The 144,179-nt window shown below is 43.2% G+C and overlaps 1 protein-coding gene across 3 annotated transcripts; it reads right to left on the bottom strand.

Moving 5' to 3' along the window:
* Positions 1–40,580: 40,580 nt before the first annotated feature.
* Positions 40,581–139,412, bottom strand: LOC148027580 (kinesin-like protein KIN-7K, chloroplastic). 3 transcript variants are annotated; one of them, XR_015692609.1, is made up of 28 exons: positions 139,289–139,412; positions 138,590–139,017; positions 137,760–137,857; positions 137,547–137,636; positions 137,281–137,333; positions 91,769–91,834; positions 91,569–91,622; positions 91,415–91,474; positions 90,336–90,414; positions 89,821–89,888; positions 89,652–89,714; positions 89,438–89,542; positions 89,196–89,300; positions 89,002–89,109; positions 68,854–68,994; positions 68,536–68,721; positions 58,263–58,505; positions 58,012–58,152; positions 57,720–57,845; positions 57,557–57,607; positions 57,425–57,472; positions 57,046–57,342; positions 56,709–56,964; positions 56,194–56,603; positions 47,899–47,988; positions 41,541–41,691; positions 41,312–41,448; positions 40,581–41,223 (listed from the first exon to the last, which is right to left on the bottom strand). XR_015692609.1 is itself a non-coding variant. In XM_087689298.1 (27 exons), the coding sequence occupies exons 1-27, from the start codon at positions 139,304–139,306 to the stop codon at positions 41,363–41,365; spliced, it is 3,621 nt and encodes a 1,206-aa protein (XP_087545424.1). In that variant the 5' UTR covers positions 139,307–139,412; the 3' UTR covers positions 40,581–41,362. The 3 variants fall into 3 exon arrangements, 2 of the variants coding, with proteins under 2 accessions (XP_087545424.1, XP_087545425.1); XM_087689298.1 differs by having other exon boundaries at positions 40,581–41,448; XM_087689299.1 differs by lacking the exon at positions 91,769–91,834 and having other exon boundaries at positions 40,581–41,448.
* Between the last annotated feature and the right edge of the window lie 4,767 nt (positions 139,413–144,179).

The raw sequence follows: 144,179 nt of genomic DNA, 5'->3' as shown, positions 1-144,179 counted from the left end.
CCTAGTTAACTAAGTGGCTCTTCCCAAACTTAGAATAAGGACCATTAAATTGAGACTTTCCTATGAGTCACTGGTAAGCACTGTTTTAAGGGGCCAGTGCGAGACTTTGCCTTATGGGTAGAGGCATGGTCACTCAACTTTTCCTCATTTCTCACTCTCATTGAATCAAGTGCAGTGCCTACCGACCTCAAACTTGGGTGATTCATGAGGTACGTTCATTGTGAGTTAGATGTTAAGATTGTTGTTAGAGATTGTAGTTGTGTATTAGAATTTTGTAGGTCAATCCTCTTGGGATGACGTGAGAGACTTTGTATACAAGGTAGAACTAGGGATTGCGTAGATATCTAAGTGAAAATGCTCTAGGTTAGCATCTTGGGTGGTTGTGAGTAGGATTGATTCCTAGACAAGTACTAGAAACTACACGTCCTAATAGAAGCCAAGTTTGGTATGTTTCACTCTTAGTCTTTTGTAGGTTTAGAGCCCTCATCATCCATCCACCTTCATTCCATCCTCATCCTCTTCTTCATCACTGGCATGGATAGTACTTTTGTGCCTCATATTTATCACCTTCACATTCTTTTGAAGATCTTGATTTGCTTTCTTGTGGTAGGGGTCCTCAACTTTGTATGATCTTGCTTGTAGGTGGCATCATCATCCAAATGTTGATGATAGTACTTTGTAGCCATCAAGGTTAATCACTCCCTAATTTGAAACTTGTCAATCAAGACCACATTGCAAAAATATATTCATAACTTTTGATCCTTAACTCCAATTGCCAAGCTTTCTTCTACAAAACTATAGTCCCACTTTTGATCTACAATTTTATGAAGGTATTAGGGCTAGATTCTAAAATATTTTTCCCCTAAAAGGTTTTGTATAACTTAAAACTCTATTTTCTTATGCACAATCTCAATAAAACATCAACGTTCCAAAAACTAAACTCTCATATACCGACTCAAATGACAACCAAACTTAGTATGCTTAGTTTGGATACATCATTCATCATTAGAATTTCTTCAATTAACACGAAAATTTAAAATACTAAATCTACCCTAAACAATCATGATGCCAGGAGGCATATTCCACGGTGGATTTCGTGCCACGGTGGATTCCGTGAGGTTTTACGGTGGATTCCGTAAACTTAGATGACCGGGGCTCATACACAAAGTGGATTCTTTGTGAGAGAAGTTGATGGGGACGCCTGTCCTTTTCGGGCGTTTCATTAATTTAGTGTGTACATGGGTGATTCCATAGCGGGTGATTCCGCAAAATACATATTAAATTAATAAACGTTCATGAGTTTAGAGTGCGCACTCGTAATAAATTAAGGTTAGGATTTATTTCTAACTAGTTGATTTATTTATGTAGCTGAAGACTGCTAGGTATTCACTTTTGTCGGTTTAATTGTATTATTTTACTAACGATTGTGAATGCTTCAGTTGATGTGTAGAGATAGCAGCAGTGGCGGAGGAAAGCATTGGAGTCTAGCGAGTATTCGACCTATGGATTATATTTTGATAGGCGCCACGCCTATATTTTGTTATGTCTATTGAGGCATCGATTATTGATTATTATTTTGTATGCGTCTATGCGCACAGATATGTTATTTCTATTTGGACATTGTGTTGGGCGTGCCAGACTCTATGGGCACCGTCCATTAGCTTTATTTCCTATTTTTGTAGAAAGCAAACTCAAAAGCTAAAAGCTTGCCATATTTTTGTAAATTGGGCTATTATTGAGCATGAAGATGGAAATATACATAAAATACATGCTTTGTGAAGCACTCACACAAGGCATGGGGGGAGATTGAACCCAATTGGTCTCTTGCTCTTGTCGTTCATGCTTTTTACATTGTTTTTTGTGCAAAAAGGTAGAGTTCATTGTTCTTGGGGACCTTCCGAGATTCACTACGTGAGCATACTGCGACCGATCTGCGCACCAGTGGTATCAGAGCGGAGCTGAGATCAAGAGCTTCCAATCGCTACCCATCTCGTGCGAAGGCGGAGCTCCTAGAACGATCGGGCTCTACAGTCAATCTCGTCGCGAACCGTCGATACAGGCAGACTTCTGGCGATCAAGAACCCCTGTTTCTACTCTCAGATCGCGAAGGACCAGGCTGTACAGGCAGAGGACCACGCATTCATCTCCTTCACCAAAGTCGTGGATAAACAGAGTAACTTCTTGTCAACAAGCTTCAAAGCTTAATAATGCTAATCAATAAGCTTAATAGAAGCTTAAGCAAGCTTCACAAATCTAATCGATTGATCACGGAGGAGGTCCGATTTTTCCGCGTGAAAAAAAAAAACGGCCCCCCCCTCACGTACTGCGCGGTTTTTCAAAGAATTACTCTCTTTCATAAGCTTAAGCTATTAAGCTTAAGACACTAAGCTTAATCAAGTTGGACAAGACAAGCAAGTCAACAAACTTTGGGTCCTGCACTTCCGAAGTCAAGTCCTGCAAGTCGACTGTAATCAAGTCCTGGAAGTTCACCAAGTCCGTTAAGTCTGCAACTCTGCAAGTCGGCTAAGTCTGCAACTCTGCAAGTCAGACTAGTCAACTGGAGTCAGAACTGACTAGTGCTCAAAACTCCTAGAAGGGTTGTTCCTGCGCAAAAACTCTGAACTGCAAAGTTGTTCGTGGCAAGGTATTCTACCCATACGCAGGTCCGCTGAAGTATTTTCAGCATACGAAGAAGGAAAAATTGCAGATTTTTTGAAAATTGAGAAAGAAATACCCAAAAATACATAGCCTTGTAACCCCGAATTTGAGCTACGCTCATCCCGCTAACCTGATTTTGAGTGAGAAAGGTCTTTTGAGTTTTACAGGAATGACGGAACTACATATGGATGATCCTATGGCTGAAGACGACCTACCTGAGCCTAACATGGAGCAAAAGCTAGACCTAATCATGATGCAATTGGAAGAAGAACGAAGGGCTAGGCAAGCATTGCAAGCGCAATTGACAAAATTACAAAGAGCGTCTACCGACAAAGAAGAACCTCAAGGTGAAGATTTGATTCGACGTACCATCGACGCCACTCTTGAAGCTCAAACCATTCGCAAGGAATCAAAGATAAGTAAACGAAGTTTCAAATTTCGCATTTTCAATGGCATACGAGAAGGAAAGACTGTTTTATCATTCATTAGCCAGTTTGATGACTATTTCCATGAGGAAACCTATCCAGAAAAAGATAAAATCAAGTGTGTTACTAATCATTTGGTAGACAGAGCATCACTTTGGTGGACTGTAGTACGCAAGAGCATAGAATGTCCTGCTACTTGGGAAGATTTCAAGAAGAAGTTCATGCAGAATTTCCTTCCACCGCAATTTCATGAGAAGGCTATCAAGCAATGGGATCTACTTCAACAACGGGATCGTGAGCCTATACCACAGTATACAGAGCATTTTTGGAATGCACTCCTACAGCTACGCATGCTTGAAGACGTACCAGAGACGACACATAAGCAGAAGTATATGTCTGGACTTCTTGGACATTACTACGCTGAAGTGAACATGTTCAAGCCTGCTACCCTTGAAGATGCCATCTCACTAGCTCACGACACTGAAGATAAGTTACGTGGTAGAGACAGACGACCACAGCAATTCCAAGCCAATGGTAATTATGGATCTAAACAATTCAATTCCAATTTTAGAAGGTTTAATCCAGGTCGTTTCTCTTCACCATCTTTCCGTAAGAATTGGGCTAAACCACCTGCATTACCATCCAATGTCAATCCAAATCCTAAGCCTATTCCACAAGCAAATCCAAATGTACCCAGACTTCCAGCCATTGCAAATAATGTAACCAAAGCCAAGCCAATAGTATGCTATAAATGTCACCAGCCTGGACATCTCGCAGCAAATTGCCATTCAAAGAAGCCACCAGCTCATATCAACTATCTTGGAGCCATGGACGAAGACGAACATGAGGATATGCCTGATTTCACTGAAGATGAGGACGACACTACTACTATTTCCGACACTTTACCAGGTATGCCTACTCCACATTCATTATTGACTATGAAATGTTTGGTGCATGGAAAGGAAAAGACTATTTTGCATGATGACGGTAGTACTCATGACTTTATTTCAATAAAATTGGTAAAGGAATTGAAATTATAGACTGTACCTATGCATTATCGTATAAAAGCTGCATTTTTAGGCACTAGATATAATGGTACACAAGAAGTACAAGATTTAGAGATTCAAATTGGTTCATACACTGAAAGAAGAAATTTCTTAGTTGTTCCATTACAGTCGAGTGACATTATTTTGGGAATGCCTTGGCGACACCAGCATAACCCAAATATAGATTATTCCACACACACAATGAATATTAATTTTCAAGGAAAATCTATTATATTATATGGTATGCATGCATCTAATGTTTTTCCACTGCTTTCGCATACTCAAGCAAAACGTGCATTACGCAAGAGTAGTAAATCATATCTTATTTGGGTGAATGAATTGCAAGAAAAGGAAAATCATATGCATCCTAGACATAAGGAATTTCTTGCATATTTTAAGGACTATTTTGCAGAAGACCTACCACCAGGTTTACCTCCTTCACGTCCAGAAGACCATAAGATTGATTTGATACCTGGCACACACCCACCTTGCAAAGCACCATATAGGCACAATCAGATAGAGCAAAAAGGTAGAGTTCATTGTTCTTGGGGACCTTCCGGGATTCACTACATGAGCATACTACGACCGATCTGCACACCAAATCAATTGCAATAACATGCTTTCATAACCTCCTCTTGGTTCAACTTTTTTTCATCTTTTTTGTTAGAGGTGTTGCAATAGTCATATAGTGCTTAATAAATCTTCAAGAGAAAGAAGATGAACAAAAAAAAACCATGAAGGGAAGTAGTATTGATAGATATTGGCTAATCTTTAATGCACTACACTTTCTTTATGTGTCAACCTTAATGCCTTCTTTAATAACAATGTGTCTCAAGTATTGGACCACTTCATTTTGGATAAATAAACATTTGGTTTTGTTGGAAGAGAGGGAGAGAGAAAGAGTGGAGCAAAAGATGAGCCTCAGCTCATTGTTCTTCTTCCATTATTCTTCCTTCATACTCATTGAAAGAGACTTACACACATAGGTATGACTAACCAAGACTAACTGTAGTTAAGTCACTGACTACATTGACTTATTGAATGTCACACACATGCGTAGCTGTATCCAGCTAATGTTGGTCACACACATAAAGACAGAGTGACTGAAGAGTAATGGGAGCTTGATATTCTAACACTTCCTCTCAAGCTCAAACCATTTGATAAACTCCAAGTAGTTATCTCAAGCATATGAAGTTTTCTTTACCAAGAGACTTGGTAAATATGTCTGCTACCTGGTCTTTAGTCTCCACATGAATCAAGTCAATTTGCCCTGTAAGAACCATTTCTTTGATGAAATGGTAGTGAACCTCAATATGTTTGGACCTAGCATGGTAGACAGGATTGCTAGCCAACATAACACTGTTGAGGTTATCACAATGCAACAGTAGTTTGTTTCTTACTCTGCCAACTAATCATACTATTGCCCAATCTAAATGCATAACCACTGGTTGACCTCTTGTCATAGGCACAACCAGCCCAATCAACACCTTGTCAAGTTAAGAGATTTTCCATATGCAAAAAACAACCCATAATCTGTAGTACCCTTTGCATATCTCATGATCCTCCTGACTGCATCTAAATGTGGTTTGTGAGGCTTTTGCATGAGCTGACTAATCAACCCCATTGCATAAAATAAGTTAGGATGGGTAATAGTCAAGTATATCAAGCTGCCCACCATCTATCAATACATGGTCACATTCTCTATATCATTCCCAACATCAATCTGCAGCTTGACATTCTGATCAAGAGGTATCTCCATAGGCTTGCATTCAACCATACCATACTTCTATAACATGTCATGAGCATACTGCTTCTGTAGGAGCCATATACCTTGAGGCGTAGAGACTACCTCAATCCCAAAAAAATACTTTAGCTCTCCAAGGTCTTTGACTCTAAATTCAGCCTTTAAACATGATTTAATTTCAAGAATGCCCTCTTCATCATCTCCAGTGATGATAAGATCATCTACGTAAACCATAGAAACACATATCTATGATCTGTCTTCTTTGTGAACAGACTGTGATCTGCATCACCCAATCTAAATCCATGTTGCTGTAAATAACTACTGATCCAAGTATTCCATGCTCTAGGTGCCTGTTTCAGTCCATATAAAACCTTTTTTTGCTTACATACATGTGTAGGAAAGTCCAAGTGAACATAGCCTTCAGGCTGCTCCATATATACTTCCTCAACCAAATTACCATTCAAGAAAGCATTCTTCTCATCCGTTTGCCATAATTTCCAAACTTTGCATGCTCCCAATGCAATGACAGTTCTGATTGTTGCCATTTTAGCCACCGGAGTGAAAGTCTCCTCATAGTTAAGGCCATACTGCTACGCATACCTTTTTGCAACTAGCCTAGCCTTATAGTGTTCTAATGAACCATCTGACTTGCACTTAACCTTATACACCCATTTGCAACCAATGGAGACTTTGCCTTCAGGAATCTCAACCAATTCCCATGTCTCATTTTCAACCAGGGCTGCATACTCCTCATCCATGGCAGCACACCAATTATCATCTATAACTACATCATCAAACTTTGTAGGTTTTTTGTAACGTATCACACTAGCCATATATGCATAATGGCGGGCTGAATAACTAGTGTATGCAAACTTGTCAATTGTTTTTCTGACTCTCTCAAATCTCTGTAACTGTGACTCACTCTGAGCTTGCCTCTCATGAGGCGGTATATAATCACTTTGCCTTGCTCCAGGCATCATAAGAGATGGAATGCCCAACTCACTATCCAAACTATCACTGCTGGATGACTCATAATGTGTTGTAAGTGGACCTGTCACATCCTCAAGCATCTTTTCTTTTCCCTTATCCAATCTCCCCCTCACTGACATATCCGTGTCAGTGGACGTAGGAGTGCGACTCTACAAGCATCCTTACCAAGGACTTACTGTAGGTGACCCATCACCTATAGGACCACTCATAGATGTACTCACTATAGGTGTATTTTCAGCATTACTAGTGCTGGCTAATCCATTAGTAGCCACTACAACCGGATTACCATACCACGATGCCAGCTCGTCAAAAATAACATCTCTGTTAATCAATGTCTCATGTGTAGATGGTACATAACACTTGTAAGCTTTCCGATCTTGTGCATAACCAAGGAACACACTCTTGACAGCTTTAGGATCCAATTTCTTCCTCTTTTCATTAAAAACATGCACATATGCAATGCTTCCAAATATCTTCAAGTGTGAAATGTCAGGCTTATGACCATACAACTTCTCATATGGAGTTACATCATAAATCCCTGCTGCAAGGGTTCTATTCAACACATAGATAGCAATCACTACTGCTTTAGCCCAATAACCATTTGGAAAACTCTTCTCATTCAACATAGCTCTTGCTGATTCCATCAGTACCCTATTTTTCCTTTCTGCTACACCATTTTGTTGCGGTGTATAGCTGTAAGAAGCTAAATGTCTTCTGATCCCATGTTTAGCAAGGTACCTGTCAAAGTAATTAGAGACATATTCTCCACTTCCATCTAATCTAAGACATGAAATTTTATAGCTTAACTCATTTTTAGCATGCTTCTTGAAGTCTTTGAATGCATCAAACACATCATCCTTATGTTTCCGTCTGTAAAGCCAAGTATACCTGCTGCTGAAATCATCAATGAAGAATACATGTAATGAGCACCACCAAACACAGCATTATGAGACAGACCCCCCCATACATCTGAATGTACCAATTGCAAGGGTTGTGAGCTATTCCGTACATGTCTCATAAATGAAAACCGTGCTTGCTTTCAAAACTGACATGCATCACATACATGTCCAAAGTCATGATACTTGAACTTAGGCAGTCCAAGCACAATCTCCTTCTAGTGCATAGATTTTAGCTTTTGTATATTCACATGGCCAATCAGCTTATGCTATATCTCAACATCCCATATAGCACCATCATCATGTGCAAACATGGTTGCTTTCAATTATGGAATTGATGCATCAAGAGTAAACATTCTGTCATCTCTTCGGCCTCTAGCAATCAATTTGTAGCCATTACTATATTCTTCAATAAAGCATCCATCTCTATTAAATCTCACTTGCAGATTCTATTCTGCCATTTGTCCAACCGACAAAAGATTCTTGGTTATTGTAGGTACATGTAGTACATCATGAAGGCTCTTTTTCTTGCCATCAGGCATCAACAAAGGTACAACTCCTTTATGCTGAATAGTATGCTGGGTGTCATCCCTAGTACAAACATGTCCATGCAAACCTGCAACCATCTCATCAAACCATTCTTCATGGGGTGTTATATGATTTGAAGCCCATGAAGCAATGTACCATCCCTCATCTCTATTCTGCTTAGATGAATTCTTAGACACATATTGTATGGCAAACAATCTTTCAACCTACTCATCATGAGCACTGCTAGAAGATGCATAGTGCCCATAATGTTTCCCATTTTCCTTCATATCTCCCTGCTTCTTGTAGCAATCCTTTGTAATGTGTCCATATCTACCGCACTAATGATAGTCCTTATCTCTGTTTGACTGGTCATTTACTACCATGAACTAGATCCACCACCTCTACCATGGGGTAATCTCCTCCTGTCTCTAAAGCTTCCAGATCTATGCTCGCCCTGTGTATTTATGCCATGCCAGGCATTCTACTGATGCTGTCCATAAGTGTTTTGAGTGTCTCCTCAACCTCAAAAAGAGCCACGGCCTCTGCCACCTCTGCCACCTCTGCCACGCTGGCTAGAGTAAAGAACAGTGTCTCTACTTTGAGACATATTGGAACATGTATTCAGCCCAAGCTTAACTTCCTCATGCAACAGCAAAGAAGTCAGCTCATCCCAATCAAGGGATTCAACTCTCACAGAAATAGACATATCAAATGCTTTATACTCTTTGCCAAGTCCATTCAATGTCACTGCAATCATATCATCCTCAGACACAAAAGATCCAATGGCGGTAAGTTAATCCGCTATGTTCTTGATCTCTGTAGTGTAGGCCTCAATGCTTCTGTCATTCCTAGACATGTTATTGAACTGTTGCTTTAGCTAAACCATTCTTGCATGTGTTACATTTCCATAATTCTTCATGAGTATGTCCCATGCATCCTTTGGGGAGCTACATCTAGTAATTCTGTATAACCGTAGTATCTGATATACATAAGGAAAACCAATGTAACACCTTGCATGCTCTCTCAGTCCATAACTTATGAGCACTTTTCTTATCATTTGTCGGATTCCTTTCATATATTACATGCTCAACCTCATCACTTGTACATAAGTCCCAATAACCTCTACCAACCAAAAAATTCTTCATATGGAACTTCCATAAAGAAAAAATTTTGTTGTCTAGCTTTTCTCCCACAATTTGAGTGATATTGTTAGTGTCTTGAGCATTTGCCATAGTTGCAGCTTAGGTATTCAGTGATGTATACAACCTGTAAGTATGTGACTCATTTTCCTACAGTTCAAGACCACTTTCCTACTATTTAGGACAATTTTCCGCAATTCAAGACAGTTTTCCTGACAACCTTCTTGCTATAAATTGTATTCCAACAAATAAAAAACACAATCAATTGAGCATAAACCAAGCTCAAAATCAATTCAAAAAAATCTATGGTAGTGGTAAAACATCCTAGCAACAAACTATCCATACAAGTATCAATGTTTGTATTGTATACAAATAGCAATACCAAATATAGCCAACCCACTGCTATAACCAGCAGTATTTTCTCTATTAAAACAAGAGTATTCAGACCTCAAAACGGCCCCAAAACATATCATTCAGTTTCCACTCTATGCCGAAGTTGATACATGTCCAACTGGTCAGAATATATTGCATGTATGTCAAGTGAAGATGATAGGTATCCTTGGTAGACAATAACCAGTCAATACCCTGGTATAACTAGCAACAAATCATTCCAAACTTTAGACTTTTAGCACTCACAATACTCCAAAAAGCATCTACCACTCAAGTGGTATGATCCATGCATTTGTCTCTAGCAAATAAGCATCACAGATACTTCAACCCTGTATGTATATTGTTTCCAAATTCAGTATAGCAACTAGTTCACTGTTTCCAACCTACAAATAAGCTCCAAAACTGAGCATTTAACACTCCAATATCATGCTCAAATGCATCAAACACCATATTAGAGAATTTGGAAAATTTTCAAGTTCCAATTTCAAATAAGTGATAAATATTTGACCACATGGCTAAATCTTGATCCATATTTGAAAGTGGGATTTGGGAAGGTAGCTTATATAGTATTTTAGCGTAGAATCCATCTTTAAGTAAGACAATAAAATTTGACCATGTGGTCAAATAATAATGGTATTGGGGGTTCCCAAAGTGCATGGAAATTCCCAAATTCCCTAATATAGTGTTATGATAATAAGGGCATATACATTGTTAGGATGAAAGCCACCAATGCCTTGGAATCACTTGCTATTTACTGCAGTAAACAACCAGTTTGCACAGGTTTGTGCTGAATATCTCAAAATCTGTAAGGAATTTGAAAAATTTTCTTCTGCAAAGTTGTAGACCACGTTGAAACGGTCAAGAATTGCGGTTCAGTTTCTCCAAACCCATTTCTGTAACAAGATATAGTTTTCTTCATATCTAATGTCTTGATGTCAAATGGCCACTGCCAAGCCTTCACGCTTCAGGCATTCAAGTTCTGATAGCATGTTGGAAGAGAGCGAGAGAGACAGAGTGGAGCGGAAGATGAGCCTCAGTTCGTTGTTCTTCTTCCATTATTCTTCCTTCATACTCACTGAAAGAAACTTACACACATAAGTATGACTAACCAATACTAACTGTAGTTAAGTCACTGACTACACCGACTTATTGAATGTCACAAACGTGTATAGCTATATCCAGCTAATGTCGGTCACACACATAAAGATAGACTGACTGAAGAGTAACGGGAGCTTGATATTCTAATAGGTCTCCTTACAAAAGAGCTTATATTCTCTCAAAACATCAAACACCTTCCTTATGTGAAATAGATGATTCTATGATGATTTGCTATAGATGAGGATATCATCAAAGAATACTACCATAAACTTGGAAAGTAAGGGATCCAATATCTTGTTTATAAGACTCTAAAAGGTGGTCAGAGCATTTGTCTACCCTAATGGCATAATAAGTGATAAAGTTCCTTATCAATCGTAAAAGCAGTCTTTATCTCAACACTCTCTCTCATCCTGATCTCAAGTCTATTTTGGTGAAGTATGTAGTCTCCTTAACCTCATCCAAAAGATCTTTGACTTATGGGAGAGAGTACCTATTCTTAATGGTAATCTTATTCAAATCCCTATAGTCTACACAACAAACATCCTTATTCTTAACTAATAACACCGAAGAGGCATATGGTGATGAACTAGGCTCACTAATTCCCATCTCCAACAAGTCCTTGATTTTTTTGGATACTTCTTCTCTTTCACACTTTGAAAGTCTATAAGGAGGTTTATTAACAACCTTTGAGTTGGGCTCTAGATCAATAGGATGATCCATTGCTCTTTTTGGAGGGAGAGTTGTGGATATTTGAGATAAGTCTTTCTATTTCTCCAATAGAGCTTTAAGGGATGCGTCCCTTGTTGAATTCTTTATCCTACACAATTTATATATTTAACTTCTTGCAAGAATTTTGACTCCTTCCCACCATTAGAAATCATTAAATCATCCATATCACTTACATCTTGAGTCATTGCATCCTCCACTTGTACTAGTAAAGAATTGGACAAGGCATGAGTATCCTATCTATCTTCTCTCAATACATTTTTTGCATATACTAGGATTGTATCATCAACATCCACAAGCTCTCTACTACATCAATATCTGTAATACCCTCTATCAATGCATCATGTTTTACTACCAAGTGTGTAGTGCTTTAAATAACTGAATTTTCAGCCAATATAATGACATTGCCACTCTCAAGAGTAACCCATTTCCAACTTCAACCTACTTTAAAATAGCACTAGATTCATTAGTAGACTCTAACTGAACTCCTTACAAATCCATATTCTTATCAACATGCATTACTACCTGAGTGGTCTCTCCCACAAACTGTCTTTTTCTCTTAATGATATCTATAATTTTCTCATGAAATTTATGCTTCATAATTTCAAGCATCTCACCAAGCATAAACTCATCCTTGCTATGACAGAATCACTCCTCAAGCACTTTCTTAATGTTAGTGAAAATCTCTATGTTAGTACATAAGCTATTTGCATTTCCTATTTTCTTCTTGCTTCTTTTCATATACTACATTCGGGTAAGTTACTCATGAATATATGTGTGCATCATGTGGGTTCAAAATAAGGTATTTTTAAAATACTATTTTTATACATTCTTTACATACAAAGGATATAATATAAAGGGATTATTTAGAGATTGAATAGAAAAGGGTTACACTTTATTCAAAAAATTTCACAGATAAGGATATTTATAAATAGGCCTTGAATGCACGTGATGTAGAGGATATATATATAGCAGCTTCTCGAGATACTACATAATACACTAGTAGTGAATTTGAGAAATTTCCACAAGTTTAGGACTCATAGTCAAAAATTTCTCTTTGCTATAGCTCTCACACCGTCGCTCCAAATATATTGTTTAATAGCTCAATAAATTTCATTTTTAATAAGTTTCCAATTATGTGTCACATGATAGCTTTGGGAAACTTAAATATGTCTTTTTGGAGTCCCAATATTCTAAATAAAGAAGAATGGGACTTGAAAGATTCCCAAATTCACAAAAATTGTGTTGCATCTTCCATTATGTATTTGATACTGGCATTTTCAGTAGCCTTCTACTACTCTACTTTTCATTGTGTCATCCTCTTTGAGTTACTTACAATATGATCAACTCTTCTCCTATTTTCCTCAACAACTACATCAATATTTTATACTTCTATCAAGTATACATAGACTTCAAAAGAGTCAACATAAGCATTCCAACCTATCATACTTTGTATATTCAAAGCAACACATGATAATTTACCCTTAGAAGTCTTTCTCCTTTTTTACATAATCTCAAGCACATGATCATACTTTAGACTTTATGTCATTCATGCATATACTAAGAGAATCAAGACATTTCTCAATTTGTAAACCACACATGATACCATCCATGGCTACAAATGCATTTCTTATTGCTAGTTCCTCAAGACACTTCTACATACTGCCTTTGCTAAAGTTTGGCTCTCGAGGTAAACTTATCCCTCTTGAATAGATATTAACACTCTTCAAAAAATAAAAATTTTAGCTTGTGCATCATGATAAGATGCATAGTCACACCTCTCATGTTGAGGGATGTCACACAATATATACCTGTATATAAACCCCTATTGGGTAGGTTTTGGAGATCTTATCCAGACCATTTCTTTCACCTTTTTATCCAATTTCATAAAATTTGATTGAAGATTGTGCATTCTCTTCACTATCTCATCGAAAACCTCCTCTTTTATAGTTTTACAAGTAGGCATAACTAGAGGAACAGCCATAGAAATAGATGGCTTAGTTGCAACTTTGTATGCTTTACTAGAGGCGGTATGCATAGCCCCATACCCAATCTCAATTTAATTCTTTCCATCTTAATAATCATATTCAAAGCTTCTATTATATGTAACCTCTTAGTTTTGAGCCGTATTTCTATTGTCTCATCTTTCAAATGGTCCCCTAATTTTTCTTGCAAGGCTAGATCTATAGCTTTTAAAATTTCTAACCCTTTAAATCTTTCTGCTCAACAGTATCCAATTGTGTGTACTAGTTCTCAAATTTTTATAGCAAAGTAGTAGTTGCAAGACCTTTGTTGAGTCTTTCAACCCAATCTATAAATTTCTCGCATTGAAGGGAGCTCTCTTGCTCAACCCTCGAGACCTACGGACCGCTTATTGGTCAAGTGTTTCAAGCCAAGAAGCCATGGCTACCTCTCACATAGTCGACATGCTCTCCCTACCTATGGGGTGTAGTGAGCTTAGATTGATGCCCCATCAAGTACCCTCCTCTCTCATTCATACCGGTAGCTCCACGATCCTCGATATCGAGAAACCTCAATCCCTCTCCATCAAGCTCCATCCTCCATAGCTGTGCGAGGCGAGAGAAGAGAAGAGAAGAGAAGAGAAGGGAAGGGAAGAAGAAGAAGAAGAAGAAGAAGAAGAAGAAGAAGAAGAAGAAGAAGAAGAAGAAGAAGAGAATAGAAGAGAAGAGAAGAGAGGAGATGGGGCGCTTCTTTCCCTCGATCCCTCACTCTCACACACTCACACACTCCCTCACTCCCTTCACCAAAAGCCTCCTAACACCTCACCTTCTAGATATGCCATCTAGTAAGACTCACTATGATCTCCCATACCTCAAAGCAGTCTATTGTGGGCTCTAGTACCTAGCGGATGGGTAGAACCTCCAAACCCACCACTACACACGACCCTGCCTCGATAATGAATATCATGTCCTACATCCGAGCCTCATACAAAAGGTGATAGCCATGGTTGACAGCCTGCCAGCAGAAAGCTCCCCATGAGATATATCCAAGGTTGGGTGTTTTATGGTGAAGGATGTGGCATGCTCCTCTCCACACGAGTTGCGCCTCCTCACATGACCAAAGGCAGTGCTTTGGGGTTTCCAAAGGCTACTACGTGTAGCACTTACAACCTCCCTCCTTTTGCATCTGGGCAAGCCAACTTCCCACTGTCAAGCCTCCATATGCCACTAGCCATAAAAAATACAATACCCTTCTCGGCCTCTAGCTATCCCATAGGTGGCACCAGAAAGTCCATCGGAAAGGCTCCATGATGATGTGCTCTGCCCAGTGCCTGCTATGTGACAATGCCCAATCCATATCCTTGTTGAGATATTGAGCTCCACTCGTGATATGCCAGGGTGATCGTTGTGCATTTATGTCACTGACTTGTTAGCTGCAGATGAGGTTGGTACACCGCCCATGAATAATAGCTAGATGACAGCTATCCTTATCTACTCTAGTTCGTGACTCAGTTAGTATGCCACCTTAGTTAGTTGAGTTTGGTTTGAGACCCATATATAGGGTTCTTCTATTTCTCTGTACTTGAGTTCTTTTTGCTTACACAACTAAGAAGAGGAAAACTGTTTTTAGCCTCCACCTTTGTGTGTATTCCCCCATTGTGTAAGTAAGAAAGCTACAAGTGAGACTCCTTCCTTCTCTCCCACAATCTTGACATGGTATCAGAGCCTGGTTCGTGGTAAGGAGCTCAAGAAAGCAAACCAAGTTTGTGGCGTTCTGGTAAGAGGACTAGTGTTGCTTTCCTTTTTCGAGTTTGGGAGCAAGTCTCTATAGGTAGCACAGCCGAAAAGTGCAAGAGTGCATTGCCTCAGATTGAGACGCCCTTCGCGGTGTAGCAAGAGGACAGTATATGCTGCGGGTAAGGACTTTAGCCCTTGGTTGCCCTGTTTTTTTTATTCGAAGCCATTTTGGGGCCTATTTTGGAGGCGGAAGTTTTCCGCATGCACTCAGGAAAAGGCCCTGTTTTTTGCTGTGCGACCACTATTCTACAGGTCGGTGAAAAGTTACCGTAGAAATTGCATCGTAAGCCTATGCGTAGAGACATTGGGAGTTACAGAATCATCCTCATTGCATGTTGATGCAAAATCGTCACTAGGAAGTGACTGTGTGGTCAAATACCACTTTTGTCAGTTTTGCAGATTTTCCCTTATGAGGCTGAAGCTGTGTTTTTTGCAGTGACTGAAATTTTTGCATTGTTCTGTAATGGTGTCTGATTCTCTTTCACAGATTGTCACTGAAAAGCTTGACAAGAATAACTTCCAAGCATGGAAGTTTAGAATGACGAATTTCCTTATGGGAAAAGGATATTGGGAATTCGTTGCAGGAAATGAAGAAGAACCAGTTCTTCCTGATGTTCCCAATCAACAGCAAATGCAGGCATTTAAAGGATGGCATGAGAGAGCTAGAAAAGTTATGTACTGGCTGTCTATCAGTATTTCAGACTCTATGATTGTGCATATTCAGGATGCATGTACGCCAAAGGAGGCATGGGATACTTTGTCAAAAATGTATAGCACAAATACGCAAGCCAGGAAAATGCAGCTCAAGCAAGAGTTGCACAATGTGCAAAGAGAAAGTATGAGCATCAATGACTACCACATGAAGGTGAAGAAGATTGCAGATGCACTTGCTTCCATTGGGTCGCCAACGGAAGATGATGATTTAGTTTCTGTGACCTTGAATGGTCTAGGAAAGGATTATGCATAGTTCCGAACATCCATTTCCGTTCGTCAAAGATTTCCTGATTTTGAGGAGTTGATTGCTCTTCTAATTTCTGAGGAGCAGAGAAATGGTGGTGCATCTTCTTCAGGAGGAACTTCAAAAGAAGCTGTCTTCTACTCAAATGCTGGAAGAGGTAGAGGCAGAGGTAGAGGAGGCCGATCTGGAGGCCATGATAGAAATCAGAATATGCAGCAAACTCAAGAAAACCAGTTCTATGAATGAGGACGTGGTAACTTTAGAGGCAGGGGGAGCCAAAGAGGTCGTGGTGGATGGCAAAGAGGCCAAATTGCAAACAGCAATATTGAATGCTACTAATGTGGTAAAATGGGTCATATGGCTAAAGACTGCTATAAAAAGTAGAATGACATCATGAATGGAAAATTGCAACAAGGGAATTATGCATCTTTTAGTAGACAGGGTGATGACAGAAATGAGCATTTGTTTATGGTGCAGCACATGACCAATTCTGTGACAAGTGCAGAAGAAAGCAACGATGTGTAGTATGTTGACTCAGGTGTATCAAACCACATGACAGGTCATGCAGAATGGATGCAGGATGCAAGGAAAATGGAAAAACCAGGATTTGTGGAGACTGGTGATGATACTGCACATCCTATTTTGCAGATTGGAAAAATTCCTTTGTTTATGTAGGATGGGAAAAAGAAATACCTATTGGATGTATTTCATGTCCCGAATATCACCAAGAACCTGGTTTCTATTGGTCCATTACCTTCTTATGTGAAGGTCTCACATGTCGATTTTACACAAACAGATGACAGAGGGCCAAGATGTCCAAGATCCCTTATGTATCAGCTGTGGGCAGTTTGATGTATGCCATGATAGCCACTCAACCAGATATTGCCTTTGCAGGTGGCGTTCTGGCCCACTATATGGCTACACTCAGCAAGAAACATTGGGATGCCATGAAGGATATCATGAGATACCTGAAAGGCACAGCAGATATGTGTATTTGCTATGGCAACCAGGATGCAGGAGTTGTGGGATATACAAACTCCGATTATGCAAGACATGTTGATAGTAGGAAGTCCACTTCTAGCTATGTATTCACCTATGATGGAGGTGCTATCTCTTGGATTTCCAGGGTTCAAAAAAGTATGGCTTTCTCTACCACTGAGACCAAGTATGTTGCAGCCTTGCTAAGGCTTACAAGGAGGCTATATGGTTGGGTCGTTTGATTCACAACCTTGGGATTGATTCTATACCTATGTTGCATTTGGATTCTATGAGTGCTATTCAGCTAACCAAGAATCCAGTCATCCATGTGAAGATGAAACACATTGAGATGAGGTATCACTTCATATGTGGGGTCATGGAGGACAAGTTTGTTGACCTAGTCAAGATCTCCACTAATGAAAATCTTGCCGATCTGCTCATGAAAAGCCTCACTACTAAGCACTTTGCCTTTCTCAGAAGATTGATGGGCATTGGATGAGATGATGATTTTCCTCATTCTATTGTACATGTGTACAATGTACTGTCTTTTATTTTTCTTTTCACTCCTCATTAGGGCAGATTCACCTTTAAGTGGGAGGTTGTTGGGGGTAAAGGTGCCTCTACCTAGCCGCCCATGTATTACTACACTGACAATACCCACCACTGCACACTGCAAGTGGCGGGCACCCGTCACCATCACTTTATTCTTTATTCTTTAAGTGATAGTTTGAATAAAGAAAGGCTCGGTCACACATTATGACTATTGGAGTTCCCATTTGGTCTCTCTCTCTTTCTTGCTCTTGCTCTCTCGCCATAGCTCTTCCAAGCAAGCTTTGATCCTTCTTACCTTTCACAAATCAAAGACAAATTTATTGCAATATTTTGTGGTACAATGGCTATTGCAAGTTAATATTTATTACAAGTATAAGATTTATTATATCTCATGAAGATCTTTCTAAGATTTCTAATGATTTTCATAGATTATAATGGAGTCTATACCTCCATTATAATCTAACTCTTGGAATGGAATATTGAACTTGTATGGCTTCTTCTCTCTGCTATGATGTGTGATATTTCACGGTCCACACTTATGGCATCTTTTTCCTTGGTTCTTTGAGTCATCATAGTCTTCTTCGATGTCCACTCAAAGATGATTATCTTCAAGAAGTGGGTCTCCATTTGATCTATTCAAGGATTTTCCTCACATGAGAGCATCTTGTAAGTTAATTAGCCTTAGGTACTCTAAAACAATAACTAAGGGTTTATTCAATCTATGGCCGAATTTTGCCACTTGTTGGGAAGTGTCTATCGATGGGACATATTTTTGAGGTGTTATGAAGTGAGAGTAATAGGCCTTTAGGCTTAAATAACTGGCATAAGGAAAAGAATTCATTTATTTTGATTAAAAAAAGGGAAGGAAATAAGTACCTTTGTCTTATAATCCTCTTGATTTTTTCCTAGATTATAAGTATTTTGGCGATAGTGTTATCTCGGCACTATACTACTTCTACCACAAGCATCCCTCACTTACCGGCTATAGCTTTGCAATCATGGTCTTGTTAGTTGCACTTTTCTCCATTGCATCAAAAATAATCTTCAATGGTCTTGATCGAGACTTCAACTTCAATCTCGACATGGGATGCTTTCCCCATAAATTTAGGCGGCTTGATCTACTTCAAGAGAATTTTCTTTTCTTAGAGCTTAGTCATGGTTGTAAAAGATCCTTGGCAATCCAAGATCATATCATTCACATTGTTTCTTTTAGAATATTTTAACTATTTTTCTTTACTATCACAAGGCTAAACTTGAGCTATTTTGTTGGCCTTATCAACCAGTTTTATGCAAATGCCTAGAAACCCTCATTTGGATGTAGTTAGATGCATATTGAGGTATCTAAAGTCCGCTTTGCATTATGGACTTTTTTATGAGGCAAGTAAGGATATACAAGTGTTTGGATACACATATGTAGATTGGGCTAGTAGCATGCCTAACAGAAGATCTACTAGAAAATTATTGTTTTCTCTTGGTAGTGTAGCAATTATGTAGAGTAGCAAAAAGCAATCTACAATCGAGTATAGAGGCTAAGTACAGAGGTGATGATCCTTTTTCCCTTAGAGGAATCGAGATGTCCTCGTCTCAAAATAAATTGGGGGATATTGTTTACATGCCGAGAGCTCCCACATAGCCAATTGGATAGCCTACAGCTGCAGCAGATGCTCATGGTTAGGGTGTTGGACAAGCAGCTAGGCACGCAGCAGAGCCCGCCGTCTACTAGAGACAGACGTCCACCTGATAGATTTCAGCCCTCGATGCATTACGCCTTGGTTACAGATGCAGGAGGGCCTTTCACTTATGATGAGGCTATGCACAGGGGTGACAGTTACTCCTGGGAAAGGGCTATACAGTCTGAGATAGACTCCTTGCATAAGAATGAGACTTGGGATTTGGTTTCCTTGCCTACGCGCAAGAAGGCTTTGCCATGCAAGTGGGTGTACAAGTTGAAAAGTACCCCTGGACACCCCAAGCCAGCATACAAGGCTAGATTGGTAGCAAAGGGTTTTAAGCAAGAGCATGGTGTGGATTTGATGAGGTCTTCTCTCTTGTGGTTAAGATGACCACCATGTGCTTAGTCTTGGCTTTGGTTGCTCAGCTTGACTTGGATTTATACCAGCTGGATATCAAGACGGTTTTCTTACATGGGGACTTGCATGATGAGATTTATATGGAGCAGCCTAAGGGCTTTGCAGAACCTAGCAAGGAGCACCTAGTGTGCAAATTGAAGAAAAGTTTTTATGGCTTGAAACATGCACCTAGGGAGTGGTATCATAAGTTTGATGCCTTTATGCAGTCACAGGGCTACAGCAGGAGTACTATGGATCTGTGTCTTTACATGAAGAAAGCCCGTGATGGTTCTTTATTGATTTTGACACTCTATGTGGATGATATGATGATAGCAGGGAAAGCTCATGATGAGCTAGATGCTCTTAAGGCTCAGCTCAAGAAGAGCTTTGAGATGAAAGATCTGGGACAGGCCTCTCACATACTTGGTATGCGCATTCAATGTGACAGGCATCAGGGACTCCTCTACTTGTCACAGAGGGAGTACATTCATAAAGTCCTTGAGAGCTTCCACATGCAAGACGTTAAGCCTATTGGCTGTCCATTGCCTTCTTATGTGAAGGTATCACAGGCTGATTGTCCGCAGATAGATGAGCAGAGGGCCGAGATGGCCAAGATTCCCTATACATCCGCAGTGGGCAGTCTTATGTATGCCATGATAGCCACTCATCCAAATATTGCCATTGCAATTGGTGTTGTGGCATACTATATGGCTACACCTGGCAAGAAGCATTGGGATGCTGTGAAGGGTATCATGAGGCACCTAAAGGGCACTGCAGATATGTGCATATGCTATGGCAGCCAGGATACAGGAGTCGTGGGGTACACTGACTTTGATTATGCAGGACATGCAAATAGTAGGAAGTCCAATTCCTGCTATGTATTCACCTATGCTGGAGGTGCTATTTCTTGGATGTCCAAGGTGCAAAAATGCACGGCCCTTTCTACTACAGAGACCAAGTATGTTGCAGCCACTGAGGCTTACAAGGAGGCCATTTGGTTGGGTCGTTTGGTTGCTTACCTTGGTATTGACGTTATCCCTACACTGCATTCAAATTCTATGAGTGCTATTCAATTAGCCAAGAATCTGGTTTTCCATGTGAAGACGAAATACATTGAGGTGAGGTATCACTTCATACGTGGGGTCATTGAGGACAAGTCTGTTGACCTTGTCAAGATCTCGACTGACCAGAATCCTGCAAATCTGCTCAGAAAAGTCTCTCTACAGAGCGCTTCGCCTTCCTCAGGAGGTTGATGGGCATGGGATGAGATGACGTCTTTCCTTATCCTATTGTACATGTGTACATGTTGTACTGTCTTTTTCTTTTTCTTTTTCTTTTCACTCCTCACTAGGGTAGATTCGCCTTTAAGTGGGAGGTTATTGGGGGGGTAGAGGCGCCTTCGCCTAGCCGCCGATGTATTACTACACTGACAGTCACTCACTGCCACTGCACACTGCAGGTGGCGGGTGCCTGTCACTGTCACTTTATTCTTTATTCTTTTAGTGACAGTTTGAATAAAGGAAGTCACGGTCACACATTGTGACTGTTGGAGTTCCCATTTCTTGTCTCTCTCTTCCTTGATCTTGCTCTCCCGCCATAGCTCTTGAGTGCAAGCTTCGATCCTTCTACCTTTCATAATCAAGGTTTAACTCCTATAATCCTAGTTTAGACTCCAGTTAGGGTCAAAACCTTCATAATGAGCCTTCATTTGACCATGACCTATTATTTCGGCCAAGAACCTCCATCTTCCTCAAGATCTTCTTCAAGAAACCTCCAAAATTAATCATGACTTGTTGAAAAGAACTCTGACTAGTCATAGTTTGAACTGTACCAAATCCTGTGACCAAATATCAGTACTCTAGTTACGTGCTACCTGTCCTTGTGACTAAATTCTCCATGAAAATGACTCTTCCCATGGATCAAAGTCCATGCTTTGATACCAATTGAAATGAAGGTTACCACTTCAATGGAAATTTACACAGGACTAGCGAGAAATGTTGAATCAACAAGAAATGTTGGAAACCATAGCTTGCCATTTCTTAATTCAAGATGTCTTACAACCAAGAATTACAAGAGATATTGAAGCCATGGAAGCTTGAGAATCAATTGATGATGGTTGCTGCAAGGAACTCACTCCTTACAATGGTGGGGAATAAAATACCTTCAAGCTCCAAGAAGTGGTGATGTGAAAAATGATTAAAAGATGATTTACATTGGCACCCTCTTGCCTTTTATACTCCTATCCAAACTCGGCTAATTTCCTAATTAAAGCAATATGAAAATTGCTTTATTACAACAAGCCTCTCTCTCTCTCTCTCTCTCTCTCTCTCTCTCTCTCTCTCTCTCTCTCTCTCTCTCTCTCTCTCTCTCTCTCAACTTTGCAATTCGTTTGATATAAAGGACTTGCAAATGATTGGGAAAAACAAAAGAGACCTTAGTAAAAAGGGTTATGCAATTATATAGCCTTAGCCTCGGCATGCCATCGATCACTATCACCCTCCCTTTGGGCTTATCGCCCTATTGAAGCAGGTGTTATTGAGAGCTCCTTATTCTGATCAACAAAATGTGGTGATGATTAGTTGTCTATCCCATTTTGTTCTTGACAATGCTACTTTAGTCATTGGCTAATGTAACCTAAAAAGACTAGGTTAATAATTAGAACTAGAAATACTAAGGTTTGTAACCTTTTCCTTGTGGGCTTGTTACCTGAGATTAATCATATTTACGTAAGGCATTACACTCCCAAGTATCATCCTTCATGATGCTATCGTATTCAACTTGCATACCTACTCTCCACGCTAGATCTACAAGTGTTTCTTCTAAGTCTACTACTAGATTGCATGTATATGGTCGTATTATTTTAAAATACATATTATACATTCAATACCCATGTATAATTTTTATACTATTCTAATTACCGTGTATAATCACTAATCCTTTGTATGAAAGATATTTTGTAGAAATCTCTTTTCTACAAAAGATTTTTCTCGAATGAAAAAACCTATTTATATGAAATCATATTACAAATGAAATTATATTACACGGACAAAAGATACACTTTTCTACATAAACTAAAAAGTTCGTGCAAAATAAAAAATTAATTTAATCATAATTTGAGCTCACTACACTATAACCTTCAATAGTATTAGTAAACTTATCTTTCTAAGGTTTTGAAAATACTTTATAAAAAATTTTAAGAAGTAATAAAAATTAAATATAATTTATCAACCAAGTAAAAATAAAAATAAATAATTAATCAATGAAAATAAAATGAATACATATTTAATTTGTTATTATTAAACTAATTTAAAAGACTATTAACTCAATCTCAACCAAGATACCCTTGACTTCAAATTATAATAGCTCTCCTTGTGCACTTTTCAATCCACTATGCATTTGTGTAATATGTAGTAGAAATTGATCATAAACATCCCAAGTACTACACTTGAGACCTTTAATAAATTGGTTTGCTACAACTGAGAAATACAGAGTGAAAAGCCCAGCACATAGTATAACAAGAGAAAAATAATATAGTCACACCTGAACCATTCAATCAAGGAGAAAGAGTATTATTTGAATCGATGGTATCTTGGTCAAGAAGAGATAGTATTGTTTAAGCCAACAATATATTGGTTAAAGGCAAAATAGTATTATTCGAAGTTGAGGGTACCTTGCTTGAGGGTGAGTTAATTATTCGCTACGTTAGTCACACTCACAAATCTCATTTACTTAAGATAAATTCCAAATATATTTAGCTCAAATGAAATATACACTAACTTAGAATTTAATTTATTTAGTTAAATATAATTTATATATTTTTATTTACTTTTAAAAATTATTTAATATTGAATATTCATTTAATTATTATCTTAAATTATTTATTACTATAAAATTTAAAATTTTCAATTAATTGATTTAATTTTTTGAATGTATTAACCTCATGAGATGCCTTTAAAGCTAAATTTCATACTAAAATAGTTCATTGCCATTTGTTTTTTAGATTCTTTGCGTTTGTCAACTACAATTTGTTAGTTACAGAGACTGGTTAAACATAATGGATATGCCGTATAAATCCCATTTTTATAGAGAAGTGCTCTTCAATACAAAAGAGTGCTCCATTTTACTTATGAAATTGTTAATCGTATAAAGCATTCTTTTGTACAACGGAATGTTTCATATGAAAGATGTTTTCACTAATCGTTTTCTTAATCCAATATGATAATCACCATATTTGTTGAATGTCCTCATACTATATCTTATATTTTGGGGAGTGATCATATAATAGTTCCATATTTCTCATATTATACAAATCTTGTATTTATATTAATGCAACGTAGGTGATCTATTGGCTCCTTCTCTCATAATCTCAACCATTGCTCCTCTGTTCTCTAACGCCTCCTTGGTCTATCTTCCTTTTCCCTATTAGATGTAAGCATAATATTATTTTGAGCATAGGCATGCTTTAGACATCCCAACAATGGGTTTTCTGGTGGCATGATGAACTTTCTCATTATCCAAAGACAATGCTTCTTCTCCTTAAGGATAGGGATAGCTCTTGGGGCATTCTCATAGTGGAATACTTCTTTGCTTGATGATAAAGTTGAAGAACTTGCAAATTCCTCTTCCACTATATGTGGCTACTCCTTGAATACCATGTCACTATGCTTGCCGTAATATTTTTTTGTCTCTTGATACAATTTGTAAGTCTTTTGCTCATCACTATAATCCAAGAAGATACACTTGGTGCTTTTTTTTAACTTTTTTCCTTATCCTTTGGTACGTGTTTATAATATTCATATCCAAAACTTTTGAAGTGTAAAATATATGGTTACAAGTGTAGGCCTCATGAGGAGTTTTTCACTTGAGAGACTTTATATAGCTCCAATTGAGAAAATAGACCATAGTATTAATACCTTCAGCCCAAAACTGGTTAGGTAACTCCTTGTTGCCCTTAAGAATGCACCTTGGTACTCCCACAATGGTGCAATTTCAATATTCAATAATCGAGGTTTATGATGCACCACCAATTGATGTTTAATCCATTGGCACTTACAACAGTCTATAAACTTCATTGAGTTTAACTCAATTTCTTTGCACTTTTCATTATTTCATTTTCTGTAAGTTTTAGCCATTATTTAAACTTACCAAAATCTTGAGCCTTATCACAAAGTAAGCACACCTATATCTTCTTGGAGTCATTGATTATCAACATAAAGTAAGAACATTATCCTAAGGCTTGTGTACTAGGAATCTTATCACACAATCCAACATGCACCAACTCTAGAGGAGCCTTTGCTTTATTTTTGCTTTTTTGTAAAAATACATTTCTCTATTGCTTTCCCATCATCATATAAGCTTTATATGATTCCATTTCAATCACGGAAACTAATTGAGCAACCATACCTTGCTTATGCATCTCCTTTAACACTACAATACCAATGTGACCAAATCTTTCATGCCAAATTTTATTGATGTCCACACCAATAGTGACTCGAAGAGCATTTAGATCATACAATTTTTTCCTTATCTCTTCTTTACCAACAACTTTGTCAACATTGTCAATCATTTTTGTACCTATCTTAGTGAATCTCATTTTATGCCCAAGATCAGTTATAGAAGCAATTAATAAACAAATTTCTCTTAATCTCTAGAACACAAAACACATTTAAAAGCTATTTTAATTCACCATTTGTAGAAACAAAGGAAATAGTACATGTACTCAGTATAGCATTTTGCAACGTTCCTAAGTCACAGTATGAATTCTTGTAGATGTTACACAAAACTGTATAGGCCTTTCTTATTTGTCATGTTACAAAAGAGGCATAAATATCCAATATCCATGAGTCAGTAGTAGATACATCTTATACCAAGGAGTGGATTTCCTCAATAGTCTCCATGAATAACTCTAGCTTTTCTTCTTCAATGGTATTGGTATCTCCTTCTGTTTACCTTTTACAGTACCATTTCATCAAGGTACCATTCTTTTCATTTGTCTTCTTGACATGACAATCTGAAATTTATTTGGTTGATAACAACATATGTAATGGTGTACATATTCTACGACATAAATTGTGATATTGTATGGTCACACACTTTCATTGTTCACCATACTACCATGTAATTACTCCACAACGCCTTAACAAGTTTGTACTATGGATACTCTAGAAGCGCATTTTTATTTTGCTAATGCATTGTAGAGTTTCTTCATGTTTACATTAATATCTTGAAATTACTCCAAAGTATCTTAAAAGTAGTCTTGCTACTCCAAAAGCACATATAGCCTTGGTTGAGATACCTTGTATTTTAATTTTGTATACTCGAGGAGGGTACCTACAATTTAATATATCATTCAAGGTACTTTCTACTAAACTAAGTATAAAAATGTTCCTTATAATGTAGATTTTGATACTTAGTCTACCACATAGTACCTTATATTCTAAAAGGGTGTGTACCCATGCATACTTGGATTAACAAAAAGTCTACCTATGAAGAACCTAGAATACATTAAAAGATAATTTGGCCTACAATATAGTAAAATTTCCTAGAGTAAATAAAAATGTACTTTATAAGTATATTTGTAATTAGCTAAAGCACCCTTGGCTATACTATTATTTAGCCTAAGGTGTGATGTTACTTAGGTATTCCATTTAAAAAAAAATTGGTTTAAGTATCCAAACGTACACCCTTCTAGAGTCGAAGATATTTTGTTGTAAAATAAGTACCAAAATTGTCCTTGTAAGATAGTTAAGGTATTGCATGCATATATTATTATTAGTTAAACTAACCCTAGGTAGCTTATTATTTGGTCAATGCTACTTTATAGTAAGGTTACTACCTAGAGCTTCCTTATAAGGGAGTTAAGTTGTTCCTTAGGAGGTTTTTTCTTTTTAGATCGAAGTACATTTGAGTCACTACACATCCCTCATGTGGGTACCATAAAAACAATCTCTTATTAGGATATACTAGTCACTTTTTATAGTGTGCTTTACCTTCATAGGCTCAAGTTATTTTGCACGACGGCCTTTCTAGGGAGATTTTAATTTCTTAGACACATTTCAATATATTTCCTACACATTATATTTATATGGAGATTTTTACACTCAACCACATGACATTTCTTGACACTTTTTAATGTCGAGTAAGTTCTCTAGAGATATTGTTATTCTTTGCAAATAAAATCTCCCACTGAGTTCCTAGGGTTATGAAAGTTCTTCATGGAGATTTTTACGCTAGTTCTCTACATGGATGTTGTTTTCTCTCAAGATTTATGGGATCTAATATTTCTTGGTAGACACTTCCACAAATAGCTTGTGAAGGTGGAGGGGGGGGGATGTGTAGAAGTTTTCTCTTGCCCTCATTTTTTAAAAAAATAGGGCAATACCTTCATAAATCATGAAGTTGAATTAAAATGTGAGCACCTTCTCCTCACTCTTTTCCTTTTGTGTGTGTGTGTGTGTGTGTGTGTGTGTGTGTGTGTGTGTGTGTGTGTGTGTGTGTGTGTGTGTGTGTGTGTGTGTGTGTGTGTGCGTGTGTGCGCACGTGTGCGTGTGCGTGCGCGTGTGCGTGTGCGCGTGCGCATGTGCGTGTGCGTGCGCGTGCGCGTGCGTGCACGTGTGCGTGTGCGTGTGTGTGTGTGTGTGTGTGTGTGTGTGTGCGCGCACATATATAATAAGTTTTTGGTGGGTACTAAGATTACTCTTATTCTTCATTATCTTCACTTATATATGATTGTACACTATATACTAGTATAAGGGGTGCTCTCCCAACCTTTGGCCCACTGGCCTTTGCCCCAACAATCTCCCACTTGAGGGCCAATGCAACTTTAAGGGACAATACAATAGTGAAGATCCTATCCAATATCCTTCAACACATTCTAATATGCAAAGTGCTCAATAGATAAACTTTTCACAATAAACTTTTTATGTGAAAAATTGTAGGGGCAATATAAACCTTGATAAGATCAATTTTCTTTCCCTGAAGTACCTCCCTAATGAAGTGATACTTCATTTTAATGTGCTTTATATTTTCATAAAGATAGGAATGGTACTCTAACTATCCCAATGCAAAATGGTTACCTCTCTTGTAATACCCAAATCTCTCACTAGACGAGTAATCCATATAGCTTCCTTGCATGCCTCAATGGTGCTGCAACTTTCTTGCATGCCTCAATGGTGGCTGCAACTTTCTTGGCCTCAATGGTAAATAAAGCTATACATGGCTACAATTAAGACATCTATGAGATTGCAACTCCTATGAATGTGAAGACAATATGTATTGTAGACTTCCTAGTGTCCACATTCCCTACAAAATTAGCATCTACATACCCAAGCATAGATGTACCCTTCCTTGCAAAGAATATGCATATAATCTAGCCCCATTAGTATCCCATGATACTCTTCATTGATTTCCAATGCTTCTTACTAGGTTTTTCCATAAACCTGCTATCCACTTTCATTGTATAAGTGAACATGTAGCAACCATAGCACACATCAAGCTACCAAAAACTCGATGCATACGATACATTGGCTATTTCAATCTTTTTCTCATTCAATTTTGGGTTGTTCTCTTTGCTAAGTTTCAGATATAGAAGCAATGGAACATTGTTGGCCTTCCCCTTCTCCATATTAAAATGTTAAATATCTTTCCAATGGACTCATTTTAAGATAGATAATCTTCTTTTTTCCACCTACATAATCCACATGCCAAGAATGTGACTATTATTTCTCGAGGCCTTTATATTAAAGGTTTCATGATGCAACCTTTTCTTCAGTGTATCCACATTCATGAGTGACTTCCAAGCAATGAGCATGACATCCATGTAAGGTACTAGATCATAAGCCTACCATCCATAGCCTTCCATTTGTAAACAATCATGAATCTCACTCCTTATGTATCCTTAAGACCTGAAAAAGGCATGAAACTTATTATACTACTCCTTGGGAGAGTGTTTGAATCCATATAAGATCTCGTACAGTTTGTATACCAATTGTACCTAGTCTATCATAACAAAGCCCTCTAATTGTTGAATATATATATCCACATCCAAATCCCATATAGAAAAGACCTTTTAATTTCCATTTGCACAAGGTCCATATTTTCCTTAGCAACTAATGCAAAGAACCTATGAAGGGTGGTCATCTTGACTATCAATGAGAAGATCTCATAAAATTCTATCCCCTTATCTTTCTTGAGTCCCTTGTCTATCAAATTTTCATTTTCTATACTAGGTAATGCACCAAATAGAGACACTTTTAGCTTGTAGACCCATTTGCATGGTATATACTTTCCCTCCGAAAAAGGAACCAATTTACAAGTAGCATTCTTGACCAAAGAGTCCATCTCTAAGACTAATAGCCTTTATCCACATATGACTATCATCCCTAGTCATAGCATCAACATATCATTAAGGATCACCACAATTTGAAACCATGATGATAGTCAAGAGATGGTGTGTCTCTCTCTATTGGGCTAGAGACTTTATAGAGTGTCTTAACATGGTCTATATTGGTTTATGTGAGACCATCCACCTACCTATGGCACTCCCACCTCAACATCTCCTAGCTATCCAAGTCCTACATCACATGGAACAAGTCATACATTTTTCTCATATGATGGCTCCCCATCCTCATAGAATACTACTCTACGTATATCAACTATCTTGATAGTCTGTTTGTCTCTTATCCTCATTAAGAATAACATTATGGCTATTCACTATTTCCAAAAGATGGTAAACCACCTCATGTGAATCTCTATGTGCAAGAGAAATGGACTTCTTGGATTTAGAATCAAGATTATTTCACTTTTCCTCAAATATATGTATGTAAATCTTATAGCCACAAGTGATTATAGGATTTGCCAAAACCGCATCCCTTCTAGAAAATTTCCAACCGATGGCTTGCTAGTAGAGGTGAGACCAATTAATCAAATGAACATATGTCTTTAACAAGTTTAGCCTAAAAATTTGGGACCCACATTAGATAGCATACTTTGAACCCTTTCTTGGATAGATCTATCTATCTTTTCTATCATGTCATCTTGAACTAGATTTTCTAGAACACAACTCTCTTTTGGTGCTACACATATCACAAATTTTTTGAAATGTATGAAAAGTATACTCTGCCATTATGAATCCTCAAGGGGATTGATTTTTTGCATAGCTGAGAACTTTTGGAATACATCAAGGACATCACTCTTCTTACAAATATGAAATACCCATACTTTCCATCATCAATGAAAGTAATAAAGTACCATACTCCACCCACAGAAATCCTAGTAGGCATGGGTTCACATATATTATTATGTATTGTATTGTAGCAAACCTTCCCCTCTTTTAAAGTAACTTCTCTGGTCCTCTCTTGCACATTCAAATCTATGTTTTTCTTTGCTTTGGCCCTTGTAATAGCCAATACTTCAATGTCCTGTAAACGATCTTCCACTATAATGCAATTCGAGAAATCCCATCTAGCATGAGATTCCAACACCTCTACTAATCTATAGACTTTTCCTCTTTACACAACACCTCTAATATTTCACCTTCCTTAGTTCTTTTCTTTAGCTCCTACTAATGTCAAGGTGCTCTTGCCAATCACATTTCTTGCTGATTTTCAATCTATATCCCTCATTCCGCCCTATGGCATATACCCATATTGTATAGTTTGATCTTGACATATATCCTTACTTTCCACAACAGTAGCAAGGTCCTCTTGGCCTTTTCTTTGCATTATTCCATGGTCGTGGGTAGTCATTGTTCCATTGTTTTTGTGACTGGCCCTTTTGTCAAACCTTTGAATCCTCTCTATGGTTCCATTTAAGATATAATTCGATTTATAAATACTACTTCCAATGTTGGCTACATCCTAGCATTTCTCAAATTTGGATAATGCTAATATTCTTTGGCTTCATGTCCAATCTTCTGACAAATATTATAGTACTTTACATTCCGCTAAGTATCCATTACTCCCATATCCATTTGTTGCTTTTTAATCTTTCTTTCCATCCTTTTTTCCAAGGTTGTCTTGCCATCTTTATCTTTACTTTTCCTTCGATCCCTACTATCAAGACTCTCTATCTCTCTTTAACTTCTTTTTATGCCTTCTTTGTTTTCCTTTGCATGTTTCATCATCTAAATCGCTTGATCACCATCAAAGTCTGTTTCTAAGGTAGAATCCTCGTCCTCGCTACTACTATCATTAGTATGAGAATCTTCTAATTTGGCATCAAAAGACTCCTAACTAGCTTTCTTTTTGGACTTGCTCTTTCCAAGTCTCTTTTCCACCCCCTAGGTTGTCCATCTCTCTACTCTTTATTATTATTTGGCTTCTCTCCCTCCATCTCCTCTATCATTTTTTTAAACGAAAGGGCTGGGGCATGTCAGCCTTTTGTAGTCCAAGGTCTTATGCATGAAACTAGATAATGTAAGTACCACATAAGGTAGTTTAGTAACTACATTGGTTGAAATACTACAAGCACAAAAGTATCCCAAGGTACTATACAAGAGAACAAGTACCAAAGGTACCCATGTTAAAGTAGTTTAAGCACCATGTTGGTGAAAGGACTCATTATTATGTTGTTATATGTTCATGAAATCACAAATAGAGTTGTATAGAAGATTCTAGGGGACCCAACCAATCGTTTGGATACCTCATAGATGCTCATACAACATAAAATCTTACTTTGTTGATATCTTTCAAATGCTTTCAAAGCATGAAACCTTACTGTATTCAGAAATTTGCACCGTATACATGTTGATGTGTATATTATGTTTGTATGATGTTTTTAAGGAGACAATATATGTGCCAAAAAACATTTGAGCATCATGGAACATCATGTACTTGAGAACATTTAAGTTGCTATAGAGGATAAAACACATGTTATACAAACCAACTATCATATCAAAGTAGCACCAATGTATGGGAATCTATTTTATGTGTTAAGAAGCCTTGTGATTCACAATTTCATATCAAAATATGGCTAGTGGAAATTTGTACCAAATGTGGTCTTAGCAAATTTTTTATGCGTTCAAGTAAGATCTCCTAGAGGATAGTAGGGAAGTAATTGTGTAAAGAGATTTTAGATGTTGTCCTATGAGGATAGTAGGAAACTAATTGTGAAGACATTTTAGATGTTGGCAAAGGCCATCTTGATGAAAGTGGCTCCAAGAGAAAAAAGGGGACTTGCTAGTGTAACAAATGAGAAGTAAGGACATTGTTAACCTATTGCCTTCTCCTCTCACAAGCTTCACAAAACAAAACTTTCTCTTCATGTGGCAACCAATGTTTTAAAAATGCTTGCTAACTTTCCATCAAATGTTGTGGTTTCAATTATTTATTTTTCTAAGAATTACTCATATCAAATTGAAAGTGATATACAATAAAAGCATTGGTAATTGATTGAATCACTATACTTGATGTGTAGAGATTCAACTTTTAAAAAATCCATTTTCATATGTTTGATAAAGAGGTGCATGAGATGTCTTTTGCCAGCATTGGTTTTTGCTTCATGACTTTCCAAAACAAAAAGATTTCTCATTCAATGTCATTGAGTGTGTACATTCATATGTATATACATCCCCACCACTCACATGTGCCCCCATAAGTGACATGGGGAAAATATTTGCTTGCTTGGCCAATTGCTAATAATAAACCCTCATATGGATCAAATTTGAAGAGCTTAAATACTTATTAAGAAACTTGCATTTATATGCCTTATTTTGAAACTCAGACTCGAAATTTGATAATATTCTAAATTGATTTAAATGCATGTTTTATTTCCTTCATCTTAGAAATTTGTGATTCATTCCTTGTTGGCCCTACTTAGCTATACACATTCACATAGACAAGCACTTGTGATTACATTGATTAGTTTATTTGCCCTTAGGATTACATCACCTTATTATTTGTAGTATGACAATTGCATTTGGCTCCAAAATAGATCTTTTTGGGCCTATGTCGCCTTCAACCTTGTCAAAATTGATGCAAGTTTCTCACTTGAACCTTGCTTCTATACTCGACCCTTGAAATGACCATTTCTTTGCAACTAAGAGTTGAGCCTTTGTGATCTTATAACTTATTTTCTCATTGAAAAGCTTCTATATTTGTTAATTAGACCCTTGAAATGTCCATTTCTTTGCACCTAAGAGTTGAGCCTTTGTGATGTTATCACTTCTTTTCTCATTGAAAAGGTTATATAATTGTTAGTTGACCCTTGAAATGTCCATTGCTTTGCGACTAAGAGTTGAGCCTTTGTGATCATATCACTTCTTTTCTCATTGAAAAGATTTTATAACACTCCCAAATTTCTTACTAGTTTCAACTTTGAGATAATCATAGTGGGAAACCTTGATGGGTGAGCACTCAATCAAGTAGCTAATTGGTGTTTAGTGGTCCGTCTCTCTTCTCCTCTCATAGCTCCCACACATGACCAACTGTGGTCATGTGGGGGTACACTGCAATGACTAATAAGCTAATGTGGCAATAGATATTCCACCACATCTTGATGAACTGGACTCTCCCCAGAGAGTCTTGTCGTGACAAACCACCCATGGGTCCATCTTGGGAAAGGGGTGGCATGCCCTGTGGAACATACCTCATGAGGTATCACCCAACACTCGGTGGTACCAATCGCATGGAGAAGCGTATCATGGCACGATACACAATACAAGTGAGCTCAAGTGAAAAAACAAGGGCCCATATTTTTATTGAAATCAAAGAGAGCGTACAAATATAGCTGGGGCATGAGAGGGACTTGGTTGCGAGTGAGGGAGGAGGTATCAACACCTTGTCATCACAACTCAATACTAAGGGTGAGAGACTGGCTCATAGAGAGGCTCATATCCCTCATATAACCATGGGTGGGGGACTGGCTCGTAGAGAGGCTCATATAGCTAGTCCCCCACCCGTGATTGTATGAGGGATATGAGCCGCTCTATGAGCCATTCCCTCACCCACAGTGTTGAATCATGATGGTAAGGTGTTGATACCTCCTCCCTCACCCACAAGAAAGTCCCTCTCATGCCCCTACTATGTATGAGGGATATGAGCCTCTCCATGAGCCAATGCCTCACATCCGCAATGTTGAGTTGTGATGGTAAGGTGTTGATACCTCCTCTCTCACCCACAACGAAGTCCCTCTCGTGCTCTAGTTATCTTTGTATGCTCTCTTTACTTTCAATATGAATCTTGGCCCTCATGTTGGGCCCTTGTTTTTTCACTTGAGCTCACTTGTTGTATTGTGTACCGTGCCATGATACATTTCCGCATGTTGTTGGGACCACCCAGTGTTGGGTGATACCTCATGAGGCATGTTCCACGAGGCTGATCACCCCTACTCGAAGACCAACCCATGGGTGGTTCATCACACTTGGTATCAGAGAAAACTGCTGCGCATGGGCCCTTGAAAGGGCGATCTTAGTCTAAGAAAAAAAACACTTGTGAGAAAGTCGCATGCTACAAAGTTGAAAGCTGAGATCGAGGGGATGTATGCCAAAAAAAGGCAACTCCTAGTAGATCATATGTACATGGAAATGAACCAAAGAGGACATTGGTAAAACAAGGTGCCATCTGCACAAAGATAGTGAAAAGCCCCTTGTCATGGTGTTGTCCGAGCCCGTGGACCAGCACATTGAATGAATCCAAAGGGACCTTGAAAGGATAAAGAATGATCTGAAAGCTATGAATGCGAAGATTGAGAAATGGTGTGATGAGCTTATTGAAGTGGGTGACCGGGATACCCTAGAATATAAAAGCACCCCCAAGTGAGGGCTTGCAATGGACTATGGTGCAAAGATTGTGGTTGGTGCCATGCCAGGCCCTATGACTTAGAAGACATATCAGCCCTGTTCAAGTGAATAGCCAGTGACCAAGTCGAACCCAACTTTCCCCCATGCTAGAATGAAGCCATGTGCTACCCCATATTGCATTGAGTTGCCACATTCATGCTCTTATGGAGGTGACCCCCCCCATGGCATGGTTCAAACTCGCGTGACCACTTCTTCAATGATATTGATGAAAGTAGAGGCAGCAGATGGTTATGAGGTCCACGATAAAATAACTCACTCTTGACATGGAGGGGGGACACGACTCCTAGAACCAAGAGGGTAAAGAAAGATCCTACCCCGACACACCTTGCAATGACATCGATACACCTGAAGAATCCTTGCCGCACTAGAAGGATAAAGAAATGAGTGCCCCCTATGCAAATGAAGAATACCTAGCAAAGTCTTTGAGCTAGGAGGATTAAAAAGCTACCATCTTTCATGAGATCACAATGCATATCACAAAGATGAAGAACTCCCTAAGCCAGGAGCGTAAAGAAATGGCCACGTGCCATGTTGAAATGAATAAGAGTTGCACAGCAAAAGACTCACAAAGCCACGAGTATAAAGAAACATACAACCTCTATGCAAAGGAAGGTCATCTAGCAAACTTCTTGTGCTTGCTTGTAGAATAAATGAACAAACAATGTAGGAGAGAAGAAGGAAGGAGCCAAAGTCAACTCCAAAAAGAGAAAGAAGATAAAGGCTCAAGGTGACATAATGGCAAAAACTAAGAATACAACACTCTATCCTAAGGCAAAGATTGAGACTTTCATGTCAACTCTCAAGCCTCATGAATGCAAGTCTGTGAATTAGAGAAAGCGGGTGACATTTTTTGAGCAAGTGACCATCCACTCTTATGAGCATAACGAGGAGTTAACTCTCTCTCTGCACTTGAATGGATGATACTACAAAGGGGTAAGAGCCCTCATACAACAAAGCTGAGGCATTGCAATGCCTCTTATGTGGACTAATCATGATGAATAGATCTTTGTGAATGGATCTTAGATGGCTAAGTTATGGAGCAACACCTAGTTCATACTCACCATGAAGGTGAACTTGAAAGAGGTTCCTTTACTTGAAAAGCCCACTTGTGAATTCAAGCCCATTCTAGTCTCGAGACTAAAAGGGTGTAATCTTCTTGGTGAGATCAAGGTAGTTAGTTGGCTACATGATCAAACCAAGTTGGTTCCAAGGAGACTTCACCCTCCAAGTTACTCACGCTCAATTCAGCTCAAGCAACGTTGGACCAAGCTAGGTGTGAAGACTAGCTCACACATGCGCCCCTATGACAAATCCAAATATGTCAAGGTCCCCAATGAAAGTGGGCCATATCGGGGCACAATGCCAACCCAAACCCAACCTTCTATACCTTCACGTATTATGTGGCCATTGGGAGCCAAGTCAAAGTAGTCACAACACAAGTAATGGCCTATGCCATGCAAGCTAGGCAATTCAATGCTATGCATTCGATCGGCCTAAATGCATTTAGTGCCTTAGTCTATTCAAAATTGACTCATTAGGTGGGCCTATCAAATGAGTTGTTCATGATTTGCTGGGCCTGTCAATGAGTTAGTCAGCATTGAAGAGCCCCACACACTTGAGCCATTCAATCTCAAAGCTCAAGAAGGCAACCTTCACCCATGTTATAGTTCAAAAGGTCTTGTCACCACATATTCAAGAATTTTAAAATTGTCATGAAGTTTGGGGATTCTTAATGTGATTAATATTTGGACACATGGTCAATTATTATCCCCTTACTTGAAGGTGAGATTTTTTGTAGATACTATATAAGCAATCCCCCCAAGTCCCACTCTCAAATATGGGGTTAAGATTTAGCCACTTGATCAAATCTTTACTCCTTATTTGAAAGTGGAAATTGGGATATTCCCAAATTCTCTAATATGGTATTTGTAACAATGAGCATAACTTAATAAATTATTCTCTCCATTTTATCTCATTGATCACTTAGCTTTAGTAAACTCATAGACATGCACATGCACTGGAGCGCACACACTCACTCTCATGTACATGCAAGACTTATAGAAACTCTGAATCTCATGTAAATCATGTTAGAATATTAATCACTCAACATGCTATCCTCATGTATATTAAAGCATGGGGGGGGGGGGGGGGGGGGGGGGGGGGGGCATAGCACACAAGTTCATTCGTTAATCGAGTTGGCATCCTATGAAAATTAAGGCTGGTTACACACCAACTTATGGATGGCCAACCCTCGCCCAAAGTATGGCCATGTACTTTATGAAACTCGACATAGACATGGGTGACGTAGATTTACACACCAAATGGACACAAATTGTAAAAAAAATAAAAAAATAAACTTATAAATTGTTTGATTGGTTGTAAGTGCCAAAAGTGCACCCTTGTCCGCCACTTTACAAAGTGAGTAGGGGAGACTCATCATGTCCTATGGTGTATAAAGGATTGTGAATGCCCAACCCTTAAATAAGTGTTTTGATTCCTTAAAGCTTATAAAATGGGTGTCCCTCATTTGGTGTGTAACTAGCCTAAAAGCCCTTCTAAAAGGAGCATCATCCCATCATGCAAATTATCGACAATTGGATTGGAATCTGTGATGCTAGCATAGCAAGTTGACGATTAGAAAACATGCATATGCATGTAGTTTTGAAAGAAATATGAAGTCCCATGAATTTTATTTAATAAATCTAAAATGTTTAGGCACGTGCACTCTAGGGTTGCGCCCCTAGGTTTAGGGTGAAAGGGGTTAACATAACCTCCAAATTTCCTTGCTAACATGCCCTGAAATGGGGTTGCTATCTCCACGCTTAGAGGGTTAAGCCGATTCTTGCTCTCTCATTGGTCAGACGCTATGGATGACGGTGCATTCTGATTCTAAATGATTCATCCCACTAAGTGGTGCTAGTGTGACCATGAAGGAAAAGGAGCAAATGGAATGACATTCACCTTACTCATCCTAGGGTGACATGGGCTCTGATGCTTCCAATTACATGAACCAAGAAGCATGGACCCATGGCTGGGTCCATGTTGATATCTATCCTCACCCCTCTTCTTCCAATATCTCTACATCAACTAATCCACCTCATATAATCCTTTTCATCATCCCATCACAAACACAATTATATTGACCACCATTGTTATTGTGTCAATCATGAGATAACCATTGTGCCATTTCTCTAGGCTCTCATGACTAGCCTCTATAACCACCTCCTTGACCACCTCTTGTACCTCTACCAATCGTAGCTTTAGCATCCCTTCAATCTTACTTAGCATTTCATGGAAAGTTACTTCAAGTTAACAATGTCTTATTCATGGAAAGCACTATGAGTAATTACCACAAAGCTCCTACATTAGGAGACCAATAGAGATGATGATTGGCAAACCCTTTGAAGGGCTTCTATTGAGGGTATTCATCATGCAGTGTGAGTACAATTATCTCAGTTATGTATACATATCTAGGTCCTCCCCCCTCTCTATCTCTGAGCCACACATGTTTGTTATCCATGCAAGCCATGGAGTGACAAACACCCTCCATGCACATCATCTATCAAATCTTGTTATTCCTAACCATTTGTAAAACAAAAAAGGATTTTCATCACAAATTTTTACTCATTTTAATCCAATAGATATAACCATCACTTATGTCATCTTATTTTGTAATCTAAAATACATATTCACACACACATATATATAATAACACTACTATGTATCCTTAAAATAACATAGGTTTTGTTACCCAAGCTCCCTTGAGTCCACTTCACAATGAAAGGTTTTAACCATTACCCACAAGGATTAACCTGAATTCTAGTTCTTGCACTAGATTAAAATGACCTTATTAGTTCGATCTTCAAATGTGTGTGTGTGTGTGTAAAAAAGAAATACCAAAATATCACAAATATGAACAAATCAAAATTACAATTTAAATTTCTAATTTGAATAGGAGAAAAAAACTATATGAATCAATAACTTATAAAAGAATGTGCTATTGTTGGAGAAATGTAAATAATACAAACATTGATCTATTTTTAATTATATCTGATGATTTAGAGAAAGCATATTTTAACTACAAATAATTTTTCATTATGATGTTAAAATTAGCATTCATTACGATGGGGTCATGAACTTTGAGAGATTAAATAAGAATAATTAAATTTCTTAGTATATTTTGGAGAGAGAGAGAGAGAGAGAGAGAGAGAGAGAGAGAGAGAGAGAATTAAATAAGAGTAATTGAACACACACACACACACACACACAAAATTTATGCACACAAAATTTATGCTTGGATTATGCTTGTGAGAGGTAACCACTTATTTTTTTATTGGACTATTTGTGATGACTAGGTGATCTAAGAGAAAATAGTAACACCAAAATGACATTTGCATCTATATGAAAGGCATGTCATTAATGCAATAATGAAAGGTAAGAATATGGTGTAAGACACAAACTTATTAAAGCTTGAGTGACTACAACCATAAGACACAAACATGAGTGCTTGATCATGTGTGCACATTCACATACTCCCAACAAATAAATAAACTTAGCCATCTCAATAACCCATGCTTGCATTCACAAATATCACAATCTTGCATGGACCATACATTCCAATCAAATAAAGATTGGTATGTTGCAATTGGTTTTATCATAATCTTGAAATTTTAATTTTATACGAGAAAAAAAAATCACTTAACCTTAGTTAATTTGAGAGCAAGGCTTTGTTATTTTGTAAGTTACTTGTTATTTCACAAATATAAATGACACTATTTGGAAAGTAATGGTAAATACATGTGTTTTTTTTTTACCATGTCACACACACACACACACAGAGGGTTATATATTTATGCTATAGAGGCACCTTAATACTAACATAGGTGTGTACCATTACTTACAAGACAAACTTGAGTACACAGTGAATTATTTGGATTATTGATTTTGGGATTACTACTTGCATAGTTGTATGTACAAATGTCATACATGATATAAGCATATCTCGTGGTGTAGCATGTAAAAGTTGAATAAGTGTATATCTTGTGTAGCATATAAAAGTCGAATAAATGTAATATTTTGTGCATTAAAAAGAATTTGTGACTAAACCACTTAGTTTTGGCATTAAAACACAATATGGGCTCACAAGTTAAAGGCAAAATATTTTCGTGCAAATCTTACATGGTAACCAAACTTAGAGTAGCAATCTAGCTGAAGTTTATTAATGCAATCTAGAGTAGCAATCTAGTTGAAGGAGTTTATTAATGCAAAAAAGAAAAAGTACTTTGATTGAGATACTCACATGCATGGGGTGAGAGAGTGGATCTAAGTATGTATGAGCTAGCATAATAGATCAAACTTCATGTCCGGCAACATCAAACAGAGAGATTGATTGCATCTCCATGCTAAATAAGACACCTAAACACGCACACCCTTGCAGAATTTAAGGTCTAGCACTATTGATAGCAATGCTCACAATAGAAAGATGTTTCAAGGGTAATTATAATAATTCTATATTTTCTTTATTGTTGAAATTATGTGACAATTTGGAATGAAATCTCAATGACCACGATGTTTTTTTTTTCCGAAGGTGGGGGCGGTAAACGCAATTGCTTTCTATAGGCCTCAAGGCGATGCGCATGATGAACCAACTATACGTTAATGCTTATGTTTTCTAGCCATGTACGAAGCAAACCCTTTCTTTCTTATATTTAATACAATTTTCGAGCTTCCACTCCGCAAAAAAAAACAAACAAACGATATCGTTGAACGCATTGTCACCAAGATTGGATCTTGAGAGTCTAATGAAAAATGGGGAATTGCGTTTTCAGGAAGTGAAGCCTCATAATCCTCGTGGCCCATCTTCTCGACATGTAATCCGTTGGTGGACGTTGCAGAGCATAAAAAAGAGACGGCGTGCATCATAGCCCACAGTGACCATGGCTCAGTCAAGCTGTGTTATGTGGATAGATATCGTCACTGCTATTCGTGAGGAGTTAGAGCCATGAGCGTAGCGAGGAGCGTTGTGTTACGTGATCGAACGAGAGAGAGAGAGAGAGAGAGAGAGAGAGAGAGTGAGTGATTCATGCGTTTTCAGACATTCGAATAAGGGAAATCATTCACTCCTTACTCGCGCCTTAATAGGCCTTGGGGACAGGCCGAATACAATATATTTGCATTTTATTCTCAGTCCACTTATTGCTAGACCAGATCTTTGGCAACTGGAAAGCGATCAATTCAAAAGACTGGCAGGGGATAGATCTGGCACGGAAACAATACCTGCAGACTTCGCAATATGGGGGGCAAAACGTGCCGTTGCAATCCTTGTGCAAGAAGCATTGACAACCAGTAGATCCCTTCACCTTCATGCAGCTCTTGAAAAATTCTCCCATCCGCAGATGCCAGCCCACTTGATGGTGAACTCGTTTAATGCAGTCTTCTCCGCAGCGGTGCCATAAGACCATATTGTTGCTGCTGCTCAAATTCAGTGTTTCTAGAAGTAAGCTTTCAGATGCATTTCCCATTTTAACTGAATTTGGATTTGCAAGGCAATAACATCCACCTCCAAATCCTGAAGCGCTCTGAGATCCAAGCCTATTACGTTCATTTTGCACTAAGACGTGAAAGTTATTATCCTGTCTGCAATACCACTTCTGCAGAGGGGACACTCTGTGCAGGCTACAGCGCATGCTTTACATACTGCAAAAGACAATAAATTCAAAATTGTGAAGACAAGGGATATGGTTATTGAATCCAAATGTGTCAGTTTGAGTTTGAAATCCGTTTCTTACAGCAAAAATGTCTGCAAGGTAGCAGAACTGCAGCAGTTGGAGCTTCAAAACAGACTTTGCAAATATGCCCACTTCTTTCATCGTCCTGAATGGCAGTGTCAATTGCTGATACTTGTTCCTTCTCTCGCTCTAACCTTTGCTGCATCTGAGCCTACAGAAAGCACCCAATCAATAATAGTGGGTAAGAAGATCAAAGCTAGACTTTATTAATCTCAGTTACAAAGGAACATCTGATATCATGGATTAGCCACGACCCTCCTCCACACATGGCTTATGGTTATTGTCTGGCATGCCTTCTTCAGCTTCTAATTTACCGAAACATCCTACTCTAGCCTATTTCAAGCCAAGATGACCGACATTTTCTTATCCATCATTGAAAGTTGATCATGAGATGTTAACTAGAAGCTTGCATCCCATTGGTTCAGTGTAGAAAAAATACTTCAAAACACTACTACAACTCATTGGCCATAGCGACACCAATTTTTGTTCCATAAAAGCACAAATGCTATCGCTACGACTATCACTTCTGCTCATGCCTTAAGTAATCTTCATAGTGATGAATGGCTTATGCAATGGTGGATGTCCCATAAGGGAGCATGTCCAATGCATCCCATCAGTGATGCATTTTTTCCCAACATCCCATAGGCAACATTAGTGTTTTTAAAAAAAATCACACATGAACTCTAAGAGCTGGATGAGTTTGCTAGAACAAATGATTTCATGCATTGTCACCAGCAGATGATTTTACTTGCAGGGCTCCTCACCAGGCATGTGCATTAAATACTACCTCCTCTCTCCACACTAGCACAAACCATTGGCAGTATGGACCATTATTTTTTATTTGAGCTGTCTATTCTCCACCCAACAACCTACAAGTAGTGATTGAACTGTCATGCCTATATAGAACCAGAATGTGTGTCAAGGATTTGTTAGCCTGTCTTGGCCAGTCGGTGAACTCCTGGGTGTAGGCACTGTAGGCAGTCGGCCCATTTTATGGGCAGGTTGGACATTATGGAGCAGTCAGCGAGTTTTGGGCCAGGTCGGCCAGTTTGGAGGCTGGGGGGCTATATATAGCAGCCCCCCCATCAGTCCCTTACATTGTCTTGCAGATTTCAGCACACACTCCGACTCCGGCATTGGTGCTGCCATTGCTTCTAGCCTGATCTGGTGCCCTCACTGACGCTCCGAGCTGCGTGCAGGGACTGATCAGTCCACACCTTTGTATTCAGCATTCATTTCAGTCAGTGCAGATTTTCTTCCTTCATTTTCTGCTTTCTCTCTCTTCCTCTGTGTTCATGTTTCTTCTTCCGTTGCGCACTCTCACATGGTATCATCCCCTAACTGAGAGCACCGAGGAGAGATTTCATAGAGAGACACCATCCCCTTCTTCTGCTGCTGCCATACCTTCACCATCAGCCAGGCGGCTCTTCCTGCAGGTCCCAACCCTTGCGTTTGCTGTAGGCGCCTTCTCCAGTGGCTGCCACGTCACCATCTACCTCCTGGTTGCGTTTTGCTACAAGGCGGCCTTCTATCAGCTGGGTGACACTCCTCCTGGTGGCGTTTTGCACTTCAGGCGGTTTTCTCCTCCTCTGGTGGCCCTCTTCTTGCAGGCTACTCCACTCCAGACTGTGTTTTGGTGTCTGATAGCTCCTGCATCAGCGTTTGCATCATCTCCAGTTGTGTTTACAGCTTCTGGTTCTTAGCGACCTCAGTTTCTTGCCGTTCACAGTCTGATCGGTGGTTGGTGACCCTTTTGGTGGTTATCCCTCAGCATTGGCAAACTTTGTTTGGTGTTTGCAGATTTGGAAAATGTCTTACCAGTTTTCAGGCTTTGATAACTCAGAGGATGAGCTTCTTTCTCATCATTCCTCTGAGCCGAGACGGGATTATCAGGAGTTTCGTGATCGACGACGGGAGGAGTCTCCTCGTACCCGTCCTTCTTCAGTCCATGCATCTCAGAGGGTTCCATCTACCGTGAAAGTTCCATCAGCAAAGACTGCTTCAGATGTCCGTATGCCTCCCTTGATTCCCTCGATACAGGTGCCCATACTCCCTTCCTTTCCGAAGGAAGATAAGTTGGATGGCTCCAACTGCTCCCTCTGGTCGTGTAAGGTGGAGTGCATCCTCGACACATTCGCCCTATGGGAGCTTGTTTCTTCATCCATCGACCGTCCCCCGGTGGATTCGTCAGATAGGGCTTCTATGGACCGTGTAGCCTTGTGGGATAGGCTCAACTCTCGAGCCCATTCCTTTCTCTTTATGAGTCTTCACGACTCTGTTCTTGTTCATGTTCACAGGTTAAAGACCGCGGCGGAAGTGTGGAAGAAGCTTGCGTCTTTGTATCAGCATAAGATGTTCGCCCACAAGATTTCGTTGGAGAAGAAATTGCGGATGCTCAGTCTTGATGATTCTTCTTCCATGAAGGAGCACATCACGAAGATGGAGGATATGCGAGGCGAGCTAGCCTCTCTTGGTCAGGTGATTTCGTCCGAGGATATGGCAATGATTCTCTTGACTCAGTTGCCCTCACCCCGATATGATGTCTTCTATACCAGCCTCGTCACCTCGAGGACCCGCGAGAAACTCCTATGGGAGGAACTTTCCCCACTTGTCTTGAAGCATGACGAGCGTCTAAGAGAGGTGGGTGCCAATGGCTCCACCAAGGCTTTTACTGTAGGTACTGGTGGCGGCAAGTCCGGGCAAGAAGAAGAAGCAACAGAAGGAGAAGGCCAAGGACACGAAGGAGGAGGACAAGAAGGATACGAAGGAGAAGAAGCCCAAGTACCCACACTGTGGGAAGGGCACTCATCCCGAGGAGAAGTGTTGGCAAAAGTACCCCCATATGAAGCCCAAGAAGAAGGACTCGAAGGCGGCCTCAACCACGATAGAGTCTGCTTTTGTGCATGTCTTTGTTGAGGAGGATATAGCCCTAGCTTCTACCACTCAGGAGAAGCCTTGGCTAGTGGACAACGGAGCATCTTCTCACATGAACTTTCAACAGGATTGGCTTCAGGATCTTCGTTCTAGAGGGGGCACTGTCACCATTGGTGACAACTCTACAGTTCCTGTTCACAGCATGGGGACTTTACCTCTTTTCTGACAGGCGGTCTTCTTTTGCCAAAGTTCTTTATGTACGTGATTTGGGCTTTAATCTATTGTCTGTGCATGGTTTTACTCAGCTAGGTACCTGAGTCATTTTTACCTAGGATGCAGTCACTGTGGAGGATGCTTCTACAGGTGATGCTCTTTGGACAGGTACACAGGAGAGTGGGCTCTACACGCTCACAGCCTTGGCTGCGAGGGCTTCCCACGAGCTTGGGCTACTTTGGCATGCTCGTTACAGGCATCTGAACCTTGATGCCATTCGGCAGGCTTCCAAGGCACAGCCTCCCTTGGGAAGGCCAAGTATCTGATGCTGGTTGTGGACGACTTTAGTCCTTATGTGTGGCCTTATTTCTTGGAGTACAAGAGCAAGGCGTACTCCCGTTTCTGTGAGTGGAAGGTGTTTGTGGAGACACGGACTTCTTCCAAAGTTCGTGGCGTTCGAGCTGATCACGGTAGCGAATTCACTTCTCAGTTTTGCAGGGATCACAACATTCGGGTGGAGTATTCCCATCCAAACACACCATCAGAGAATGGTATTGTGGAGCGTGCGAATCGGACCATGGTGGAGATGGCCCGATCCATGCTGGAGTATAGGAGTCTTCCTCATTCCCTTTGGGGTGAGGCGGTGGCTACGGCGGTGCATATACGCAACTGCTCTCGGACTTTGGCATTGCAGGACATGACTCCTTTTGAGGCTTTCTTTGGGAGGAAGCCTTCCGTGTCTCGCTTTCACATCTTTGGATGTGATGCTTTTGTCCATGTGGACAAGAAGAAGAGGAAGACGAAGCTGGACTCTAAGTCGAGACAGCTTATCTTCGTGGGCTATAGCATGACTACGAAGGGATATCGGCTCTACGACCCGACGACACGGAAGATTGAGGTGAGCAGGAATGTGATCTTCGATGAGGCTTCAGCCTCCGAGGATCCAATCGATGGTTCTCTTACAAATGCTTCTTCGTCATCGATGGACCCTCCCCCACCTTCTTTCCCTACTCTTCCTTCCAGGATGCCTCTTAGCTCCCCTCCTTCTTCGGCTCCTCCCCCTCTTATTCCTCCTCCTTCTGTTCCCTCTACTTCGGCTTCCCCTCCCCCTTTGGCGGATGTGACTCCTTCTTTGAGTACTTCCACCCCTTCAGCCTCCCCTCAGGAGTCTTCTAGGGATACAACGCCATCCGATGGGGAGCCGTCTTCAGATGAGAAGGATCTACCTTGCCTTGGTGAGGGGGAGTCCCTTTCTCAGACAAGTGCTTTGCAGGTTCCAGAGGCTACTCGGTCTCCCTTGCAACAGGAGTCGTCTCTCGGGCTTTCTTTGTGGTATCGCCGGCTTATGCAGGATTCCGATGTTACTCACTTTCTTGCTTCTTCTACAGGTCCACACCGATCGGCCCGATTACGGGCCCCCGCGGGATAGTTCACTCTGTGTGAACTATGCTCTTATGTCCCAAATTCTTCAGGATTCTCAGCCTTCCACTATTGAGGAGGCTCTTGCACAGGATGTTTGGAGACGGGCTATGCAAGCAGAGATTGATTCCATCGAGCAAAATCAAACTTGGGACCTTGTCCCGCGTCCCAAGAAGTGAAAGGTGATAGGTGTAAAATGGGTTTTTAGAACCAAGTATCTTGCAGATGGCTCCTTGGACAAGCACAAAGCTAGGCTTGTTGCCAAGGGTTTTGCCCAGCGGGCGGGTTTCGATTACTTTGAGACTTTTTCTCTAAAGGCTAATGGGTGATACCATTTCTCTTCCAAAATTTAGGCTAAATAGTACAATGCATTGTTATTCTTGAAAATATATAGAAAACTTCACCTCTTTTGGGTGCTTTTAGGATTGGCACTCTTACTAGTTCTTACTTCACATCCTCACAAGATACTTCACAAGCTTCACTCCCATTAAACAAACAATTAAAAAGATAACAAGTTCATCAATGGCAATGTTCTTTTTGCCAATGCATCGAAGAATCTCTAATAATATCCCACTGATGAACATAAAGCTGTGCACCTCTTTTCTAGTGCGTAGCGGATGTCCACCATTCAAGTTCTTTTGGCTCTTGCAGCTCACCACTGTTGGCCTGTTTACCAGATGGACATCAAGTCAGCCTTTCTAAATGGCATCCTTGAGGAGGAGATCTATGTTTCACAACCTCCAGGTTTTCTTGTGCAAGGGAAGGAGGATCATGTCTACAGGCTGCGGAAGGCCCTTTATGGCCTGAAGCAGGCTCCTCATGCTTGGTACCAGAGGATTGACTGCTTCTTTCTACAGTGTGGTTTTCAGCGCTCCGATCATAACCCCAACCTCTACTTTAGGGTTGTGGGTGACCTTTGTGTTTTGCTAAACTTGTATGTGAATGATCTTATTATTATAGGGAGCAACACTCAGCAGGTGGAGCACACTCGATCTATTCTACAGCAGGAGTTTGACATGACGGATCTAGGGATTTCCTGCCAGTATTCCATGAAGTATTGCAGGTACCTGCTTCTGCTTCCCTGCAGCATTCTAGTGTTGAACAGACCTGCTTCTGCTCACTGCCATTCAGTTGTCTGCAGTCCCAGCATAGCCATAAAACTGGGAGAAGCTCTCTAAAACATCTTATTATTACAAGAGATCTGCATAATAACCTTGCTTGCGTAATGCAATCATACAGGCCTTCATTGTAGGTGCCTTATTCTACATCCCTGACACTACTCAGTCTTGCAGGCCCCCACCTTTACTTCCCTGGCCCTCAGGTAGCTTCACCATTCGCCCATGATATCCCACGCATTAGGCTGCTTCACGTACTACTCTAGTGCCCCGGATACCTGCCTCTCCTTTCCTGCTTGTAGACTTCTCCAGCATCATACCTGGCCTTCCCTAGTCTGAGCTTAATCATCCTTCTATTGACACGGTACCTTGTACGATCTTTGGAGTTGGTGTAAGATTATTGAGCATCAGAAGGAACTACAGTTTCACCTGATTAGCAGCACCAAGTGCTGCTCATTCAGAGGTTATACAAGACACACTAGAGATAACATGAACAGTGCTGCGGAAGATGCAACCCATCACTGACCGTTATCATCATACATCAAGACACCAGTGCAAATGTGTTGTGTTCTGCATCGTGCTCAATCCCTATAATGAGCAAGACACAAAGATCTTCCCCCTTTGGACCCTGGGGTGGAGGGGGTCAAAATTCTGTTAACCTTTCCAGTCAAGCTCCTGCACTTATGTTTAACAAAAATGGACACATCAAGAAACATTATTAATCAACAGGTATCTACCTTTGCTTGACAAAGTTTAGTCAATGCTTCCACATGAAGATTTTGAAGGTCCTCTAGTGCAGCAATGTTCAAACCGTTGAGTTCTTCACTCTGGCAATATTACAAACAGAAAAATGCATCATAAGTTTTCATACTTACAGAAGAGATTATTCAGCACACCTACTACCAGTTAAAAACAAAACACATTTTTATGGCATTACATAGGGAAATTTTTAACATACGTATTGATGGCATTAGTGATGTGACTTTGGAATCAAGCAGTGATGATGCCTCTCAATATGAACATTCACATGGAATGAAGGAAATGCAATGCCTGATCTTGGACAAGGCTTAGACCACGGATAGCAAGCTAAAAATGTTGCTGTCGGGCAATATGCAAGGCCTTCAAGGGATAATGAGGCTGATGACTAACAAAGTGAAGAGGAATTTGATGACCAATTCAAGAATCGGATGAGGATAGCAGGAAATCTCTTTGTTGAATTGGAAAAATATCCTCAGTTCACCCAATTTTTGAATGCTCCAAAGAGGGACGGCAAGGGCAAGAAGTTGAAGTCATCTTCTACACCTATGGGACAGCAAAGTGCACCGAAGGTAATGCCAACGCCTTCACTTGACGCTCCCAAAGAGGCCAATGAAGCAAAACAGTTTGCAAGGAATGCAAATGCAAGGCCAACATGGAAGTGCCAATCCAATGGATTTTGGACAGCCAAACATGCATTCTATGATGGGGCAGCCAAGATACGTTGGTGGTAGCACAATTTTTCATGCAATGATTTGTTAATCATTTGTTAAACAAGATTTCATGGTGTTAATATGTTCTGTTTTAATGCATTCACTGCCATGTTTGAAGGAAACATACCACAGTTAAATTTAAAAATGAATCATAAGGTTGCACAAGTTATTTTCTTAATGCATCCACTACCATGTCTAAAGCAAAAATGTCACAAATTACATCAACAAAGAACTTGCAAATAAGACAATTGAGGATCTCTTACTAAATTTGAAATGATTTGCTTCAAATGACTAGTGTCCATGTTAAAGCATTACTAAAGTTCAACATTGACATCCACTAGTTGATGCTAGACTAATGGCACTAGGACTTTGAATTTCTTGGTTTGGGTTGTATACACGCACTTAGACTTGGATCTTACATTTTGATCTCTTGGTGCTTGACTAGATCAATAGGTTCTTGGATTCTTGCAATACTACATATGAAATGTCACCTAACCCTACTAAAATGTGTTATAGTTAAGTTAATTGGCAATGCATGTGCTTGAGTTTGTGAGATATCGTTTATCAAAATTCTTTGGAGCAAAGAAGCATATATCATTACTAATAGTACCTCCATGTCAAAACCCAAAATATGATGGAAGTAATTGTTCTCACTAGAAACTGGTCCAAAGGGGGGACTTTGAAGAGTCAATTGGAGTGGGGGCTTCAACCAAAAGCATATGACACACACGTTGTGTAGTGCCTTGAAACTGCTCATTCACTTTTTCTTGAATGGACTTCCTTGTTATGTCTCCTTGGCAAGCATTCAACTTAAATGCTAGGTAGATGATTTTTTAAGTGTTGCCTTAGCCGTATTCTGTAGCACAGGGCATGATTCTATTTCCTTCAAGACTATGTGGTGATCTATACAATATACATGGTTGTCGTGGACCATGCCATTTTGACATTTAGTGTCTCTAACAGGCACATGAGATATATAACACCATGCCTCCCCAAGCATGTGACATACCACTTTGCAAGGGATACTTCACACATATATGGTGGCTTTGTGTATCATTGTTTACAGATGTTAAGCGAAACACTAGAGGAATGAATGAGAGATTTGGCACAAGCATTGCATATTTCAGCTATGTACACATTTCCACATACCTTACCCCCACCAAAACCCCCACGGTCTACTGCTCCTTAGAATGGCATGTATGGTGATCAGTGCAAGGCCACTTGCACTTCTCTACAAAGAGAGACTACTTTAGGCACTCAGACACATTATCAAGCAAGGATTCCCTTCAGATGCCTTATACAGAAGAACCAAGAGTACTTGGCAAAAGTTGGAATAGAGATATGCAAGTACTCATGGGACGGGATAGCAAAGAGCATCTAGGATGCAATCAGAGTGCAGTGGTGTCGCACAGAATTTGCACAGGGGTTCGTGAAAGTTGCTTGCCGCAAGGACTCTTTGCGATGGGAGTACTCAAAGTAAAATAATTATTCAAAAGAATTTTAGATTCAAGACGAATGAGAAAACAAATTCTTTGATTAAAGACCAGATACAAGATCAAGAGACTCTCGGATATGATCAAAAGACATATGAACAGCTGAAGATGGAATTTGTCTCTTGTAAGCAAGCAAAGGTTCACTAGCCAATTAGAAGACAAGGTCATTCTCTCGATCTTAATCTGAGAGAGAAGAGAAGGTGGAATGTCAGGATTTATGGAAAAATCTTCAAGGAAGGGGAGGAGCTCAAAGCTCGAACTCAAGCCACTCTCGTAGAATTTGATGACGAGAACTTCGAAGAGGGTAAGGAGTTCATAGCTTGACTCAAAAGCCACTCCATAGAACTTGATGATGATCTTCAAGGAAGGCGAGGAGCACCAAGCTCGAACTCAAGCCAACTTCATAAGTGACTTGATGGTGAAAACTTCAAAGTAGGCGAGGGGCTCAATGCTCAACCTCAAGCCTCTCTCTTCCAATTTGATGGCAAAGCTTCGAAGAGGCGAGGAGCTTAAAGCTCGACTCAAGATCCTCTCTCATATCATGCGACCTTCCTCAAATTACAAACTTCAATGCAAGGAGTAGGGCCCCAAGACCTCCATCTCACACATCTTTATATAGTTTTTCCACACCCCTCACGTTCTCTATGCTTTTAGCTTTTAATAAGCTTTTAGCCTTTCAAAACGTTTAAGCTAAAAGTAAGCCCTTAAGGCTCAAAAACACAAAGTCTTATGCTTTAAACGCTGAAACCGCCATCCTGAAATTCTGAATGTTGTTTTCTGCTATTACGCTTATGCCATTATTGCTTTTTAGACTCCGCCGACTCTGCATACAATCTCATTTTGGGCTTCTCCATGGACGTATTTCCAGACTCGTCGTCATCATGTTTTATCAAAATAACCATCCTCTCTTGTGCTTGGCACAAGATGTCCATCTCCGAGCAGCCTTCGAGTCCATTAGTCGGTTGCCCTCCAGAGGTTGACAAAGGCCACCACCTAATTACGAGAAAAACAACCACAAATTCGCTACAATATCAACAACAGCCGCAGTAATCGCCATTTTTGGCCTATCATCAATGGTAGCCACCTCATCATTCCACGCCATCCTTTTTCGTTTCTTGTTCATCGCTTGACGCTTGCCCATGATCTTAATACCATTACTACCTGCAAATCAGGATTTGTTGCCGCTACCATCGCTGTGAAAATGCCGTTCCCTACCCTGCAATAATTACCAACAGCCGCCATTATTACCGAAACAAGCTTTAGTGTTACATGGACTCAAAGGTCCCTGTTCGCTCCAGTTCGGCAGTTTGTTTAGTGCAATTTCCACAGACAAGCAAGAAGTTTGTATGATTTTCCATCAGATTTGGGCTATGCTTCTTCTGATGTGGATTCCAAGGAGAATCACAGCCTTCAGTGGGCTCAAGGTAAGGCTGGGGAAGATGGAGTTCATGTTGTTTCGGAGGAGCATGGTTGGCTCTTTGTTGGGATCTATGATGGTTTCAATGGTCCTGATGCCCCGGACTTTCTGATGAGGAATCTTTATAGAGCAATTCACAGGGAATTGCAGGGGCTACTGTGGGACCAAAGAGACGGTGGTGAGAGTTCCCAACTTTTGACACATAGTTTGGCTTCCTCAGATGCTAGTCTTACCACGGAGGAACAGGCAACTGAAAGCATGAGATATACTAACCTCCGTACATCGACGGGGTAGTTGAAGTTTGCCAATGCAGTGGCTCAAGTTGGCAAGTCTGACGGACAAAATGATATCCAGGCAGATGTATGTAAAATCTCCATTTGAAAGAGAGTTTAAATACCTAAGATAATGTACCTTGTGAAAATTTGGAGCCAGTTTTTCAAGTTGGGTTAATCTAGACTCAACTTCTCCATAAGAGAACAAGCTCACTTCTCTCGCAATCAAGTCTGCCTGTTCCCTCATATAAGCTTCGACCTGACCATTGGTACGCAGAAAAAGCCCCTCACACAAAGTCTCACCTTTATTTGGACCATCCCCAAAAGCAAAATTAAAACCTTCATCTTGCACTCTTCTACAAAAAGTGGTGTTGTTACTTGAAAATCTGTCTTTGTTCAAGGAGCTACATCCTAGGATTTGAAATTCACCATATGCCTTCTGCTCATTTGCATAATGCATATTCTTCTCTGCATCCCACAGAGAGGTTTCCGTAACAATATTTCATACTCATAGTAATCTTCATCTTCAACCAAGTTGTCTTGATGACCATCAATATCGTCAAACTTCTTAGACATGGAGTTTTCCAATAACGATTCTCCTCCTGTAATTGTAAGCATAGGCTGCCGATATGCATCGAAATCTGTCAAAAGCTTACAGATCTCCTCTCAATGCAAGTGCAAAGGTAAACAAATCTTTCTTCTAGAAGGCGCAGTGTCAGGAGATTTTTGACAGGGAGAGACCTTCAGTACAATCGACTTTAGCAAAGCTCTGGACTGCCATCATCCACTCCCTTTGCGGCCGATAGGACCAAGTGCAAGGCGACTCTTGAGCTCGTCAGGAGCTCCGTTTTCATTTCATGCGCACTTGGGGTGGCCAAGACCTGTTTTTCGTGATGCAAGCAAGCAGCCCCAGATGGCGATACACACCCCCTCCATGGCTTCTTGCCCCCATCCCCCCTAGACCGCCCTAAGAGACTTGTATACTTGATATATCTGTGATTCTGCATCAACTCCAACTAGTTTGTTGAGCATGAGCACTTCTTTGTACTCAGGTTTTTTCTGAAGTAATATAATTAGCCACACTTTATTTGCAAAAAAAAAGATATGTGCATGGCGCAATGCAGATGTCTCCGTATCTCCTCCTCAACGATCTCATCGACTATGAGCCTCAAAGCCTGCGTAGCAATCTCCACGATGAGCAACCTAGAAATCTATGATCAGTATGATAACAAAGTGTGTGGGCTGGGCTGACATAAATAGCCCCAAAAAAAGGACACGTCTGTCAATAATTATTGGGCGGCTGCTCACAAAACAGACCAACTGCCTAACAGCACATGTGGCACCTGTCCAACTGCTCCTGCATGTGTGAATTTGCCCAGTGCTACCACATAGCACCTGTCCAACTGCCCACAACTGATTGGAACTGCCCAAACTACCACACGAAGGTTCACTGCAGGTGGCAGGCGCCCATCATTGTCACTTTATTCTTTATTCTTTCAGTGACATTTGAATAAAGGGAAGGCCGGCCAGTCACACATTGTGACTATTGGAGTTCCCACATCTTGTGTCTCTCACTCCCTTGCCGTTTCTTCTTCCACCATAGGTCTTGCTCCCGCTCCATGCTTCCACGTCAAGGCTCACTCCCTTCACATATGCGGCTGCACAGAATCCAAAATTTAGGCTTTCCAAATACCTAATCACGAGGATGCATGGTAGTTCCAACCATATGATGCTAAATCTCGATTAAAGGAATCTAATCTTTATTTCCACAAGTAAGAGAAGAAGCACAAACCATTGGAGATATTGTGTCTAGAAAGTGCATAAGCAAGCAGCAGATCACCCACCAACACCAACATTCACCAAATAAATACTTTGTATTTGAAGGGGTTTTAATTGACCCAATCCACCATCACTGTTCATTTCAACCATTTCATGCTTTTATGAAGGTCCCAAATGCAGTTGCCCTTTTGTGTCAGCCAATCATGATCCTTAATGAGAAAATGATAAATCTAATTAACTGATGCAGGCTCCAAGCAAAGCCAACCCTTAATTCTCCCATCTTACCACGGATTATCCATATGAAGCCTAGGGAAGTGTTGTCGGTCACATAATGATCATGTTATAGTTTCCCATAAGTTAAGGTATCTCCTAGGAACACAAAATATCCTTCAAACCAACCAGAAAGACATCAAAGCTTGTCGTGCAGACAAAATCACATCAGCAATAGAAATCAATCCAAGCAGTACCGTTCGATTTAATCTAGTTCTAGATTATTGCTTTCCTTCCCATAAAACAACAGCAAGCAATTCAGCCTGCATAGAGTTGGCTTGCAAATGATCATCACTTGGATGCCAATCAGATTTCTAAAGCACCACTTTCAATAAGCAAACCAAGTGAATCAAAACAAAAGATCTGAGACTGACATGAGTTTCCACATCCAAGATTGCACCACCCCTAATTCTTTTGGTGTACAAATATGATTCCAAGATATCCAAGAAATCCCTAAATGCATAGAATATTTTTTCTAGAGCATAAAACAGACAGACTGAGTAATATCCCTCAAATTGGTCTTTGACCAAGGTAACAGTGGCAAATAATATGAAATCATGGGCAGCATGATTGTATAAGCCACTTTAAGACGCGCATGAAAAGGCCACACTTGTGATTTCCAATCAACACATTTGTTAGCCACACATGCAAAATCCAATCTAGCAATTGCTTCAATAATGCATTTACACCCAAAGGATAGCCCAATTGTCCGGTAATACTTCCTTTAGTTACCACCCAATGCCTGCAACTCTTGTTTCATACAATTGATTAGGAAAGATTTGGTGGGATTAATATGCAGCCCTGAAGCCTGTGCAAACAAATCCCATATGCCTAAAGCTTTGCAAAGGTTATCCCAATCAGCTTTCAAGATCATAAAGGTATCATCAGCCAAGGCTTGGCCAATGAACAATTGAAGAAATAGGAGTGTGCCAAGGAGTAAACAAATCTTTTTTTTTTTCCCATAATGAATGGTTATATTAATCCCATGAGAAATACAAGAGTCATGGCCGAGTAGCAGAAGAAACTCCTGTATGCCAAGCAACTAAATCCTCTCTAGGAAGAAGATCAGCATGCTAAATAAGATCCAACTGCCAATGGAGAAGACCTTGAGCTTAGCAATGACTTTGAACCCCAGAGCCGGAATAAAAAATGATTGCATTTCAGGTGACCTAGTTGTGCCAACAACCCTAAAATCTTAAAAAATGAAACAAGATCATCATGTATGGCTTTGCAGGAGTGGGATATTTCACCTTGCTAGAGACCCAATTAGATGGGGGCATCAAAGGCCCAACCACAGCTCTCAGACGTTAGACACGAGGGACTAGATTTTCCTGGCTAATGGGCAAGAAATAAACCTATGGTGGGAAGACTCAACACTGGTAGCGCAAAGATAACAATTGCCATCAGAAATACAACACCTGGAAAGAGCTGAGGCAAGGAGCAGACCACCTATCGGCATTCTCCAAATAAAAACGTTGCATTGGAAACCATCTAGATATGCCAGACAGTCATGTCGGTGACAACAGAAGAGGAGTCTGAATATCGTGTCAATTATGTCCCTGATTGTTTATATTTAAGGGAATGAAGAGCATCGTCATGTCCCCTGTGGGTCACTGTTTGTAAGACAAAGTCACTGCCAACCAAGACAACGGGTGTAGGCAGTGTTAAGGAACAAAGTACGGGAAAAAAGTTAAACCTGCTGCGCCCATGAACTATCCAATGGCAATAGTGAGGGGTTAAAAGATTTCCCACCTGATTTGACAACTCTGGGGAGTGACACAACCAGGGAGCAACCACTAAAATGAGCAGTCAGCCAGAAAACAAAGGAACTTCGAGGAGTGGAAATCATCTTTCACAAGTTCACAAAACTGCCCTCACTAAATGTTCCAGCTGTTTCCATCAATCCAAGAAGTCAAGTTAGATTAGACATATAGAATGATCAAGTGAAATTTCACAAGCAACCATTATTAACAAAAGTTTCTCACTTCTAAGACCAGAGTTTCACATGGTTATTGCCTCATACAACTGTCAACATAAATAGAATTTAAAAATATTCATCATCAAGATATGGTGAACTTTGCTTTAAAAAACCATGTGCATGTGGACTGCGTATTTAATCTCATAAATAACAGGTTTCAAACCTCCCCATGCACCCCACTGTGTGACCAACACAAACCCACCCCACTCCCCCCCACAAACCCCCCCCTCCCCCCAAAACCCACCACCACCAAAACAAAAGAAAAAGAAAAGACTTGTGGATTGTTTGTCTCTGTGCCTATAGTGGCAGATTTAAAAAATGGTTCCGAGCAGAGATGACTCTAAGATGACTTGCCTTGAGCTGAGAAAGCTGAGAAATCAGCATTTCCATTCCTTTACTTCTTTGACGTTCTATCCCAAGGCCAGGTTTCAGTTCGTCAGCATCTCTACCAATTTCCAGCTCTTTTGTTTCATGGTTACCATTTTTTCCTGTCACAATTCTAACAGAAGGCTTCTCTTTATTAAGATCAGCCTCAAAGTTTTCAACCATTTCAGCTTTATTGAGCTCAATGAAACTTTCCCTATCTTTTCTCATTTTTGAAACAAGCATCCACATTCCAGCTAAATCACTTTCTAAGTCTGCCTCCTTTTTCTTGGCCTCTTCCAGTTTCCTCTGAAGGTGTGTTTCCATATTCTCTTTGCCAGCAAGGGCAGCTTCTAAACCAGCCTCTCTCTCTGTTTTTGCATGCAACTCCTTTTGAAGTTCTTTACAGAAAGCCAAAGAGTGAAATCAGTACAGAAATTCAGAGTCAATCAGATCTGAAGCATGTCACAATAAACCATTTCATGGAGAGGTCATGAGGTGGTTACCAGTAATTGCAGGCTTTGTCAAAACTCTTGTAAATGATAATTCTTGAGCCAGATTCAGATCTTTTTGAAGCTTGGCATTATGAATCGAAAGTTTCTTAACTTCTTCAGCAAGATTTTTAAGCTCAACTGCAGCAGCTGATGCAAGCTCTTTCGCATATAATGATTCTTCCCTTAATTTCTGAGCACGAATTTGCAAGCCTGCTTTCTCTTCCATCAATTCGATGTTCTCTTGCTTAAGTTTCTCAATTTCAGCTACCTGTTATTTTCCTGGTGTCAATTTAATGGTAGAAAAATTTGGAAAACAAGCAAAATACACAGCAAGCTCAGACAAGCACACCTGAGCGAGCAGTTGGTTTTGCAAGCTGTCATCAACAACTGTAGTTATCATGCTTCCATGTGAACCGCAGCTTCTGGCATCAGCATCACACTGTACATTACGTTCAACATAATATAGCTCTCCTGACAAGCCTTTTGAGCTTAGCCAAGCTTCATTCACAATAGAGTCTGTAAGTTTATCTCTAGAATGAACAGAATAGCCCTTTGCTTTCTTCTCAATCAGCATCTTTTCCATGATGGCTGCAAGCTGCTCTTTCAACGAGTTTGTTAAAGTCACCAGCTCCCGATTCTCAGATATCTATAAGCAGTGAAAGTGTGAGTCTTTAGGACAAGATAACATTAAGATTTCCAGGCGACCTTTAACAAAGTTCACATGTTACCTTAGCTTGAAGCTGCTCCTGAAGAACTCTGTTGTCAGCAGTTTTGATCTGGAACACACACCTATTTTATTTACTTTGGACCGGAACAGTATAACCCACTATACAGTTAATGTTAATCTAATGCAAAATTACCTCTAATTCAAATGCCATTTCGCTTAATTTACCCATGAGCTTTGAAACAGTCTGTAAGAATGGAAAAGAAAGAACTACTTAAGAAATTCACAAAGTAATTAATCTCCCTTACAACATGAAAGGGAATATGCATAAAAGGCCCTAAAATATAAACTTCCTGTACCTGAGGCATCTGAGATGATGAATCATTCTTCATTGAACCCTCTTCAGACCCACTAATATGTTTCTCAAGTAGATTTATCTGGTGTTTTCTCTCACGTATTTCATCTTTGACCTTTTGTATTTGAGCCTTGCAAAAGCCATGCACACTTGTTTGACACAATGGAAAAAATTGCACCTTGCTCAAAACTCATGCAAAAAGAGGCCACCCTTTATGGTACATAAGCAGATATGGCAAAATCCTAAGAAGTACTTATACAAGTTACAGTTTATAGAACAGGGTTGAAGAAAGATACTTGTAAAGTACTATCATTTGGATTTCTTGATGATTGTTCCAACATCCTCTTCAATGAGCTGGTACGGAAAGCTACCTCACCAGCAAGCATTTTGATTTGCTCTCTCAGCAGATCCATCTGCTCTTCCACAGTTTCTCCAGTCTAGAAAACTCTTGAAAACCAGAAAACAATATCATACATGTAATCTAACATTGGATTCTGCTCTGCATCACACGTTTTATGTTCTCGTACACAAAAGAGTGACAGCTTACCAAGGGAGACTTATTGTGCACTGCTGCACTGAAAAGTTCACCAGCTTGAGTGCGCTGTAGTGAAGCTCCACACAGTGGAAACTCATCTTTTCTTAAGGAAATAGATTTTTTGTGGCCTTTTTCTAGTGTTAGTCCAAATTGCTGGTTTTTTGAAATGATGGAAGAAGCAGCACTTGGAGAGTAGTCTACTATAGGTAAACTTGTGATTGGGTCTGCTAAGATACTTTCTGTCCTGTCAATCCTCTAGACATCAAAGACAAAACGTTAGTAAGTCAAATTCAATGTTTCAGAGACAACAGTCAGGCAAGGTACTCAAATGACGTTATTGACAGCATTAGTAAGTTGATTGCTATGTTGCAGAGACATTGATCAAGCAAGCTATCTCAAAGAACATTATTGATACCATTTAATGTGTCCACAAGTTGGCAAGTGGAAGAGTTGTAACTTGTAACACATGGGTGGAAGAGAGATGCAATTATATTATGTGATGCACCAGGATTAGTTAAAATAGATTGTGACAGAGATTAACCTTTAGGTCCGAAGGATAAAAACCCAATTAGCTGGCTAGTAAAAATAAAGGTAGTGCAATAGATATACGAGCAATATGAGCCCTTGATCAAAGGGCCAAGATCAAGGTTTAAGATAGATTCACGGATAAAATCACAATAGCATATCTTTTCATAGGCCAGAACTCTCCTTGATTGACTCTGTGTGTGTGTGTGTGTGTGTGAGTGTGTGCGCATGCGCACGTGCGCGTGTGTGCACACACATTTCCTTGCATGGCACCTCAGAAACAGTCCAACAATTTTTTTGGGGCTGCCCTGTCTCCTGCTCCCTCCTTGACGACATCTCAACATATTGAGAGCTTGTTTTTCACTTTCCCGGTTTGGGAAGTGCTTCTGGTTCCTTGGCATTGTTCCAGCTGCCTTCCATTCTCATGTGTACTACTTCGACTAGGTGCGATACGGGGCTTTCTGGACATTTCAGCAATCCCCCAATCATGGTATTTTTGGTGACAAATCTTTTGACACTTGTAGGTTTGCCAATCCCTTCAGCAATCTCTGTTTGATCATCTATGTATTCATTTGTTCTGAGTGCTTTTGATGTGTTCTTTTCTCGCTTAGCACAATGTCTATTGCACATTAATGTGATGCATTCAACTTGTTTCACTTTTAAAAACCTTGTGGTTGAGATACGTGTGAGCAGTGATAACTACAGTAGAACCTTATTGTTTTGTGCCCTCTTCTAGGGTCTTTGGCTAATCTACTGCAAGGCCAAAGAATGCTCCAACAAAGATTGCAACTATTGCAATTCAGGTCTACCAATAAATGCATGGTGAATCCCATATTCTCAAGACAATGTATGTGCATTCTCCTAAAATATCAACCATGTATAGATACCTCAAAGAGGATCCGTCTACCAAATGAAGCAATCAGCTACGACACATACTCCAAGAACTCAACATACGGCTAAAATGATTAATTGAACCACACATGCAAACGACTCAACAAGGCCTTGAAAGTATCCACCAATAATCGATCATTTCTAACACCAAAGGGTAGTGATCTAGAAGAAGATGTCATGGCTCCACCCACATAATTAACATTGCCAAAAGGAGAGTTACACTTTTGCAAACATACATCCTATCCAATCTAGCCCAAGTATTAGGATGCTAAAGAGAATGGTATACAATTCCATGCTTTGAAGGGTGGAGCCAAGACCACATCCTATTTTAATTAGGAAGCTGCCAAAGCATCCAAAGCCTGGTGCTCTGGACCATCCATCACAAAATGAAATGAGGTTGCTTGTGTTAGAGGGACATGAAATTTTGAGATACTTTATTCTTGCTGATAGCATTTGATTAAGTTATTAATCAAATGTGCAAGGTTGTTTAGCACATGTGATGCACTTGGCAGTTATTTCATGGTAACAAGCCAAGGACCTAGAGGATGCAGTGGATGTCAAAGGTAAAAGTTATGATAAGTTATGCCAGTTGGGCTTTGGGGGTCAGTTGGAGTCAGATTTGACCCTACAACTGTTATTTGGCCAATAGGTGTTGATGGTGACATTAGGGACTAGCATTAATTAATTAATTAATGCTAGTGTAAGAGTCAACGAAGGTTGGGGACCACTCCAAGTTACAAATGGCCTAGGCAACTTAATTTTGGGTAGGGTTAGAAAAGCTGAAATTAATTTTTAATATTATTTAGTTCTAAAAATTCATTAAATGGTTGGATAATGCTGAAATTGGGTTTAAAAGGCTGCCACTTGGCAAAAACGCCCATGCAAACTGAGAAAACATTTTTGAGGGCTAAGTCTCAATCATTCACTTAGTTTATAGCTTTTGGGGGGGGGGGGGGGGGGAGAGAGAGAGAGAGAGAGAGAGAAAGAGAGAAGAGAGAGAGAAGAGAGAGAGTCTTAGAGAGAGAGAGAGCGATGGCGACCTGTCATGACCTGCCGCCTGCACCGCTTTGTCATACTCCGGCCGGTTCCACTTGCCCGCAGACGGAATAAGCCGTCGCCCACCAGTCCTGGGGGTCGGTTTTATGAACGTGCTGTTATACTCTTCTTCACTGATAAAATCTCAGTGCTTTCCTATATTCGCCAGTGGCTGCAAAGTCTACTACAAGGGGAGTGTGTTGAAGAGATTTTTGTTGGGCCCCGAGGCTTTTATGAGGTGCTGTTGAAATCCGAGAAGCATCGTGCCGATCTTTTGACTAAACTGCCATTGTTCTTTGATCGTCGTTTGGTCCATGCTGTGCCATGGTGCCTAATGGAAGATTTTCAGCGCTTGCTTCAACGCGAATGCCCGGTGTGGGTTGAAGTGGAAAACTGTCCGGCTGTCTATTGGCCACTGTTAAAGGATGCTATGGCCGTTGTGGGTACTGTTTTGGTTCCCCTGAGCCTAAGGGCCACGAATCGTAACCGTTTGTGTATGTTATGGGACACTGCTCGGAAAAGGCCTGCTTGGTTACGTCTTAATTGCTCTGGCATGCATCCTTTGCACTTTCGTTTGAAATGGGGTAACTTTGCCGAGCATTGTTTTTCGTGTGGAAAATTGGGGCATTTTATGGCCGAATGTCCAGTGAAGCAACCGACTTCAGATGCTAAGCAAGTTTTGCCCTTCCATGGAAGATGTGGAACTTGATGCTCCGTCGCAGGATGCAACCCAGCCACCTAAGGTTTTGGATAAAGGCAAACAACATGCTTCGGATTTGGATTCCCGTGACAATGACTGGATAGATGTACGTGCAAAAAAAGGTAAAAGGTTTGATGCTGGTATGGCAGATATTGTGCCTAATGCTTCACAAGATTCCTTGCGTACTTATATGCGCAGGAAAGACATGTTGTCTTCAGAGCACACTACTCGTCCTACGGTTTCTTCTGCTCCTCGCAATCAGCCCACCAAGAAAGTATATACAGATGGTCCGAAGGGCCCACCTGCTCAGTTAGCTTTTGATGCTAGAGGTAAGGTGATTACCCCATGGAATCGTTGTTATCCCCATTCCATCCCCGAGACAGTGGATATACCGTCTACCTCTAAATTTGGTCGTTGGAAATCTTTTGCCGTGTTAGCTGATTTTTTGGATGAGGGAGTCCTTGACATTCTAGCAGAAAAGGTTAAATCGAGGCAAGCTTTGCCCTTGTTCATGATTCTCTTTTTTGAATACACATGAAGATAGCCACGTGAAATGTGCGAGGCATTTGTTCTCGCAATAAGCAACATGCCATGTGGAGTTTATTGCATGAGAATCAGTGGGATGTCTTGTGTGCTGTTGAGTACAAAAGTCATGGTGAAGCAGGAAAAGTTGTGGATTGCCATGGGTTTCGCTTGTTTTATGCAGGGACACATCCCATGCATTATTCAAGTGTGCTTATGATTGTACATGAGAAATATCAGCCTGTTCTTATTAAAAATGATGTACATGGTCATTTTGTGGTGATTGAAGTTTTATTTGAAGGAGAGATCTTATGGTTACTTGGGCTCTACGCTCCAAATGACCCTTTATCCCGCCGGGATCTTTGGAATACTTTGCAGACCTCCTTGTCACTTGGCAGACGAGGTTTTTTTATGGGGGATTTTAATATGTGTGTTGATCCTTCACAGTCAACATCAGAGCATTCGGTGATGGACACTCCGGAAAACCGTGCGTGGAATGTGTTTGCTCTTGCCGTACTTAAGCAAGATCTCTGGTCATGGCTACACCCTTCTTCTACAGGGTTTACTTTTCATTCTGCGCAGTATACAACTACATGGTCGCGGTTGGACCGCATGTACATCATGCAGGATGATGCTTTTTTTCCTGAGATGCTGGAAATGAAAGTATTGCAGCAATATGCCTTGTCGGACCATTTTCCTCTATAGCTTGAGATGCTTGTACAACCCATTGCACCTTTTAAGCAATTTCTGGATAGACTCCCGTTGCGTTTCAACTCGTCTTATTTGAAGCATTCAATCTTTCAGGGTTATATGCAGCAATTGATTGATAGATTTTTATTGAATTTCTCCTCTGAGAGCAATGCTTCTTTTGAACGATTGCTAATGTACAGCGGGTTGTTTAGCAGTATGGGATTCATCATGCCTCTCTTTGTCGACGGCCTCGACAAGCAGCGGAGGAATTATTGGCTTTGGTTCGTTCTCTACTGGTGGAGACTCCAGATGATGTATTTCTGCTGCCATTGGCTATGCGTTTGCCTGATCTTATTAAAGAGTTTCAGTTGAAATCTTATCAGCAGGCCAAATTGCAAAATTTGACTGAGAATTTATAAGATAATGCTTGTCAGACTCATAAGTTCTTTCGAGCTCTCCATGCATCTCCTGCTCGAGAGAATATGCCTAGACTCCAGGATGCAGAAGGTCAAATGGTCATTGATCCTCAAACTATTGTGAATATGTGTGGGAATTATTTTCTAGACCTTCTTGGTTCTACTCCTTCACCTTCTGACCAAATTACTCATGCCCGCTCAGTTTTCTATGATTTGGTCCGCAATCACGTTCCACATGACATGCAAACTACTTTGGAGATAGATATTTGTGAGGCGGAGGTTATGGATGTTTTGTTACACTTGCCCAAGGATAAAAGTCCTGGTTGGGATGGTCTCACTAATGAATTCTTTGAGGTTTTTGCTACCCGACTGGTGAAACCATTGACGGCTATGTTTCAGCAGGTTTGGGAAACAGGGTTCATGCCTTCCTCATGGAAAGAAGGACTTATCAAACTGCTTCCAAAAGTTCCTTCGCTGTCTATGTTGAAACATTGGCGACCAATTTCTTTGATGGGTTCTATGTATAAGATTTTTTCCAAAGTGATGGCGAATCGGCTCCATAAGCATCTTCCTGCCATTGTGCATCCTCTTCAATATGGTTTCATTAAGGGCCGAAACATTCTGCATAATGTCTTAAATGTGCAAATGGCTATTGACTATGCAAGGCACTCTAATCAGGAGGTGGTATTGATTCAATTGGACCTGGAAAAGGCTTTTGATTATCTAGACTGGTCCTTCTTTGCAGAACTTATGTCTACTATGGGCTTTGGTACTTGGATGTCTCGTTTGATCTACACCATTAGTGCTACGGCTTCTGCGCGTGTTATGCTGAATAGTGGTGTTACCGAGCCATTTTTCCTTGCATGCTCCGTGAGACAGGGTTGCCCTTTGAGTCCTCTCTTTTTTGCCCTTGCGACTCATCCGGTTCTTTCGATGTTATCTCATATGGCAGCTTCTTCTCAGTTGGCTAGATTGTCTCTTCCTTTTGGACAGCACTTCATTAGTCAATCCTTGGCTGACAGTTTTATGATTTTGCGTGCGGACAAGGATAATCTTCGCAAAGCATCAGATGTTTGGACTCTCTTTGGTCATGCTTCTGGTCTTCATATCAATGCTTCGAAATCAGCCATTCTCAGTTGCACGGACTCAGATTTGCAGTCATTGGACTGGCAGGGAATGGTTGTTCCCCGTGGTTCCATTGTCAAGCATCTTGGGTATCCTTTGGGTGTTGATGTTCGGCCAAAGCAACTACTAGAGTGGATTTCACAGAAACTGGCAGCTAAGTTTCTATATTGGAAGTCACAGGCTTGGCCCTTCCATGTTCGCCTCAAAGTGGCTCAGACAATTATGTTGCCAATGCTCACATATTTCTTGCCATTGCTGCCTTGGACTACTACTACATTGCTTGCCCTTACTCAGTACATTCGTTTCATGTTATGGAAAAAGGACTCCTTGCATACAAGCATTTCATGGATTTCTTGGTCGCATGTATGTACCCCCAAACGCATGGGTGGTGGGGCTATTTTGGATGCCGAAATTCATATGATGGCACTTTGTTGGTCTCTTTTTCGTGCCATGTGCTTAGATCATCACCCGTGGGTCTTTATAGCCCGTTATTTTCTTGAGGATCACGGGCTTGTGCATGGTAATACCCAAATTCGGAGCTGCTAGTGGCATGTTCTTAATGCAGACTCTCGGCTTTCTAGTCCTTCATCCTCCCTGCTTGCTCATTTGGTATGTTCCTGAAAATTGGTTCTCCAGAAGGCTCGGTGGCATCCAGTGGAGGACCGCTTAGCTACTAACTCTTTTCAATTGGAATTGTTGGCAGTCTCACGATTACTTTCTTGGGAAGGCAAACATGAGCTCAGACCGAAATTTAACTGCATCGCACGTTTGGGCTTGACTTCAGTTGGCAGATACCACCCTTGCCAGTCGCAATGTATTGATATCGTTTCGTATAGCCAGGAGGCTTTTCAGGATCCCTCGTGGATACCTGATTTATGGGGACAGCTTTTGATGGTGCTCCAGAGCAGACAACCGTTTCCTGCCCTTGCTTCGGATAATCCCTGGCAAGACTGGGACCTTGCAGGCAGGCTGATTTGAAAAAGACCTCAGCTAACCAGGTGTATCATCTTCTGATTAAAGATCATCATGGCTGGTTACTAAAGCTAATACTGTATGGGGATTGTGTAAATCTTAGTCATGGTGAAAGGTAACTGTGATGCGAGGTCTTTCTTTGGAGGGTGATGATTGGTGGTCTTTCTCTTGCTTCAGCCCTTTCCAAGCGTCGAATCTCCAACAGCAATTGTTTCTTTTGCACCACTAGTGTGGAATCGGCCCGTCATCTATTTATTTCTTGCCCTCTCGCTAAGAAAATCTGGTCACTCTTATTAGCGGTTTGGCGAGCAGTGGTTGGTTTCTCGCTAAGCCCTTTTGATTGGGTTTTTGTGCAGCCGAAATACCCCACACCAGCACAATCGCATATGAAGATCTTGTTTCACTTTCTCAGATACTGGGGCTGTTGGCACAATTGGACCATTCGGAATGCTTTTCTTTTTTATTCAGTCTCTAATGTTCAAGGACATATTGCTAGGCTTAAAGGTCTCTTGCATTGGCACATAGATCTTATTCGGCACTCTTACTCCCTCAGGAGTTACTTCCCTGGCATATGGCAATTTCCTATGCGTCTTTGCCATGACTTTTGTAACTTTTTTGTCGTTTAGTACTTTATAAATATAATATCCATTACGAAAAGAGAGAGAGAGAGAGAGAGAGAGAGAGAGGTCCATTTTGGGTCAAAGAATAGCAATTTGCTGCAGACGACAGCCATCTGGGAGTCTCAGCAGTAGGCAGGGGATAGCGGAGTTACCTTTCACGGGTTGGCAACAACATTGCTGATCAGATGAGAGCATTTTGGAGGTGTCTGGCAATAGAGGTGACTACATTAAATGGAAGTTGGAGCAAGCAGCAGACAAAATTTAGGGTTTTCTCACAAAGAAAATCAGATTGCTCTCTCATCTTGGCCTTCTTTCAACATCTCCAACCCATTCTCAGAAGATCTCAGCATTTCTCAACCATTTTGAGCAAATCTCAGTCAAATTTGGTGGACGAAAGAGAGATCTCAGCTGTAAACCCTAAATTTTTGCAAAAAATAGGGTCTAACAGCCACCTCGAGACCCGTGCCAATTGGTGAAGGCATTGTACACTCGATTCAGCACCTGAAATTTGTGTATTGTTAGGAAATTCAGATGTCACCCCATTCATTGTAATTTGGGGCAGCATTTGGCTAGTTGGAGATTCCATTAGAGCAAGTCCTAGGTGTAAAATCAAGGGGCAATTGGCCCGAATTGATTGCTAATTGTTGCTACAGCAAAGAGACTTTTGGAACAGCAAAAGAGACTATGAATCTCGACTTGTACTCATTCCATTAGCAATCAAGTTAAAGAAATATCGAAGGGGGCACCAGTTTTGAGGCCAACGAGGTGTCCAATGTCCGAGATTATTAAGGTAATTTGTGCATTTTAAGCTATGTTCATTTGTTGATTGCAGTAATTAAGTGCTTAATCAGGGAATTACCACCCTTTCCAAGAAGGAAGACTGGTGTCAGCTTGCATTGAATTCTTGGCAAGCAAGTAGTGAAGTCACCCATCACAAACCCTAGACAAGCCATAATGAGACTACAAGTCCTGCCAAAGTTGACAACAATGTGAAGGAGGTTTGCCTACTAGGCAAGCTTTGTTTTTATTTCAAGTTGCCAAGCAGCTCCACCAAAACTTGCCCAATGAGTGCAAGACCAAAGGAAGAGACACAAAAAGATGGAAGAAAAGTTCACCACTTCCACCCAAATAGGGCAAGCTTGCATAAGAACATCTTGAGGTGCGAAAAAGGACCTCAAAGGGCCCTCTCGGCCCATCATAGATTTCCTCAACAAGGGGAGCATCCACTTCCCCATGAGCAATATCATTATACAAACCATCAAATGAAAACATAACCCCTAACCATGCCCAAATACGGGTTATGAGGGCTGTTGTACCTGTAAAAGAGTGGATGGCAGCCCTCTCATGGAAGGCTGCAATTTGTTGCACCAGAATATATGCCCCCAAAAATGCGACTGCATGTTCTCCTTCTGGCAAACTATTTTCTTTCCCTTCATTTGTATGAACATAATCAACTCAATCCTCTCATGTTCAGGAGAACAAGTCCCTTTTGGCCAAGAGGCATCTAGAATGTCTGAGCCCAGAGTATCAACCACTAGGTTGTGGCAATTGCCTATGTCTTCTCCTTCCCCGTCATCCTGAAATTCTAGAGACTGGGTTCTGTATCTGAATCCACTGTCTCTTTCTCCATACCAACATCAATGTGCTGGTCAAGAAACTTCATATCAACGCGACCCGATATGCAATGCTGGTAGACTCTAGCAAACCCTACTCATAGCCCACTGTGGAGCAGAAAATCAAGCATACATGCTGCTGTTTACAGCAAACAACAAATCGGACCCCAGGAACCATTTGAAAGAAGCTGCCCTTGTGAACTGTCCTGTGCAAAAGGATCTGCAAGAATCTGAATCACAGCAGACAGGACAGATGCAAACATGTCCCTGGCAAAAGCACACAGCCACAGGGATGCCACGATCTGAGATAAAAGCAGGGCCTGCAAACCCTAGAACAGTGGGTGTCAACCTTGGAGAATCCTATTACGGCAGTCACCAGCCCTAAACTGCAGAAGTCTCTGTCTACACAGCCCAGGACCCCAATCACAGTCATCAGGTTCACCTGCACATCCATGAATTTCAGCCGCGGCTCTATCTGATGCACTGCAAGCATGAAAGAGCAGAGCTGTAATGGCTGTCCCAAATCTCCCTCAGTCACGATAGCTTTTTTGGATTGAGTTTCTCAACAATCATATGCTGCTTCCTGCAGAAAGTTTTGCCAAATGCTTACAGTTTTTTAGCAAACTTGTCTTCCCTATATCTACCAGATTCTTCATGGGTCAGATTCTGGGCTCCTTAGGCAATTTGGAATCAAAGAAACTATGCATATAGAAGAACTTGCTCATTTCAGCCCTGCATTGCCACTTGGAGCAATCTCTATATGATAGTTGTCAGCTTGGTGATGCAGATGCTTCTCTTCTAGGTGTGTTTTACCATTGTTTTTTGGGACTAGACTTTGCTAGGGAGTCCACTCTCATTGTACATTTATGATATAATGAATAAAAGTTTTACGGAGGAGAAAGTGTGCTTAATAGGATTCCTAGATGCTCCCACATTCTGATGGATGATTGATTGATGTAGCTTCTTTAGTACTTCAAAATGAAACTACTCTGCTCTTTGTACAAGGATACATCAATACATTGCCTATTAACTGATCTTAGAGATCCCTAATGATGTTTTGTGCATAGATACATCTTTCCATTATTCATGAAATGCTGCTAAGAACCACATTGGACTATAGATTGAAGTTACTGCTGATTACATTGTGAACAATTGCATTTTATATCCGAGATTTACCTCATCTTCACCAAAAGAATGTCTTCTACGATGAACAGGCTGTGCCTCAGCAAGGGCAGGTGGAATTGTGTTTTTTGTTGACACAAGTATCAGCTTTGTTAGCCTCTGAATACGCCCTAGTAAAGCTGCCTTTGCTTGCTCCTCATCCTCCAACCTAGACTGCATTTTAGCTTGGCCCATCTCCAGCTGTAAAATTTTAATTCAGACATAAATACTGTCATTTTCTAATACATGGAACAGAAAACAAGTATTTCCTAGAAATCAGTTCTCTCTGTGATCAGCATACATCTAAATAATAAGAGTAAACCTACAACAGACCTGCTGACGGAGGTTGACAAGATCCTCTTCACCTCCCACAAGACGTTTGTCCATCATACCTTTCTTCAATTGTTCTAGTTCCTCTTTTAAGGTGGTTATTTCCTTTTGATATTTCTTTATTAGTGACTTCTCATCCATAAGCTGAATTGTCAAGAAAGCAACAAAAGAAATTCAAAGTTTGTTTAGACAAATAATTTTTTTCTTTAGAAACCATTGTTCTATTTATTTAGAGGATCTCTCACTTTCAAACAAAAGACACACCCCCATCGTTTCTACGTACCATTGTGTTAGAAAATTTTGACTCTTATAAGGAAACTAAGAGTGTGCGGCTATTTTCTTTGCCGATAGAAATACGTTGGTGAATCACAAACATGCAGAAGAGTGCAAGCACAGCTTGAGTCTGTTTCTATATTCCTTTTTCCTAGTGTTACAAGAAGGAAAGAGAGATTTATGTATGCATTATTTGTAGAAGTGTGACTGTATATGATGTCACTATGGCCAAGTTCTGAGGATACTCAACATGCCTTCAACAATCAGGTGTGGCTCTGCTTGTCGGCTTTCTCAAAAGATGCAGCGAAACTTGGCTTTACATGTAAGTTGGTTATTCATATAACTAAATGCGATGGATTACTCAAAACAGAAAGTTCAGAGTATGCTTCTATTTTGTTTGTGTTGCCAATTAGAAATGTACAGGTGGCATAAAATATAAAAAGGCACTTTCATGGTAATGATTCCAAATGCAACTTACAATTGTTTTGAGTCATTGAAACAAAAAAACGAAGAAACACACCTTGCATGCTAAGTTATGCAGATGCTTCATTAATACTCAGGCATCTAGGACCATAGAAAAGGCTCTTCCTGCAACAAGAGACTATTGGTACCACTGGTATACCAGAGAGAAGCTTATTTGTTGTAGTAGCCCTTGGGGTGTACACAATGTGAAAGATCTGCTGCTCTAATATCCAAACAGACCATCATTTCTATACCTCAATGATAGCAAGCTTCTGACGCGAGCCAGCGCCTGCCTGCTCGCCAACACCTGTGCCGCCTAACTGCCTGCTCACCAGCGCCTGCCCACCCGACTGCCTGCGCTGCCCGCGCCTGTCCCGACCGCCCGACTCAGGCTCTGCCCTCTACGTCAACAATCATCAACCTTTGGTTCCACCCTCTGCCTCACGCACGAAAAGACCTCCCCAATTGACCTACGCCGGTGCCTCCATCCTATACTGCACATTCATAACACTAGCATTCATTACTCCCTCCATCTACAGCAACATTCCCCCTGGTATCATAGTAGCTAGATTGGTAGCCCTCAGCAGTGACGCCCAATGGAAACCTCTGGTTAGACATTGGAGCATTCTGTGAGTGCCCCCTAGCCAAACAACTTGCACATCGTCCTCTCTGAGGAACAACTCCTTTCCGTCCGTGCCACAAAGTTGGAACTAAAAGAAACAGCAATCTTTGGACAGGTCGTAGGACACTCTCCATCTAGGGCCCAACTTCGGGATTGGCTTAACTCCATGCTACGCATTGGCATAGCGCTTGCGGAGGCAATTCTCATAGGTCAAGGGATCTTCATGGTTCGACTCACCTCTGTGGATACAACCCGCGACCTAGTGGATAGCTCACCTTATGCCTCCATGAAGGGGGTCATCTATATGGTTCCCTTGTATAGTGGCTTCATAGTGGAGGAGTTCGCGCTCCATAACAAGTTTCCTAGACACCCGGTCACCCTTCTATTCCCCGGATTGGAGGACTTTGGACAGCTTTTCAGCACAGTTCTTCCTCCCTCCTTTGCGGATGCAGTGACAGTCAGGAGTCCCGAAGGTACTGGTGGCTGTGAAAGATACAAAGAACATACCTAAGTTTCTTGAGATTGAGGCAAGCAGACACTCTTTCAGGCAACAGGTTATTGTGACAGGGCAACCTGGTCAGTGCCTGCGATGCCATGACTTTGGGCATCAGGCACACCACAGTGCACGCGTTTCGGAGCCAATGCGGCTCAGCCAACAAAACCGCAGGTGGATGCTGACGGTTTTACACGAGTCCAGCGACAACAGAGAGGGAGACAGCAAGGGGGGCCGCAGCCAGCCCCTCAGACACAGCCACGGCAACAGAGAGCAGAAGGGCGGGCGACGGGTCCCTTGTTAGAACACCCCAGAGCACACCCCCCCCCCCCCCCCGCTCGTCCCACCTAGCAGGATCACAAGCCTCCACCCCCACCACACACTAAGGCGTCTCAGCCCCCCCACCCAAGATCCCCCATGCCCCGGTCCCCTGTTAGAACACCCCACAGCAAACCCCCCCCCCCCCTCGCTCATCCCACCCAGCAGGATCACAAGCCTCCACCCCCACCACCCACTGAGGCATCTCAGCCCCCCCACCCGAGATCCCCCATGCCCCCCCCCCTCCCCTCATGGATCCCCCCCCCCCAAACCCCATCCCACAATCTCCCCCCTCCGGGGCCACTCACCCCCCCTCACACCCACCTCATACTTCCAATCACCCCAACACCCCTCACTCCTCTTCCCCACCATCCCCCTCGCCGATCAGCCCCCCCTGATCTTCACCCAGTACATGTGTCCCCCCCCCCCCCCCCCCCCGGTCCATTCCCCCCTTCCCACAGGGGGTGACAAACCTCACACGCCCATATCTTCTCCTCACCAACAGCCCAGCCCCTCCCCCCACACAGCCACCAGCTCATCTAGTCGAGCCACCTGTCACACTTTCCCTTGACAGGTACAATTGCTTCCCCAAAAATTTTTCCGCCGTTGTCTCCATTGACTCGCTCACCCATTATGCAAAAGGAGTAGTGGTTTGTGGTCTTATTTGAGAGTTCCATAGCACAGAGAGTTTCCACTACCTCTGGAGGTGGGGATCTTCATGGTCCGCAAGTCAAGGAGCGGCAAGGTCCATTTACTAGCACCACCGGATGAACCAAAATATACTTTCTTCTTTCAGACCTCTCATTCAAGAGACTGGACGATGACAGATAGAGGAGGAGGTGAGGGGACAGGTTGCAAACCACATCTCCTAGTGGATGGGGGAAGGAGGGCTAGCGCTTTTTTCCCAGCAGTGGCCAGGGTGCATGATGGACATTAACTGGTGGGCTGGAGCTGAGGTCCCACATCTGAGCATTATTTTTCGAGCCCCTCCACAGTGGAGTTCACCGATGGATGTGATCGAGTGGCCCCTCGCACAAGCTGCCTGCTTCTACCAGTGTACAGAGTCACGCTGAATGAAGTTCATTTTTGTTACCTATCTAGATTGTAAATCCTTATATGGCTCATCATAGTTAGGTTGAAATGGGGGAATGGAGTTCACCCTCCAAGCCTACGGCCAAGCGCATCCGCATGCCCCCATAGTTCTTCCTCTTCATCAGCAGCTTTCACACCGAACAGATGCTTGTTCGGCTAGTCACAGATTTCCCCATGAGTCTACACCTAGCATCCTGGAACGTGAACAACCTCCATTATAGTGGGGCACATGGTTCTAAGAAATTGATTGTTCAGCAAGTGTTGTAGCCTGCTCTTACTAGAGGGATCGACATCTTACTTCTTCAGGAGCACGAGCTCACTCCCTCCCAAGCCCATCGGGTGGGGAAGTTACTTCCAGGTAGCTCACACACCTACTCGGGTACTCCATCGGTGGCCACGGTAGGAGTGGAGGCATATGTACCTCTATTGGCCCGAGCCACATCGCTTGTGTACGAGACCACGAACAATTGTGGCAGAGAGGGTTCTATGATCAGACTAGATATAGGGGACTCGTGCCTTGGAGTCCTCAATGTTTATGCTCCTACTGAGGTTAGAGCACGCAGCAGGTTCTGGGTGGAGACTTCAACAACCTGGAGGCCTTAGAGGACCAACAGGGCAGAGGCAGAGATTACCAAGGTATGGTGGCAAGGGATGAGCAGGAACCATGGGAGGTCTTCCTCCTCGCAATAGGAGCACGTGATGCTTGACGGGACCCAGCTTTCCACAAGAGGGAGAGGTCGCTGGACTTCTCTTAGGGATACAGGCGGCTGGGCGGAGCTCTTCTAGAGCAGCTGGACCGGTTCTGTGGGAGAGTGGGGGTGCTCTCGTAGAGGCCACGTAGGGCAATTGGCTAGTACCAGTTTGTCTGATCACTGCCCGGTTCTCCTCACTCTTGATGCTCCCGCTTCAGCCCATGACACGCAATCCTGTCGGATCCTAGACTCAATCTACAGTAGAAAGGAGGTGAGAAGGCAGATTGAGCAGCTTTGGACTAGGGAATGGGCCAAGGTGGACCGGATCGCAAAGGAGGTTGCAAAGGCCTTAGCCGAGTCAAGTAGGATCTGCCAAGAGACACCCCTACAGGCCAGGCAACAAAGTTGGGAGGAGGAGAGAGCACTCCAGCAATACCTAACAACCACTCAAAGACTACTCCAGGAGGCACCAAGGGATCCCACTCTCGCTACGCACAGGAGAGACGCGCACAAGCAGCCCTTGCCAGCCTTGAGGACAGGTGCTCTGAGTTCTCCTTCCACACCTCAGCAACTTTTTGGCGCGGTAGGGGACACAATGTGCAAGGAGTTTTTTAAGGTGCATCAGCCTCGCACCTCAGGAGACTAGATTCGCAACCTTCGTGATCAGTACGAGAGGATTCGCTCTAGCCCAAATGAGGTGTTGGAGAATACCACTGATTTCTAGAGACATCTTTTTCAGCAAGAGGTAGTCTCAGCCAGAGTACAATGATGTAGACAGCAGGTCTGCGATTGCATTCCGTCCCTTGTCATCACAGAGGAGATGGGACACTCCCTCCTAGACCCCTTCACAAAGAAGGAGCTAGTTAAGGCCTTCAATGCACAAGATGGGCAGAAATGCCCGGGAGAGAATAGTCTTTCTAAGGACTTCTTCACTACCTACAAGGAGGTGGTGAAGGACCCCCTACTACTCACCTTTCAAGAGATTTTCTGCTCAGGACAGATGCTAGGGATTTTATCGGCAGGTCTTGCTAGTCTCCTCCCCAAAGGGGGAGATCAGTTGGAGCTGTCCCAATGGAGACTGATCACCTTGTTGTCAATGGCCTATAAGGCCCTAGCAAAGATGATCAGGAGTCAACTCCGCCCCGTGCTTCCAGACATCATTCATGACACCCAGACAGGTTTTGTACAAGATAGGAGCATCCTAGACAATGTCTTCACTTTTTTCGAGGCGACCGAGTGGGCTCAACACAACGGTCAAGGATTGGCAATACTCCTCCTAGACTTCGAGAAGGCCTATGACAGGGTTGACTGGGACTTCTTAAAGGGCACCATGGAAAGGTTGGGCTTCCCCCAAGCATGGATCTGTGGAGCTTCAGCACTTTACAGATTGGCCACTAGCAAGGTTCTCATTGGTGGCAAGAGGGGGGAGGAATTTCGGCTAGAGAGATCTGTTCGGCAAGGCTGCCCTCTTGCCCCGTATTTGTTCCTACTCTTTGGAGAGGCGATATCCTATTTCCTCCGCTCACGAGTGAGCAGGCTACGTGGCCTTCGACTTCCGGCGAGGGAGGAGACTGAGTTGTTGGACTCAGAGTATGCAAATGATACCGTTCTTTATGTAGAGGATGATGAGCTGATGTTGAAGAGAGTGAGACTAGATTTGGAGGTATTTTGCACTGCAGCTAGAGCGAAAATCAACTGGCAAAAGTCCATTGGTTTTCTTACAGATCCGAACTCCAGCACAAAGTGCAGTGTCCACCTGGGGTTCAAATGGGTGAGCAAGGGACAGACCGTCCGATATCTAGGGTTCCAAGTGGAACTAGACATCACTCCTGCCCAGCAATTTTTTGGCAAGTATCCTCTTACAAGTGGCAGGTAGAGTGGGTGGTGCCCCCTGCGAGACTTTCTTCACCATGCAGGATGGGGGGCGTCCGGTTCTTGACAGAGGGCAGCAAGATGAGGAGATTGGTGTCCTTTCCTGGAGGAGGATTCATGTGGTCGGACTCCAAGGGAAGACCTGGTGACTGGACCCTTATGTGCCCTGGGAGAAGATCCGGGAGTGGCACCTTTGGATATTGGGAGTTTGTTAGCTCAGATATAGCAGGACTGCCCATAGCAGCTCTTGGAAACTCCAAAGCACTGCCTTTGATCTTGCGAGGCAGCACAGCTCGTGTGGAGAGGAGGCTGCCGTATTCTCCAACGAGTGGCACCCAGCCTTGGCTGCATTTCATGGGGGGATTTTGGCTGGCAAGCAGTCAGGCAAGGCCATCACCTTTTGTATGAGGCCGGGATGCATGACACGATCTTTCTCATCAAGGTTGGGTCTTGTGCAGTGGTCGGCTTGGAGGTTCTACCCAGCCACCAAGTATTGGAGCCCACAGCAGAGCGCTCAGAGGTATGAAAAATCATAGGGATTCTTACAGAATGGCACGTTTGGAAGGCACGTTGTCAGGTGGTTTTTGGCAAGGAGTGCCTTTCAATATATGCGACTTTGGCAGAGTTGTGGACTTGCATCATCCACTCCCTCCGCGGTCGTTGGGACCAAGTGCAGGGCCAGTCTCGTGCTCGCCAAGAGCTCCGTTTTCACTTTCTGCTCACTTGGGGCGGCCATGACCTATTGTTCACGATACAGGTGGGCAGCCCCAGATAGCGATACACCCCCCGCCATGTCTTCTTGCCCCCATCCCCCCCAGACCGCCTTGAGAGGCTTGTATACATGATGTACTTGTGATTTGCATCAGCTCCGACTAGTCTGTTGAGCATGCACACTTCGTTATAATCAGCCTTTTGAGTAAAATATAATTAGCCACATTTTACTTGCAAAAAAAAAAGAAGAAAACCAAACAAACCAACAATCTCTTGTTTAGAAGAGCCATTTTGATGGCTATAACTGTGTCACTATTTCAAGTACCATCATCATGAATGTTACAGGTTTTTCCTGCATACTCCATAAGGGATTTCAATCAATAAGTCTATTTTTGTTTAAGCGTTATGGTTAAATGTACATTTAACCTTCTTTCAAACTACACACAACAATACTTTTATTGCCTTAAGGCTAAAAATCATAAATAAGGATCCTTCCAAAAGTCTATATGTTTAGATCTATATGAAGAACGCATTGTATTATCGTCAAGAATGTGACGGGTATCATGCACGCACACACCACATCTAGTATATGATGGGAGGGAGTTCCTTATAGGCTCATTCTCTATCACTATGAGTGTGCTACATTACTAAAATGACTAAGTTTGCCTCATATACAAGTGTGTGTACACACACACTGACTAATGGTGCAAGGTAGTGTAGTGCTATGTGTCCCACTTATTCACCATGTACTACTCTCTCTATCATATATGAGCCACAGGATAGAGTTTGGCATCATGTGCACCATATCTATCGATGTTCCCCCTCAAGCTCAAGTCACAAGGAGGGTAAGTGCTTGAGCTTGCATCACTATAACTGTGTACTCCCATAGCTTGTTAGAAGTACTCTAGCTTCTCTCAAGGAACTGACTTGGTGAACATAGTTGCAACCTACTACTTAGAAGACACATGTAGATTTACATCTCTACTAAGCACCTTCTCACGAATAAAGTGGTAGTGAACATCTATATGCTTCCTATGAGCTTGAAACACCGAGTTATTAGCTAGTATGATGCCACTAATGTTATCACAATAAAGAGGTCAAGATCCATTACATCGCAAAAAATCTGCTCTAGTAAGCTACATAGCCATACAGCCTAACATGCCATGATTGCTGCCCCTCCGTACGTGGCCTCTATAGAAGATCTCATGTTGAGGGATGAGGTAAACTAGCTTTTCTTCCACCTCTATATAGACCTATTTGCTACTCACAATCTAATGTCCCCAATGTCACTAATTGACCATTAACATCATCAACATATGGCTGGATATTAGTGCATTGATATAGAGATTTTCAGCTCATAAGACTCGGGCTGATTTATGGCTGAAATAATCAGTCGCACTTCATGCATTTCTCACCATTCCAGAGCCACCTACATTCTTCTCATCAAGCATGTGGACATAGAAAATGCATCCAAAACTTTAAAATGAGACATATCTAGCTTGTGCCTTGTCTACATCTCCTCTGGAGTCTTGTTACATACTACCATCATGGGCATCCTATTCATAATGTAGATTGCACATTGTACTTCCTCTCCCAAAAGTGACCAATTGACATGAGATTCTTAGTGATGGTAGGTACATTCATGACCCCTCCAAGGGTTTGCTTAGCACCGCGAGTTTGCTAAGCACCACTATCACTCTAAGAGCCTCAGCTTTGATACCAAGTCAAAATAGTATGACAAAATGGTATTGCACACATACCATATCAAAGAGAGAGCAAGGTTTGCAGGAAGAAACATAGAGTGTATGGAAAATACCAAGAGAAGAAGAAAGTCCAAGAAAACACAGAAGAAGAATGATGAATGACAATTAATGAATCGTGCTAAGTGAATCAAGCTGATATAGTGAAGCCAAAGCTGTGAAGATGGTTGCACTATCCTATCTAATCAGGCAACAACACTTGAAGGGAATCTGTATTGTATAGGGAGCGAATTGCAATCCTCAGGGCAATAGGGTAAAGAAGGTAGTGTTAAAGATGAAGGACAATTCTTGTAGGAGCAGAACACAATCCTTTGGTGCCATCAAAGTCGAGGAAGAAGATCACAAGCAACGGACGAGAACGCTGAAAGATGAGACATCATAGGATGGCCTACCAGATGAAGGAATCGGACCCTAGAAGGACCAAAAACTGCAAAACGCAGCCTGGATGGAATAGGAGGTGCCTGCTAGAGGTGGTGCCGATGTCAAGGAGTGCCCAAAAAGTAGAATGCAACCTAGGATGATGACGCTTGAGAGGAGGAACGTAGCCTAATGATGGAGCGGCCAAAATGCAGCCTATAAAGGCCACAAGTTGTCAAACGCAGATTCTAGAGTATAAAAAGCTGACACCAACAAGAAGGTACGGTCGTCAGCAAGAGAAAGCCAATTGCTAGGTGATGGATGATAACTCCTCGTGGAGAGAGAGTGTCTACAACCCAAAACATGGCCTGGAAGGTGTGGAAGACAAAGCGCCTGGTGCAAGGAGAGAGGGAGACCATGAACTGCAATGTCCCCCTTGTGGGGTGTGAGCAATAGTGGTGGACACGATGGAAGAGAGTGACAAAATGTCAGAAGGAATGAATGTGTAAGATGACAACTAGGTGGAGTCAATGCCGTATTTATAGGCATGGACTGTCTCAAGTGGCTCCCATTGGAGTGTCCCATGTGGTTCCCCGACTCTCTCGAGAGGTGCCTAGAAAGCTTTTTTGGGGCTGTAAATGGAAACCACAATAGGAATGGAGGGGAAATGTAATGAATGACTTGGTTTCTTAATACTCATGCTCTAACAATAGCAGCTGCAAATCTGACCACATAGACCTAGCTACTATTATGGTCTGATTCAATCGATACTACCTGCTATAGTCATTTCCTTAAGCATCATTTACTGCCAGGTGACATGTTACTATGTAGTCATTGTGGTTAAAACTAGTCACAGCCAGTGCTGTCACTTTATGGGCTCAAGGTTCTGGAAATTTCACATTAAATAAACTCCCAACATGGCAATCACATGAGTCCATGTTTAGATCAGCCACTCATCTCTTTGAGCTTACTATGAAACTTTGCAGCTAAGGCAGACTGGATCATGATGATGAGAGAGAATCACTAGAATGGCCCTAAACCTTAGGACTCAAAAGCCAACAAGAAGCACACGTTCTGCACATGGTGGGTCCAAACAACATCTACTCCAGGTGCAGAACAGCGACTTACTTGGAAAGGAGCACATAATGAACTTTTTAATGGCAAGAATCGCCTTGTGAAAATTCTTGGTAACTACCTAGAGTTGCTGCATGAAGTGTTTTGCTGTTAGGGAGCATTTCATCCCCCACATGTTATTCATACTAACTGTACACAACCTAACCAATGATAATAGCATCAGTGAAATTTTGCTTCCTAGCACAATGCCATCTAAGTGTCAGTACAGTTGAATGCTGACTGCTTCAGATAGCTTTTTTACTTTGTTGTTTTTTTTTCCAAGTAAAATGTTGCTGATTATATTACTCAAAAAACTGATTACAACAGAGTGCTCGTGCTCCACAGAATAAACTGGAGCTGATGCAAAGTCACCACTACATCATGTATACAAGCCTCTCAAGGCGGTCTGGGGGGGATGGGGGCAAGGAGCCATGGAGGAGGGGTATATCGCCAGACCGGACTGCCTGCCTGCATCAAAAAGAACAGGCCCTGGCCGCCCCAGGTACGCATGAAGTGACCACGGAGCTCCTAACGAGCCCTGGACTCGCCCTGCACCTGCTCCCATCGGCCGCAGAGGGAGTGAATGATGGAGGTCCATAGCTCTGCTAAGGTCGCAAGTGCTGAAAGTCTCTCTCTGCCGAGTACCACCTGGCATCGTGCCTTCCAGATATGCCATCCAGTAAGACTCCCTATGATCTCCCATATCTCTGAGCGGTCTGCTGTGGACTCCAATACCTGGCGGATGGGTAAAGCCTCCAAACCAACCACTGCGCATGACCCTGCCTCGATCATGAAAATCGTGTCCTCCATCCCAGCCTCATATAGAAGGTGACGGCCCTGGCTGACTGCCTGCCAACAGAAAGCTCCCCATGAAATACACCCGAGGCTGGGGGTTATACGTCGAAGGATACGGCATGCTCCTCTCCACACAAGCTGCGCCTCCTCACAAGACCAAAGGCAGTGCTTTGGGGTTTCTAGAGGTTGCTGTGTGCAGCGCTTACAACCTTCCTCCTGCATTTGGGCAAGCCAGCTTCCCACCGCCAAACCTCCATGTGCCACCAGCCATAAAAAATACGACACCCTCCTCGGCCTCCAACTATCCCATAGGCAGCGCTAGAAGGTCCGTCGGAAGGGCTCCGTGATGTTGTGCTCCGCCCAGTGCCTGCTGCGTGACGGCGCCCAGTCCATATCCTCCTGCATCAGTACATGTCTGCCAATCCTGGCAGTGTATTCTAGGAACCTCGGTAGCTTTTTGGCAACCGCAGAGGCCGGCCATAGCCACTCTCTTGAATCCACTCCAGCTCAATCCAAAGGCGCCACTCCTTGAGCTCCATCCAGAAAACATAGGGGTCCAATTGCCAAGTCTTCCCCTGAAGATCCACCACCTGAATCCTCCTCCATGAAAGGGCGGCAATCCCCTCATCCTGTTGCCCTCTGTCAAGGGCCAGGCGTCCACCCTCCTGAACGGTGAAGAAAGTCCCCTAGGGGGCGCTACCCACTCTACTTGCCACCTGAAGAGGGATGCCTGCTGGAGAGAACCTGGCTGCCCATACTTCCCCGGCCTCTATCGGTTCTCGTATCGGGGGGGCAAGCCACTCCGGAGGTATTGCCGCATCTATCTCTCTTCTCCTCAACTCCACTCCTCTCGTACATCCTGATAGTCGCTGTAGCACCTCCTTGTCTGCCATCCTATACACCTCCCGCCATGTCCTGATGGAACGAGCCGGGCTGGCCTCCACCTAGCCCACTGGATGTGGAGGCGCTTGCCAATCTGTGCCCCTTCCCTATCTTTGACCTGGAGGTTCCAGATCACCGGCTGACGGTCTATTTCCTCCTGGCAGCCCGGGGGGCTCTGGATTAGGGCCTTACAGAGGCCCTGCCACATGCGGAGTAGGCTCCGCAGGAAAGGTGATCTGGGCGGGGTAATCTGGGCTGAAGTGAAGATCCATCTCAGGGACGGCCTCTACTCCCCGCCAAGCCTCAGTTTACAGTCCTGAAGACCCTCCTGTAGTAAGACCTTCCAGGTCTGCCCACCTGGTGTGAGACCGCAGACAACTAACTTGCCCAAGAGGGCCCTACTCTGATATTCTGGGTCTATGATCCCAAGCCCTCCCTCTAATCGATGTCGTATGATGGTCGCCCACGCCACCTTGGCCCTGGAGTCTCTAGAGCCATCAGACCCCAACCAAAGGAAATTCCGCACCAGGCGGCGAAGCTGCCCTATGCACGATGAGGAGAAACACCAACACGAGGCAATGTACCAGGCCGTCGCTAGAAGGACCTGGTTAACCACCAGTGCTCGACCGGCTAGTGAGAGGCGAACCGTGCTCCAGTAGGACAGTTTCCTCTAATAGACTCTAGAACAGGAAGAAACTGCTTGGCAAGAGTGATATCAAGTCCCACCTGGAACCCTAGATATCGGAGGTCTGCCCTCTGCTCACCCATCTAAATCCCAAGTAGACTCCCCACCCCATGCTAGAGTCCGGGTTTGTGAGGAAACCAACCGACTTTCACCAGTTGATTTTCGCACCCGCTGCAACACAAAACACCTCAAGAGCCAGCCTCGTTCTTTCCAGCATCACCTCATCGTCCTCTATGTAGAGTCCTGTGTCATCTGCGTACTCTGAGTCTAACAACTCTGTCTCCTCTCTCACCGGAAGTCGGAGGCCGCGTAGTCCACTCACACATGACCTGAGGAAGTGGGACATCGCCTCTGCGAAGAGTAGAAGCAGGTAAGGGGCCAGGGGGCATCCCTGTCGGACCGATCTCTCCATCCGGACCTCCTCCCCTCGCCTTCCGCCTATGAGAACCCTGCTGGTGGATGATCTGTAAAGGCCGGAGACCCCGCGAATCCAAGCGTGGGGAAATCCTAACTTCACCATGGTACGCTCTAGGAAATCCCAGTCCACCCTGTCATAGGCTTTCTCGAAGTCCAATAGTAGTATTGCCAGTTTTTGCCCACTGTGCTGAGCCCACTCTGTCGCCTCAAAGAATGTAAATACATTGTCTAGGATGCTCCTATCCTGGACAAAGCCTGTCTGTGTGTCATGAATGATGTCTGGAAGCACATGGCGTAATTGTCTACCAATCATCTTTGCCAGAGCCTTATAGGCCACTGACAATAAGGTGATCGGTCTCCACTGGGATAGCTCCAACCGGTCTTCCCCTTTGGGGAGGAGGCTGATAAGGCCTGCCGAGAGCCTCCCTGGCATGTGTCCTGAGGTGAATATCTCCTGGAAAGCCCTCAGTAGGGGATCCTTCACCATCTCCCAGTAGGTCATGAAGAAGGCCTTAGAGAGGCCATCCTCCCCCAAGCATTTTTGCCCATCCTGTGTATGGAATGCCTCCTCTAGTTCCTTCTCTGTGAAGGGGACTAGGAGGCCGTGTCCTGTCTCCTCTGTGACGAGGGACGAGATGTGATCCCATACCTATTGTCTGCATCTCTATCCTCTAATTGAAGCTGTCTCCTGCTAGAAGAGGCGTGTGTAATAGTCCGTGGCAATCTCCATCACCTCATCAGGGCTAGAACGGGTCCTCCCATACTGGTCCCTAAGGCTGCGTATCTGCTCTCCTGCGGTGCGGGGCTGGTGCACCTGGAAGAACCCCTTGCACATCGTGTCTCCCTTCCGTGCCCAGAAGGCTGCTGAATTGCGAAAAGAGAACTCCGAGTGCCTGTCCTCTAGGCCAGTAATGGCTGCACATGCATGCACCTCCTGTGCGTGGAGGACGGGGTCCCTTGGTGCCTCCTGCAACAATCTCTACGTAGCTGCCAGGTCCCGCCGGAGTGCTCTCTCCTCCTCCCAGCACTGCTGCGTGGCCTGTAGGGCTGCCTCTTGGCAAATTCTGCTTGTCTCGGCTAGGACCTCTGCAACCTCCTCTGCTATCCTGTCCCTCCTCACCCACTCTCTGGTCCAGATCTGCTCTATCTATCTCGACACCTCCTCCCTCCTATAGATTGAATCAGGGATCCGACAGGACCGTGTATCTAGGGCGGATGCTGGGGGATCAAGTGCCAGGAGAACCGGGCAGTGATCGGATAGTGTGGTGCCTGCCAACTGCTCAATCTGGCCTCCGCGAGAACCTCCCCACTCTCCCACATAAAACCTGTCCAACCGCTCCAGCAAGGCTCCGCCTAGCCACCTGTAACCCCAAGAAAAGTCCAATGATCTCTCCCTCCTGTGGAAGGCAGGGTCTTTCCAGGCATCTCGTGCTCCGACTACAAGCAAAAAGACCTCCCATGCCTCCTGCTCCTCCCCAGTCATGCCCTGGTAATTTCTTCTCCTGCCCTGCTGGTCCTCCAAAGCCTCCACATTGTTGAAATCTCCTCCAACAATCCAGGAGTCCATCTCTGGGAGTCCATCTACAATTTCCACCCGAAACCTGCTACGTGCCCTAACCTCTGTAGGGGCATGGACATTGAGGACTCCAATACACGAGTCCCCAATATCCAGTTTGATCCATAGAGCCCTTCCTGCCACTATCGTCCCGTAGTCTTGTACACAGGTGGTGAGACTCGGACCAATAGATGTGCATACTTCTCCGCTCCTGCCGTGGGCACCTATGGCTTGCTCCCAGTAAGTATGAGATCTGCCCGGCAATACCTTCCCAACCTACTGAGCCTAGGTGAGGGTGAGTTTGTGCTCCTGCAGTAGCAAGATGTCTATCCGTCCGGCGAGGGCAGGCTGCAGCTCCTGCCGGACAATCAACTTCCTCGAGCCACGTGCCCCACTGTAGTGGAGACTGTTCACATTCCAGGATGCAAGGTGTAAGCTCATGGGGAAACCTGTGACTGACCGAACAGGCATCTATTCAGCATGGAAGCTGCAGATGAGAAAGAGAGACTGCGAAGCATGCAGGTACGTTTTGCCGCCGGTTTGGATGGTGAACTCCAGTCCCCCATGGTGGCCCTCGACCGGACCATAGGGGTAATAGATGCTCCAGGTGGTACTATCAATGCATCTATTACCCATGCTGAAAACCGCGACTCTGTATACTGGTAGAAACGGGCCGCCTGTGCCGAGGGCCACTCAATCACATCCCTCGGCGCTCCCCACTGTGGGGGGGCTCGAAAGATAATGCTCAAATGCGGAACGTCGGCGCCAGCCCACCACTTAATGTCCATCATGCAACCTGGCCACTGTTGTGTGAACAGTGCTAGTCCTTCATCTCCCATCCACTGGGAGATGTGATCTGCCACCTGACTCTTCAATTCCTCCTCAATCTATGTAGTCGTCCACTCCTCTGAGAAGGAAGACCGAAAAAAAAAAGCGTAGTTTGGTCTATCCGGTGGTGCTAGTAGGTGGACCTTGCCCCTCCTTGACTTACGAACCACGAAGATCCCCACCTCTAGAGGTAGTGGAAACTCTCCCCGCTCCGCAACTCGCAGGTAAGACCATGGGCCACTACGAAAAAAACTGTTGTGGCAGCAGCTGTGCCTGTCTCGGAAAAGTATGGCGGGTGGCAGGGGTAGATGAGCTGGTAGCTGTGTGGACGGGAGGGACTGCTGGTGTGCAGAGGAGGTAGGTGTGTGTGGCTCATCACCTCTTGTGGGAGGAGGGGGAGTGGGTCTGGGGGGGCTTACCTGACCTGGGTGCGGGTCAGGGGAAGTGTTCGGTAGGAGGGGTGATGGGGGTGGAGTGGATCACGCGATGGTGGGATGGCTAGAGATGCATGGTGGGTGTGGGGAGGGGGTGGTAGCCCTGGCAAGGGGGGGCTGTGGGCCGTTGTCAGTGGGGGGGGGGGGGGGGGGGGGGGGGGGATGAGGGGCCTGTGGGGACTCCGGCGAGGCAGTCTGTGGCTCATGTGGAGAAAATGGGGGGGATCAGTCCTGCCGGGTGGGACGTGCAGGAGGGGGGCTGTGGGGTGCTCTGCCGAAAGGGGGGGGGCTCGTCCGCCATTACCCTGCTGACGAGGCTCGGCCTGAGGGGCTGGCTGCGCCCCCCTTGCCGTCTCCCTCTCTGTCGCCTCTGGACCCTTGTGAAACCGTTAGCGTCCACCTGCGAACCTATGGGTGGAGCCGCCTTGGCTCCAAACCGTGTGCAAACTGCTGCCTGATGCCCAAAGTCGTGGTAGCGCAAGCACTGCCCTGGTTGCCCAGTCACGATGACTTGCTGTTAGCAGAGTATTTGTCAGCTCATGTGTGAGTCTGAGCTTGATCTGGGCTAGGCATTTTTATTAGGTATTTTAGGGTTTTTTCTGGTGTGGCATTTTATGCCAGTGGAGCATTTTTATGCACCAGTCGGCCAGCATTAATGCTGTCCGACCAGCATTATTGCTCCCCACTTTTTCAGCCTATTTATACTCAGTGCTCCTCCTTAGTCAGTATCATCATCTTAACCATCTGCAGACTCTGTGGAGAGAGGAGCCAGAGCCAGTGCCCACGCAGCTAGTGACTCACTGTTGTATGCGACTGTCTCGTGTTCAGATATATGGATTCCATTTCCCGTGCATACATCTGAGTTCTCTTCTGTATCGTGTTCTTTTCTTTTCTCTTTTTGTCTTGTGTTTCAGCAGTTTATTTCAGCACATGTTTATGCTTCCACCGCTGCTCCACTTCTGACATGGTATCAATTTTCAGGATGTGTGTTTCTGCTGTGTTTTATTGCTGATTTCAGGACTGTTTTGTACCCCTGCTGATCAGACGACTGCTGTCGCAGCCAGGTGACCTGTTTTGGGGCTGTTTTCAGCCTGCGTTTTTTGCAGTTTTGCCATCGCCTGCTGCCTATGCACCCTCTGCTGCCTGCGGTTTTTCATCTGCAGCTGCTGGCGACAGTTTTCTACCTGTTTTTTCTCCAGTTTACAGCCTGTGTTTTGCTGATTCAGCATCTCTCGTGGCTGGGTGACTGTTACTTCAGGCCGTTTTTGCTGTTTTTGGCAGTTTTTGACTGATTTTTTGACTTTCTGCGGCAGATTTTGTCTTCTATTGATCAGATTTTGGGTTCTATTGCATGTGAACTCTCATTTTCTGCAGTCTGTGCTTGTGTTTTGGCTGTATTTCCTCTCTAAAATCCATCTCTTCTCTACTTCTCTTCTTATCCTCTCCATATGGCTCCTCCGTGCACTTCCACTAATGATAAGTTACATGGACCTGATTATCTCACATGGAGTGCTGTCATGAAAGCTTGGTTTGTGCAGAAGCGGTTATGGTACATCGTCTGTGGAGCTATTGCTCGACCTCTCCGTCCTTTTCCTCTTCCTAAAGACTTTGATGACAACCATGAGGAAGCAGTGCTCACATGGGACTCGGACGATGCCCGTGCTTACTCGACGTTGCTTCGGTGTATTTCTAAAGCGGTCTTACCGGCGGTTACCTCCTGTAGGACATCTCCTGAAGTATGGCAGAAGTTGCAACAGATGTACGAGGCACCTTCCACCATGCGGGCAGTCACACTTTATGGCCAGCTCCAACAGATGAAGTTTGAGCCGAAAGATACTATTCAGTCATTTCTTCTTCGTGTTACGCAGGTACAGGACCAGCTTCGGCACATGCAATCTGCTCTTCCCGAGGCGCATCTCGTCGGGACGGTCCTCTACAAGCTCCCCCCGGAGTTTGATGGAGTGGCCAATGCTTTGCGGGCGCAGACATCATCAATTCCTGTCAGTTTTACACATATGACCTCAATGCTTCTTGAGCATGAGACATCCTTGAGATTACAGGGGCGGCTTCCGGCACATTATGGAGGCGAGGCTTATGTAGCTTCAGAGAGGGGTAACAGGAAGAAGAAGTCGAAGGCCCAGTGTTACCACTGTGGCAAGAAGGGACATTTGCGGAAGGACTGTAAGACGTTAGCGTCTTCCAGGAAGGAGCAGAAGACGAAGCGGGATGTTGACTCTACCGATGAGTCCTCTCCTTCATCAGACTCCGACTCAGATCCTCTGACCAAGGTGAAGTCCAAGGCGCGGAAGGGATCCTCTTCTTCGGATCGCGGGAAGGGCTTGGTGGCCCCTTCCTCCGCTGCTTTCTAGTGGTGGTGATGAGGTCATCCCTCACGACTCTCTTGTGCCAGAGAGGGAGTGTGAGCAGGTGTTCAGATGGGGCAGCCGCGCCTCATCTATACTTTTATACAGGTGCACAGGTTCCAGAGAGAGACGTCCCTGACGCATCGACCAGTCTGGCGGAATCAAATCCTGGAGCTGGGATTGACATCCAGGTTCATGATGAGCTGGTCATCTGACAGAGAGCGGGAGGCTTTCGTCTGGAGCTCACATGAGGGGACACTTTGGCGGTTCGGGGAATCCATGGTCACCTATGTTCAGGGGCATTTTTTACAGGATGGTCTTGTATGCTACTGCGAGATATTGGTGATGGACACAGAGACATTCTATGATCTTCTCTATTTTCAGGTGTTTGGTAAGATCGACATCGACATCAGTTTCTCTCCGAGGCACCTTGGTGGTGGCTTGATCACCCACTGCTTGGGTATCCATGGTTCTACTTGGTGGTTCTATGTTGTATAGTTTCTGATTCCCTTTTCATTGTACTATTGTATTGTATCAGATCACCCATGATCTGAGAGAGGGTGTTAGCAGAGTATTTGTCAGCTCATGTGTGAGTCTGAGCTTGATCTGGGCTAGGCATTTTTATTAGGTATTTTAGGTTTTTTTCTGGTGTGGCATTTTATGCCAGTGGAGCATTTTTATGCACCAGTCGGCCAGCATTAATGTTGTCCGACCAGCATTATTGCTCCCCACTTTTTCAGCCTATTTATACTCAATACTCCTCCTCAGTCAGTATCATCATCTTCACCATCTGCAGACTCTATGGAGAGAGGAGCCAGAGCCAGTGCCCACGCAGCCAGTGACTCACTGTTGTATGCGACTGTCTCGTGTTCAGATATATGGATTCCATTTCCCGTGCATACATCTGAGTTCTCTTCTGTATCATGTTCTTTTCTTTTCTCTTTTTGTCTTGTGTTTCAGCAGTTTATTTCAGCACATGTTTATGCTTCCACCGCTGCTCCACTTCTGACACTTGCTACCTAAAGGAATGCCCACCTGCCTCAATCTCTAGGAACTGTGGGATGTCCTTGACCTCCTTCACTGCCACACGTACCTTTGGGACCCCTGCCACTGTCACTGCATCCGCGAAGGACGCGGGAAGGACAGTGCCGAAGAGCCTCCCGAAGTCTTCCACTAAACTGGCGGTACCAATCGCCAGGCCGGGGAAGAGGAGGGTAACCGGGTGCCAAAGAAACCTGTTGTGGAGTACAAACGCTTCCACCGTGAAGCCACTGTACCAAGGGACCATGTATATGACCCCCTTCGTAGATGTATAAGGTGAACTGGCGAGTAGCTCGCGAGCTGCTTCTGCCAAACTGAGGCGGACCATGAAGATCCCTTGGCCCAACAGGACCGCCTCCATGATCTGGGCCGAGCCGATGCTCAGTGTGGAGTGGAACCAGTCTCGAAGCTGGGCCCTAGCTGGGGAATGTCCTACTACCTGACCATAGATTGTTGTTTCCATTAACTCCAGCTCCTTAGCTCAGACAGCTAAGAGTTGCTCCTCAGAGAGGACTACGCGCAAGGTGTTCGACTGGGGGGCACTCGGTGAGTACGCCGGCGTCTGACCAAAGGTTTCCATTGCTCGTCCCTTCTGGGATAACCTACCTATCGCGCTGCTATGCTGCTGAATGGGGAGTTGCTACAGGAGGAAGGAGCAACTGGAGGGGAAGGGGAAAGAAAAAAAAGGGGGGGGGGGGGAACGGCCGACAAGCAGCAGTTGCACAACTTGGCGAGGATGCGCGAACAGGACAGGGAGGCGCGAGCAGTGCTGGGACGGTCCCGGTCAGTCGGACAGTGTGCAAGACAGTTGGATAGCGGCCGCGGCCAGTCGGATGGCGCGACCGTCGGACAGCGGGCAAAACAAATGGAAGGATGGCACAATCGGACGGGCGACCAATCGGATGGCGCATAGTCGGGGCGGGGGGCAAGTAGCGCGACGTGCCGGTTGAGTTTTTAAGCAAACCCTGTTTTACTTTGTTGTTTTATGTACCTCTTCAGATAGAAGATGGGGTTATCCCAAGTATTAGTAGAATTCAAAACACAAATAGATGGCAAACTTACTGATCATTTTTCTTGATATGTCAAAGCATGGAAGCATTAAATTGTGACCACATGCCAAAGTGTTCAGTCCATAACAAATTACTCATTTTGTGTCCTTAAAAGTGTATTCTTCTAGCATGCCAAAAATTATAGCATTTAAAGGGAATGCTGATGTGCACCTCCCTTGTGGGCATTTGGGTGTGTCTATCTTATTCAAGGAAAAATGATTTACAACTTTTCCCACAAAAGATATCTCAAGAAACAATGCTTCTTGTATTTTTAATAAATTCATTGCAAATTAAAAAGAAATTGGAAGCATGAAAAGTTTCCATCATGACATCTTACTCTGTTAGGGGCAGCACGGATTTCTATTCGCTTGGCTCTATGAGCGAACTTAAGAGTGTTGTGAGTCTCTTCAAAATAGCTCGATGCTGGAGTGATTGTACATATAAGCTGGAGAAAACAGTTCCAAGTCTTAGATTCAAAGTTAAGAATAGATTCGTTTCAGAGCTATCTTTGGTTGACTATGCAATTATTACCGAAACACGACCATGGCCGCTCAATGAGGACTGCAATATGCGAGTTAGTTTTGAGTCGCGAAAGGGTACATGTGATGGCTTTCCATCACTAAGTTTTGCTATGACCTATAATTGCAAAAAATGGGAGTTACAAATTCAATAATCAATCTATATTTTGAGTAGCAATTTAGAGAAGATAAAATTAAAGAAACAAGTGTCTGCCTTGTCTCCCATCACACTAACTAAGAATGTGGGAAACTCACAGTTCCTAAAGTCAGCAAGCTTTTGTTTATATAGGCTCCTTCTTTTCGTCTGAGTCCAGTGGTTTCAGTTTTTGAACTCTCTGATCCAGCAAGGTCAATCAAATTCTGTAGAAGTCACTCACATGTTGAGACCAAGATTGCAGAACCACTACTCTGGACATTTGTAAAAGTTTCCTTGAAGCTAAAACAAATGCACGAATCAAAACTGACTTACTAAAAGAGAGAATGTTAGATTTTCTCCACTTGCATTAGCAGAGTCAGATCTGCTTTCAATAGTCTGTAATCATTGATATGTTTAAAAAGTTTTTAAAAGGGCATAATACAAAAATAGCTTCAAAGGAAATTGCATATGGCAGCTTAAATGGATTCTCTAGAGGATTCACCATTGTGAAAATCGTATGACTCCTGCTACTCAAAAGATTGAAGTTATTAGAGCCAACATGTCGATGTTCTGATCCAAGAAAGTAAATGGAGAACTCCATTAAAATCCCTTACCAGCAAGCATCATTTGAGGTTAATAGTACTACAAGAATCCCATGTTAAACAAAATACGCATAGGGTCTGATCAGAAATCAGGATAACAAGAAAGATGTTGACCACATGTAGATGTATCATACAAGATGCCATGTTAACAGGAAGTAATGGATAAACCAACAGGTTTGACTATGCAGATTCGTGTGAAATTCATAGTTGACACACTTTGATGAACCTTGAATGTTACCATGTTAGAGGATGCATTTTGTCGATTTATGCATTTGTACACAAGACATTCATATTGCTTTAGCAGCTCTTATCTCATTAGACCTCTGCTTCCTTTAAAATAGGCGACTTGCAGAAAAATCAATCACTATATAACTTCATAAAAAGAGCAGAATTTTGGCTTTATCATATAATATACCTTCTCCTGCTGCAATGAGAGACAAGGCATGTGCAGGAGACAAAACAACTTCCTCCTTCACTCCTTCCACATACGTTCCCTTTGTTCAAATTGAAAGACATAAAAGAAGAATCAGGAGGTGGAAATTTCTGATCCATCAACACAATTCATTCATCTTCTGTGTATGCCCTCTAGAAGATTAGGAAAAACATAGATTGAGTTTCAGAGGCATCCAAAGTTCTCTATTGATATATCTAGTTATTTTCTTATTCCCAAATAATATGATTGGGTCAGTTTTTAAAGTAGCATCAGAACCATAAAACCTCAAATTGGGTATAGGGCTTTAGCAAAGTAAAGTGGATGGCCTTATGTGCAAATGCACCAGGTAGCCTATGGATGTGCAGGACCGTTGCCTTTGACTTTTATCTTTGCAAATGCACAGGAATATTATTCTCAGTCCGTATATTGAAGCATCTCCTTATCCCACCCTGTACTCTTACTTGATTGTTATATTCACAAATATGCAGAAATAATAATCTCACTTCAGTCTGTCTGTACGAGTATGCAGTTCAGAACCCTCCCTTCAAGAAATGCGACGATGGCTCTTTATCCTACCCACTTTCACACAGCTTGACTTGCACAATCAGCCTGGGTGTTTTGGCTGTATCCCAAATGCCTTAGGGCCCTCTCTTCAAGAAAGGCAACCATCATAGCTCTTTATCCCACCTACTGTTGCACAGCCTGACAGGACCTCAAGACCAGCCAGCCTGGGATTGTTGGCTGGATATTTGGCACCAACATTTACTTCAACCAAACAGAATAATATTGCCCACATGTGACTGTTAGGTATCAATGTTCACATGCTTTGTAAATGTGTGTAATGTACAAGTTGTATGGGTTTAGCCTATGGTTGAAGCTTTACAGGTTGTGACCTTGTATTATGAAATGAATTTCAAAGATCGTGAATGTTGAGCCTGAACTTCTTGTTTTGGATAAGTCATCTGATTCTGTGTGTAACTTTGTGTGTTGCCAATTGCAGTGGGTGTCAAAAATGATGTTTGAAGCATAAGAATTGCTGGGAAAATGTTGACAAGTCATACTTGAGAGTCTTCTCGAACCCTTAGGTTTTGTCCCGCAGGATTAAGTAGGTCATTGATAACCTGCAAATATGAAAAGAAAGTATGTTTATTCGGAAGTCTGTAAAATGTGATTTGGACAACAAAAGAATTCAGTGTGTACTTGTAAAAAGATCACCTCATTATATATCTCGAGGTAAGATACACGGAGGAGGTATTCACGACCTGGAGTCTGCATAATTGGGTCACCATGCATGGCAATCAGGAGCTATGTAAACTGTAATCACATGCAATTTCTGGTCATTCCAGCTTTGCAGCACATATTGTACAGTTGAAATGACAAATAACAATGACGATACAAAAGTATATGTGCATTACATCTTGAATGATACTGAATACATCTTTGATTGCCATTGGGATAATTCCTGGAGATTTTTGATCACCCTGGTGCCATATAACATTATCAGTCAGATGTCTTAGTTTCAAAACCTGATTGTTTAGAATACTGACTTGTAACTCCCAGCACTGTTATTTACTAGAACCTAAACTTCAAAATAAATGATTCATATGGAAGTGCATGATGGATTAGCTGGGCCCTACCATTATGTGTGAAGCTTACAACAATGTGTATGTGAAGAAGACGCTTGAAGTGTAGACATACAAATGAAAAGTCACGTGAAAGGCTTAGGATGGACAGTTTTTGCCAGTTGGCTAGCCATATTAGTTTGTACTTTTACCTCAGGGGCACTTCTCGGAGGTATTATTAATAGAAGTTTCTTTTCTCGAAAAAGAAAAAGTAAATGTACAAGATGGTACAAAAGGAGAAAGATACAATGAAGGCTTGCACAAGTGAGGTCCATTCATGAGTGGAAGTGGCCAACACAACCCAAAAGCAAGCAAAGGAGACTCAACCATGGATTGAGATAGCAAAAATAACAAAGGAGCATAAAGTGGAAATGATGAATGCCATCTTGGAAGAGGAGGCCAAGAGGAGAGCCAGAACATCACATGTACATGTAGTAGGATGGGAGAAGAAAAGCAACCCACAAGAGGATTCTAAGACTCTCACTATCAAAATTGGGGCCTCAGATATTCCTATTTCTAGTGCTTGGAGAGTGAGGAAAGAGGATTCTTGACCAGAAGCTTGATCCTTCACTTCGAAGAAATGGAGAACAAGAAGGCCTCTCTCCAAGAGAACAGCTCTTCACCGTACATAGGTAGCACATCACAATCAGCACATGCCCAAGGTATTACAAGCCTGCAAAGAGAAAAAATGGGTTGTTTACAGAGATGGAATCATAACAAAAAATTGGACTGTGTGATGAGTGAGGCCTCTGAGACATAGGATATGAATTTGGAACTACAATAGAGCATTATGCTTGGATGTTGGACATTTTGAAAATAGCTCCCAGAATGTGGATATAGCCATATACACAAAAGCACACCAATGTAAAGCTATATACTTGCTAGGAAGTCCAGAATACAAGGAGCTCTGATAGTGTGGCTATACCTTATTGAGCGGGACTTAGAGGTGTTGTGCAGGTGATGTGCAAAGATGATGATGCACAATACATGTGGGTCAATATACAAAAAAGGAGATTGTGTGATATCTTTATTGTAGTATGCTACTTGCATCCCCCTGCCCCCCTGAGTTCAGGTTATGGTATATGAGATGGGTCACCCTTTCATGAACTTTATGAAGATCTCATGAAATATGTTAACATTGAAGATGTACTGTTGGTGGGGACTTCAGTGCATGTACTAAGGCCAGACAAAGTGACTTCTACATGCAAGAGGATGCCATGTTCAAAGAGATTGACATAGATGAGGTGGACTTGCACACGATGACCCTGGATAGGAAAACTAGTACTTATGGGACGCACCTCTTGGCTATGAAGGAGTGCACATCAATTGGCCATTTTTAATGGTCTCTCATGTTGGCCACAATCAAATGCCTTGACATGTTGGAATCATAGGGGAAGGGCAAGTTCAATAGACTATTGATAGGGTCACCATCAATGATACCACACATCGAAAGATTTGGGATATCTAGGAGCCTGATTGAAATAGCAATGGGCCATGAGTTCTTGACTTTTACAATTTCTTCTAGGCACATGAGAGATACAACATTATGTCTCCCTAGCACCCCAAATACCACTTTTCAGAGGACACCTCACATATATATAGTGGTTTCATGCATGATAGATTCAACCTTCACATGTTAGATTTGAGCAGAATGCAAAAGAAATGTATGAGAAATTTGGCAAAGGCTATAGACAATTCAGCTACATGTATATTCCCACACATTTGATCCCCATCCAAAACCCCACACTCTACTACTCCTCAAAATGACTAGTATGATGATGACTTCACACCTACTCGCACTCATCTACAAAGAGAGACTAAGTTGGACACTCTGACACATAAACAAGCAAGCATACTCTTCAGAGACCTCGTACAGAGGAAGAAGTGAGACTACTTGGCAAAGGTAGAAGCAAAAATATACCAACTATTCCTAAGATGAGATAGCAAGAGAGTATGAAAGATGTTTTATGAGAGATAGCCCACCATACAAATAAAATCACTAGATGCTTGGCTTCATTGTGGAAGATAGCTATATGATGTGCTAGGATAGCCGCCCACACAGCCTTCACAGATCCATGGGCCAACATAGCAGTCTTTCTTCACCTAGAAGATGTTCAAAGATGCAAGCTACACATTGTGAAATGGAAGAGCATAGGATGAAGATGATTTGGTGGTAGATCGCTTCTCACAAGCTTGTAACATATTAGCACCTATACTAGCATGTACTTTTATTACAGCAGTATGTGAGGGATTCCCTGTGAGCTGGTTAGACCATACAGTCCCAATCTTTAAGAGTGGCAACCTTTTGGTCCCTAATAATACAAGACTAGCATTTGGCCATACACTTGCCAAGATGTATGGTCTATCTTGGAACAGAGCTTAGTGCATGGGCTAAGATGTACAACAAGAGAGTACAGGGACATGCACTATTCAAACGAAGATATGTCACACTATACCATATCCTCGGACCTCATTTCAAGGTGATCATTGAGGAGGGTCAAGCCCGATAAAGGAGGATTTATTGTTTCTTTCTAGATTTACGCAAAGCATTTGATGTAGTACCTTGGACACAAATCATGCAAAGATTTAAGGATATTCAAGTACGAAAGGGTACACATTGGGGCATGCATGCATTATATGAGACAATGGTAGGCCATGTACAAGGACTTGGGGGGGCTGTCCAATAGGATTGACAGCACCATAGAGGTAAAGTAAGGATGTCTGCTCTGTCAAGAAAAGTGATAGGACAGTATGCACTCATACCATATCAAAGAAACAGGAGGGTTTGCAAGGAGAAACATGGTGTACGGCAAAGACTGAGAGAAGAAAAACTCAAAAACTCAAAAGAAGAAGAAGATGAATGATGAACATTCAAGCATGCTGATTAAGCTGATACAATGCAGCAAAATCTCAAAGATGGCTCTGCATTGTCTTGGCTGATCAGATGGCAATACCTATAGGGAACGTGCACTGTGAAGGGAGTAAAATGTAGTCCTTCGGGCAGTAGGGTATCGAAGGTAATGCTGAATGGTGAAGCAAAGGACAGCCAACTGTAGAGGGAGTGAAACGTAGTCCTCAGGGACAGTCGAAGTCGAGGAAGACAATCATCAACAACAATCATGTACTCCAGAGAGTGGTAATCAATAGGGTGGCATGCCAGATGCTGAAATGCAACCACAAAAGGAGTAGAGATTGCAAACCGCAGCTTACAAAGGGTAGCAGATGCTTGCCAAAGCCATGGCCAATGCCAAGAAGGCTCCAAACTACAGGATCAAGGCGCTTGACAATAGGTGGAAGCAGACCACAAACTACAATATCCTCCTCACGAGATGTGACCAGTAGTGGAGAGGCTGGAGAGAGGAGAGAAGAATAACGGATAAATGAATGACTATGAGTGAGAGTACATAGAATGAGGAGAGTCAGTGCCGTATTTATAGGCACTGATTGTCTGGAGTGGCACCCCAGTAAGTAGATGTTCAACCCTTTTTGGACTGTCAATGAGAAACCAAAAGGAATGAATGGGAAGAAATGTATCGAATGTGTCTTATTGCCTGGAGCACAAAAATCTAAGAGCCAACGCAAAATGATCTTTGTGGCCCAGAAGGGTGAGGTGGCACATGGAGTGCCATGGGAAAGACTCATATACTCCTGTGGATAGGGAGCAAAGGTCAATGATGATAATCTTCGGTGATATGACCATTCTTGCCACAGGAGAAACACCTAGTGGTCTATCTATCTTGTGGAGAGGCTATAACACTGGTGTGGAAAAACTGTAAAGATAGGGTAGTTGGGAGAAAAAGATAAGGGTATCTCCCAATGATGCAACAAAAAAAGGGAGCAATCTGGAGGTGATGCCAAACCCATAACCTTTGTTTGCCTTCACCAATGAAGAGGATATTTAGCTCTCTGAGCATCTCTGCTTTGACACCATGTCAAGAAAAGAGACACAACGGTGTGCACTCATACCATATCAAAGAAAGAATAGGGCTTGCAAGGAGAAACATAGAGCATATAGCACACACTGAGAGAAGAAAAACTCAAAACTCAAAAGAAGACGACAATGAATGATGAACATTGAATCATGCTAAATGAATCAAGCAAATATAATTGAGCAAAAGCTCAAAGATGACTGCACTGTCTTGGCTGATCAAGTGGCAGTATTTGGAGGGAACCTGCGCTGTGAAGGGAACAAAATATAGTCCTCTGGGTAGTAGGGTATTGAAGGTAATGCTGAATGGTGAAGGAAAGGACAGCCAGCTATAGAGGGAGAGAAACACAATCCTCAAGAGCCATCAAAGTCAAGGAAGAAGATCATCAGCAATAGTCATGTACTCTAGATAGTGGTAATTAACATGGCAGCCTGCCAAATGCTGAAATGCAACCACAAAAGAGGCAAAGACTGCAAAACACACCCTGCAAAAGGTAGCAGGTGCTTGCCAAAGCCATAGCCACCCAATGCCAAGGCCACCCAATGCCAAGAATGTTGAGAAACCACTTCTTCAATTTACATAGTTCATTTAGAGTTTCACACTGGCAGCCCCAAAAAGGGTTGCTGTCCACATTTTGGCCACTTTTTCAGTGGACGCCCACATAGTGGTGCACCACCCCCTCCATCATCAAACACCCTTCCCTTCTCTCACCAATCCCTTCCACTACCCTCACATCCCTTCAAGAGGACATGGCGATTCGTAGCTCGTGGCTGCTTCACCCTTCATCTTTTACTTTAGGCTCCCTATTCCAGCATCAGGCTTTGCGTTTGGAGCATTTTCTACCTAGCATCACCATCATCTACTTGGCATCAGCACCCTTCTCCATCAGGCTTCACCTTCTCTATTTTCAATCTTGGTCGTACATGCTATGTTTTCTTGGTGCAAAGCCTACCAGATCTTGTTGAATTATCGAGCTCCACTCGTGATATGCCAGGGTGACCGTTGTGCATTTATGTCACCGACTTGTCAGTTGCAGATGCGGTTGGTACACCGCCCATGAATAATAGCTACATGATAGCTATCCTTATCTACTCTAGTTCGTCGCTCAGTTAGTATGCCACCTTAGTTATTTGAGTTTGGTTTGAGACCCATATATAGGGTTCTTCTATTTCTTTGTAAGAGAGTTCTTTTTGGCTTACACAACTAAGAAGAGGAAAACTGTTTTCAGCCTCCACCTCTGTGTGTATTCCCCCATTGTGCAAGCAAGAAAGCTACAAGTGAGACTCCTTCCTTCTCTCCCACAATCTTGACATGGTATCAGAGCCTTGTTCGTGGTAAGGAGCTCAAGAAAGCAAGCCAAGCTCGCGGTGTTCTGGTAAGAGGAGCAGTGTTGCTTTCATTTTCTGTTTTGGGAGCAGATCTCTGCAGGTAGCACAGCCGGAAATTGCAGGAGTGCATTGTCTCAGGTTGAGACGCCCTTCGCGGTGAAGCAAGAGGGTAGTATATGCTGCGGGAGAAGGCTTCAGCCCTCGGCGACCCTGTTTTTTTGATTTGAGGCCATTTCAAGGCCTGTTTTGGAGGCGGAAGTTTTCTGCACGCACTCAGGAAAAAGCCCTGTTTTATGCTGTGCGACCACTGTTCTACAGGTCGGTGAAAAGTTGCTGTAGAAATTGCATCGTATGCTTGTGTGCAGAGACATTGGGAGTTACAGAATCATCTTTGTTGCCTGTTGATGCAAAATCGTCACTAGGAAGTGACTGTGTGGTCAAATACCACTTTCGTCAGTTTTGCAGATTAGCCGTTGTGAGGCTGAAGCTGTGTTCTTTGTAGTGATAGAACTTTTTGCAGTGTTCTGTAATGGCGTCTGATTCTCTCTCACAGATTGTCACTGAAAAGCTTGACAAGAACAACTTCCAAGCATGGGAGTTTAGAATGACGAATTTCCTTATGGGAAAAGGATATTGAAAATTTGTTGCAGGAAATGAAGAAGAACCAGTTCTTCCTGATGTTCCCAATCAACAGCAAATGCAGGCATTCAAAGCATGGCATGAGAGAGCCATGAAAGTTATGTACTGACTGTCTATCAGCATTTTAGACTCTATGATTATGCATATTCAGGATGCAAGTACGCCAAAGGAGGCATGGGATACTCTGTCAAAGATGTATAGCACAAATACGCAAGCCAGGAAAATGCAGCTCAAGCAAGAGTTGCACAATGTGCAAAGAGAAAATATGAGCATCAATGACTACCACATGAAGGTGAAGAAGATTGCAGATGCACTTGCTTCCATTGGGTCGCCAGTGGAAGATGATGATTTAGTTTCTGTGACCTTGAATGGTCTAGGAAAGGATTATGCGCAGTTTCGGACATCCATTTCCGTCCGTGAAAGATTTCCTGATTTTGAGGAGTTGATTGCTCTTCTGATTTCTGAGGAGCAGAGAAATGGTGGTGCATCTTCTTCAGGAGGAACTTCAAAAGAAGCTGTCTTCTACTCAAATGCTGGAAGAGGTAGAGGCAGAGGTAGAGGAGGCCGATTTGGAGGCCGTGGTAGAAATCAGAATATGCAGCAAACTCAAGAAAACCAGTCCTATGGAGGAGGACGTGGTAACTCTAGAGGCAGGGGGAGCCAAAGAGGTCGTGGTGGATGGCAAAGAGGTCAAAATACAAACAGTAATGTTGAATGCTACTACTGTGGTAAAATGGGTCATATGGCTAAAGACTGCTATAAAAAGCAGAATGACATCATGAATGGAAAACTGCAACAAGGGAATTATGCATCTTCTAGTAGACAGGGTGATGACAGAAATGAGCATTTGTTCATGGTGCAGCACATGAACAATTCTGTGACAAGTGCAGAAGAAAGCAATGATGTATGGTATGTTGACTCAGGTGCATCAAACCACATGACAGGTCATGCAGAATGGATGAAGGATGCAAGGAAAATGGAAAAACCAGGATTTGTGGAGACTGGTGATGATACTGCACATCCTATTGTGCAGATTGGAAAAATTCCCTTGTCTATGCAGGATGGGAAAAAGAAATACCTGTCCGATGTATTTCATGTCCCAAATATCACCAAGAATCTGGTTTCTGTTGGTCAAATGTGTTGGGTATCTCACACGCCTTACTTACGCCTACGCTCATATGGGAGTGTGCGGGTGATCACTAGGACACTGGGGCACTTTTTACTCTCGGTATGAGAGGTTTTTTCCCCCAGATTATGTGTACTATTTTGTATGTGCTTGTGGTGCACACTTACGGGCACTTACTGTGTTCGGGTGTGAACAGCCCCTTATAACTCTAAGGTATAAGGGTTATCATTTGTACTTTCAGCTTACACTCTATTAAGTACAATTGCATTGGGTGTCGTGCTCAACTCTGTCTCTCACTCTCACACTGTCTACTGCACTTCAGCTGCACCTCGATCCTCTCCCATCTGACATTTGGTATCAGAGCTGGTAAGCAGCTCTGTTCGGTTCCCGAGGACTTGCGTCAGCACTGACAGCTCGTCAGTACCTGTCTGGTACAGCACGTGCAGCCTGTACCTTCGTCAGCAGCCACGTCACTTGCAGCTCAGTCCTGCCCGTCAACAGTCGTCCACATCTGCAGACGTCTTCAGTCCAGGCGCAGCCTTCTCTGCCCAGCGCGCTGGTTGCAGACGCCCCCAGTGCCACCTGCCCAGCGTGCCACCTGTCCTGCACAGCGTGCTATCTGTCCTGCACAGCGCGCCCTGCCCAAAGGCCACCTGTCCTGCACAACGTACCGCCAGTTCTGCACAGCGCGCCATCTGCCCAGCACGCGCGCTGTTCGTCAACGCAGTCTTCGACAGTCCTGCCCGCCGTTTTTGACCACGTGCAGCCCGCCTGCCCATCGCGACTGGTCAGCCCGTCTGACGACCTGCTCCCGCCTGCCCGCCTGCCTTTGTCACGTCAGCAGCTCGCGACGTGCTGCACGCCCAGGTAAAATTTTCAAAATTATTGTCATTCCAGCCCAGAATAAAATTCTGGAAGCGGCGGTTCACGCGGCGGTTGGCACAGATTTACTGGAAAAGTAAATTTCATGCAAATTTCTGACTGAATGGTCAGAAATTTTGGGGCTTTTGTGTATTTGGAGGACAGATGCATTTAAACTGCTGATACAGTCACAGACCGACTGTTTTTGACAGAGATTTTGGCAAAATTTTGGGGATTTATTCATAACAGTGTTGCACTGCACTGTTTGCACATTGGGAAACGTGTTGTGTCTGTCTGTGACACATTGAATGCACATTTTGGGGCTTTTGTAACAAACATTTGTGACAGAAATTTTGGGCAGAAAATTTTGGGGCTTTTGATGTTTTAGTGCTGCTGAGCACTAATTGCACCTTGGGAAGCGTGCATCAGTGACAGTTTTTTTTGACAGAGTACCCTTTGCACATTAATTGCAGACTTGTGTTTGCTGCAATTTCTGGAAATTTGCAGATTTCCAGCCCGTACTGCATTGACATTGCTCTATTGCCTTTTGGGAAATAATGGCAAATCAGGGAGGAGATGTATTCACCTATGTGTCCAAGGAAGACCGATTGGATGGGAACAATTATTCCCTTTGGTCTTTCATGATGAAGAATGTATTAGTGGCCAAAAATTTATGGGATTATGTCAGTGGAGAGGAAGCACGACCGGGAGTTGTGGCTCCCGCTACTCCTCCTCCAGGAGGACGTGCAAGAGGGCAACCTCAGCCCCCTCCACCTCAGCCCGCTCAGCCACTTCCCCCAAGAACTGCAGCTCAGAAAGCTTGGGATACACGGGATGCACAGGCTATGTCGCTGATTGCATTGGCAGTTCAGCGTTCTATCATTCCTCATATTCGTTCAGCAGCTTCTTCACAAGAAGCTTGGTTGACATTGGAGCAGATGTTTGCAGGAAAGAATGAGACTCGCATCTCTTTCTTGAAGAAAGAGCTAGAGACTCTAAAGATGAATGAGGGTGATTCTATGCAGGATCATCTCAACAAAATTCAGGACTTGCGGGAGCAACTCATGAATGTGGATGAGTACTACTCAGATGCGCAGCTGATTTCTACGACATTGAATTCACTGCCTCCCTCTTACTTGGCTTTTCATACTGCCTTGAACCTCACTATGAGGATTTCGAAAGAGCCCATCACTTTCATTCAGCTTGTCAGTTTGCTTCTAGAGGAGGAGCAAACTAGACGGAACAGTGGTGTGGATGGTATAGCCTCTGAGCAGGCTTTTATGTCAAGGCAGAAGGGTAAAAACAGCCAAGGGAAAAATGCTTCGCAGAGTTCTGGTAGTAGTAGCACTTCACAGACAAGTCAGAAACAGGGGGGCACGCAAGCCAAGAAAGGAAAATGCCATTACTGCAAGAAGCCTGGCCACTACATCACTGAGTGCAGGAAGCGCATCGCCAAAGAGAAGAAGAAGGAGTCAGGGATGTCTGTTTCTGCAACTCCTTCCACTGCTAGTGAGTCCGCGTCCTTTGTTGCAGACAGGGACTATTGTTTTTACACTTGCAGTTATGATGTCTCTTGGGCTGATAGAGCATTTAGCTCTACAGAGGATGCTGACACTTGGTTCTTTGACAGTGGTGCTTCACGGCATATCACATCTCGTAGAGATTTGTTTGCTTCTCTTGGTGCACCTCCCGTTGGGAAGTCTGTTCAGTGTGCTAATAATGCATCATACCCTGTTCGTGGTATTGGGGAGATTCAGCTTACAGCCATTGATGGCTCTATTCTCCGCCTACAGGATGCTTTGTATGTGCCTGGCATTAAGAAGAATCTGCTTTCCATTTCTTCTATGGCACGTTGTGGTTTGCAGGTCACCTTTGATGATGACCGTTGCATGGTCCGTGACAAGGAACACATGACATTGGTCTTGACAGGTTCTCTGTGTCATGGGTTATATGAGTTGGATGCTCTTTCGGTAGATCAGTCTGCATATTTGACATCCACTCTTACTCCTGCTATGTTAGAGGCAGAGTTATGGCATGCTCGTTTGGGGCATGTAAACTATGGCAGCTTGATGCTATTACAGCGTACTCAGATGTTGGATGGATTATCTCTCTTGGAAAGACCTCCTGAGCATTTATGCGAGGGTTGCATTTTGGGGAAAATGCATCGTTTCTCTTTTCCCCGTGATGTTGCTTTTAGAGCAACAGCCAGATTGCAGCTTGTGCATTCGGATGTTTGTGGGCCCATGCAGACACAGTCATTGGGTGGTTGTTACTATTTTGTAACATTTATTGATGACTTTACACGTTTGTGCTGGGTCTATTGCTTGAAAAAGAAGTCAGAAGTGTATGATGCATTTTTGGCTTTCAGTGCACTTGTGGAAACTCAGTCTGGTTGCAAGATTAAGACTCTCCGTTCGGACCGAGGGGGGGAATACATGTCCTCTATGCTGAATTCTTATTTGCAGCAGAAGGGCATTATCCATCAATACACTACTGCATATACTCCACAGCAGAATGGGGTAGCAGAGAGGAAAAATCGGTCACTCATGGAGATGGCCAGATGTATGCTGAAGGCAAAGAGTTTGCCTCATAGTTTTTGGATGGAAGCCGTCATGTGCGCTTGCCACATTTTGAACAGATGCCCTACCAAGGCCTTGAAAACCGTCACACCTTTTGAGGCTTGGCACAGCCGCAAACCTTCTGTTGGCCACTTCCGTACTTTTGGGTGTCTTGCATATGCCCATATTCCACAGGTACTTCGAAAGAAGTTGGACAACAAGGCTGTAAAATGCATCTTTATGGGATATAGCAGCGAAAGCAAAGGCTACAGACTCTATGATCCCGTGACCAAGAAGGTTTTTGTCAACAGGGATGTTGTATTTGATGAAAAATCAGAATTATCCTTGGCTGGTTTTGATACATATCAGGCTGCCCGTGATGTCTTTGAAGGGCTGCTGCCCATCACATTTGGTGATTCAGCTGGTACTTCAGCAAATGAACCTAATGTTCAGCCAGCTGCTCCTATGGAACATGCAGTAAATCAGCACATTGCTGAAACTGAAATTCAGCAGGAACTTGTACACAGTCAGGAAGCAAGACAGGTGCCTAGATGGTACACGCAGACTATGAGAGATAGTCATTTGGAAACACCCTTGGCTGGTCGTACTCGAAGGCAAACTTGACTGCATAATTCAGCACATTCCATGGAGTTTGTTATGGCAGCATGTACTCATGATAATGAGGAGCCTGAATGTTTTGAGGATGCACGACATAGTGTGCATTGGATGGCAGCCATGCAAGCTGAATTGGATTCTATTCATAAGAATCATACTTGGGATTTGGTGTCTTTGCCAGTTGGCAAGCGTGCCATTGGTACTAAATGGGTCTACAAATTGAAAAGGAATGCAGATGGATCCATAGATAAGTACAAGGCACGGCTGGTAGCTAAAGGCTACGCACAGAAAAAGGGCATTGACTATGAGGAGACCTTTGCTCCTACCTCCCGTATGACGACCATTCGGTCTATGATTGCCTTGGCTGCACATTTTGGTTGGAAAGTGCATCAGCTGGATATAAAGACTGCATTCTTACATGGGGAACTTCAGGAAGAAGTGTATGTACAGCAACCCATTGGTTTTGCAGTTGAAGGCTCAGAAAATTTAGTATGCAAGCTGAAAAAAGCTCTATATGGTTTGAAACAAGCTCCACGAGCTTGGTACGCAAAGATAGATGCCTTCTTGCTTAGTCAGGGGTTTGTAAACAGCCCATCTGAGTCTACCCTTTATGTACATAAAGAGGGGGGATCCATGCTGATTTTGTGTCTATATGTAGACGACCTTTTGCTCACTGGAACACGTGCTGATCAGATTTCAGCATTCAAAAATAATTTACAGCAAACTTTTGACATGTCTGACTTGGGTATTTTGCACTATTACTTGGGCATCCAGTTTGTACATGATGCTAGAGGCATTGGATTATGTCAGTCAAGGTACATTGGGCAACTTCTTGAGAAGTTTGGCTTACAGGATTGCAAGCCAGTTTGTACACCCATGGAACCTGGGCTCAAACTGTCATTACATGATGACAGTGATTTGTTTGATATCCATACTTATGCTCCAGCAGTGGGATGTCTCATCTATTTATGCCACACTCGGCCAGACATACAGTTTGCCGTTTCAGTTTTGAGCAGGTACATGCATCAGCCTCGTATGTCGCATTGGCAAGCTGTGAAGCGTGTGTTTCGTTACTTGCAGGGTACTAGAGCTCTTGGATTGCTTTATGCCAAGGGGGGACCACTGCAGTTACATGCTTACAGTGACTCTGATTGGGCTGGTGATTTTGATACTCGTCACTCCACTAGTGGCAATTGTTTCTTTCTTGGCTCGTCATGCATTTCTTGGCTTAGCAAGAAACAATCCACTGTTGCCACGTCGTCATGTGAAGCTGAGTACAAGGCAGCCTTCACTACTGCAGTTGAGTGCGTATGGCTTAGACGCTTACTTGCTGATTTGGATGTATCTGTTACGGAGCCTACTCCTTTATATACTGACAGTCAGAGTGCCATTGCAGTGGCACGGAACCCTGTGTTTCATGCTCGCACGAAACACATAGAGATTCACTACCACTTTGTCAGAGAGAGGCTACATGCAGGTGATATCAGCCTTGTCTACTGTCCTACCACCAGCAATGTGGCAGACATCTTCACCAAAGCTCTTCCACGAGACAAATTTGAAGCATTTCGCGATGCTTTGAATTTGACGCCCTTTGGTGGCGGATGATCCTTGTACACTTGATCACTCTTCACTCCAGGGGGGTTTGTTGGGTATCTCACACGCCTTACTTACGCCTACGCTCATATGGGAGTGTGCGGGTGATCACTAGGACACTGGGGCACTTCTTACTCTCGGTATGAGAGGTTTTTTCCCCCAAATTATGTGTACTATTTTGTATGTGCTTGTGGTGCACACTTACGGGCACTTACTGTGTTCGGGTGTGAACAGCCCCTTATAACTCTAAGGTATAAGGGTTATCATTTGTACTTTCATCTTACACTCTATTAAGTACAATTGCATTGGGTGTCGTGCTCAACTCTGTCTCTCACTCTCACACTGTCTACTGCACTTCAGCTGCACCTCGATCCTCTCCCATCTGACAAAATGGTTGAGCAGGGCTTGCAGGTCAGATTTAATCCTCATGGATGCTTTGTTGAGGATATGAAAAATAAAGGTCGCTTGATAGCAAAAGGAAAGAAGAAGGGCAGAATGTTTACATTGGATGCAGACATGTCTGAATTGAGTGCAGCAATGTTTGCACATGGGACCGGTGTAGTTGCAGATATTGATATCTGGCATAAACGCATTGGTCATGTTAATGTACAGCGACTTAAATCAATGCACGCCCAAAATATTGTTGCAGGATTGCCTAAATTCAAGGTTGCAGAAATGCATAAGGTATGTGAAGCCTACCAATTTGGAAAACAGGCAAGGAAACCATTTCCTAGACATGTTCAAGAGAGCGAGAAGCCATTGGAATTAATCCACTCTGATGTGTGGACTACTAAAGCTGCATCTCTTGGAGACTGTCATTATTTTGTCACTTTTATTGATGACTATAGTAGAAAAGTTTGGGTGTATTTTATGAAGAAGAAAAGTGAAGTGTTTGGGCATTTCAAAACTCTTAAAGCTATGGTTGAAAAAGAAACAGGTCTGCAAATAAAATGTCTAAGGTCAAATGGAGGGGGAGAGTACCTCTCAAATGAGTTTGCAAGGTTCTTGCAGGAGCATGGCATAAAGCAGCAATATTCATGTAGTCATACCCCACAACAAAATGGAATTGCAGAAAGGAAAAACAGGCATATTGGAGAGGTATCTCGTACCATGCTCAATGAAAAAGACCTGCCTGATTTTTATTGGGCTGAAGCAGTTGCTACAGCAGTCTACATAATGAACAGGACTCCCACTGCAGCAATACATGGAATGACTCCAGAGAAGAGGTATACTGGTAGGAAACCAAATATTTCTCATTTGAAAATTTTTTGCTGCATTGCCTATGTACATGTGCCAGATGAGTTGAGATCCAAGTTGGATCCAAAAGCTGAGAAGTGCATCTTTATTGGTTACTCTCTGCAACAAAAAGGGTATAGATGCTATAACCCTTCTACTCCTAAGTTTACAGTGAGTAGAGATGTTGTTTTTGATGAGATGAGTAGCTGGTATAAACCAGTAAATGTGATTGATGATGTAGATGCACAAAATGGTAATACTGCACAGAATTCACAGCAGCAGTCACAAAATATTAGTGGACCTGGAGCGTCCTCTAGCAGTGGTTCACACTCTTCGCCATGGACAGGCACATTGAGATCAGGAGAATCTTCTCAAAGCAATGCAGATAGTGGTATGCAGGTATCACGAAAAGGAAAAGAGAAGGTTGATCAGCCCATGTTTGATGTGAATGCAGGTCACTCTTATGTAGATGGTGAATCCAGTGGCTCAGAACAGAGCATTGATGATGAGTTGGATATTCCTTCTATTGTTACACCTGAAGTAAGGAAGACCAGGGATGTTTTGAGAGCACCTGGGAGTGAACCTACTTTGCGCAGGTCAACCAGAGTTAGGTATCCTGTGGATAGGCTGAAATATGATGGATTTACAGCCATTCACTATGCATATATGGTCAAAGTGATACAGGAACCAGAACCCACTTCTTTTGAGCAAGCCATGGGAAAAGAAAAATGGGAGAAAGCCATGGATGAAGAAATGGATGCCTTGGAAGCAAATGCTACATGGGAATTGGTACCTTTGCCTAAAGGTAAGAATGCAATTGGCTGTAAGTGGGTTTATAAGGTGAAGCACAATGCAAGTGGTTCTGTGAACAGATACAAGGCAAGATTAGTAGTCAAGGGGTATGCACAAACATATGGCATTGACTATGAAGAAACATTCAGTCCGGTTGCAAGGATGGCAACCGTAAGAGCAGTCATTGCTATGGTTGCATCAAAGGGATGGTCTTTACATCAGATGGATGTAAAGAATGCCTTCTTGCATGGTGATTTGCAAGAAGAGGTCTATATGGAGCAGCCACCAGGTTATGTGCATGTTGTTCATCCTGAGTTTGTTTGCAGGTTGAAGAAAGCCTTGTCATGGCTTGAAGCAAGCACCTAGAGCATGGTCTGACAAGATAGGGCAGTATCTTGTCACTATTGGCTTTCAGATTTCCAAGGCAAATTTCTCACTTTATGTGAGAAAAACAGAGAAAGGTATTATGCTACTTGTCATTTATGTTGATGATTTGATTATGACAGGTGACAGTGATAAAGATATCCTTCATGTGAAAATGCTATTAAAGCAGAAGTTTGAGATGAAGGATTTGGGAGAGCTGCGTTATTTCTTGGGCATTGAGGTGATTAGATCACCAAGTGGGATACAGCTCTTGCAGAGGCAGTATGGATTGGACATGTTGTCCAAATATGGGATGATAGGCTGTAAGCCTATTTCAATTCCTTTGGAGCAGAATGTGAAGCTGAGCACAGATGCAGGTGAGCTTCTAGAAGACCCTACTATGTACAAACGCATGGTAGGAAGTTTGATTTATATGACTATTACCAGGCCAGATTTGAGCTATGCTGTTGGATTGGTAAGTCAGTTTATGCAGGCTCTAAGGAAACCACATTTGGATGCGGCTAGACGCATACTCAGGTATGTGAAGTCCACATTGCACTATGGACTATTTTATGAGACTGGGGTTCAGATACAGTTGCATGGATACACTGATGCTGATTGGGCTGGTAGTATTTCTGATAGACGATCTACCAGTGGATATGTGTTCTCTTTTGGGAGTGCTGCAGTCACTTGGAGCAGCAAGAAACAGCCTACAGTTGCCTTGTCGAGCACAGAGGCTAAGTATAGGGGTGCAGCAATGGCTGCATGTGAGGTAGCTTGGTTGCATAAGCTACTTTAAGATATGGATCAGTCTACAGATGGGCCAGTTGTCATTTATTGTGACAACATGAGTAGTATACACTTGGCAAATAACCCAGTCTATCATGCTAGAACAAAGCACATTGAGGTGCATTATCACTATGTGCGAGAGAGGGTTTTACTAGGTCTTATTGATCTAGTTTATGTCAGCACAGAGGATCAGGTAGCTGACATATTTACGAAGGCATTGGGCGTAGAGAAGCTGCGCAAGTTCAGAGACCTGCTTGGTGTGCAGGAATTGGGATTGAGCTCGAGGGGGAGTGTTGAATTATCGAGCTCCACTCGTGATATGCCAGGGTGACCGTTGTGCATTTATGTCACCGACGTGTTAGTTGCAGATGCGGTTGGTACACCGTCCATGAATAATAGCTACATGATAGCTATCCTTATCTACTCTAGTTCGTGGCTCAGTTAGTATGCCGCCTTAGTTATTTGAGTTTGGTTTGAGACCCATATATAGGGTTCTTCTATTTCTTTGTAAGAGAGTTCTTTTTGGCTTACACAACTAAGAAGAGGAAAACTGTTTTCAGCCTCCACCTCTGTGTGTATTCCCCCATTGTGCAAGCAAGAAAGCTACAAGTGAGACTCCTTCCTTCTCTCCCACAATCTTGACAGATCTTCGCATGGTGTCAAAGTCGATGCTCTTCTAAGGAGTATCATGCGATGGTTGTGGAGGCTAGTCTTTATGTAAGACTCACATGCGACTTGATTCTAACTCATAATGTCTCAAGCACCTTCTGCTAGGGATCCTATGATCAAGTTCTCCATCATTGGAGGCTCTGAGAAGGCATTATGGTCTCAAGGAGGAGGCAAACACACCTTCACCTTTACCACCTTCTTCCTCTTGTTTTGGTCATCTTATAGATGAAGAGTTTGAGGAGTACTTGTGCATCATGTACAATCAGGTTTACACCCCTCCAACAAGTGCTACTACTCCATCTGGACCAATTGGTGAGATTGGCCATCTCTCTGATCTTGAAGGGACTATGACATTCGGCCCGTTTGGCAATCCATCTCATCTCTGCTAGGCCCTTTGTCAAGTTCGTATAACCCTTTTGAGTCATATGAGCCAAAGCCTTCTCATGTTTCTTCTTTTGTTGTGGAGGATCTAGATTATTTTCAATATGTTAACTTTAATAGAGGAGGCTCTCGAAGCAGATACCCTTCATCAAGGGTATCTCTACCATCTATTTCATTTGAGCAAGTAAACCACACTTCTCAACTCCCTCCCATCAAAACCCCTCCACATGACCTTTCCGACACAAGAATATCCATCCTCTGCTTAGGAAATGTCATTGCATATCCCTTGGGTTACTCCTACAAAAGAATTTACATCCTCTACTCCTTATGTCCCTATTCCTCCACCCTAGGCTCCTTAGGTGGTTACCATGCCCATATACCCAGTCCGCCCATGCCCACATTTGGATCCATTGTGCACACTTCTCGTATGTATGGTGGGCACTGTGCAATTGCTCCCCAAGTGTACTCCACTCCCCCAACCTACCCCCTCTATCCACCCTATCCTCATTACATATCTCCTAGCACTACCACTCTTATTGCAATGGCCAAGAATGCCTTTATATACAAGACTCGTTTTAACCGGTCGAATTACACCACTTGGTCAAACTTCATGCAACAAGTGCTTGAATCTCTTGGAACCTCATCGTTGGTGCCGAGCCTATAGTAGACCCTTGATTAGCTCATCATTAGTACCAAGCCTATACCAGATCCTCGATTAACTCACCCTAATCACATCCGTCAATGGAGAGCCCACAATACCACAACCAATGTTGAGCTAATGCAAGGGTGCATTTTTCCCTCACATTTGAGCCTTGAAGTCATCTCATTGACCACTATGCAGTAAGAGATCATACTCAACGTATCAATCTCAATTTTGAGCTTCACAAGCGTCGGCATTGACATCCAGGTTGAGAGGGGATTCCTATCCTTCTTGGTATTCTACAGGTTTCGACACTTGTCTTCCACATCGGCCTTCCTTTAATTGAACTGCGTGAGCGTAGGTTGGTTATCAATGACAAGAAAAGTGAATTCTTCTTGCATGGAATCCACTTTTTGGGGCATATTGTATCGGCTGATGGTATTCGCATGGACCTTGCAAAAGTTGAGGCAATACAATCATGGCCACCTTTGAGGAATGTGCATGAGATTTGCAACTTCTTGGGTTTATGTTCTTACTACAGGAAGTATCTACAGGGGTTTACTGAAATTGCATCTCCATTGCATGCCTTGCAAAAGAAGGATGTGCCATTTAGATGGAGAGTAGTGGAAATTTCAGCATTTGAAAAGTTGAAGGAAAATATGACTTCAGGTCCTATGCTTGTGTTGCCCGATCTAAGGAAGTCATTCATAGTTCAATGTGATGAATGTGGTAACAACATTGGGGCTGTTCTTATGTAGGATAGCCAAGTTGTGGCTTATGAGAGCCAAATTCTTGACGGTGCAAAAAAGAATTTGCAGGTCTATGAGAAAGAGCTCTTGACTATAATTCATGCACTGTCTATGTGGAAACATTATTTGATGGGGGCTGATTTTACAGTGCAAACAAACCATCAAACTTTGAGATAATTTCTGACGCAGACAAAGTTTTCAGAGCAGCATATAAGATGGATAAATTTTCTCTCTATGTTTCATTTTCAGATTGTACATATTGATGGTAAAAAGAATGTTGTGGCTGATACATTGTTACGTAAGCCACAAATTTCAGCCATCAGCATGGTTTATCACCCTGAGTTGGATACCATGAAAGAGCAATATGTTGTTGATTTGGACTTTGCTAATGTTTATGATTAGCTTTGCAATGGCCGAAGGCATGGACACTTTGTGCTAAGAGATGGATTTATGATGATGCATGGACGACTGTGTGTCACAAAGCAGTTAATGCCTAGAGTTATCACTGAAAGTCATGCTCCTCTGTATGCAGGACACAAAGGTATTGATGCCACGGTCAAGGCAGTGGAGCATTTCTTTTATTGGTTAACTTTGAGGCATGATGTAGAACAGTTTGTTAAGACATGCATCGTATGCCAAAAGGTAAAGCATGATAGGCAAAAGATGTCGGGTTTGTTGCAGCCCTTTCCTATTCCAGATAGGCCTTGGCAGAGCATTGCGATGGACTTTATTTTTGAGCTTCCTAAGACACCTACAGGGAATGATGGGATATGGACTATCATTTACAGGTTTAGCAAACAAGCCCATTTCATTCCGGTGAGGAAGAAAATAAAGTTGATCATATGGCATGATTGTTTTTGTAGCACATCTTTAAGTATCATGGTATGCCAAAGTTGATCATTAGTGATTGAGACCCTCGGATAACCAGTTTATTTTGGAAGGGCTTATTTGAGAATATGGATACCACGCTGAAATTCTCATCATCCTTTCATCCGTAGACAGATGATTAGTCCGAGGAAGCAAATTCCACAGTGCTAGATCTTTTGAGGTGCTATGTTTCAGACCGCAAGCCACAGTGGGAGTAGTATTTGCCCTTGGTTGAGTTTGCTTATAATAACACAGTGCATAGTTCTACAAGCAAACCTCCATTTGAGGTGGTTGAGGGTGGCAAGAAGGTACCACCTATTTTGCAAACTAAGGATAAGATCTTTGAGACTCATCTTTATGTGGAAAACTTGGATGTAGCCTATGCAAAGATAAAATATGTACTTCAGAGATCGCAGGAAAAGCAAAAGAGGATAGTTGATCGCCAGGTGTTGTGCAGTTTGCAGAGGGTGATTAAGTATTGCTGCGTTTTGAAAAGGCAAGTGATGAAAGGAAGAGAGAGATTATATTCAAAGTTGAGTATGAAATACTATGGGCCCTTCCATGTGTTGGAGAAAATCAACGATGTGGCATATTGGCTGAAATTACCTCCACATCGGGGGATACACAATGCCATTCAGCCTTAGGTTGAGGAGCTGGATGAGATTTTGGTACTTGAGTAGATTTTGGCACATAAGGAAAGAAAGGTCAAAGGTAAAGTTTCCAGGAGATACTTGGTGAAATTTCAAAATTATTCATCAATGGATTCCAAATGGATGGAAGAGGATGACTTGGTAGACCATCCTTAGTTGTTGTAGCTTTACCTAGATGCCTTTTAGTTAGAGCCAACTTTAGTTTGGGCTCCGTCAGGTTCAGCAGAGCAAGGGTCCGGAGTATTGCCCGATGGTCAAGGGGGAGGTAGCACTTCTACTCCTCCAGTTATGGACAGCTCTCGTATGTAGTGGATCTTGGATGTATTTAGCATGCATCCAAGGTACTGCGCTGATAGTATGTTTGCCATGAGGTCACTACTTAATGTACTAGTCACTGTGAGATGTATACAGATGAGTATGAGTTTCACCCGGGCACTCGAACTATACTTTTGCATCAGCTTATGATTAATTTGGCATGAAATTTGCCTCAATTTTGAGACAAAAATTCGGATAAGTTTTAACTCAGTTTTTAATAAGCTTGAGAACCATTTATGGTTACTTTTTGGATCAGTTTTGCATTAGTTTTTGCATTGATTGCTGGTCAACTTTTGCAATGAGTTTGTAATTAGTTTGGGGTCACACTTACAGCAGTTTGTGATTAGTTCTCAGATCAGCAACAAGTGATCATTTTATGATCGGATTATTATACTCAGTTTTCAATGGTTTACATCTAGTTCCATGAACAACAGCGTATGTTGTAGAAAGGTTGGGAGATAAGAGAGAATACTGAGGAGAGAGAAAATTCAGACTTTCTTCACACAGAACTAAAGAAAATCTATCATTTACTGCTACTGCCCTATCTCAACAGCTTTTGGATGCAAAGAACTAAAGAAAATCAGTCATTTATTGCTACTGCCCTGTCTCAAAAGCTTGTAGATACTGTCACTTGTTGCTGTTGATTGGTCTTCTCCTGCCCCTAGCTGCCTCAGAAGGTCCTCCAATGGCTGCAAATCAAACCAACAGCATCTCCTCCCTCTCTCTTGCAGATTGAATACACTAAAAATGCCTCTCTCCAGCCTCTAAAGACGTTTTTCAGTTCTTGCATGGGCATTTTTTTACAAGTGGCAACCTTTCTAAATGGTTTTTCCAGCATTATCCAAAATTAAATATTAATTTTCAGTCTTTAAATACTGAAAATTAATCTAATAATTATTTCGGTGCCTTGAAAAATAATCTGACTGGCCAATAATTAAATTGGCTAGGAAACTTCCATTTCTGAATGTCTTTGCGTCATATTTGACCATCAGATTGATGTTAGGTACCATTAAACACCACTTCTCTAGTGTCAACTGACACTTATGGCCAAATGAATGACCTAGGCTAAGAACTGGCACCAGGACCACCAAGTACCTGTGCGCCATAACTTATAGCAACTTTTGCCTTTGACATCCCGTGATTTTCTCGAATCTCAGGCTCATAAATTTACTCTAACCCTAGTTACACCTCACATGTGCAACATTTACTTAACCTTGTGATTAAAAATTAATCCACATGTTAAGTGAGGTTTCAAAAATACATGTCCTCTCATGACAACCTGACCAAACACCACCCACCCAACATTATGGAGTCACAATGGAGAGGACCATTGTACTTTTCCAAGCACAACAACCTCAACCATTGGGGGCATGATATCCTTACCTTCAATAAAATCGAGCCATCATTTCTCACCATCAAAGAAAGGTACCTCCTCTAAGTGGACTTATTGTCTTACATTCTTGCCTCCAGGAGGGCACAATGTTTCTAGAGAGCCCTATTGATCAAGGTGGAATACTATAAGTCAATTGAAGGTTCATCAAGAGACCGTTTTATACATGATAATAGCCTACACTTGCAAACCTTGGGATTATAAGCATCAACATAGTGAGTTGTTTTTAAATTTTCATTGTTGTTCTCGAGTCAAGAGGACATGGTCAAAGGTATCTCTCTCTCTCTCTCTCTCTCTCTCTCTCTCTCTCTCTCTCTCTCTCTCTCTCTCTCTCTCTCTTTTTCGTAAATCTCTCTCTCTCTCTCTCTCTCTCTCTCTTCTCTCTCTCATAAAGGGTAATTGAGTTAATTACTAGAAATTTAGAATACAAAAGTCCCAAGCAAACCATATGGCCAGCAAAGAAACTGAAGAAGCTGCAACATGCCAAGAAACCAAATCTTCCCTCTGTGTGTGTGTGTGTGTGTCTCTCTCTCTCTCTCTCTTTTTTTTTCGTAAAAGGTAATTGTATTAATTACGGAAAAAAGGTACAAGATTACATGATTACAAGAGACACGAGGGCCCTAGGCCAACGTGTGGGAAATCCCCGTACTAATGCACTAAAAAGGTTACACGAATCATGGCAACGACCCAAAGGCAATTGCCATATGCCAGGGATGCAAATCCTCCCGAGGGAGCAAGTCGGAGTGCCGGATGAGATCTAGCTGCCAATGCAAGAGCCCTTTAAGCCTGGCAATATGTCTCGGTACATTAGAGGCCGAATCAAAGAGAAAAGCATTGCGCGTGGTCCAAATATGCCAGCATCCCCAGTATCTGAAAAAGTGAAATAAGATCTTCATATGTAACTGTGGCGGTGTGGGGTACTTTGGGCGCACAAAAACCCAGTCGAAAGGAGATAGTGAGGACCCCACCACTGCGCGCCAGATTTGCGACAAGAGTGACCAGATATTCTTGGCAAGCGGGCAAGAAAGAAAACGATGGCGGGCCGATTCCACAGTAGTGGTACAGAAGAAACAATTGCCATTGGAGATTCGATGCTTGGAAAGGGCCGAGACAAGAGGAAGACCACCAATCATTACCCGCCAAAGAAAGACCTTGCATTTGAAAGGTGCCTTATTCAGCCAACCCTCCATCAACGTTGCCTGCCACCATGACAGCAATTTCCGCAGTCCCCAAACAGTATTAGCTTTCACACCCAGCCATTGGTGATCTTGAATGAGAAGATGATACACCTGATTAGTAGAGGCCTTTTCCAGACTCAACCGGCCTGCAAGGTCCCAGTCCTGCCAAGGACGATCCACAGCCAGGGCAAGAAAGGGTTGCCTACCCTGAAGCTCCGACAAAAGCTTTCCCCATAAACCACGGTATCCGTGCAGGATCTTGAAAAGTCTCCTAGCAGTCCGAAACGATGCGAGGACATTGCGAGTGGCAAGGATAGCATCCGCAATCGAAGTCACACCTAAACGGGCCATGCGGTTAAACCTCGGTCTGAGCTGATGTTTGTCTTCCCAGGAAAGTAATCTCGATACTGCCAACAATTCCAGCTGAAAGGAGTTAGTCTGCAAGCGGTCCCCCACTGGATGCCAACGGGCCTTTTGGAGCACCACTTTCCAAGAGCCGACCAAGTGCAGTAACAAAGAGGAAGAGGGACTGGAAAATCGAGAGTCAGCATTAAGGACATGCCACCAAGAGGCCCGAAGTCGTGTGTTACCATGGCGTAGCCCGCTGTGCTCAAGAAAATAACGGGCTATGATAGTCCACGGGTGATGATCCACACACATGGCACGAAAAAGAGACCAACAAAGAGCCAGCATATGAGTTTCTGCATCCAAAATAGCTCCACCACCCATGCGTTTAGGGGTACATGTATGTGACCATGAAATCCACGAAATGCCTGCCTGCAGTGAATCCTTCTTCCATAGCATGAAACGAATGGGATGGGTGAGAGCCTTCAAAGTAGTAGGCGTCCACGGCAGCAATGGCAAGAAATACGTCAGCATTGGTAGCATAATTGTCTGAGCCACTTTGAGGCGGACATGGAATGGCCACGCTTGCGACTTCCAATACATAAACTTCGCCGCCAGTTTTTGTGAAATCCACTCCAATAGGTCCTTTGGCCGTACATCCACCCCCAATGGGTATCCAAGATGCCTGACAATGGAGCCACGGGAAACCACCTGGCCCTGCCAGCCTAATGACTGTAAATCAGGCTCCGTGAAACTGAGAATGGCTGACTTAAAGGCATTGATGCGAAGACCAGAGGCCTGACCAAAGAGCGTCCAAACATCTAATGCCTTTCGAATGTTGTCCCTGTCCGCCCGCAAAATCATAAAGGTGTCATCAGCCAAAGAGTGGCTAATGAAGTGCTGCCCCAAAGGAAGAGACAATCCTGCCAGCTGAGCAGAAGCCGCCATTGAGGATAACATTGAAAGGACCGGGTGAGTCGCCAGGGCAAAGAAGAGAGGACTCAAAGGGCAACCCTGTCTGACCGAGCGTGCAAGGACAAATGGCTCTGTAACCCCACCATTGAGCATAACTCTTGAAGAAGCCGCAGCACTAATGGTGTAGATCAATCTGGACATCCTAGTACCAAAGCCCATAGCAGACATGAGATCTGCAATGAAAGACCAGTCCACATAGTCAAAGGCCTTTTCCAAGTCCAATTGAATCAAGACCACTTCCTGACTGGAGTGCCGCGCATAGTCAATAGCCATTTGCACATTTAAGATATTATGCAGAATGTTGCGGCCCTTAATGAAACCATATTGGAGAGGATGCACAATAGCTGGAAGGTGCTTGTGAAGCCGATTCGCTAGCACTTTGGAGAAAATTTTATACATCGAGCCCATCAAAGAAATTGGTCGCCAGTGTTGCAGCATTGACGGCGAAGGGACCTTTGGAATCAGTTTGATAAGGCCTTCTTTCCATGAGGAAGGCATGACCCCTGTTTCCCAAACCTGCTGAAACATGACCGCCAATGGCTTCACCAACTGCGTGGCCGAGTTCTCAAAGAATTCATTAGTGAGACCATCCCAACCAGGACTTTTATCCTAGGCAAGTGCAACAAAACATCCATAAACTCCTCCTCGCAAATATCCGCCTCCAAAGTGGCTTGCATATCAAGTGGAACCTGCTGGCGGACCAGATGATAGAAGACCAAGCGGGCATGCGTAACCTGGCTAGAAAGCGAGGGAGAAGAACCAAGAAGTTCCATAAAATAATTTCTACACATAGTGACAATGGTCTGCGGATCAGTGACCATGCGACCTTCCGAATCCTGGAGTCTAGTCATATTTTCGCGAGCCGGAGAAGCATGCAAGGCGCGAAAGAACTTATGAGACTGGCAGGCACTATCTTGCAATGTGTCAGTCAAGTTATGCAGCTTGGCCTTCTGATAAGATTTCAACTGAAACACTTGAATAAGATGGGCCAAACGCCTTTCCAGTGACAGCAGAAAATCATCATCTGGGGAATCCACGAGCAAGGAACGGACCAAAGCCAGTAAGTCCTCTGCTGCATGTCGACGTCGCCGACAAAGAGAGGCATGATGAATCCCATACTGCCGAGCAACCCGCTGCACATTAGAGAGCAGCCGTGCAAATGAAGCCAAGCCCTCAGAGGCGAAGTCCAATAAGAACCTCTCAATCAGTTGCTGCATATAGCCCTGAAAATTTGGATGCTTCAAATAAGAGGAGTTGAAACGTAAAGGAAGCCTATCCAGCAACTGCATAAAAGGTGCAATAGGTTGTGCCCGCATCTCAAGCTGGAGGGGAAAATGGTCCGACAACGCATATTGCTACAAGACCTTCATTTCCAGCATCTCGGGAAGAAAATCATCCCCCTGCATGATATACATTCGGTCCAACCGCGACCAAGTAGTTGCATATTGTGCGGAATGAAAAGTAAACCCTGAAAAAGAAGGGTGGAGCCACGACCAAAGATCTTGCTTAAGTACGCGTAAAGCAAAGGAATTCCACACCCGGCTTTCCCGCGTATCCATTACCGAATGCCCTAAAGTGGACTGAGAAGAGTCAACACACATTGAAATCTCCCATCAAAAACCCCCTTCGGCCAAGTGACATCGAGCCCTGCAAAGTCGACCAAAGATCCCGTCGGGATGCGGGATCATTTGGAGCATAGAGGCCCAGCAACCATAAAATTTCTCCTTCAAATAAGACTTCGATTACCAGAAAGCGGCCCTGCACATCATTTTTAACAACAACAGGCTAGTATTTCTCATGGACAATCATCAGCACGCCCGAATAGTGCGTAGCATGTGTCCCTGCATAAAACAGACGGAATCCATGACAATCCACAACTTTTCCTGCTTCACCGTGACTTTTGTGCTCAACTGCACACAATACATCCCACTGGTTCTCATGCAAGACAGTCCACATGGCATGTTGCTTATGGCGAGAGCAAATGCCTCGCACATTCCACGTGGCTATCTTCATATATCTTCAAAAAAAAGGAAGTCAGGAACGAGGCGCCTGTTGCCTCGATTTCACCTTTTCCGCGAGAGCATCCAGGACACCCTCATCCAGAAAATCAGCCAATACTGCAAATGAATTCTAGCGACCTGCTTTAGAGGTAGAAGGAAAATCCACTGCCTTGGGAGTGGGGCGGGGATAACGCCGATCCCAGGGTGTAATCACATTACCTTTTGTATCAAACGCCAGCTTAGCAGGTGGGCCCTTGGGACCGTCTGTATAGACTTTCCTTGTGGACTGATTACCGGGGGCAGACGGGGCCATAGTACGCGCAGCCTGCTGTGAAGTGAACATTTCTTTCCTGCGCATATAAGTGCGTACGGAATCCTGTGAAGCATTAGGCCCAGGATCGGCCTGCATCCAACTTTTTACCTTTTTTTTGACGTGCCTCAATCCAATCAGTGGTACGGGAATCCAAACCCGGGACCTGTTGTTTGCCTTTATCCACGACATTAGGCGGCTGAAGGGCCTCTTGTGCCGGGGCATCAAGCACCATGCCATCCTTAGGCAGCACAACCTGCGCATCCTCGGAAGACGGTTGCCTTTCAGGGCATTCGGCCATGAAATGCCCCAATTTACCACATGAAAAGCAGTGTCCTGCAAAGTTGCCCCATTTCAGGCGAAAATGCAAAGGATGCATGCCAGAACAATTGAGGCGAAGCCACGCAGGCCTTTTCCTGGCCGTGTCCCATAACATGCATAAACGGTTTCGATTCATAGCCCTGAGGCTTGGGGGAACCAACACTGTTCCCACAACTGCCATCGCATCCTTCAACAATGGCCAATAGACCGCCGGACAGTTTTCCACTTCCACCCACACCGGGCATTCTCTTTGAAGCAAACACTAGAAGTCGCCCATAGGGCGCCATGGTACAACATGGACCAAGCGGCGATCAAAGAATAATGGCAACTTGGACAGGAGCTCAGCTCGATGTGTTTCCGATTTCAACAGCACCTCATAAAAGCCGCGAGGTCCAAGGAAGATCTCCTCAACACACTCCCCTTGCAATAAATGGTGCATCCACTGGCGACTATGTGAAAGCACTGCGATCCTGCCAGTGAAGAAAAGTATAACGGCACGGTCATAAAACACCGAGAAGGACCGCAAGACAGATTTCGGGTCCACCGTGGCTTCCAGCACGTCATCAGTTCCCGCGTCAGAAAAAGTTTCATTATTATGCTGGACATAATCTCCAAGCAGAGTATTGGCAAAGTCCAGCAAATGCTCCCAGTCAATCTCCTGCGAATCCACAGGATCAGAGGCAACCTGCGCATAGGAACGTTCCTGAGGACCCATTGGCTCGTCAGAAGTATGCTTGGAGCGTTTGCCCGCAGGCGGCAGTTCAGAACCCGGAGGCATCTCCTCCGTGCACGGCACCATATCCTCCGGCTCATCTGCATCGGAATCAGGGCCAAGGGCTGCCACCGTCCGGTCTAGAAAATCCATATCCAGGCCAGCCATACTGCTGTCTTCTCTCTGAAGAAGTCGTCAAGCGGCAGTCGTCAGATGGGTCTCCAGGCGGCGCGCAGGTCTAGGCGGTCCTCTCTCTCTCGCTCTCGGCTGCCTTAGCTCTGCACGCGGACGTAAAGCAGGGGACCACAGGCAAACAGGCGTGCACTCGTTCAGGCGTCTCGCTCTCTCTCTCTCGCTCTCTCTCTCTCTCTCTCTCTCTCTCTCTCTCTCTCTCTCTCTCTCTCTCTCTCTCTCTCTCTCTCTCTCTCTCTCTCTCTCTCTCTCTCTCTGTGTACAGGAGTACACAGGTTAGGTCAGGTCGATCCTGCGCAGGGTCGTTTTGCAGGGTCCAGCTTCACGCAGGGTCCAGTCGAACCTGCGCTGCCCCGAGGTAAGGGGCCAGGCGATGCGCAAGGCAGGGCAGCGCCCAGGGCATGGCAGGGCGACACGCAGGGCAGGGCGGCGCGCAGGGGGCGACGAAGGGCGATGAAGGGTGACGGGTCGTCAGAGGCTGCCGCAGACGCGCAGGGGGCAACAAAGGGCAACGGGACACAGGGCGACACGCAGGGCAGGGCGGCGCGCAGGGGGCGACGAAGGGCGACGGGTCGTCAGAGGCTGCCGCAGACGCGCAGGGGGCAACGAAGGGCAACGGGGCAGGGCGGCGCGCAGGGTGCAGCGAAGGGCGACAGGGCAGGGCGTCGCGAAGGGCGTCCGAAGCAGGCGACGGGGCGTCAGAGACCGCGCACGATGTCAGGTCGCCACAGCAGAAGTCTCTCTCTCTCTCTCTCTCTCTCTCTCTCTCTCTCTCTCTCTCTCTCTCTCTCTCTCTCTCTCTCTCTCTCTCTCTCTCTCTCTCTCTCTCTCTCTCTCTCTCTCTCTCTCTCTCTCTCTCTCTCTCTCTCTCTCTCTCTCTCTCTCTCTCTCTCTCTCTCTCTTATTTGTAAGAGATGAGAGGATGCACAGCGATTGAAGCTCAGCTGAGACTACAGTTGACAATGAACAAGACACGACTCCCAATGCAATAATCAAAGAGTGTAATGTGCAAGTACAAAGTGCAACCCTTAAACCTTAGGGTTGTTGAAGTCTGTTCACACCCCAAAGGTGTAAAACATGATAAGTCTCCAAACTGTATAACATAGGCACATGAAATAAAAGAGAATAAAGCTGGGGAAAAGAACCTCTCATAAGGAGAGTAAAAAGTGCCCCAGTTTCCTACTGAGGATCACTGATACTCCTTTGTAAGCGTAAGCATGAGTCAAACCCAACAAACCCCCCTAGAGTGAAGAGTGATCAATATACAAGGATCATACACCAAAGGAGATCAAATTTAAAGCATTGTGGAATGCTTCAAATTTGTCACAAGGAAGAGCTTTGGTAAAGATGTTTGCCACATTACTAGTGGTAGGATAGTAAACAAGGCTAATATCACCTACATGTAGCCTCTCTGTGACTAAGTAATAGTGGATCTCTATGTGTTTCATGCATGCATGAAACACTGGGTTCCATGCCACTGCAATGGCACTCTGATTGTCAGTAAACAAAGGAGTAGACTCCGTGACAAGTACATCTAAATCAGCCAATAAACGTCTGAGCCATACACATTCAACTGTGGTAGTGAAAGTTGCCTTGTATTTAGCTTGACATGAATCAAAATCACCAGCCCAATCTGAATCACTGTAAGCATGTAGTTGCAATGGTCCCCCCTTGGCATAAAGCAATCCAAGAGTCCTAGTATCATGCAAGTAACGAAAAACACGCTTCACACCTTGCCAATGTGACATGCGTGGCTTGTGCACATATCTGCTCAGGACTGAAACTACAAACTGAATGTGTGGTCTTGTGTTCCAATGTACCTAAACTATGGCAATCCAATGCCTCTAGCATCATGAATGAACTGAATGTCCAAATAACAGTGCAAAGGCCCTAAGTCTGATGTCTTAAAAGTTTGTTGCAAACTTTGTTTTAATGCTAAAATCTGATCAACATGTGTCCCTGTGAGCAAAAGATCAACGACATAAAGACATATGACCAGCAAGGTGTCAACAAACGACATACAGCAAGACACTAGGGTTTACAAGGAGGAACACAGAGTGAACTCGACAAACACTGAGAAGAGAAGAGAAGAGAGAGAAACTCTGACGAATGGAATGATGAAGATTTGAATCATGGAGTGAATGTGATACAAGGGAACAAGGGTGCCGTAGCACAAGGAAGATGATGAAGATAGCCACGAACCACGAACCGCAATGTCCTCCTGAAGGGGTGTGAGGGCAGTGCAGAGGCTGGAGAGAAGAGGTGGCAAACTAAATGAATCAACCGTGAAGAATGAGTGACAGAGGCAGCCTATAAATAGGCAAGAGATTGTCTAGGGTGGCGCCCAGAGGGAGAGCACTAGCTGTCTATGGTAGTGCCCCACTGTGGGTGCCCAACCCCACTTTGGGACTGTCCACTTTGAAACTCTAAATGCAAAACGCAAAACGCAAACTACAGGTGAAGGGTTTCTCAACACCCCCTCTCAGGCCCAAAAAGGGGAACAAGAGAATAGTGAAGTAGAGATGCAATGCTACAAGCTGAAGAATGCTCATGCAATAGGTGCCACTTCGACAATGTCCCTCGTAGGGAAATTGTTCACTTGCCCAAGCGCCCTAGTACAAAGTTTATGAAAACATACAATGCATAAGAGAAATGTCAGACTTTATGTGGTGCCGAGAACCATAAGGATATGCCCATACTCAAACTCGGGAGTTGGCTCCATGCTGACCAAGGGACGAAGAAGATCCGCCCTGTAATCTAAGAATACCACTTGAAAGGATATCTTTGAGGATAGTCATTAGACTAGATGAGCTATAGAACCCGAAACTCAACCTCAGGAGAGAAGCCACTAGCTCCGTGACTTCATACTGGAAGGAATACGACAGCCTCTAGCCACCCAGTCGCTACTCAAGACCCAAGGGCCCCAATCTAGGTAGATCCTCAAGATCCCAAGTATCAATAGGTGAGATGACCGTTGGAAGGAAGCCACCCCATCCAAGGGTAGAAGAAGAAGATAAAAGGCCTCCACCTATAAGATTGTGGGAGAGAAGGAAGGAGTCTCACTTGTAGCTTTCTTGCTTGCACAATGGGGGAATACACACAAAGGTGGAGGCTGAAAAACAGTTTTCCTCTTCTTAGTTGTGTAAGCCAAAAGAACTCTAATACAAAGAAATAGAAGAACCCTATATATGGGTCTCAAACCAAACTCAAATAACTAAGGTGGTATACTAACTGAGCCATGAACTAGAGTAGATAAGGATAGCTATCATGTAGCTATTATTCATGGGGGTGTACCAACCGCATCTGCAACTGACAAGTCGGTGACATAAATGCACAACGGTCACCCTGGCATATCACGAGTGGAGCTCGATATCTCAACACTCCCCCTCGAGCTCAATCCCAATTCCTGCACACCAAGCAGGTCTCTGAACTTGCGCAGCTTCTCTGCGCCCAATGCCTTCGTAAATATGTCAGCTACCTGATCCTCTGTGCTGACATAAACTAGATCAATAAGACCTAGTAAAACCCTCTCCCGCACATAGTGATAATGCACCTCAATGTGCTTTGTTCTAGCATGATAGACTGGGTTATTTGCCAAGTGTATACTGCTCATGTTGTCACAATAAATGACAACTGGCCCATCTGTAGGCTGATGCATATCATAAAGTAGCTTATGCAACCAAGCTACCTCACATGCAGCCATTGTACCCATCTCAAACTCACTAAGAAAGAAGATCAAAAGGACCTCACAAAGAAGACCAGAGCACAAGATAATGAAGAACAAGTCAAAGATGAAGAGCATGAAGATCAAGAAGGAGTCCAAGAAGATCAAAGACACCTAGAAGATCGAGAAAAGCAAAGGATGCCAAAGAAACATGAAAAAGATAAAGAAATTTCCGCTACTGACAACAACAAATCTCCCTTAGTAGATCTTGTTTCCCATTGTGGATGTTGAAAACACCCTACCAAAAATGTAAAGTTTCAAGCCTTAACTTAACTAGGTTGCCAAAGAGCTAGTCTCATGGGCCATGTCATCATGTAGGGGGGGAAAAAGCCAACAAGGGTAGAGACTCATCATTTGACGGGGGATGTTGAGAAATCAAATGATGTATGCCCATAGAGACTGAATGTATTCCCATAGAGGTTGGACGTAAAAGAGGCTGGCCCATAAGTGGCTTTGTATGGAAGATAGAAAAATGATATATGCTCTAGGAAGAGATGTTCTGAATCCCATATGCATAGTGAGGAGAATGGTACTATCCAAAAAGCTATAAAGGCATGTACTTGGTTGACACTCATAACAAGGAAATGGAACTATCAGTTTGAGTCATTGTCAGTGTCATTGTCCATCTTACACAAGAGTGTGTTTATGAGTCCAAGCTAATCTATCTTGGAACCTAATTCACTTGTGTAACAGTTAGTCTATTTAAGTCTATGTCATCATGAGTTGTACATTCATCTTCCATCTTCCATAGCTTCTGCCATGCTCTAGATCCTGTGTTTATCAACACGAAAGCACAAACCACAATGTCTGCCTCAAGGGGTGGGAGGGTAGTGGAAGGGCTGGAAATGAACTGCCAGTGGGAGGAGGATGCTACCAATAGTAAGAGGTTGCAGCCAACAATCAAGAGTAGTTGTCGGCTGACTTGGAAGAGCCGCTAGCTGCACACAGCTTTCAGCAACAGAAGTAGGTGTTGGAATGCCGTCAATAGTTAGGAAGTACCGCCAACAGACCAGGTTGAGCCACCAGCGGACTGGACAAAACTACCAGCAGAAAAACGCAGGGTACAACAATATGGTGGAGCCATCAGCTGAAGGAAGGAGCTACCGGCTGAGAAGGAGGAGCTGCCAACTAGAAACGCAAGTTCTAGCAGATTGGAAAGAGCCACTGGGTTGCAAAGAACAGCCATTAGCAGACTGGCTGAGTCGCCAATAGCAAGGAGGAGCCACCGGCTATCACTAGGCTGAAATGCAAGCTGAAAACAGTAGGTGCAAGGGAGAGTAGCCGCCAGGTAAGGTGTTGATGCAGCAGAAGAAGAAGAGAAGTGGATGCCGAGCCCGCCACCGTTCTTTGCCTTCACTGGAGTGGAGGATCTTTGCTGCTATTTGAGCAAATCTGGCTCTAATACCATGTCAAAAAACGACGTACTAGCGAGATAGTAGGGTTTGCGGGGAGGAACACAGAGAGTGAACTCGGCAAACACTGAGAAGAGAAGAGAAGAGAGAAGAAACTCTGATGAAAGGAATGATAATGATCTGAATCATGGAGTGAATGTGATACAAGGGAACAAGGGTGCCGTAGCACAAGGAAGATGATGAAGACAACCATGAACCATGAACCACAATGTCCTTCTGAAGGGGTGTGAGGGCAGTGGAGAGGCTAGAGAGAAAAAAGAGATGACGGACTGAATGAATCAGCCGTGAAGAATAAGTGACAAAGGCAGCCTATAAATAGGCAAGAGACTATCTAGAGTGGCGCCCGGAAGGAGGGCACCAGCTGTCTATGGTGGTGCCCCATTGTGGGTGCCCAACCCCTTTTTGGGGCTGTCCACTGTAAAACCCTAAACACAAAACACAAAACGTAAACTGCAAGTGAAGGGTTTCTCGACACAAGGATCCCCCCTCTTTACATATGTAAAGTGTAGACTCTGAAGAGCTATTAATGAACCCTTGGCTGAGTAAAAAGACATTAATTTTCGCATACCAAGCTTGGGGAGCTTGCTTCAAACCATATAAAGCCTTTTTCAGCTTGCATACCGAGTGTTCGGATTCCACAAGTGCAAAACCAATGGGCTGTTGTACATACACTTCTTAAAGCTCCCCATAAAAAAATGCAATATTAATATCAAGCTGGTGCACAGTTCAACCATGATGGGCAGCCAAAGCAACCATATACCAGATGGTAGTCGATGAGGGGATAGCTGTCCTTTCGTGGAGGAGAATTCGGGTGGTGGGCCTTCAAGGGTGTTAGAGATCATAGCCAGGCTGGGCAGGAGTGCAGCAGGAGTGCAGCAGGAGTGCAGCAGGAGTGCAGTGTGCAGTCGGACAGGCAGTCGGACTGCACAGTCAGACTGCCACGTGGCAGTCCGACCAGTGCAGTCAGTCGGCTACATACAAGATATTTTTCTGCGCCCTGTTTTTTGGCAGATTCTGGCTATAAATAGCCGACATCCCCAGCAGTCTCCCACACTTCTCTGCTCACAGATTACAGACCGGTGACACGCGCAGATTCCGTCTCTGTTCGCAGATTTCAGACAGGAGACAGTGCAGACTGCAGCGGACTTCGAGGTGAACAGCAGGTTGCATAGTCGAGGTGGAGACACGCAGTCCAGCGCACTGCGCCCGTGTATATATCTGCATATCTTTGTATTCAGCACACTTTATACAGCAGATCTTCATCTTCCACTGTCTCTTTCTCTCTCTTCTCTCTCTGCGTTCTCTCTCTCTCAGTCCTACGATTCCGCACCGCTGCACTCTGACATGGTATCAGAGCAGTGTTAGAGGGCTGACTGAGCACAGAATCAACCTGAAGAGGAGTTTCCATCGCGACACAAATTTGCGTTTTTTGCGTTTAAGGGCAGACAGGAGGGCTGCGCCTTGAAACAAGGCTGAAGCAAGTGTGGGCGCACAGGAAAGGAGTCCAGGTGGTGGATTTGCTGCTGCTTACTGCTGTTTGACGTGGAGGAAGTTTGAGTTTTCAGCCTACAAGTGCAGGTTTTGCTTTTTCATCGCCTCCAGCGGGTGAAGAAGTTTCAGGACGCGGAAGAGCCTTAGCAGGCTGAGTTTTCACAGTCAAAGGGGGCTGCTTTTGCGTTTGTGAAGGCATTACAGGTGAAGATGTCTACAGAGATTAACTTGGAGTTCCAGTCGATTATGGACCGGAAGGTGCCTGTCTTACCGGCTCTTCCTGCAGATCAGAAGCTCGACGGCGACAACTACCGCATTTGGCGCATCATGATGTTGGCCATCCTTGAGTCCTATGATTTGGCGGAGCTGGTACAGGAGGAGATTGACTGGCCCTCGGTAAGAGATGAGTCCAAACTCGCTTCCGATGCTCGTGAGGAGTTGGCCAAGGCTCAGTCTCATTGGGACAAACTGAATGCTAGGATTCGTTCCTTTCTCTTTCTATCATGTACTACAACCGTGATCGCTCACATCGAGCACTTGACGGTGGCTCGGGAGATATGGCTGGAGCTTGATCAGATGTACAATCGGATGACCCTTATGAAGCGAGTTTCTTTGGAGGTACAGATGCGGACCTTGTCCGTAAACAAGTCTTCTTCGCTGCGGGAGCACATTAACAAGCTAAGGCAGCTTCAGATGCAGGTTCAGAATGCGGGGAAGCCGATTTCCTCCGAAGACATGGCGATCACACTATTGTCCCAGTTGCCGCCACGATTCGGTACATTTTACTCTACCCTTATTGCTTCGGGGCAAGAGTCTACTCTTCGGTGGGAAGAGTTGGTTCCTATAGTCTTGGACCAAGAGGAACAGTTAAAGGGACAGAATGCTTCCAAGTCGGAGGCGCTGACAGGTCAAGCCTCTCAGAAGAAGGGGAAGGACCAAAAGAAGAAGAAGGGGGATAACAAGTCCAAGAAGGACAAGGAGAAGGACAAGGACAAAGACTCCACATGCCATATTTGTGGAAAGACTGGCCATTGGAAGAAGGATTGCCCTGACAAAGACAAGAAGGACACCAACAAGAAGGACACCAAGGATTTTGGAGCGGTGGCTGCACCCTCATTAGCTGCATTTCTTCATCTAGCTGTCATTGAGGACGCTTCACCGAATGCTTCTGATGCTGCGATGACGGCTCCCCAGGCTCGAGAGTGGATCGTTGATAGTGGTGCCTCCCGGCACATGACTCCTTCATCAGATGGTGTTGCCCAGTTGCGACCCTCGCGTGGGCAGATTCTCATTGGAGATAGCTCTTCAGTATCTATTGCTGGTCGGGGTAAGATGCAGCTTATTCCAGATGGACGAGGTGGTACCCATACCTCCCAGGTTTTGCATGTACCAGGCTTAGGGTACCATCTCCTGTCAGTTCATAAGATTTGCTCCCTTGGCCTTTTGGTGGAGTTTGACAGTACTACGGTGCGAGTCCTTGATCGTGGATCGAGGAAGGTTCTATCATTCGGATATGAGAAGAACGGCATTTATAAACTGAAGTCTTCCACCGCCCTCTCTACTCTTCTTCTTACCTCTCAGTCACAGTCAGAGTTATGGCATGCACGGTTTGGTCACCTGAACTATGATTATCTTCGGAGGGCATCACGTGGCCAGCTTGTTCGAGGGTTGCCGGATATAGTGGTGAGCCAGCAGCCATGTGTCTCCTGCATTCGGGGAAAACAGCATAGGGATGCCATTCCCCACACAGCTTCGCGGCGGTCTACTTCACCGATGGAGCTTGTATCTACGGATCTATGTGGCCCTATGAGGAATGAGTCCTTGCGCGGGAGCTCGTACTTCATGCTGATCGTAGATGACTACAGCAGGATGACATGGGCCTATTTTTTGGCATTAAAGTCAAAAGCTTTCTCACACTTCAAGGATTGGCTTCTCTTTGAGGAGAACCGATCGGGCCGGAAGTTGAAAACCTTGCGATTCGACAAGGGCGGTGAATTTGTTTCTAATGAGTTTGCTCGGTTTTGTGCAGATAAAGGAATTCACCAAGAGTTTGCCAATACCAACACTCCTCAAGAAAATGGCATTCTTGAACGGAAGAACCGCAGTGTGATCGAGATGGCGCGCACCATGATGGAGCACCGACAGACCCCTCAGATTCTGTGGGCCGAGGCTGTGGCTACTGCAGTCCACATCCTTAATCGACCCCCTACTTCGACCGTGGAAGGGATGACCCCGTTTGAGGCTTACTTTGGGACGAAGCCAGATGTTTCTTACTTTCGGGTCTTTGGGTGTGATGCCTATGTTCACATTCCCAAGGCTCACCGTGATAAATTTGAAGCAGCTTTCCGAAGACAGGTATTTGTTGGCTACAGCTCCCAGTCCCAAGGCTACCGATTGTATGATCCCGTCAAGCGGGATGTGTACACTAGCTGCGATGTGCGGTTTGTGGAGGTTCTGGCTATCTTAACGGGTGAGGAGCATCCCGTTCTTGGAGATCCAGGGGAGAGTTGGGCTCCTTCTACAGTTCCACTGGAGCCCGTGCCTTTTGATTATGATTCTGTTTCTGACACAGAGTCTACTGTTCCACCGGTCACCCCTGAGGAGTTACCACCGGTGGATATTCCAAAGTCTTCTGCTGATGGAGAGAGACGAGGGGAGGTTCGGCCTCCTCCTCGCTGGGCCCATGACACACTCCGTGATTCAGGGATCGAGGGGGTTCCTGAGGAGTGGAGACTGCAGGATGGTCCGCGGCGGTCACGGCGGCACCAGGCACATTCTACGGAGCTTGTTTGCTCTAACTATTGTTTGATGACCCGTGTTATATAGGATCGAGAGCCCACCTCCGTGAAGGAGGCTTTACAGTCCGCACCATGGAAGAAAGCTATGGAAGCTCAGTTGGAGGCTATTGAGAGGAATGGCACTTGGTCACTCGTGTCCCGCCCCCCGAATAAGAAGGTGATTGGCGTCAAGTGGGTCTTCAAGACCAAATACCTTAGCGACGATTCTTTGGATAAGCACAAGGCTCGCCTTGTTGCTAAAGGTTTTGCACAGCGCCCAGGGATTGATAGTCATGATACTTTTGCCCCCACAGCTCGTATGGCGACCATTAGAGCTGTTCTTGCCTTGGCTGGCCATAGGAGATGGCCTGTTTACCAGTTGGATGTGAAGTCGGCCTTCCTTAATGGTGATTTGAAGGAGGAGATCTATGTTGAGCAGCCTCCTGGTTTTGGATCTTCAGATGGGAAAGTCTATAGGTTGAAGAAGGCCTTGTATGGCCTCAAGCAGGCTCCACGTGCATGGAACGAGAAGATTGATTTGTTCCTCCGGTCTCAGTTGGGATATCGGCATTCCAAGGCCGATCCGCAGCTTTATGTTCACACTTCCGAGGATGGTTGTGTGCTTTTTGTCTTATATGTTGATTATTTGATTGTCACAGGTGATGATGCACAGCAAGTCCAAGAGACGAAGTCAGCTTTACATCGGACGTTCGAGATGACGGACTTGGGTCTACTCCATTTCTTTTTGGGCCATGAGATTTATCAGGTCTCAGAGGGGGATCTTTATCTCTCAACAGAGATATGTACAGGAGCTCTTGGTGTCTTTTGAGATGGAGGATTGTCGGGCCCTTTCTACTCCTATGGATCCGAACTAGAAGGCCACTTCCCATTCAGCTTCTCCTTTGGCGGATGCTTCCCGCTATCGTCAGTTGATTGGGTCCTTGATTTGGCTTCTCAATACTAGGGTTGATCTTTGTTTTGCTGTTGGGCTCTTGGCAGGGTTCACGAGTGAACCTAAGACGGTGCATTGGCAGGCTGCTCAGAGGATACTTCGGTATTTGAGGGGGACGTCTGATTTAGGGATTCATTACCCCGCAGGGACAGATGGTTCAGATCTGGTACTTGCAGGTTGGAGCGACTCGGATTGGGCCGGTGATGTGGACCACAGGCGGTCTACTACAGGTTACTGTTTTACCTTGGGGGCAGGTGTTATTTCATGGAGTAGCAAGAAGCAGCCCATGGTAGCCCTTTCATCTACTGAGGCGGAGTATCGGGCCGCGTCTTCCACCACATGTGAGGCTGTGTGGCTTCGGCGATTATTGGAGGAGCTTGGGTGCCCCCAGACTCGTCCTACTTTGCTGCAATGTGACAATGAGAGTTGCATTGCCTTGGCATGAAACCCTGTTTTTCATGCCCGGACGAAGCACATCGAGATCCAGTACCACTTCATCAGAGAGAAGCTTCTGGATGAGACCATCACTGTGGAGTACTGCAAGACGGAGGACAATCTTGCGGATTTATTTACGAAGGCACTTCCCCAGGCTCTACTTCGGAGACATTCCAGATCCCTCAGGCTTCTGCCGTGCCCCGGCTCTGAGAGGGGGTATTAGAGATCATAGCCAGGCTGGGCAGGACTGCAGCAGGAGTGCAGTGTGCAATCGGACAGGCAGTCGGACTGCACAGTTGGACTGCCACGTGGCAGTCCGACCAGTGCAATCAGTCGGCTGCATTTAATGCAGCCGACAGGATATTTTTCTGCGCCCTGTTTTTTGGCAGATTCTAGCTATAAATAGCCGACATCCCCAGCAGTCTCCCACACTTCTCTGCTCGCAGATTACAGACCGATGACGCGCAGATTCCGTCTCTATTCACAGATTTCAGACAGGAGATAGTGCAGACTGCAGCGAACTTCGAGGTGAACAACAGGTTGCATCGTCGAGGTGGAGACACGCAGTCCAGCGCACTGCGCCCGTGTATATATCTGCATATCTTTGTATTCAGCACACTTTATACAGCAGATTTTCATCTTCCACTGTCTCTTTCTCTCTCTTCTCTCTCTGCGTTCTCTCTCTCTCAGTCCTACGCTTCCGCACCGCTGCACTCTGACAAAGGGAAGCCATGGCAATTGGACCCCTATGTTTTCTTGGAGGAGCTCCAAGAGTGGCACCTCTGGATTTGGGAGGGCAGACCACTTGATGAGCTGGAGTGGGATCCAAGAGAGTGGCTATGGCCGGCCACTACAGTCGCCAAGAAGCCATTGAGGTTCTTGGAGTACACAGCCAGGATTGGCAGACACGTGCTGATACATGAGGACATGGACTGGGCACTGTCACGTAGCAAGTAGTGGGCAGAGCACAGCATCACGGATGCTTTCCGATGGACTTTCTGGTGCCGCCTATGGGACAGCTAGAGGCCGAGGAGGGTATCGTATTTCGTATGGCTGGTGGCACATGGAGACCTGGCGGTAGGGAGTTGGTTAGCCCAGATGTAAAAGGATGGAGGATGTAAACGCTGTACACAGCAGCTTCTGAAAACTCCAAAGCACTGCCTCTGGTCATGTGAGGCGGCGCAGTTAGTATGGAGAGGAGCATGCCACATCCTCCGCCACATAGCCCCCACCCTTGGATGTATCTCATGGGGAGCTTTCTGCTGGCAAGCCGTCAGTCAGGGTCATCACCTTCTATATGAGGTTGGGATGCAGGATACGATCTTCTTTATTGAGGCTGGGTCGTGCGCAGTAGCCATCTTGGAGGCTCTACCCATCCGCTAGGTACTGGAGCCCACAGTAGACCACTCTGAGGTATGGGAGATCGTAGCGAGTCTCACTGGATGGCATATCTGGAAGGCACGGTGTCAGGAGGTTTTTGGAGAAGAGAGACTTTTTGTACAAGCGACTTTGGTAGAGCTCTAGACCTCCATCACCCACTCCCTTCATGGCCGATGGAACCAGGTGTAGGGCAAGTCTCGAGCTCGTCAGGAGCTCCGTCTTCACTTCATGCGCACTTGGCACGCAGGCAGCCTGAAATGGCGATACATCCCCCCCCCCATGGCTTCTTGCCCTCATCCCCCCCTAGATCGCCCTGAGAGGCCTATATATTTGATATTTTTGTGACTTTGTATCAATTCCAACTAGTCTGTTGAGCAGGAGCACTTCTTTGTATTCAAGGTTTTACTTGGCACGCAAGCAGCCTCAAATGGTGATACACCCCCCCCCCCCATGGCTTCTTGCCCCCATCCCCCCCTAGATCGCCCTGAGAGGCCTGTATATTTGATATTTTTGTGACTTTGTATCAGCTCCAGCTAGTCTATTGAGCAGGAGCACTTCTTTGTATTCAAGGTTTTTCTGAAGTAATATAATTAGCCACACTTTGTTTGCAAAAAAAAAAAAAAACGGATGGTAGTCATGCGCAGGATGTAGGAGCAAATGCCACCTCATAGTCAATGCCTTTCGTTTGTGCGTAGCCTTTGGCCACAAGCCTGGCGTTGTATTTGTTAATGGATCCATCTGCATTCCTTTTCAACTTATAGACCCACTTTATATCAATGGCTTTCTTCCGAAGAGGCAAGGTCACTAAATCCCATGTTTGATTCTTTATGATAGAATCAAACTTAGCTTGCATTGCTGCCATCCAATGCACACTATGTTGTGTATCCTCAAAACATTTAGACTCCTAATCATCAAGTGTATGTGCTGCCATAACAAACTCCACTGTGTGTGCACCATCATGCAAATGAGCTTGTCTTCTAGTACGACCAGCCATAGAAGCATCCAAATGACTATCTTTCATAGTCTGCAAGCACCATCTAGACATCTGCCTAGCTTCCTGTGTACAAGCTCCTACTACACTTCAAATTCAGCATCTTGCTGAATATTCAGATCAACCATAGGCTGATTTTCTGCATTACCCAATGGAGCAGTTGGCTGAACATTAAGTTCACTTGTTGAAGCTCCACCTATATCACCAAAAGAAATGGGCAGCAGCCCTTCAAATACATCATTGGCAGCCTGATATGTATCAAGACCAACAAGGGATAATTCTGATTTTTCATCAAAAACCACATTTCTACTGACAAATACTTTCTTGGAGACAGGGTCATACAATCTATAAACTTTGCTCTCACTGCTATACCCCACAAAAATGCATTTAACGGCCTTGTTGTCTAGCGTCTTTCTTACTACCTTGGAAATGTGAGCATAGAAAAGACACCCAAAAGTATGGAAATGTCCAACCGAAGGTTTTCAACTGTTCCAAGCCTCAAAAGGCCTGACATTCTTCAATGCCTTGGTAGGGCACCTATTCAAAACATGGCAAGCACACATAATTGCTTCCATCCAAAAACTATGTGATGCTCAGGAGATCTCTCCAAAAGAGGTAAGTCATCACGCATATGTATATACTGCATAAGCATGAAGTTGCCATAGTTATCATACCCCATGCAAGCATGCCATAACTCTACCTGTGATATAGGAGTGAGAGTAGATGCTAGATAGACCAACTGATCAACTGAATAAGCATTTAGCTTATATAGCCCATGATATAAAAGTGCCAATCAAAACCAAAGTCATGAGTTCTTTATCTCTGACCATACATCTGTCATCATCAAACGTGACTTGTAGACTACACTTTGCCAAAGAAAAAATAGACAACAAATTCTTCTTTACGTCTGGCACAAATAATGCATCCTACAAACAAGGAATAGAGCCATCAATAGCTATCAACACAATCTCCCCAATACCTCTAATAGGATATGATGCATTGTTGGCACACTGCACAGACTTGCCAACAAGAGCTACAATAACAAAGGAAAGCAAATCCCTGCAAGATGTAATATGCCTAGAAGCACCACTGTCAAAGAATCATGTGCTCGCATCCTCAGTAGAGCTAAATACTCTATCAGCCCAAGAAGAGTCATAACTGCATGTGTAGAAACAATAGTCGTGGTCTGTAAACAAAAGACACTGACTCTATACTAGTGGAAGGTGCATCAGAAACAAACATCCCTGACTCCTTATCCTTGGCTATGCACTTACTACGTTTTGTGATGTAGTGACCTGGCTTCTTGCAATAGTGGCACTTACCTTCTTGGCTTGCATACTCCCTTGGTTCTTGCTACTCTGTGAAGTACATGAAGTCCCAAAGCTCTATGAAGCATTTTTAGCTTGGCTGCCCTTGCCCATCTGCCTTACCATAAAAGCCTACTCAGAGGCTATAACATCCACCCCACTGTTCTTTCTTGTTTGCTCTTCCTCTAAGAGCAAACTAACCAACTGAAGGAAAGTAAGTGGCTATGGGAAAATCCTCATAGTGACATTCAAGGTCGTATGAAAGGCTAAATACGAGGGTGGCAATGAATTCATAGTAGAGATCAACAACATGTCTGAGTAATACTAATACTCATCTACATTCATAAGCTGCTCATGCAAGTCCTGAATTTTATTGAGATGATCCTGCATAGAATCACCTTCATCCATCTTCACATTCTCAAGCTCTTTCTTCAAGAAAGAGATGCGTGTGTCATTTTTTCCAACAAACATATGCTCTAGGATCGGCCATGCTTCGCGTGAAGAAGCTGCTGACCGAATGTGTGGGATGATGGACTACTAAACTACCAATGCAATCAGCGACAATGCTTGAGCATTCCGTGTGTCCCATGCCTTTTGTGTTGCTAATCTCTGGGGAAGTGGTTGAGCTAGCGCAGGCTAAATAGACTGAGTGGCTCTTTGTCCACATCCTCCTAGAGGAGGTGTAGCAGGAGCCACAACTCTAGGCTGAACTTCTTCACTGTTGACATAATCCCAAAGATTCTTTGCAATCAGCACATTTTTCATCTAAAAGTAACCATAGAGAATAGTTATTGCCATCCAACCTATCCGCCTTGGACACATGTGAATACATCAACTCCCTAATTGGCCATGGTAAATGCCACTGATCAAAGAACACGAGCAATACTTCAAGCTGGACTAACCTAGAAATCTGAGAATTTCCAGAAATTACAGCAAACACCTTGCTGTAATTAGCAAATCTAATCACGCTCTATCAAAAACTATCTGATGTACATGCTGTCCAAGGTACAAACAGTGCTCAGCAGCACAAAAAATGCAAAAGCCCCAAAATTTCTTGTCCCAAAATGCACAAATTCAATCTATTACAGACTATCACTTATGTACATCTGCCAATCTCTGAGCTGACATCAAAAGCCCCAAATTCCTTACTTGAAATTCACAAAATCTCTGCAATAAATGTGTCCCCGACACTCACAAGCAGAGGTATGCTACCCAGGCAGTGATCAAATCTGAATTAAAAATTTGAAAATTTGAAAAAAATTTCCCTTTGTACCTTTAATTCAAGTGGTGCAAAGACCTGGCCGACCTAGCGGAAGAGGAGCAGAGTGTACATGGCTAAGCTGGCAGCTGTCTGCATAGGCAATCTGGAGCTAGATAGGAGCTGAGGTGGTCGAAGAGATTGGCGGGTGGCGACTGACCAGGGAGCAAGGGCATCAGACTAGCACTGGAGGCGAGCAGGCCAGGTGGCGAGTGCTGACAGAGGCGCTACTTGGAACAGCTGCGCAGGGAACTGGTGGCGATCAAACCAGGCGGTGGGCACTGGTGGCGCGCTTGTCAGACGGGCAGCAGGCAGGGAAGTAGAAACGCTGCCTGTGGTGGCGGCGCTGGCCAGAATGGCTAGGCAAGCAGACTGGCAGCTGCTGGGCTGGCAAGTGGCTGAGCTAGAGGTGCTGCCCTGGAGCTGACATGTGGCTAGTGGGACTGGAGCTGCTATCACTGCGAGTGGTGGCTCGGCTAGTGATAGCCATGGGCTGAGCTGAGCCGAGGGCTAGATTTGATACCAAATGTGAGAGGTGAGAGGATGCACGGAGATCGAACTCAGTTGAGAGTACAGTTGACAATGAAGAGAGTGTGTTGGAGTGAGGACACGACTCCCATGCAATAATCAAAGAGTTTAATGTGCAAGTACAAAGTACAACCCGTAAACCTTAGGGTTGCTAAAGTGTGTTCACACCCAAAAGGTGTAAAACATAACAAGTGCCCAAACTGTGTAACATAGGCACATAAAATAAAAGAGAATAAAGCTGGGGGAAAAAACCACTCATAAGGAGAGTAAAAAGTGCCCCAGTGTCCTAGTGAGAATCACCGACGCTCCTCTGTGAGCGTAGGCATGAGTCAAACCCAACATCATTGGTGCTACAGCTTCTTTTCCAAAGGAGGAAGCACAAACTACTAGGTGCATCTACTATGGCAAGAATGGTAACTCCACCCAAGACTGTCATCCTAGAGACACGAGACCCTAAGGTCCCATTGTATCAACATTGTTCATGATTCATTATTTCATTCAATTTGTGTTTCTAAGTTCTATGTCACAATGTTTGTTGTAGACACTCTGTGATCCACCCCATAAACCCTACCATTTCTTTACAGAGACATACCATGGATTAATTGTAATCAGCATTTTGGTCTCATGGGTCTATTTGGCCTTTGGTAGATGTTAATATAACTTACTTCTCCCTATCTCTATGCCAATGTGATAACCAAGATGTCTGGTAATCATCCCTCAATGAACAAGCATTCCCTGCCATTCCTAGTCAACCAAATCTTTTCTCATGTAGTTAATAAGAAACTTCAGAGTATAATATGCTAGCTTGATGTCAACCCAAACAATACCCAAGCTCCCTTAGCTCTTTCTAAGTTATTTTTCATGACTCTCAAAGACATGAAATAGGTGGTCAGCCAATAACTAACCAATCATCTTTCCACCACTAGGAAGGGTGAGACCCATCTTATCTCCATTTGAGACAAGATTATCCAAATGAACTCGACCTGGGATAAAGTGCTAAAGCAAGCAATAAAGGAGAATGGGACAGGGCAATCTCTTCAGATACTGCTCAATTAAGCACCACGTGCAACCCCACCTTGACTAATACTACTCATGGCATTAGTCATCCAATGGCCAAAATGACCTACTAACATGACTATTAGCTTTCTATGTCTAGTTGGACCATGACCTCTTCCTATACCAATGCATCTGCATGCATAATCAATTCCAGCTGAACCATTAAGGATATTAAGCAAAAGATTCTGACCGCTTGTAGCTTCAAAAAGAGACCCATATGAGAAGCTAAATTGTTAGTGTCACAAATCAAGAAGCATGATCCACAAAAAGCCTAAATTGGACCTCATACTTGACCAAGCAGCAACTATATACACTAAGTTCCAGCTCTTTGTGTACTATATATCCTTGTGATAGCATATTGCTTAAAGATCTCACAACAATATCCATAAGATGCATCAATGAGAAAAACTTTAATGACCGTGCAAAGCAGAAATTTTTTGATAGTTATGAAGCAGAATGTGCAATACTTACATGCATAGTGTGTGTTTTACCACTGCTAGTCACTCCATATGCAAATACAGTGCCTGTGTAACATATATCCTGATGAGCTTAACCAGTTATGTCTTCCACTTAAATTTTAAAAGTGAGAACTAGCACAGTAATATTATCTATATCAGAAGCCAAGCTTACAAAGTTTCCTATAAAAGCTAGCAGACTCTTCATGCATTTTGTATAAAGTGCTGCAAATCTTGAAAATTATGAGCATTGCAAGCTTTAACTTCCTAAAACATGGTTACCATTCACCCCTTCCATTGCTCCTCGAATGACCTGCCTTGCAGCTGCGTCATAAACAGCTCGAGTGCTTGTTGCAGGGCCAAATACCTTATCTGCCAAAAGCAAGGTTGTTCCATACTTTGGGTGTAACAAAACTAAAAATATTTTGAATACAAAAAACACTTGAGCTCATTTCATCAAATGTAGTACTGATCTTAGAAAGCTAGAGATAATACCAAAGGCATATGCCGTTTGTTGATTGTATTCACATCGCACTGTGGTATCTCCATCAGCATACCATGCAGCTTCATCACTTTTCTGCATTTCCCGCTCACTGAAGTAGAGATAGTTTAGTAAAGAGATCCTTTTGGAAAGAGAAAAGGAAACTATGCCTCCCAAAAGTATTCCAAAAGCTCAAAACGGCAGTAATGCACTTAAAAAAGCCATATGCTTTCTTGTCATACGAAAGAAAAAGATGAGATTAGACTGTAATACTCAAACAAGAGGTTGCAAAAGTCCAGGGCAGGAATTGCAGGCAAATACAACAGTTCAAATCCAGTCACACCAGGATGCCTCGATAGCCTCAACCTGCTTTCCAAACTTTTGTAGCTTAATTTATGGCACGGAACGTTTTCAATTGGTGTTCCTGTGGCCCTTTCACCTCTTTCTTCCTTTAAAACATAGAGTAGAGATGAAGTCTCCATTTTAAGGTGGATGCTTTGTCTCTTGAAAACGGTAATGCCAAAATATACGAATTGGTCATGTCGCAGCATTACGATAGGCAACACAGATACAATGGAAAAGCTTCAGTATCCACGTTATCATGGGCAAAGCTTATCTTTTTGCTTCACAGCAAACTTCCAGACTTGCTCTTTGAATTAGAGGCCCAAAGCTCTCTTCCAGGATAGGTGTGAATCTCCTATATATATTCCGCTCTTCTCGCCAGTTCATACACATTACATCATGTTTTTTCTTTGCAAGGATGAAATACTTCGTAAGAAATCACTTTCTTAAGCAAATACAGTCCTGAGAAACTTAAATTTCGAAGCTACTCTTCAGGAGATACCTCAATGGCCTGAAGCGAACAGTGACAGAAACGCACTCCTTTCCCCTAGCAAATTCCATTTTGTTATCGGTTGAAGGACTTGAATTGACGGAGGTAACCTGGCTGCCAAATCTGTCCATCTTAGCTATAGAAGAAGACGAAGGAGAGGCTCCTCCTCCTCCTCTCCCAGCTTTGATATGGCTGTTACTTCCCGCCATGAACGACCTTCCCTGCAAGAGGGAATGGCCCTTCAAGCCGAAGCCAAGCAGTTGATTGGAGGAAGAAGAAGGCGCCGTGGCCGGCTCCAGGACCTGCTTCAAGCTTGGGATGTTGATACTGCTCTGCTGTTGATTGGAATTAGCGGAGGAGGAGGCAGAAGCCGATAACTTGAAGAAGCGGAAAGGGGAGTTCGATCGCGCTTTGTTGGAGGAAGAAGCCATGGCCAAAAACTGCAGCAGAGAAAAGGCTTTTAATGATGAGGCCAAAAGGGCCAAGAGAAAGGTAGCTTGTAAGTAAACTTTATGCAGGCAGAGGGGGAGCCATGATTATGCTGGTCTAGTATGATGAGCTCCAAGCAGAGCGAGGCCTAGCGCTCTCTCTCTCTCTCTCTCTCTCTCTCTCTCGCTCGCTCTCTCTCTCTGTGTTCTTTTCTTTCTTTTTGCGTCTGTGCCTGTGTGAGAGCTTGCTTGCATTGCAACGTGATAGAGAAAAAGGGCCAACCTGCCTCCCACTTTGCATGCATTGTGGTGATGGAGAAGAGAACGTGCAGAGAGCACCCCGCCATACTACGTGTAAAATGCGTATAAGTGCCTTCTTCCTTTTTTCCCCCCTCCCATAAGTTTTCCCGTCGTGATGCCACACCTCTAGGCTCTCGCTAATATGAGAGTCTTTCCTCATTATGTGTAGCTAGACTAGATGCTTGGACTCGGTGTGACCTGCGTGTGCTCAATAAAGATATCCATGTTCCTCATAATGCGTAGCTAGACTTGGTGTGTGTAAAGAAATGTATGTTGTTAACTTGTTAGCATGATAATGGCCTTCATAGATGCATGTTGTTAACTTGTTAGCATCATAATGGCTTCCATAGCTAGATGCTCTCATTTCATGTGAGTCTTGCATGTGTATCCAAAGAAATGCATGTTAGTAGCAATGCAATGTCTTTCTTAGCCACATGCTTGGATTTCATGTGAGTCCACATATTTATCCAAAGGAACTCATGTTGCTACATTTTAATGTCATTTATAGCTAAGATGCTTGGATCTCATGTAGTTTACATTCAAAGAAATCGTTGTTGCTATAAATGCATGTTATTGTGATGGTTGCCCTAAAAGTGCCCTAATGATAATTTCAAGAGAACTAAAGTTCCAAGTAAAGAAGTGTCACCAACTTTTTTGTGGTTTTTCTTCTCATTGAAGGTATTGGGGGTTCCTATTGAACATTAACTTTTTCTTCACATTGAACATTAACTTTTTGTAGATTTTTCTTCGCATTGAACATATTGGGATTTCGTATTTTGTTTTGTGTTTTGTTTCCTCTTATTGTGGTTCTTTGAAAGGTCTCAACATAAACTCAAGATATTAAACAAACCCTAGAATAGTACACCCATCCATACCCTCACTTATCTTCTACCTTGGAAGCAACTTAGTATTCTAGGTACATCTTAAGGCGAAAAATGTTTAATCGTAATGTGTTGAAGTGAGATAAAATTGAACCTTCTCTAACATGGGTTAATGAGGCAACATTAGGAGTCATGGCCTCCACAAACAACTATCATTTGCTAGTCAATGCATGACTTTGTCACTATTAATTTCTCTTAATAGTGGCCTAAAAGTGTTTCTCATGCAACCATCTACAAAGTCTATTTGACTTATGCAGTGGTAACCTACCATAACTTCAAGTTCATACATTTATATTGTCCATCTAGGAGAACAAAATATGTCCAACTTGTTTATGTCAACATTTTTCTTGCAAAATAAATCCATGCCATTAATAGGTCTATAGAATTTTAACATAGCTTGCATAATTTGTCATTTGAATTCAAAATCAAATAAAGTACAAGTTCTTGATGAATGAAACTTTTATGAATAAAGTTTCAAACCAACCTTGGATGCTTAGAGGGCTAATAAAGTGTATTGTTACGCAAGAAATAACTTGGGAAATAACATTTTGGGTCTCCAAGTTTTGCAACTTTTCTGGCGCTTTTTGGCTATTGAATACTATCAAAGCTCATGTAGTGAACTACAAATTTAGATTTGTTTCACATGTAATTCTCACTCTTACCAGCATGATTACAACATGGAATTCGACAAAAGATCATAATTTCAATCCAAGTCCTACCCAAAAACCACCTAGGTTAGTTGTACTCTCCTTAATTATTGTTGCCAATGCCTCCTTTTCATAGTTTTGACCATTATCATAACATGGTTTTGCATGTGCCTTATTATCATTTTGATCATCATCCTAAGAGTGCACTTCCCACTATTATTTGCCAAGAACTAAAAGCACACTTCAAGTCAAATAGAGTGTGCAAGCATGTGGGATTACAAGAAATACGAGTCCTTGTGTTTGTAAACACTTTTAGGCATACATGCATCTCATATTTGGTTAACTTTCAACCACATGTTTAGATGTCTATAGAACTTCCATAGCCTTAAATGAATCTAATTTCAGTTAATATTTCTAGTCTTCTATAGGTTTGATGAATGTAGTTTCACAAAAATGCATAGGCTATGCAATTTACAACTAATGCAAGGATCATATGATGCATGTGCTACTTTGAAGAAGATCTAGAGAGGTAGGGACTATTATCTTGAGAAAATCTCTAAAGAAAATCACCCAAAATTTTAGTGCTTGAAGATGATTTCCATTAAATCTATAATTTCTATAATAAAGCTAAGGAATTCGAAATATTCACCTATATTGCCAATATCCATGGTTTGCATACTTAATATATTTGGCTTACATCAATGGATAATGAGGCTTACAATGACATGTGCTAAAAGTCTCTCATCCTAGATTTTGAACCATCACTTTTAGCTATAAGAAAATGTCAAATCAACTACCTTGCTTTTTTTTAATTATTGCTTACAAAATGTATATAAGTGTCATTTGTTTTACAATTCTAGTGTCAACAAGGTACCATTCTTATTCAACATTCACATTGAAAATCGAAGACCTCATTAGCTCAATATCCTTGACAAGATAATTAGACATAGACTCATGAGTAACTACCTATGTGTATTTATGCATTTCTGGGCTTTTCTTGATGCCAGGAGGCATATTCCACGATAGATTCCATGAGACCATGATGGATTCCGTGAGGTTTTTATTCCACGGTGGATTCTGTAAAACTATATTTATTTGTCGAGGCTCGTACACAAGGTGGATTCCTTATGCGAGAAGTTGACGAGGACTCGTATCCTTTTCTGATGCGCAAATCAGATGCTAAATGCGCATGCAGTGAGCACCGGAAGGTCCCCAAGAACAAAGAACTCTACATAAACTTCATAAAAGTAAGAAGAGAGTTTGCATGACATGAAGCAAAAAGACAAATTAGGTGCAATCTCTCCCTATGCCTTGTGTGATCGAGAGCTCCATAAGGCATGCATTTATAAATTTATTAATCTCCAAGCTCAAAAATAGCCCAATTTACAAGTAGCATGCTTTGGCTTTTGTATTTGCTTTTGCCAAATAAAGAATAAAGTGGTTGGGCATCCCAAAAGTCGGGATGTGCCCAAATACAATGTCCAATAATGAAATATTTAAGCCGACTGCCTATGCGCATACAAAATAATAAATGTTTATCAAGCGCTTCAATAAATAAGCATGCCTAAATAAATATTAGCGCCACACCTTTAATAATAAGGCGTGCGCCCATCAAAAATGATAACTTCTAGGTAATTTGAATACATGCCATCGCCCGGTGCTTCCCAATGCCACCATTGCATGCTCTACACATCAACTAAAGCATTCACAATTGTTAGAAAATAATAAAATTAAATCGACAAAAGTGAATACCTAGCAGTCTTCAGCTACAAAATAAATAAATAGGTTGGAACTCTGTCCGAACCTTAATTTAATATGAGTACACTCTAAACTCATAAACGTCCATTAATTTAAATATGTATTTTTGCGGAATCACCCATTGTGGAATTACCCACGTGCACATTAAATTAATCTGACGCCCGAAAAGGATAGGCATCCTCGTTAACTTCTCGCACAAGGAATCCACCTTGTGTATGAGCCCCGCCAAATAAATATAGTTTTACGGAATCCACTGCAAAACCTCACAGAATCCACCGTGGAATATGCCTCCTGGCATCATTTCTACCTTCACTAACAAGAAGCTAAGGAATGCACAATCTCATAGCCAATCTATTCAATTACCATGAGTACCATGGTACCAATATTATGTGAGGTCCACCTCACCATGAGTGTCCAATCACTTCACATATTGCTCACCACAATTGTAAGCTTACATCCTTAGATGACTATTCCATTGATCAGGGTTTATCTATCCAATGACTTCACACATTGCTCCCCATAATTGTAAATTTACACCCTTAGATGATTGCTCCTTTGTATTTCAAAACAAGCAAGCTACAAGTTTTTTGTTTGCATTTTAGGAACATATAAATACTTTAAAAAGTTGTAGATTTGCTACCCGCTATCAAATATCCTAATGTGTGGCCTCACAATGAGTCTCTAATCACTCCATACATTGTTCACCACAACAAGCTAACTCATGAACTTAGACATATACTCCTTTGACTTTCAAAATAAGAGGGTAGGCTTGTATTTTACGTATATTTAGAGGTTAAAAGGTGTTGTACTTTTGATATCATCATAATACTAAATTTCATATATTATTTCCTACATATTTCACACAGTTTATGCTTTCTTTAAATACTTCAATCTTGAGTACGTTGAAATACTCACAAATGTGCATATTACATGGACACACCCTTAATTATTTTGTCATAACTAGTACTTTTCAAATACATTTCTTGAGAACATATCCTTAATTATTTTCCTTCTTTTCCACTTCATGCCATTGCACCACCTCTTCTTCATTGTCTATTCCTTCTTCACTACTTTATGGCTTGCATAATCTCCTTCCTACTATTGAGATTCTCCTTCTTACTATTGAGATAACCTTGGACCTAGAAAACTCTTGAGTGTTGGAATACTTTGCAAACTTGTGTAGGTTATTATGACAATTTTGTTTCAATTCAAAGACTTCCAATTAATTGATTATGAAGTCATCTCAATTCTTTTCATCCAAATTCATAGGCATACTTTCATGATCTGTTTTAAGAGTTCAAGCAAGCTTACATTGGGAAATTGAATATAATTGGTAAAAACAAACATGCTTTCATATATATGTGAGAAACACACATTGAATCAACTTCACAATATTTGCAAACATTGCAAGTCTACTTTTATTGTTTGATTGCTTGTTTAACATGTTATGATGTTATCAACTTTCTCAAAATCCACAAAAAAGTAAGCAAGAAAGCTTTCTTTGGGAAGTAAATGTGTAGTGTGCACATCAACATGATGAGAAATATTGGAATTCTATACACTTTTCATAGAGTGGATATGCATGTAC

This window comes from Lygodium microphyllum, chromosome 12 (assembly GCF_053477565.2).
Source record: "Lygodium microphyllum isolate KBCC chromosome 12, Lygodium_microphyllum_v1.1.10, whole genome shotgun sequence".
In the NCBI taxonomy this organism is placed as follows: Eukaryota; Viridiplantae; Streptophyta; class Polypodiopsida; order Schizaeales; family Lygodiaceae; genus Lygodium; species Lygodium microphyllum.
This window is presented reverse-complemented; position numbering and strand designations above follow the sequence as displayed.

Bases quoted from the DNA above. Each gene is read 5' to 3' on its own strand.
- LOC148027580 (XM_087689298.1), bottom strand. The intron at 89,715-89,820 runs GTGAATCCTCTA...CAATGATTACAG, and splicing joins GTCATACGATTTTCACAATG to ACTATTGAAAGCAGATCTGA. The intron at 41,692-47,898 runs GTAGATACCTGT...TGCTTTCTGTAG, and splicing joins CTAAACTTTGTCAAGCAAAG to GCTCAGATGCAGCAAAGGTT.